This window comes from Zingiber officinale, chromosome 5B, assembly GCF_018446385.1.
Source record: "Zingiber officinale cultivar Zhangliang chromosome 5B, Zo_v1.1, whole genome shotgun sequence".
Lineage (NCBI taxonomy): Eukaryota > Viridiplantae > Streptophyta > Magnoliopsida > Zingiberales > Zingiberaceae > Zingiber > Zingiber officinale.
The window spans coordinates 138,863,819-138,990,866 of record NC_055995.1 but is presented as its reverse complement, the minus strand read 5'-3'; the positions used below and the strand labels follow the sequence as shown (position 1 = coordinate 138,990,866).

The following is a 127,048-nucleotide window of genomic DNA, read 5'->3' as shown; positions in this document are numbered from 1 at the left end:
CTAAAGACCTTTGGGATAAATTCATGGAGCTCCACGAAGGCACCTCAGAAGCGAAGTTGGCAAGGCGGGACATCCTCCGAACTCAGCTGACGAATCTTCAGATGAACACTGATGAGAAGGTAGTCCAACTCCAAGCAAGAATCAAGGAGCTGATAACGCAAATGACAAATCTCGACGAATCGGTAACGAACCGAGACTCTATTCGGTATGTGCTCAACGTCTTCCCTATAACTCTAGAGTGGGCATCCTTAGTAGATGCTTACTACATCTCTAAAGACTTTGAGGTAAGTAGTTTAGAAAGTTTATTTTCTACTTTCGAATTTCACGAGTCTTGACTTGTAGAGCCTAAACAAGTAGAGAAGTCGAACCTCAACATTGCCCTACAAGCCGAAAAGGGCGATCCCGACTCCGAAGCATCGATTGACGAAACCGAAGCAGCGCTACTGGTAAGACGTTTCAAGAAATTTTTTAAAACCACTACTAGAAAACTAGGCTTTTGAGACACAACAAAATGTGTCTTAAATTAAAAATTTAGTGTCTCAAAATGTTTTTGAGACGGTGATGAGACAGCAATATAGTCGTCCCTAATACAGGCGTCTCAAAAAAATATTGAGACAGTTGTACTGTCTCAAATGCTATTTAAGACGGTGATGAGACAGTTATTCAATTGTCTCAAAAGTATTTAAGACAGTTATTGTTTTGTCTCAAATGTTATGTCTTATTCTGTGAAAAAGTTAAAGACACTAAATCGATATGGTAATGTGCTGTCTCAAATAGAAGTGAAGACAGTAAATTACTGTCCCTGATATTTTAACTTGTTAGATGCAACAATTATGACAAAAATTAATAATCTTTAAAGAACATTTATTATACAAATTAATCTAGATTAAATCTATTAAATTGTCATTTCAAAACAAAAGAAAAAACTCTTTTTTTATAAATTAAAAATGATATCACAATATAAAATTCTATAATCATTAATATAAGTGCATCCAACATTCATCCAATAAAAAAATAACTATTCCCATCAAAGTTACACAAAAGAAAGTCTAAAGATAACTCCTCGTGATCTAGAGATAACTTCTATAATCCTTTTTCACCAGAATCCTGAACATAAAAAAAAACTCTTATTAGAGGTAAAGATGATTTATAATATATAATGTTCAAAAAAATCAATAAATAGAATATTTCAATAAGAAATCTTATTATCTAACACATAATCCTCTTTCTTGCAACTATATATATATACAACATAAACAACCCCAAGTTAAACAAACATCTTCATCTTGTAATAAGAAATGATGGTTTATGTGTTTGTCAATATCTTTATGCCTTTCAAGTTGTTGCACCTGTAAAATAAATTTATTTACAGCTTAAAAATATGTACACTACTACATCACCAAAATTGTTAATAAAACTAAAAAAAATCTTATGAAAACAACTACCAATGTACCTGTTGGTTATCCAATCCTTGTTCATGTGAAATAATATTATCTGCAACCTAAATAAAAAATAATGTACATATCACAAAACTATCAAAACTCATTATAAAAGTTAGTTATTTAAAATAAAGTAAAGATACCTTTTGATTTCTAAATTCACTGGATTCCATACCAAGATGAGTCAATGGGGATTCATGATTCTCTAACTTTGATTGAAGTGCATCTATTTGAGATTTCATTTGATTTAGAATAGGAGTCACTACTTTCATACACTCTGCTACAGCTTTCTCCGTAGCTATTTTTATTAACTCATTTGAATGTTCATTGGATAACAAAGGGTGAGTACGCATATCAGAAGGACTATGACCTAAACTCATAGTGCGAACATAACCATGACTTTGATTTCCCATGAAACTATTGAAAATCTTCTATCTCAACTCAGGTGTTTGATCCTCAATAGGTACCGCTGATAAAAATTCTTGCATTTGACCCTAGATGTTTATTAACATCAATAATATAGATCCTTCACAAGTAAACAAAATGATGTCTTAACAATATAAAAATTGTAAATGAATGTGTTTACTATTAAATTTGCAGCCTCGACATCAGCTGGAACTCCATTTTTACAACGAGCCTCAATGTATGTTGTTAGGGGATCAGTTGACTTTCCATCAACTGCCAGTTATATAAAAATGACAAATCTTTATAAATTTGTTACCAGAAAAATATAGTATATTATAATTATACATACTTTTATTTTGAAGTTAGGCATCGAAGTCCTTCCGGTCCTATGTATTGGCCCCGCAAGTTCTCTATTGAGTGCATTTTTCTTTGAAATTTCCGTAAAAACAAAAAAAGATAGAGATTTTTTGAACATGTTATAATGACAATAATAAAAAAAAACATAAACAATGTTATTTGAGAATAGTACCTTTTCTAGAAGTTCTCTCCAATGTGATAAAGCTCTAACTTCAGAACTGTCAGTATTCAATTCCTACAAATGAAATTGTAAAAAATTAGAAGTGCATCCTAACATCAAAGGATTGACCACTCATCTTCAATTGCAATGCAAAAAAACATCACTAGATCTATTTCTTTTCCAACTTCTTGTGTCTGTGAAGTTTTTTCTAAAGTAAAACAACACAAGCTTTCCATTCCTAAGAAAAATACTAAAACTACTATTTACTTTCAACTATTGCATGCTAACATTTGCGGTCCATATCAAGTAGATTCACTTAATGGTTCTCATTATCTCTTAAAAGTATGCTTGCTTTGTTTGGTATATAGTTAGTAGTAATCTTAAAATTGTTGAGTTCTCAAAATTAATCGTATTGACCTTTTATCGAACATCTTAATTGTAATAGGATGGGGAACTAAATTTCTTTTCTCTCCCTCACATCCAGTCAAACTACTAAAATCAAATCAAAAGCAATAAGAGATATACTATGTAAATTGATTTACTCAAGGATAGATCCAGGAATCAGATAGATCCAGGAATCAGAGTTAGGAGAGGCTTGACTTGTGTTCACAATTTTAAATCTAGAGTGCAAGAGACAAAAATGAGTGCAACAAACAAAAAATTCAAGTGGATAATAAGACATAATAATAATTTCAATTTATCTTTTATTTTTCTTTCGGTAGCATGTCCATTTTTCGTCGAGTACAATTAAAAAATTAATAACATCTGGTAACAAATTTGAAGGGTCATCAGTTCATTTGAAGAACAGTTGAAGATGAATATACTTCTTGTAAATTCTAGAAATCATGAGAAGTATGTTAAAAAAAATGCACATTGTAGTTCTTCTTGTCGACGACTTGAAAACATGAGGTATAGCTAATAGCTTCATAGTATTTCTTCTAATCAACACTTCATGATATTAACTCTTATAAATTGTGCCAACTTTATTTTTATGATACAACTAATATAAAAACTAAACAGATACAATTGTAAAATAGTTACAAGTAGAAAAGAGAATAGAAACAGATTAAAAAAACGCACACACGAAAACATCCGATGTTATTACTTATTACCAAACCAGTTAACTAAATTGACATCAAACAATCTATCTAGAATTAGCAACAATTTGAAAAAAAATAAAATTGTAAGTTGTATTGAAATAATTTGAATGATTTGATTAAATAAAAATAATAGCAATTGGCAAAAGAAAGTTATTGCAAAGATTTTTTATTTCAAAGCTTGTCTTCATCATAAAAACAATAGCTAGCAAAATAATACAACCGCAAGATCAGTCTCTAACTCATTCTTCGATTCCATATCTCCTATTCTATGTGGGATGCACTGTTAATAAAGATGAGTATCTTGCTAGGCTATTATTTTTTATGGGACCAGTGTGGGCAGCTGCCAACACTGGGCTTGGGTAAGTTATGCCCATGTCTACTGCCAACTCCTTTCGTGTGATTCCATATCTCCTTTCATGCTATATTCCGGTTGGCCGCAATCACCCAATCAATCGGAGCTTCGGAAGATGAAAATGAGCCAAAAGGAGCTGAAGAAGCTAGCTGGAGGCGCCTTCAACGAAGAGCTGAAGGCACTTGTGTTGCCTGCAGGCTTGGACGCGCCTCCATTCCCTTTAAGGCGTCTCAAACAGTCCAAGGCGTCCTCAAGGGCAATGGAGGCGCCTCAAACACAGTCAAGATGAACGATTGCAATCGGATAAAGCTTTATCCGATCAAACTCCTTGGAGGCACCCTCAACCCTCTTGGAGGCGCCTTCAACACTCGAGATAGACTTTTCAGGAGCTATAAAAAAGCCCCTGGAGCTAGGAATCAGATATTCAACTCTGTATTCATTTCTAACAATAGTTCTGAGCTTCTAGTGTGTAAAAGACTTCCCGTCTTCAGAGAAGGAGATCTTTCAGAGTTTTTTCTACTGCCTCGGATTAACAACCTTCTTGATTGTAACCAAGTAAATTGTTGAGCCTTTTTTCTTTTAGTTTACTTTATTACTGTTGCATTTTTTCGTTTGAGTTGAAAGTCTTGAAGAGGATATACTTTTTTATTTTTTTAGACAATTCATCCCCCTCTTACCGGCCCCACTGCACCAACAAGTACTAATGGTCAGTATTACCACTGAGATAACTTGGCATAAAATTTGATTTCTTCCACAAGTACAACTGATTGTCATACAAAGATCTAGCAAAAAAAATATACAGTCGAATTTGAAATCATAAATACTCACAAAGCCTTATCAGTTGTACGAGTAGGTATACCGATATAGTTCCTTGGATGAATATAATTTAAACCAGAAGAGCTACCAGCATACATAAAGCAATAAACAAGCTACAATGAATGGAATTAAGATGTACATTGTGGTTAACTTGTCCTCTCCACTACAGTTCATGTTATTACTTCTACACGGAACAAGAACCACCAAAAGTTAATAGACCTAGAGTCTTTTCAAGCTCTTCTTCCTTGCATCGATCTTTTTTTTATCGACCTGAGCTGCTTTGGCTGCATGTACTCCTTCCTGCTTTGGGATTGCTGGTGGTCCAACGATTGGCTCGGTTATGGAGATGGCACTTGCATTCTGGTCCTGTGACAGAAGTTTGGAAGATGTAACTAGTTGTGTGGGTGGCTGGGGCTCTTTAACAGTAGATTTGTTGCTTCTATGGTCCACATTTAAGGCCGTTGTAGACTCACAGATCGCCCCAGTTTTAACTCTTGGCTTAGGTTTAAGAGCATGTATTCCAGTATATAACCTGCATAGGGGCATTGTGAAACAGACAGATTCAATTCGTGTAATGTTTTGGCATGTGTCAAAAGGAATAGCAACATAGCATGCTCGGTATGATGGAAATAGAGGAAACAAAACACCATTCCATGTTGGGTTCCAATCCTGTGTTTGAAAGCCTAATCGAGGTGAAATGGAATTGGCCAGTAAGAGGATAAAATCAGCTACCATTCTAGGTTCATAATGTGTGGCCCTAGTCATGTGTTGATAGGATACTTTGATCCTGATCTCCCAACACAAGGATTGATTTGCATAAATTAATTACTCTCTCTCTCTCTCTCTCTCTCTCTCTCTCTCTCGCGACAAAGTAGACCTGAGATTACTGCTCCTTTGTCGGATCCCTATTCTTGCCTAGGCTCCTAGCAGTCGTGTGGATCTTAGAAAAATGCTCAAAGTGCAGATATCAGTCATGACCGAAGCCCAAAATTGAAGAAAAAATGAGTGCACAGGATCAATTGTTGAGTGGTGTACCCTACACCCCCCACATGGAAGTGGTATGCTAACAACAAATATATATAAATTGATCTTTTCCCTAACAACACAAGGTTTTCAGAGAAATATAATAAAATATGACAAAAGGAACTACGAGCCGAAGCCCAAAATTGAAGAAAAAATGAGTGCAATGGATCAACTGTTGAGTGGTGTACCCAACCCTACACCCCCCACATGGAAGTGGTATGCTAACAACAAATATATAAAAATTGATCTTTTTCCTAACAACACAAGGTTTTCAGAGAAATATAATAAAACAGGACAAAAGGAACTAAGATTCTTTAGAAGTTTGAGCTTCTTTTAAAATAAAACCATATTTCCTCTTTTAATTTTGTTTGATTTGACATAACACTATTCTCTATTAATTAATTGTATATCTCTGACAGAAATGTCCAGGTAATCAACTCTTAACAGTATTATATACTATAGCAGGATAAAAAAGGAACTTAAATTGTTTGGAAGTTTGAGCTTCTTTTTAAATAAACCATATCTAACTTCTCTTAATTTGGTTTGATTTCACATAATAGTATTCTCTATTAATTAATTGTTAAAATTTGAGGATAACTGATTATCCCTCACACCAAGACATTAATATACTTAAATCCTTTCACCATGTGTTAGATGGTAATTTTGGAACTTGAAAAGACTTTGATCCTTAAAACTAATGGTATGCTTATTCTACTAATGAAACTAAACATAAGGACGGAATTGATCATTTTTCTTGCCATGTCTATTTGTCATCCTCATTCTATCGCACAGCATTCTAAGTTCATTCTCACATCATACTGGATATAATCTCATACTCTCATAATCCTGTGTTTGATTCACTCACAAGTAAAATGCTAATGGGGATAGGTAGAACGAAGAAGCTGACCTGGCATGCCTAGCATACTCATCATAGTTTTCCAGCAGCATTTTACCGGCCTGTTCATTTAGTGCAGATTCTGGGAATGGCTCTATGAGCAGACATCTGACAACCTATTGATCGCAGCAATGGTCCACATTAGGAGCATGAAAAAACAAATGACTTGTAGCATCTTCTAATTCTAGCAAGAGAAAAAATAATCAAGTAATAGAAGCAATTTGCAGAACAAGGAGGTGGATCAGCAACATTAGAACTTACGATCAATACGTGTCTTAATCCGAGGCTCGGATTCCAGTCCTTTTTGAGTGTGTTGACACATATTTCACCGTTTGCCGAAATATTTGGGTGAAATATTTTGGTCAGAAAGTAGCCTGCAAATAAGGGACGAATTGTATGAAAAATTATACCTAATCATTGTAATAACATTTTCACGAGTTATCTATAACGGCAGGGGCATTCTTTAACACATACTAAAATTACTTTACAGTAAAGGGCACCTTTAGGAGGAGATTGCGGGAAGTCATGAGACAATAGAAGCTTCATGCGGAATACACCATTTTCATATGGAGTTCCAGCTGCAGGATTCACACATACAGAGTTGTCAACTGGTAGTTTCCAGATTAAAAGTAAAACTATGCTTTTTTTTAACGTCACACACCAGGACCCTCGATATCAGCATATATAGTAGAAAAGTCATCATCATTAACAACCACTTTAATCCCTTCAGGAGGTGTTTCATCCAAATTCTTCAATTCCTTGGCTAACTGCCTAATAACATTTGGAGGGAGATTCTCGTTGGTTGCCTGTAACAACTATCAGAGAGATGAGCACCAGAGTTAAAGTTAATTGATGGTTATTTGAAACTCAAAACTTCTAATTCATGCTTGCCATTGCGAGGCCACAAACAAATCGCCTTGTGATTGTGAAAACAATCTATCAATCAGGCTGCTGTATGCACTTAGTGCTCAGGAATCGTTCAGGCTTCAAAGACCAAAGTGAGTATCAGTAACAGCTGTTACATTTGGAAGAGTTTGCAAGAGTTAACAAGATATCAAATGTGGAATAATTAATTCCAAAGTATAACAGTAACATACAGCAAAGTCAGTGCATTAGCTAACTGAAGAAAATTAATAATCAGTTTGAGAGTACAATATATCCAAGTACACAAAAAGGAGTTCACTTTAATGATAAGATAAATTTATGAGAAGTAAAATTGAAGTTCCATCACTGAATCCCATTATAAAAATTCCTTTTGGTAGCATTTTAGAGGCCGTCAAACAAGCTATTAAGGTTTGTAATTCTAAATATTGCCAAGCTGCAATGGTTCAATCAAATTATCTTCGAAAGACAGATTAAAACTTGAACAAAATACAAGTATAGCATAATATGATGTGCGGTATGCCCAACATCAGAATAGAATGAACCAAAGAAGTAAAACATGTATGCTTTTCAATGCAATTGAATGTGAGGTGTTACTCATCGAAATCACAACATTTATCTTTTTCTCACATATAAGTTACTCATCTAAATCACAGCATTTAAAATAATTTGCTTCACTTCTTTTCTGATGTCCATTTTAGCAAACTTCTTAAACTCACCACTATTTTATCTCAGGCAGAAGGAAGAGTGTCATGAAAATGCTTATGTGGTTCTTGTTCCATCAACCTATACATAAAACTCTAATGAATTAACTAAATCTAATGTTCATCAAACGAAGTGGGTAAAACACTGGAAGATGGCAACTAAGGCCTTCCCCTAACTACAGGAGTAACTTCCCCTCAACTTTCTAATGCTTGTTTCTTGTGAAATGCCATTCCTCGCTTCTATGTGAATTACTCTTGAGTTAGGTACCAATGAGATCACCACCTTGGACACCACTCTTAGCTTACTGATTTAATCGCACAAGGGAGATTCTAGTAGAGCTGAAAAAGATAGCGACTGAGAATCACTTCCTACGCTAGTTTATGCCTATTAATTCAAACATAGGCCATAGTAAACCTGTGGATAAATCACTTACTGAATCAGCGTGGTCATCCACCAATCCTAGGTTGAATATTAATTCCAACACTTGTAGGTACCACCTAAAATTCAAACACCCAGAGTCCTAGACCAAGCCAATCAGCGTAGTCCATAACTTAATCCATAAAACTCCCAAATCAGTCTATTTATATTTCCTCATAACGAAATCCATTTAAACACCCTACCGATCCAATAGTCAACAAAGAACACCATTTCACAAGCCAACCCATCATTCTATACGCGATCTAGATTTCCCCAAATATTAGGAAAGCACAAATCCCAAGAAGCCCAAAACATAGAAGCACGGAAGACGAAACAAACAAGCAAACAAAAGCCTTTCCTACGACGAAACCCAAACTTGATACAGAGATTGAGATCGTTAATTACAGGATACCCAAAGAAAAAAAATCTAATTTTGGACAGAACATCGCAAATGTTAACAAAATCAGAAATCACCCAAATTTGCCAATGAGACGAAGGACCAAGAAATCCCTAACAAGACGGATGGATCATCCGCCACGTCAACGCAGCGCGAATAAGATCGGGAGAAGGAGAAAGGGGCGCCTACCTCGAGACGATCGATACGAAGGCGGCTTGAGATCTCGCCAATGGATAGGAGACCGAGGTCAAATCCAGACGGTGGCTTAAGATCTGCAAGGGAGAGGCGCATTTATAATGACTATTTTACCCTTTATATATAAGTGTTCAAATACGGAAGTAGCATAGCCTAAGTAGGGCCTTTTGACATCGTTGCCCTTCCTCTTTGCCCGTGAACTACTCACAGCAGGAAGGTTGCGGTCGTAATTTAGAATAAATCTAAGGGTGATTCCTGACTCATGGACCGCTGTCGTGTTCTGTCTTCGAACCCGAAACCGGTCCACCCAAGTAAACCGGCTCGCTGCCTTGGTGTCGGACCGAATCTAGCCGTTGTTGTCGCCCGTTGAACGCCAGTTTGATTTATAGCTGTAAGTAATTTATTTTATTCAAGCAAATAAAAGGGAATACTATTTATAAATACATAATTAAAAAATAATAATTTTGTATATATTACAGTTTAAAAATTAAATTGTATATTATTTTGTGTAATGTTTTTCCATACAAATAAAAAAATTACTGGATAAATTGTGTAAATAAAAGATTAAGTATTTTTTTTTCTAAATTCATCATCATTTAACTAAAATCAAATATATTTTTTATCTCATTAAGTCATGTTTAATTGAATAAAAAATATACTCAATTTTAATTAAATAATATTGAATTTAAGATAAATTATACTTCATTTTAAATTTTTTATACCTTCGGTTCCCTCGTGATAAATCGATCGATACCTAATCGATAAAATATATTTAATTTGAGTTAAATAGGACTGAATTTAGAATTAATTATACCTCATTTTAAATTTTTTATACTTTCTAATTCACTCATGACAAAATGATATACTAGATTCTAGTTAAATGAGGATGAACCTAGAAAGAATTATATTTTATTTTAGAATTTTTATATTTAAAAAAATTAATTAGGTCAGTGGCGGATCTAGGGATTCAAGTAAGAAGGGGCGATCACAATGAACAAAAGACAGTATCTTCCATCTCCACCGGTGAAATCTCATAATACTAGGTGTTCCACTATCGACAAGAACACCTATCGACAAGAGGAGCGACCGCTGATGTCACCCACTGCTGAATCCACCCCTGAATTAGGTAAATCTATTAGAGTGGGAAAGCAAAGAAATGTTTAGGGACAAAGAATGGAAACAAATATTTTCTGCCACATTGACGGATGAGGAACAAAAATTTACATCCAGGGTGTTTGGATAATTTTCCCAATAATGATAGCTCAAATTATCCCAAATAAATTTAATTATCTCAATAAAAAATATAATTGATTTTCTTTTTAAAGACTTTTACTAAACCCAAATAGTAATCAAAGAGTGTTTTCATATATTTAAATTGATTTACAAATTACTTTATATAAATAATCTAAAAAAATAGAGTTGATTTATAAATTAGTTTAAAGTTAAGTAATTGATAAGGATATTAATTCATGGGGACAAGATTTTAGATTCTTTCAAAATTGACATGTGAGGATTTTAGACATCTTAATAACTAAATTCAATAAAAATAATTGAAATATCTATTTTTTATTAAAAAGATCATCTAGTTGACTTGGAAATTGACTTGCATTTGAAATTTTGAAAGAATTGCAAAAATTAGGGTAATTAGGAAAATATTTATAGAAAGTAAACATAAGGATGAAAATTTAAAAGTCATGAAAATATTTTTTAAAAAAAATATCAAACGCTAAATATTCTTTAAAAAGTTATCAAAAATACTTTCTCATAAAAAAATACTATTATTTTATAATAGTTGCCATAAGTACAAATAATTGTTATAATTGTTGTCTGATAGTATAGTTTACACACCTATTTAAAACTTAAGTTGGGATCAACAACAATAACTAAGTCTTTTCCCAATATGTGAGGTCGGTTGTATAATCATTTTACGTCATTGAGTACTATCTCCTATTATATCATCATCTATATTTAAATAAATTTTATCTTATTTTATTGTTGCTAACCAAGTATATTTTAGTTAACCTCTTCCTCGTTTGATATGCATGTTTATCATAGTTCTTAAGTTGGGATCGAGATAGGATATTATCTTATTAAAAATAATTAAAATTTTACATTACATAATTAATAATTTAAAAATCTAAAAATCATTTACATATAAATAAATTAATAATTTTATATATACATGAAATCATATGATATTATTATATATAAAAATTTAAATTAATTAATAATTTAATCAGCATTTTAATATAATAACATTCAATAATATTTATATTTTCATATTACATAAAATAAAGAGTCTACTAATATAATAACAATAATCACATTCCGCTTCAAGAATGCTCGCTTGGATTTAAAGTTCTACCAAGCAATTGACATAAAGAAAGCTATCGTGCCCTAATTGTTAAACATTTTTTTTTTGTTTATTTTGTTTAGCTCAGGATTAAGCTAATAAAATTTTGTTGCTTTTAGGGATTAAGATTTACTTTAGCCTTCAAGCTAAAAAAAAATTAAAATAAAAAAAATAGGTGCTCATAGAAGTACAATATTCGGGGTATAATATTTAGGATTTAGGATTTAATAATTTTTTATTAAAAAAAATGATGTATCTAAATATTGAACCTACTAGATTACTTGTAGACAGAAATGAGTCGTGCAACTTGTGTGTATATATTTTTCATCTTGAATAAAAATATTTAGATATAAAAATTATATTGGCTGCCTTTTATTATTATTATTATTATTTAAAAAAAAAAAGTATTTTTAACGATTCTAAAAATTTGGGGCGTTGTTTTGATTTTTAAAAAAATGCAAATAAGGAATTGGGTAAATCAGTAAATTAAAAAGAAAAAATGTCCTTTTTTCTGCGACCGCATAATTTCATCCATGTGAACAGTCGCACGTTAAATTTATCGCCTTACCCTTACTGTCTCCTCTCCTTCTAGGGTTTCCTCGTTCGCGGATTTGATCCATTGGTGGCGATTTGCCTTCGGATCGATCGCAAGCGTTCCGAGAGCTCGTATTTTCCCTTTTGTTTTTTTTTTCGTTTTTGAATTTTGTTTCTTGTTCGACTTGAGTTGTTTTCGTTCTCTACCTGATTTTTTGTCTGATTAATTTATGAAGCTTGGAGAATTCGAGCGCTCTCGCGAGATCTTGGCTTCTAGGGATGAGTGGAAACCCCATCCCACTCGATGGTGTAAACCCGGCGGGCGTCGAGAGCTTTCCGGGCCACCACTTCCACAACATGTCGGCCGGCCACCAGGTGCTAACCGGCGTGTCGCTCCCGTCCCACGTTGATGAGTCTAACGCAGTAGGCGGGACTGGGGAGTTGATTGCCGCCGCGGATGCGCTAGCATTGCAGCAGTACGAAGAGGCGGACTGCAGCAGCGGTAGCCACGGGATGGAGGAGGAAGGCGTAGGAGCAGTGGAGAACGGGGAGATGGAGACAGAAGGACCATCTGGTCCGAGTCATCTGGGTGATACTCAGGCTCTAGGACCCGTACAGGCAGGCGGGAATCAGCTCACTCTCTCATTCCAGGGCGAAGTATACGTTTTTGATTCTGTTTCTCCCGAAAAGGTTGGTTTTTGTTCACCAGCTAGTACTCGATTTAGTAGCTGCAATCCTAAAAATTAAATTTTGCTGCATTGTAGGTTCAGGCTGTGCTCTTGTTACTGGGAGGTCGTGAGATGCAGACTGGATCAAATCCTTTCCCACCATCCACTATCCCAACCAAGGTATTATTAAACATAACCACTTGCCAATTTTCTTTTGACTCACTAATGACTTCAGGGGCTTTTGATATGTGGCAGCGTGGAGATATACCTCATAGACTTGCGTCCTTAATGCGGTTCCGAGAAAAGAGAAAAGAGCGGAACTTTGAGAAGAAAATACGTTATACTGTCCGCAAAGAAGTAGCATCAAGGTAGGAGAGTGCATCATCTAAAAGCATTCCTCTAGTGATTATGTATTTTGCACATTACCATTTCAATATTACTTTTAACATGTTTGTAGTCATCTTGCCATTTTAATAATCAGTTTGATGGGAACACCAATCAATATGGCATCGCATTCCTATTTCTGATTTTGTAATCCATTTTTCTGCATGCTAGTAGATGTTATTGATATCAGCGTAATTATTTTCTCATAATTAGTTTTGATGGTTGTGCAATTAAGTGAAAGCTTAAAGGCACTTGTAAAAGAGTAAAAGACATGTTTGCCAAGCTCAGTTTCTTTTCAGTTCTTATTAATTAGTTGGAAAGTTGCAAAACGTGAGCAGTGAAACATTTCTGCTTTCTCAAAAGGTTTGAGAAGGAAACAATGAATTAAGTTGTTATATCAAACCTCCTTGATCGGGCAGGAAATTCTTGTATAAAGGGAAAGATGGAGAGGTCAATCCAAGTCCAATTATCCCTACGGCTGTACATTATGAAAAGGCAGAGGATGAGATTAAGATGCCCCAGTCAATTTGGACCTTGGAAATTTAACACCTTATATTGCTCTTGTAGGCTTACACTACTAGGCTTGAAATTTTCACTAGTCCAATTATCCCTGCGGTTGTACATTATGAAAAGGCTTACACTACTAGGCATGAAATTTTCACTAGTGCTTTTGACTTTGGATGTGCCTAATTGTTTCTTCAAGGTTCAATTTTTTGTAAGAAACTATCTTAATTTGTTCATAATGGTTAGTCTTTTTTTTTTGACAAGTATTACCATGGGAAAAATTCACTGTTGAGAGCCAAGGAATCATATTGTCACAGGTGATAATGAACAATGTGAGATGTTGAGAAGCTAAAAGAAATATGGTTTGAGATTCTATTTTGATTTCTAACTGTTGAAAGTGGAATATTGTTATCTGTTGGTGGGTCTGCATGAATTCTTCACATATCCTGATTCATTCAATCTTTCAATATCTCATACTAAGCACCTGCTATATTGAGCTCTTTTTGCAGTATCATGTGTCAGTGACAATTGTTGCTTCTCCATTGACAATGATCAGGCAGACTAAGATGCTATGGGCTACCTTAGTTTTTTTCATGCGGACCAATCTTTTGGAAACCATAACCAACCTGTATGCAATTTCCACCTTCAACCAAAGAATTGTGCAAAATATTATTTATTGTTAGAGGTCTAGAAATTTCAGTTTAGGAATGTAAAGATTATTGTTCATTTTCTTGCTTTTTGTTACAACTCATTCCATGTGTCACTTTTCGGTACCTCTTCGTATCCTCTTGCAAATTAATCATGGATTTCAAAGTTCTTTGTAGGATTAGTTGAGGTGATGTGGGCACATTCTGATCAATAGTTTGACAAGTATTCATGTTCACTTGGAAAACAGCAATTCTACGAACATGGCATGTTAATACAAGCTTAACTACTTGTGACTATTATCTGATTTTTCCATGTCAGAGCCCATCGTGTCTTCATGCAATTCTTTGTTGGATGATGTATTTTTTATTATGTGGATATATAAGAGCCATCGTGTCTTCATGCAATTCTTTGTTGGATGCTGTATTTTTTATCATCTGGATATATAACAGGTGCATCAATAGATTGATGATGTGAGACCTCTCACCTACTTGTATATGCACAACACATGTTAAAATTAAAATATTATTACTTACAATTATTTTTTTAAAAAAAAATTAAAGACATTTCTTTCTGTCTATTTTGCTTACCTATCCCTTTCCATTCCAAATTTAATTCTTTTTGTATTTGATACAGGATGCAGCGAAATAAGGGTCAATTTACATCATCAAAATCTAAAACTGACTGTTCCATGGGTGATGCTACTGGTGCAAACCAAGAATCTGGTTCACCAGAGAATAAGATTCCAGGGGCATCTGCGTAAGCTTTGGAAATAATTTATGAATTTATTTTTTTGGCAAAAACTTGACATTTTTAGGATTCAAGTTACTTTAGAAGGTAGTTGTAGTGGTTGCAAGATGTTTTTTGGGTGATGAGCATGTAAAGAAACGAGATTGGAAGGTAACTGAATATTTGTTCAGTTTACTGAAAAAATCAAGTATCAAACATCTTAATTAAAATTCTACGTCTCCAGGATAATGAACATCCAAATAAAATTTTCTTATATGTTGTACCGATGAATTGTTTTGAATTTCAAGATCTGATATTGGCTATTATTGGCTATCCATTTGCACAGATGTCATCACTGTGGTATCAGCGCACATTCTACTCCGATGATGCGCCGTGGACCTGATGGACCACGGACCTTGTGCAATGCATGTGGACTTGTTTGGGCAAACAAGGTAGGAAACATTTGGAAAATGCTAATCCTCTTAAATTCTGAACTCACATTTACTTTGTTTGATGAATTACTTTTGCGTTCACTTCGGAGTAAGTAATGCTGATGAATATATGTAGTCCATGTAATCAAGTACTCTTCTTTAATCTCAACTAATTGTCGATAGCCCTGATACAAGTAGTGAGTGTATCCTCCTTCTGTATATATAGGGTTAACAGGTATTGTGAAATCATTTAGAACTAGTCTAAAAGCAGATGTCATAGCTTAGGAAAACAAAGTCTCATTCTGCAGAACGAACAATTACCTTGTAGCTCTAGTAATCATTGCTATTTGGTAGTTTGATACTTTGATCACTGGAACTCAAGTTTTATTTTGAAGAATTAGTCTGGTTTTTATATGAAATGAACATGACTCGAAACATGATTGATGCTAAATCATGTTACTGTCTTCAGGGCATGATGAGGGATCTTTCCAAAAACCCATCTCCCGCAATTCCCAATGCTTTGCCTGAACCCACAGAAGGGGCAACTTTCGACATCACCGTATGAAGTGCGGAACTATTTACGTGAGCTAAATCATTATCTACAATCCAGCTAGATCAATGCTTATTTGTGTGGTAGAATCAGCACTATTTCATCAGAATCTCTTCAACTTTGCTACCCATTTACAACCAATGCTCATGGAGCCAGTGACAGCACAAGAACGAAGAGACGAGAGGAGGCTAATGCTTTTCGATGTGTATGTACTACTTTGAGGTAATTTTATGGTATTCTAGCTTGCAAACGAGATCATTAGCTGCAGTTTTATTTGTTGTAAATGTTTATTTTCCAAGGACATGAAGGAGATTATTGTTGCATGATTAAGAGATTGGTTCCTTTTCTGTGTGTTGATAACTATGGAATCAGTTGTGAGCGATGTCTCTCTCTCGTGTGCTTCTATAAATTGTAGTCTGCGTGCGAAGTATTCCTTCCCTTGTAACTCGCAGTAAACAATGGAAAAGGAAATTTTCTACTTTGTCAGCATTGAATTCGTGTGGAATTGTCCCAAATTATTAGGGGTGCACCAGTTTAGTATTGAAGTTAAGTTTGACTAAATGCATCCGGTTTGTTAATTTTTATAAATAATTTTTCTTAATAATATTCATCAATAAAGTTTTTATTAACATATTAAATAATTAAAGAAATTTCTAAAATAATAAATAAATTTGTATTATTAAATTAAAATGATGCTCGCATGGACTTTTCTCAGCGAATTTGCTTCACGTCTAAGGTGACATCGTTCGTGGTCAAGTCCACATAGGATAAAAAATTGGAGACGAGGTCTTTTGTAATCTTTTTCATTCGCGACCCATGCCCTAATTCTCCTCCTCCCTCTCCATTTTTTTCGCGACCCCTCCTCCTGTGCTCTGACTCTCCTCCTCCTTCGTGCTCTTCATCCTTCTCTCGAAACATACTCCCGTTAGTTAGCTAACACAGCGAAGGCCTTAGTCTTCTTCCCTGCCCTTACTCTTTTCTCCTTCCCTCGCGCTAACTCAGTTGTGCCTCCTTCTTCTTCTTCCCTCTCCCTCCCAAGGAATCGAATCCTTCTATTTAAAGTGCAACCGTTTGAAATAATAAATTTAAATTGAGAGCTGGTAATATAATAATGTAAACTTGACACTATTAATTTAATTAAGTTGTTCCACTTTATGTATTAGCATCATCTCCAAGATGTCTCCTCGGATGGCTCTAGTGGCTAGCGCATGAGATGTTGCCACCATGAGATTTGGGATTCAAATCTCGGTAAAACCGAGGTAAATGTCTCCCTTATGTGTTAGTCACTATTTCAAAGGCTAGTAGTCGCATCCTCCGTGTTGACCCTGGGGCGGATTGGTGGGGGCGAGCATATTCGTCTTTTGCCACCATCATCTCCAAGATAAAATAATAATTTATTATATTTTTATATTTAAAATATTTTTATTTTATTATTGTTATAGCAGTTGTATAAGTTCATAGCTGTGTAATGTGTTAAAATAAATTATGAGCGCATATCAGGCCCAACGTGAGCCTGATATGAGCGCATATCAGGCCCAACGTGGGTCTGGTATGATATCGTTTTTTAAAACTTGATTCTATCTCCCCCTTCTATAAACTCAAAACGTGCTACCATGCTCCCTATCAAAAAAATAAAATAAAATAAAATAGAATGTGCTACCATAGGGTTTAAGTCTACAGCATGGGAAGTGAGATACGACCAATAGTATCGTAACATACCTTCATTCTCTACCACATATTTGACTTAAAAATAAAATGATAGTTGTTGGTTCTCCAAACTTAAAATGCATTGTTTTAAATTTATAACTCCTCCCCTCTCAAACCTTCTTATTGAACGAGAATTTGAGAAAATAAAAAATCAGATAGAAATTATAATTTTTTAGTAACTAGAATACATTCAGATAGTATAAGAGTACTATATATATATATATATATAAAGAAAAGAGGTGCACTCTTCCGTACCAACTGACACGGAGCCATAACTTCTAATCCAGGGTGTATAAATTTGTTTTGACACTATATATACCATCTCGCCACCCAGACCTTCACACGGAACTTGATTTCAGGTAAATCTAAGTAGGGGAGGGTCATCAGTGGGTTTTGGTCAAAACCCACTGATGGACCTAGACATATTTGATTGGACACATTTTAGTTCGAGTGAGATTCTGAAATTGCAAGGACTCCAACGGTGCTAGCAAATCATGATTTAAAGCTCTATAGGTGTGGTAGCAAGTGTTGAAAAAAAATCAGCCACCGTTGGCCCTGATATGAGTGCATATCAGGCCTAACGAGGGTCTGGTATGGTATCGTTTCTTAAAACTTGATTCTATCTCCCCCTTCTATAAAATCAAAACGTGCTACCATGGTCCTTATAAAAAAATTAAATTAAATTAAATTAAAAGGTGCTATCATAGGGTTTAAGTCTATAGCATGGTCATCAGTGGGTTCTGTGGCAAATGGCACGGAGCCATAACTTCTAATCCAGGGGGTATAAATTCGTTTTGACACCATATATATCATCTCCCCACTCAGACCATCATAGGGAACGTGATTTCAGGTAAATCCAAGTAGGGGAGAGCCATCAGTGGGTTTTGGTCAAAACCCACTGATGGACCTAGACACCTCTGATTGATTCATTTCAGTTCGAGTGGGATTATGGAATTGCAAGGTCTCCAACGGTGCTAGCAAATCATGATTTAAAGCTATATATGTGATGTAGCAAGTGCTGAAAAAAAAATCAGCCACCGTTAGACCTGATATGAGAGTATATCAAGCCCAACGTGGACCAGATATGAGCGCATATCAGGCCCAAAGTGGGCTTGGTATGGTATCATTTCTTAAAACTTGATTCTATCTCCCCTTTCTATAAACTCAACACATGCTACCATGGTCCTTATAAAAAAAATAAAATACAATAAAATTAGAAGGTTCTACCATAGGGTTTAAGTCTACAACATGACCATCAGTGGGTTCTGTGTCAATTGGCACGGAGTCATAACTTAGTTTCCAGGGTGTATAAATTCGTTTTGACACCATATATACCATCTCCCCACCCAGACCTTCACAGGAAACTTGATTTCAGATAAATCTAAGTAGGGAAAGGCCATCAGTGGGTTTTGGTCAAAACTCATTGATGGACCTAGACACCTCTGATTGGGCGTTGCATCAGCAACCTGTGATTTTGGTCTTAATGTAAGCTCCAAGCCAATGGAGTATAATTGAGGAGCCATGAAACTGTATACTGCATTGCACCAGTTAAGCCTAGGTAAGTTGTCAAAATCATCTACATAGTCAATTAGGGAGAGGACAGGTATTCTGAGAACACTGCTACTACCACAAAACAGAACAGTTGCAAAAAAATACAGGATATAAGCTGACAGTACAGCTTGTCATTTGATCTCGACTTCCTAATCAATTTCTCAAATGTTTGGTAGAACAATCCGAATCTTGGAAATACTCCATGTACAGTGCACTGTAAGCCTCATTTAAATTGAGACGAACTATCTCTCCATTGTCGAGTAGGCCGAGAATCAGTCCCACGTCTACCTTTATAAATTTGAGTTTCTTCCCATGGAAGATAAACTTTTTTTCCTCCTAATCCCAATTATCAAATATATTTTGGACCTGAGCTCTTACAAAATAACTATTAGGGAGGTCGAGAATCCACGAAAAAGGTGTGCCTCGAATCTTCTGTTCTTGTTCTACAGTCGGTTGAACAGAAGAAATAAATTTTCTGAAGTGACAAATGGTACTTTTCTAGTTCATTCTTTTAGTTCTTCCTCTGTTGACATAACTTGGATAACTTGGTCAATTAGCACTCACACTTGTCAATGCCTCTTTTGTAGCCATTGCGAACCTAGCTACCGTATAACCACACCCAGAAAAATAACTCTTAGATTTCGTAATAATGACTATGCTCTTATTCTAACATGCCCATAACAGTAACATAAACCCTAGGTTAAACCGATATAGAAAGAACCACTAAATGAGCAATGGAGCTACGCACGAAACTGATTCTAGAACGCCGGTGATGGTAGAGTCACGCCTCAAATGGAGCTACGTAGAATGCCTTCGAGAAGAAGATGACGACCGAAGCAGGAGAGTGTACGCTTTTGCAGATTGAAACTTGGGTCTGATATCCCATAATTTTATTTTAAATTTAATCGACTCGATTTATTTGTATGATTAATTATTATTATTTTGTAATAATACTCTTTAATATCAGGCCCTACGTTGGGCCTGATATGCGCTCATATCAGGCCCACGTTGGGCTTGATACGCTCTCATATCAGGCCCAACAGCGGCTGATTTGATTTTTTTTTTCAACACTTTCTACCACTCTTATGGAGCTTTAAACCATGATTTGCTAGCACCGTTGGAGTCCTTGAAATTCCAGAATCACAGTCGAACTAAAATGGGTCCAATCAGAGGTGTCTAAATCCATCAATGGGTTTTGACCAAAATCCACTGATGATCCTCCCCTACTTGGATTTACCTGAAATCAAGTTCCCTGTGAAGGTCTAGGTGGGGAGATGGTATATATGGTGTCAAAACGAATTTATACACCCTGGAAACTAAGTTATGGCTTCGTGCCAGTTGGCACAGAATCCACTGATGACCATGCTATAGACTTAAACCCTATGGTAGCACCTTCTAATTTTATTTTATTTTATTTTTTTGACAAGGACCATGGTAGCACGTGTTGAGTTTATAGAAGGGGGAGATAGAATCAAGTTTTAAGAAACGATACCATACCAAGCCCACGTTGGGCCTGATATGCACTCATATCAGGTCCACGTTGGGCCTGATATACTCTCATATCAGGCCCACGCTGGGCCTGATATGCTCTCATATCAAGTCTAATGGTGGCTGATTTTTTTTCAACAGTTGCTACCACACATATATAACTTTAAATTATGATTTGCTAGCACCGTTGGAGTCCTTGTAATTCCATAATCTCACTCGAACTGAAATGAGTCCAATCAGAGATGTCTAGGTCCATTAGTGGGTTTTGACCAAAACCCACCGATGGCTCTCCCCTACTTGGATTTACCTGAAATCACGTTCCCTGTGATGGTCTGAGTGGGGAGATGGTATATATGGTGTCAAAACGAATTTACACCCTCTGGATTAGAAGTTATGGCTCCGTGCCATTTGCCACAGAACCCACTGATGGTCATGCTATAGACTTAAACCCTATGGTAGCACCTTTTAATTTAATTTAATTTAATTTTTTTATAAGGACCATGATAGCACGTTTTGATTTTATAGAAGGGGGAGATAGAATCAAGTTTTAAGAAACGATACCATACCAGACCCTCGTTGGGCCTGATATGCACTCATATCAGGCCCACGTTGGGCCTAATATGCTCTCATATCAGGCCCAACGGTGGCTGTTTTTTTTTCAACACTTGGTACCACACATATATAGCTTTAAATTATGATTTGCTAGCACCGTTGCAGTCCTTGCAATTCCATAAACCCACACGAACTGAAATGAGTCAAATCAGAGGTGTTTAGGTCCATCAGTGGATTTTGACCAAAACCCACTGATGACCCTTCTCTTCTTGGATTTACCTGAAATCAAGTTCCCTGTGAAGGTCTGGGTGGGGAGATGGTATATATAGTGTCAAAATGAATGTATACACCCTGGATTAGAAGTTATGGCTCTGTGCTAGTTAGCACGGAATAGTGCACCTCTTTCCTTTTCAATAATATATATATATATATATATATATATATATATATATATATATATATATTCAATAAGAAGGTTTGAGAGAGGAGGAGTTATAAATTTAAAACAACGCCTTTTAAGTTTGGAGAACCAACAACCATCATTTTATTTTTAAGTCAAATATGTGGTAGAGAGTAAAGGTATGTTACGATACTATTAGCCGTATCTCACTCCCCATGCTGTAGACTTAAACCCTATGGTAGCACATTCTAATTTTATTTTATTTTATTTTTTTGATAAGGAGCATGGTAGCACGTTTTGAGTTTATAAAAGGGGGAGATATAATAAGGTTTTAAGAAACGATACCATATTAGGCTCAACGATGGCTGATTTTTTTTTCCAACACTTGCTACCACACATATATAGCTTTAAATCATGATTTGCTAGCACTGTTTGAGTCATTGCAATTTTATAATCCCACTCGAACTGAAATTGGTCAAATCAGAGATGTCTAGGTCCATCAATGGGTTTTGACCAAAATCCACTGATGACCTTCCCCTACTTGGATTTACCTGAAATCACGTTCCCTGTGATGGTCTAAGTGGGGAGATGGTATAAATGGTGTCAAAACTTATTTATACCCCCTAGATTAGAAGTTATTGCTCTGTGCCAGTTGCCACAAAACATGTGAAGCTTGGAGTTACCAGGATAACAAACAATTTTTTTTTACACAACCCATATTTACTTTGAAGTTTCAGATTTCCATGCCTAATGTAAAGTTCAATGCAACTAATGTACACTTGAAAACTAGTGTTGTACCTATCCTATTGGGATTTCTGAAAAATCATAACTGTTACAACAAACAATCCTTTTGACTATGTTTTAGGTTATTTATAGTTAGAAAAAAATTAGCAGACTTTGCAATCCACGACAAAAGATAGATGTTCAATTGAAATGCAAAGTTACCCACGTTGGGCCTGAAATTATACCATATCAGGTCCAAAGGGAGGCTGGATTTTTTCTCCACGTGTTATCACCCATAGAGAGCTTTGAACTTGTATTGGATAACACCATTGGAGTCCTTGCAATACACTAATCACATGATACTTGAAATAGGTCGAATCAGAGGTGTCTAGGTCCATCAATGGATTTTGGCCAAAACCCACTGATGACCCTATCCTACTTGGATTTACTTAATCTCACGCTCCCAATGAAGGTTTGAGAGGGGGGAAGGTATATATGGTCTCAAAACTTAGTTATAAACCCTAGGTAAGAAGTTCTTGGCCTGTGTCATTTGGCACACAATATCAAGTGCTTATTTTTTTATATTTAATAAACACATTAGTTTTTTTTTGGCAAGCATTACAACAAACAATCTTTTTGACTATGTTTTAGGTTATTTATGTTAGAGTGTATACTAAAAGCCTAGCTTTTGGTATAAATATTTATTATGAATAAAGAATCACATTTGGTCAAATTGTCTACATTTGTTTGTAGTTGTTCATTTAATTTATATTGTAGATAACATAGTATGTGGTGTCACATGCAGAAGATGATGTTATCAGTACCTTATAAATTATAAACAGTAGCTCACGACCAAAATGGAAAGGAACAAACCATTAGAAGGTCGTAGTGTAATTAGGTATTAGCTTATCTTGACTATATAATTACACTAGTACACTCAGAGTGTATTGAGTAGGACCATTTGAGGCCGTTTCTTTTATACTGACTTTATAAAGGAACAAAGACCTCGGTTATTATGGAAGTGTGTGCTCTTAATCCTAATATAATAACAAGCACATATATTTGATATTTATTTCTTTAATTTATCAATGGGTGAGATTTAGTTCGATGAATCAATAAGCCCGATAAGTTGGGAAATGGTATCACTTATAGTGTGTGTTGTTGATTATAGAAGGAAACTGTGTCCTAGAGATACTAGGTTGATAATGTCCTCAAGAGGAGCTCATAAGGATTGTCATGTTAAACCCTGCAGGTGGACTTAGTCCGACATGATAATAAGGTTGAGTGGTACTACTCTTGGATTTAGATATTAATTAAATGAGTTGTCAGTAACTCACTTAATTAGTGGACATTCGATATCTTAAACACAGGGAGACTAACACACTCATAATAAGAAGGAGCCCAAAAATGTAATTTGGGATTGGTGCGGTAGTTCAATAATAATTCTCTAGTGGAATGAATTATTATTGATAAAATTAAGTTGTGTGTTCGGGGCGAACACGGGATGCTTAATTTTATCGGGAGACCAAAATCAATTCCTCCTCTCGGTCCCTATCGTAGCCTCTTAATTATAGAGTACTATACCCACCTATACCCACCTTCTTACCCATCCTATAGGGGTCGGCCAAGCTAGCTTGGAGACCAAGCTAGGGCCGGCCATGGGTATGTTCATGGGTGAATTCATGTGGTCGTCCCTATTAAAATAAAAAGAAATTTTAATTTTAAAATTTTTCTTATGTGGATAATATAATTTAAAAGAGAGTTTAAAAATTTAAATCCTTCCTTTTATAAGATTCTACAAAAGATTAAGAGAAGAGTTAAAATCTCTTTCCTTATTTGTAGATTAAAAGGTTGATTTTAATTTTGGTAAAAACTTTCCTTTTAATTATATTCATGATTTAAAAGAAAGTTTAAAAATTAAAAATTCTCTTTTATTAATTTCTACAAAAGATTAAGAAAAGAATTAATATCTTTCCTTATTTGTAGATTGAAAGGAGATTTTAATTTTTAGAGATAACTTTCCTTTTTGGAAATTATCCACATGTTTAAAAGAAAGATTTTAATTTATAAAATTTCTTTTTATTAACCAATCATGAAGGGATTAAAATTATTGGAGAAATTTTTATAAATTTCTAGAAACAAATTAGGAAGTTTTAATTTTTGTTTTAATTAAAACTCTCCTTGTTTTGGGGAGAAGAGTGACCGGCCATTATAATTTGAAAAGAGAAAATTATTTTAATTAAATAAATTTTCCTTTTCAATGGCAAAAGAATTAAGGAAGTTTTTATTAAATTTTCCTTATTTGCCAAGACCAAGGATTATAAAAGAGGAGGTAGAGGAGGCTTCAAGGCTAACGACTCTATTCTATTTTTCCTCTCTTTTCTCCTTGGGTGTGGCCGGCCCTTTCTTTCCTCTCCTCTCCTTTGTGTGGCCGAAACCTTCTCATGGTGGAGATAGCTTTGGTGGCCGGATCTAAGAAGGAGAAGAAGGAGAGAAAAGAAGCCTCTTTTCTAGCATCCCTTGGAGCATGGTGGTGGTGGCCGAACCTCTTCATCCTAGGAGAAGTTTTGATGACCGAAACTTTTAAGGAAGAAGAAGGTGCTTGGTGGTTCTCATCTCGGAAGATTGTTGCCCACACAACGTCCGAGGTTAGAAGAGGAATACGGTAGAAGATCAAGAGGTCTTTCTAAAAAGTATAACTAGTAATTTTTGTTTCCGCATCATACTAGTTATTTTTGGAAATAATACTAAATACAAGAGGCATACGATTCTAGAGTTTCGAATTTGTTTTCGATATAGTGTTCTTTTGTTTTTCTTTCCCTTGTGATTTGATTGTTCTTTTCGGTTAACCTAAAGTTATTTTAGGAAATTAAATATTAGCTTTCCATAAAAAGTTTTGTCTAGTCGGTGGTGGTTGCTCCCATATCCAAGAAGGTCATATGCCTCGCCACGTCAGTACTGGGAACCAATTATGGAAATTAATATTTAATGGAATTAATAACTTAAGGTGATTTGGGTCGAACGTGTTAAGTTCCGCAGGAGACCCAAGTCAAAACCTAAAAGAACGAATAGATTAAGTTTTGGATCAAACGTGTTAAGTTCATGGCGATCCAAAATTTAATTTAAAAGAACACATGGTAGCTAGGAAAAGGTTCAGACCTTTGTACAAAATTTTTGTACAGTGGAACCTCTAGGTTTTCCGAGTAGCAACCAACAATTGGTATCAGAGCTAGGGTTTTGCCTCTGTGTATTTGGTATTAGGATAATTATGCACATGTCATACATAATTTAGGCAGGTTAATAGTAGGATGTGCTAACTTTGTCGATGCAGGATCCAACTATTATGGCTTTTAATTATTATGTGTGTGATTGGACCCTTGGACATGTCAAGGGCATTTATATGTGTGTGCATGATTGTATTAAAATACAGCAGGAGCTGTATTTAATTTTATTAGGATTTTATTTTTGATCTAGATATATGTACATTCCTTTTATGGAATATAGGATCAAAATGTAAAATTCTATTTATGTCGCGGATCGAATCTTGCAAAGCGTGGAACTTTCTAAGGACCAGAGGCGCAGCGGAACTAGGAGCAAGATGGAGGCGACAGCTAGACCCGGTGGCGGTGGCCAAATATGGCAACATCTTGGGATGACAACACACGGAGGACAACTAGAGATAAAAGCCATAATAGTTGAAAAATTAGATTTTTTATTTATTGCTTTTATATTGTGTTGTGTGTGCATGTTAGTTTACAAGTTTAGTAGGCTAGCATAGTTTAAAATTCCTCATTTATAAATAACTAAGTGGGAGAGGGATTTTTAAGTAAATCCCATGGTCTCCATTACTGGTTTGTAAGTGATGCAAACAAGCTTGCGCGTTGGCTCTGAGTGCCTTCCTCCATAACGGATGAGCTTGTTTGCAGATCACTAGAACAGACTTCCATTTTTGGATGACTATAGGAAGTTAATTAAGAGCGTGTGATCTTCCCCAACGGAAGGGGCATAATTTTATTAATGGACTTAGTGTCAAGTAATGGTATACAATTAGACATATCTAATAGTATCCTCCCCATCGGAGTCACTGCTATTATTTGTGTGACCAAATGAAACCAACTATTAATTTGTCATAAAACTAGGTTGACAAGATAATAAAATTAAAGGGTTAAAACCCCTCTTACAAATGATTGTTTTTGTATACGTCCACACTAACGTGGCATACAAAATTAACGGTGTTTGAGATAATTTTATTTGTCATAAAGTTACGTTGACAAGATAGTTAATGGGTAAAACCCTCCTCTTACAAATGTTGATTTTGTATACGCCCACACTAACGTGGCATGCAAAATTCACGGTGTTTTGAGGTGTTGGTAAATTTAAATAGTATTGTTAGAGGAATCAATATTATTTTAAATTTAGAGTCTTGACCAAATATTTGATTAAAGATAAACCAACTATTAATTTTATTCGTCATAAAGTAATGTTGACGAGATAATAAAATTAAATGATAAAATTTCCTCTTTGAATTTGTATACGTCCACACTAACTTGGCATACAAAATTCATGGGGATTTTTAAGGAGTTGGTCTTAACCAAATATTTTTGTGATTCTTAGGATGATGGTCAATCCCTAGCTGATATACTTTAGGATAGACTTAGTGGTCCCAATAATAATTGATTGGAAATAGGATTTGGACATTGAGGTAGACTGTCCTCTTAGAACTAAGAACAATTTAGGTGTATTTAATTCATTAGTTGAAACATGTCTAGTGGTGTTATCTACCAGAACCTGGAGTGTAGATACAGATGCCATTAATCATGTCTGCAATTCATTGCAGGGTTCCAGGAAACCCGACAACTAAATGAAAATAAAAACACCGTCCACATGGGCATTACTGCAAAAATAGCAGCTGTTGCAGTGGGAGAGGTTTATTCTCTAATAGGAATAAAATATGGATTATTAGAAATTGTCTTTACATACTAAGTTTAGAAAGAACCTGATTTCAGTTTCTAAACTATTATAGAATAGATATTGTGTCTATTTTGATAACAAAGTTGTTATCAAGAAAAATAGGGAAGTTATCTATTCTGGTATGTTGGTTGAAAATTTATAATCCAATAACTCCCACGATGCAACAAATAGAAATTAGTAACACATCTTCTAACTTTAAGAGAAAGCAACCTTCGGAAATGAACCAATTATATCTTTGGCATCTAAAACTAGGTTATATTAACTTAAGTAGGATTCATTGGTAGCTGATGAACTTTTGGGTTCATTAGCAGTGGAAATCTTTCCAACCTACGAGTCTTACTTGGAAAGAAAAATAACCAAGAAGCTTTTAAGTCTAAGGGGTATGGAGTCAAAGATATATTGGAATTGGTTCATTCTGATTTGTGTGATCCTATGAGCATCCAGGCAAGAGGTTGTTTCAAATATTTCATCTATTTTATAGACAACTATTTGAGTTACGGATATATTTACTTGATGTGCCGCAAGTCTAAGTGCTTTGATTAGTTCAAAGAGTACGAGGCTGATGTGGAGAAACGACAAAGTAAAAGTATCAAGACACTACGGTAAGATCGTAGTGGCAAGTACCTCTTGGGAGAATTTAGGAGTCATTTATCAGTAATAGGGATTCAATCCAAACTAACTGCACCTGGTACACCCAACATAATGGTGTAGGAAAAGGAAGGTATAGGACTCTTATGGAAATAAGTAGATTGATGAGTTATTAAGAATATTATCAAAATCATTTTAAGGATATACTCTGGAAACAGGAGTGAATATAGTACCTTCTAAAGTCAGAACTCTCTACTCATATAGAATTGCTGAATAGGTGTAAGCCTATTTCGAAGCATATTCGGATTCGAGAAGTCCAACACATATGCAGAAGAGAGACAATGATAAGTTGAATAGGAATTCACTTGTTTGTGGGTTATCCTAGTAAAATGAAAGTAGGTTTATAGTCTTAAAAATCAGAAGATCATTATTAGTATCAATGACCGATTTTTAGAAAAGGACTATGTAATAAACCATGTGCCCATAAGAAAATGTGTTCTTAAGGAAATAATAAAAGGCATGTCTAATCTAGTACCAACTGTACAAGATGAGATACCACAAGGAAACTGTAACACGTATCACAAATGATACACAATTGCAGAAAGTGTCTTGTCGTAGTGGGAGGGTTGTTAGGCAACCTAAAAAGATTCATGTTTTGGGAGAGTTTTTGGACTCGATCCCTGGAAGACATGAACCTGATCTCCGGACATATGACGAAACACTCCAAGATAAAGATGCAACATCTTGGCAAAGAGTAATGAATATCAGAATTAGAATATATGTATTCTAATAAAATCTGGAAACTTGTAAAACCACCAAATGGTGTAAAAGCCTTTGGGTGTAAAAAGGTCTATAATAGGAAAAGAGGGATAGAAAGGAAGGTAGTAACTTTCAAAGCAAGGCTTGATGAAAAAGGAAACTTTTTCACTGGTAGCCATGCTTAAGTCTATCCGGATTCTTTTATCTATTTGGCAAGTGGATGTCAAGACAGTATTCCTTAATGGAAGTCTTGATGAAAGCATCCATATAAAGCAACCAGAAGGGTTCATTGCAAAGGGCTAAGAGCATCTTGTGTGCAAGCTCAATCAGTCTATGGACTGAGGCAAAGCTTCAAGGTCTTGGAACATCCGGTTTATCAAAGTAATCCAGACCTATGGATTTATTGAGTAAACGGATAAGTCTTGTGTATACAAAAGGTGTGATGGAAACGTGGTGGTATTTCTTGTACTATACGTAGATAACATTTTTGGTAGTTGGAAACAATATCAAAATGTTGTCAGAAGTAAGGGTATGGTTGTCCAAATAATTCGATATAAAGGACTTGGGAGAATGTATATATTTTTGAGATCAAAGTAATAAGGGATCGAAAGAAAAAATATATTTTACTTATCCCAAGCTTGATACATCGGAAAATCCTTGCTCGTTTTAAGCATGAAAAACTCCTCAAAAGGTTTCTTACCTTTTAAGCATGGAGTGTCTTTATCTAAAGAGATGTCTCCGATGACATCAAAGGAGATTGAGGACATGTAGGCAGTTCTTTATGCTTCGGCAGTTAGACAACCTAATGTATGCTATGCACAAGATCAGAAATCTGTTTTGCCAAGGGCATAGTTAGCAGATATCAAAGTAACCCTAGACAAGGACATTGGACTGCAGTAAAGCATATATTAAAGTACCTTAGAGGCGCTAGAGACTATATGCTAGCTTACAAGGCAGTTAATTTGGTCCATGTGGGTTACACGGATTTTGACTTCCAATCGGATAGGGACAATAATAAGTCGACCTCGGGGTTTTGTGTTTACTTTAGGAGGAAAAGTCATAACTATGGAAGAGTGATAAGCATAGGTGTTTTTCTGGACTCCACCATAGAAGCTGAGTATATGGCAAGCCTCTGAAGTAGCCATAAAAGCTGAATGACTTAATTATCTCAAGATAGACTTAGATATGATTTCTAGTTTGTCCAAAGATTATTACAAATTATTGTAATAATAATGGTGCAGTAACAAACTCGAAGAAACCATGAGTCTATAAGGCAAGTAAACACAATAGAGCGCAAGTACTACCCAATACGAGAAATTGTATAACAAGGAGAAGTTGTTGCCGCCTAGATTTCATCAGATGATAACCTAAGGTCCTTAAGGCGAGAGCTTTTTGAAAGGCATGGGAATCAGATGTATGGCAGCATAGTCTTTTAGTATAAGTGGGAGATTGTTAGAGTGTATACTAAAAGCCTAGCTTTTGGTATAAATATTTATTATGAATAAAGAATCACATTTGGTCAAATTGTCTACATTTGTTTATAGTTGTTCATTTAATTTATATTGTAGATAACATAGTATGTGGTGTCACATGCAGAAGATGATGTTATCAGTACCTTATAAATTATAAACAGTAGCTCACGACCAAAATGGAAAGGAACAAACCATTAGAAGGTCGTAGTGTAATTAGGTATTAGTTTATCTTGACTATATAATTACACTAGTACACTCAGAGTGTATTGAGTAGGACCATTTGAGGCCGTTTCTTTTATACTAACTTTATAAAGGAACAAAGACCTCGGTTATTATGGAAGTGTGTGCTCTTAATCCTAATATAATAACAAGCACATATATTTGATATTTATTTCTTTAATTTATCAATGGGTGAGATTTAGTTCGATGAATCAATAAGCCCGATAAGTTGGGAAATGGTATCACTTATAGTGTGTGTTGTTGATTATAGAAGGAAACTGTGTCCTAGAGATACTAGGTTGATAATGTCCTCAAGAGGAGCTCATAAGGATTGTCATGTTAAACCCCGCAGTGGACTTAGTCCGACATGATAATAAGGTTGAGTGGTACTACTCTTGGATTTAGATATTAATTAAATGAGTTGTCAGTAACTCACTTAATTAGTGGACATTCGATATCTTAAACACAGGGAGACTAACACACTCATAATAAGAAGGAGCCCAAAAATGTAATTTGGGATTGGTGCGGTAGTTCAATAATAATTCTCTAGTGGAATGAATTATTATTGATAAAATTAAGTTGTGTGTTCGGGGCGAACACGGGATGCTTAATTTTATCGGGAGACCAAAATCAATTCCTCCTCTCGGTCCCTATCGTAGCCTCTTAATTATAGAGTACTATACCCACCTATACCCACCTTCTTACCCATCCTATAGGGGTCGGCCAAGCTAGCTTGGAGACCAAGCTAGGGCCGGCCATGGGTATGTTCATGGGTGAATTCATGTGGTCGTCCCTATTAAAATAAAAAGAAATTTTAATTTTAAAATTTTTCTTATGTGGATAATATAATTTAAAAGAGAGTTTAAAAATTTAAATCCTTCCTTTTATAAGATTCTACAAAAGATTAAGAGAAGAGTTAAAATCTCTTTCCTTATTTGTAGATTAAAAGGTTGATTTTAATTTTGGTAAAAACTTTCCTTTTAATTATATTCATGATTTAAAAGAAAGTTTAAAAATTAAAAATTCTCTTTTATTAATTTCTACAAAAGATTAAGAAAAGAATTAATATCTTTCCTTATTTGTAGATTGAAAGGAGATTTTAATTTTTAGAGATAACTTTCCTTTTTGGAAATTATCCACATGTTTAAAAGAAAGATTTTAATTTATAAAATTTCTTTTTATTAACCAATCATGAAGGGATTAAAATTATTGGAGAAATTTTTATAAATTTCTAGAAACAAATTAGGAAGTTTTAATTTTTGTTTTAATTAAAACTCTCCTTGTTTTGGGGAGAAGAGTAGCCGGCCATTATAATTTGAAAAGAGAAAATTATTTTAATTAAATAAATTTTCCTTTTCAATGGCAAAAGAATTAAGGAAGTTTTTATTAAATTTTCCTTATTTGCCAAGACCAAGGATTATAAAAGAGGAGGTAGAGGAGGCTTCAAGGCTAACGACTCTATTCTATTTTTCCTCTCTTTTCTCCTTGGGTGTGGCCGGCCCTTTCTTTCCTCTCCTCTCCTTTGTGTGGCCGAAACCTTCTCATGGTGGAGATAGCTTTGGTGGCCGGATCTAAGAAGGAGAAGAAGGAGAAGCCTCTTTCTAGCATCCCTTGGAGCATGGTGGTGGTGGCCGAACCTCTTCATCCTAGGAGAAGTTTTGATGACCGAAACTTGTAAGGAAGAAGAAGGTGCTTGGTGGTTCTCATCTCGGAAGATCGTTGCCCACACAACGTCCGAGGTTAGAAGAGGAATACGGTAGAAGATCAAGAGGTCTTTCTAAAAGGTATAACTAGTAATTTTTGTTTCCGCATCATACTAGTTATTTTTGGAAATAATACTAAATACAAGAGGCATACGATTCTAGAGTTTTGAATTTGTTTTCGATATAGTGTTCTTTTGTTTTTCTTTCCCTTGTGATTTGATTGTTCTTTTCGGTTAACCTAAAGTTATTTTAGGAAATTAAATATTAGCTTTCCATAAAAGGTTTTGTCTAGTCGGTGGTGGTTGCTCCCATATCCAAGAAGGTCATGTGCCTCGCCACGTCAGTACTGGGAACCAATTATGGAAATTAATATTTAATGGAATTAATAACTTAAGGTGATTTGGGTCGAACGTGTTAAGTTCCGCAGGAGACCCAAGTCAAAACCTAAAAGAACGAATAGATTAAGTTTTGGATCAAACGTGTTAAGTTCCGCAGGCGATCCAAAATTTAATTTAAAAGAACACATGGTAGCTAGGAAAAGGTTCAGACCTTTGTACAAAATTTTTGTACAGTGGAACCTCTAGGTTTTCCGAGTAGCAACCAACAATTTATAGTTTGAAAAAAAAATAGCACACTTTGAAATCCATGACAAAAGAGAGATGTTCAATTGAAATGCAAAGTTACACACGTTGGGCCTGATATTGTACCATATCAGGCCCACGTTGGCCCTGATATGGTATCATATCAGGCCCAAAGGGAGGCTGGATTTTTTCTCCACGTGTTATCATCGATAGAGAGCTTTGAACTTGTATTGGATAGCACCGTTGGAATCCTTGCAATACCCTAATCACACGAGACTTGAAATGGGTCGAATCAGAGGTGTCTAGGTCCATCAGTGGATTTTAGCCAAAACTCACTGATGGACCTACCCTACTTGGATTTACTTGATCTCACCCTCTCTATGAATGTTTGAGAGGGGGAAGGTATATATGGTCTCAAAACATAGTTACAAACCCTAGGTAAGAAGTTCTTTATCTGTGCCATTTGGAACACAACATGTGTTTCTTGCAATTTCAAGAATAAGAACCAATTTTTTTTTCTCGTAACTTAGTTACTTTGGTGTTCCATAATTACATGCCTAATTCAAATTTCAAAACCTACCTTGTGCTCTTGAAATCGAGTGTTAGTCCGAGCCTATTTTATTTTCTAAACAATCCCAACTGTTACCATGTGTTTTAGTTTTGAGAAGATAGAAATGATGTGTAGTATAACTTATATACATTATCTCTCTTTTCACTGATAAGCACCAACATCACAATTTGGATTTCACTGATAAGCACCAGCATATCAATTTGGATATTGTGACTAATCACTATGCAATATTATTAATATTTCAGTGAAAGTTTATACTCTTCTCATATAATACATACCACTGTATTAAACAATAATGACTACATACAAAGATATAAAACTACCTACACTACGTAAGTTCATTTACATTCTCTACAAGTTTTTGCCTTACAAGACTATGGATATTTAATCCAATGTTTTAAAAAACTTATCCCTCAAAATTGATACCATTACATCAATTCTAATCTTTTTCATGTCTCCTTGTTTGAAGTTCATCTTCATATCGTATAGGAGACATCGAATGTATTGCATCACAAAGAAGCCACAGTCAATGCCGTAAATAACAACATCATTTTAATGGTTAATATTTTTTTATCAATATGTTCTATTCACACTCTGTGCTTGACTTACTTGGCTTGTTGTTGTAGGCATTCTATTGTGCGAGAGACTCATTTATCGAACGGATAATGCCTTTCAAATTTTGGATCAATAGCAGCAACGTGCTCACGACTATAAAGTTTAAAATCTAATACCTGTAAGATTGAAGAGGAAATTTGCATTTTCCATCAACTAGCATTTATATTAGAATATAAACATACACATGAATATTGGATGCTCACCGCTGCTTCAAATTCATATTTGTATTTACTTCCACTTGCTAGAGAATTGTACTGATTGAACGCCATTGATTTGGTGTCCACCATCAGCAAGCGAAAGTGTGCATTATCATTGCACAAAAATATAAAAATATACCTAACCTCTTCATCTCCTCTATCTGTCTTTATCAGGTGTTGGAAGACAAACTTACTTGACGATTTTATTAATGACTACAAATATACAAAGTCACACATACATAACCAAATAATAAAATGAATTCTAATTTTTACTATTCTCAAATAAATTCCTTACTGTGAATAATGTTGAACAATATATAGACTTGTTGAATGTCCTTCCAGACGAGAATGCCCCCCTAAATAGAGTTTCACAATACGCATTGATTGCATCCCCTCTTGTTAACATCTCTCCATTCACACCAGATAACAGAGAATACACATCTAAACAAAAGGATGATTCCTCCCAAACTAAATCATTTATAAACCTACAAAGTAAACAAATCAATGATTAGGTTTACAAATTTAATTTTGAGAACCATAGATCAACTATGTAATTAGAGAAGCATATAATTGTCTTGACTGATCAACTATGTATTTCACATACTTTAGTTTCTCTAACGCTTTTAACAAGTACGCCACCTCTTCGTCTTGTTCTTTTTCTTGGAAGTCTTAAATTGCTTCTTCACATACTATGCGCATAAACATAAAAGACATTTAGATAATCTATTAAATCTAACAAATTACAATGAAATTTGTAGATATCATCTTACAACAATGGCTTGTTTCCTCATTTTATCATATTTGCCAAACATATCTGCATCCTTCTCTGCCTCTTCATCAGATTTGTCTTCCATCAATTGTACAATATCTCTTTCTTCTTCCATTTCATCCACATCAATTTTTCCTTTCCTCTTTCCTACAACATTAGGTTCTTTCACAACTTTTTTTCCATCTCTTGGACTTGAAACTTTCTCCGCAGGCTCACTAATATGTATATTTCTACACTGCCTCTTAAGTAAAGTTTTGACCCACAATAGACTATCAATTGGAGTATCCCTATAATCATAGCAACTTCTGTCACGTCCTCTCCTACTTTTTGTTATAACACCTACAGGTTCAAATTGAGGATTGTCTACATGCTCGCTATATTGAGATTCCATGCCTTTATTTTCAACCATTTTAAGTAATTTTTTCACCCTCTCATTCAATTGCATATTCTCTATTGTTAGCTCTTTAATTCTGTTGCTTGAATAATGCAATTACAACACTCATTAATTTGGCTTTCTCCTTTAGTGACTTCAATTTATGATGTCTCCATTGCATGTGGACTGTTATCAAAGCCAACAAGGTTCTCAACCAATGAATTTTTCATATTGGGTAGGGATTAGGTCAATCAAAACCTGTAACAATATTGAAACACATGTTAAAATAAGAAATTTTAACCAAATTATAGTCAAAGTATTCAAAATTTATCTCTTCAGATGAGACTTGATCAAATAATTCCCTCACTTTACTAATATGTATAGGAATATTCCTCCACTTATTTATTCTTGCTCCTTTTATTTTGTATGTTTTTGGATTGGAACATGCTCCAAAAACCATGCCTGATTCACCATCACAAGGGTTTACTATTCATAAATGTCCGCAAAATATTAATAAATTTCACATAAATTATAAATTTACTGCCAAAAGACTAGCAAATCTCTTTAGGTAAGGGAGGTTGGTGTTAGATTGTTTTGTCCCAGTTGATGAAAATATGTCCCTAATCTTAAGTAATTGTGGAGCCATAAATTCATGGATGGCTTCAACCCAGTTGAATCTAGCAAGATTCTCAAAATCATCTACTATATTTATAAGACATAAAGGAACCTTATATGTAATAGAAGAAAATAAGACACAAATAAATATATACAAAATCTAGAATTTGTAAAATAATAAAACATCATCTTCTCCTTCAACACGATTGTCATAAAATTTAAGCAACTGCTCAATTCTTGATCTATTTGAGAAGTATGTTAGAAAGAGGTCACTAGATGCTTTAGTTGAATTCATCGGAATTGAAGCTCCTCGGTCTGCAATACCAAGCAGCAATGAAACATCTCTTATTGTGAAGTCAACTGAAACACCTGACCAAGTTAAATGATTATTAGACTTCTACCAACAAATACAAAAATATCAGGCCCAACATGAGCCTGATACGATGCCATATGAAGCACACGTTAGGCCTGCTATTGTATCGTATCAGGCTCACGTTAGGCTTGATATGACATCGTATCAGGCCCACGATGACCCTGATGTGATATCGTATCAGACCCACGTTTAGCCAAAGATTTAATTTTACCATACAACTACTTTGTGATTAAAATACGAAATTATATATTGTACCTGAGAATCTAAAGGTTTGACTACTTGAATCCCAATTTTGAAATATATTGGCCAAAATCCCACGGATGTGCTGCATATCTTGTATGTCCAAAAAAATACTAAAGGGTGACTGTTTGATCAGTGTTATGTGTCGGTCATGTAAAATAACAGACCCTTGATGCGTTCCTTTCTTCGTGGATGTTTGAAATTTTTTTTTTAAAGTGACCTAGGACACTGTTCCAATGCAGTTTCTATCCAACAACAACTGAACCCTACACTTTATAAAAATTAAAACATTTTAATCATACTAGTTGAGCTTCTCAAAATCATAGAGTTTGTAAAATGATACATTTACAGCTAATTGATGTGGAGAGGATGATGATACACCCGATCGATTTCTTTGGGCCATTATGAGACAAGATGATTGACGTAAACCCTAGAACCCTTCACTGGCGCCTCGCGAACAGTTCTGGTTTTTGGCACCGAAATGCTTGATGCCGCTTGAGAAACACTCGAGGTCACTAAACTAGGGTTTCACAAGAGGGAAGATTTCTCCACAAAATTGGATATGCACTCGCATGTTACGAAGGAGGGAGGTAGACAAATGATCAAAGTTATTTTTTTTTAAATCAAAGTTATTCAAAAAGTGGTTCGAATGCCTGGGAACTTGACTACTGAACATAAGAGATTGGCGGGAGGGTTATATTGGGTATTACATATCATTTACCTGTGCCTTTTGGTATATACAAAACGGTGATGCGTTTTTTGATAAATACATTATACCATGTATGCCTTTTGGTAAATTACCAAAAATTTAATTATCTCAATAAAAAATTTAATTGATTTTCTTTTTAAAAACTTTTACTAGACCCAAATAGTAATCAAAGAGTGTTTATTATATTTAAATTGATTTACAAATTACTTTATATAAAAAATCTAAAAAAATAAAGTTGATTTATAAATTAGTTTAAAGTTAAGTAATTGATAAGGATCTTTGTATCACAAAATGGATATTAATTCATGGGGATAAGATTTTAGATTCCTTCAAAATTGACATGGGATGATTTTAGACATATAACTAAATTCAATAAAAATAATTTAAATATTTATTTTTTATTAAAAAGATCATCTACTTGACTTGGAAATTGACTTGCATTTTAAATTTTGAAGGAATTGCAAAAATTAGAGTAATTAGGAAAATATTTATGAAAGTAAACATAAGGGTGAAAATTTAAAAGTCATGAAAATATTTTTTAAAAAAATATCAAACGCTACATACTCTTTAAAAAGTTATCAAAAATACTTTCTCATAAAAAAAAATACTATTATTCCAGCACGGTTATAATTGTTATAATTATTGTCCGATAGTATAGTTTACACACCTACTTAAAATTTAAGTTGGGATCGAGATAGGATATTATCCTATTACAAATATTTTAAATTTTATATTACATAATTAATAATTAAAAAATCTAAAATCATTTATATATAAATAAATTAATAATTTTATATATAGATACAACAATATGATATTATTATATGTATAAATTTAAATTAATTAATAATTTCATCATCATTCTAATATAATAACATTAAATAATATTTATATTTTCATATTACACAAAGTAAAGAGTACTAATACAATAACAATAATCACATTCAACTTCAAGAATATTCGTTTGGATTTAAAGACCTACCAAATAATTGACATAAAGAAAGTTATCGTGCCCCAACTATTAAATTTTTTTTTCTTTATTTGATTTAGCTCAGAGTTAAGCCAATAAAATTGTGTTACTTTTAAGATTTAGGGATTAATTTTAGTGTTCAAGTTAAAAAAATTAAAATAAAAAAATAAGTGCTCATAGAAGTACAATATTCGGGGTATAATATTTATGATTTAGGATTAAATAAATTTTTTATTAAAAAAAATGATGTATCTAAATATTGAACCTCGTAGATTTCTTTTAGACAGAAATGAGTCGTGCAACTCGTGTGTATATATTTTTCATCTTGAATAAAAATATTTTAGATATAAAAATTCTATTGGCTGCCTTTCATTATTATTATTATTATTATTTAAAAAACAAATATTTTTAACGATTCTAAAAATTTGGGGCGTTGTTTTGATTTTCAAAAATGCAAATAAGGAGTTGGGTAAATCAGTAAATTAAAAAGAAAAAAATGTCCTTTTTTCTGCGACCGCATAATTTCATCCATGTCAACAGTCCCACGTTAAATTTATCGCCTTACCCTTACTGACTCCTCTCCTTCTAGGGTTTCCTCGTTCGCGGATTTGATCCATTGGTGGCGATTTGCCTTCGGATCGATCGCAAGCGTTCCGAGAGCTCGTATTTTCCCTTTTGTTTTTTTTTTCGTTTTTGAATTTTGTTTCTTGTTCGACTTGAGTTGTTTTCGTTCTCTACCTGATTTTTTGTCTGATTAATTTATGAAGCTTGGAGAATTCGAGCGCTCTCGCGAGATCTTGGCTTCCAGGGATGAGTGGAAACCCCATCCCACTCGATGGCGTAAACCCGGCGGGCGTCGAGAGCTTTCCGGGCCACCACATCCACAACATGTCGGCCGGCCACCAGGTGCTGCCCGGCGTGTCGCTCCCGTCCCACGTTGATGAGTCTAACGCAGTAGGCGGGACCGGGGAGTTGATTGCCGCCGCGGATGCGCTAGCATTGCAGCAGTACGAAGAGGCGGACTGCAGCAGCGGTAGCCACGGGATGGAGGAGGAAGGCGTAGGAGCAGTGGAGAACGGGGAGATGGAGACAGAAGGACCATCTGGTCCGAGTCATCTGGGTGATACTCAGGCTCTAGGACCCGTACAGGCAGGCGGGAATCAGCTCACTCTCTCATTCCAGGGTGAAGTTTACGTTTTTGATTCTGTTTCTCCCGAAAAGGTTGGTTTTTGTTCACCAGCTAGTACTCGATTTAGTAGCTGCAATCCAAAAAATTAAATTTTGCTGCATTGTAGGTTCAGGCTGTGCTCTTGTTACTGGGAGGTCGTGAGATGCAGACTGGATCAAATCCTTTCCCACCATCCACTATCCCAACCAAGGTATTATTAAACATAGCCACTTGCCAATTTGCTTTGGACGCATTAATGACTTCAGGGGCTTTTGATATGTGGCAGCGTGGAGATATACCTCATAGACTTGCGTCCTTAATGCGGTTCCGAGAAAAGAGAAAAGAGCGGAACTTTGAGAAGAAAATACGTTATACTGTCCGCAAAGAAGTAGCATCAAGGTAGGAGAGTGCATCATCTAAAAGCATTCCTCTAGTGATTATGTATTTTGCACATTACCATTTCAATATTGCTTTTAACATGCTTGTAGTCATCTTGCCATTTTAATAATCAGTTTGATGGGAACACCAATCAATATGGCATTGCATTCCTATTTCTGATTTTGTAATCCATTTTTCTGCATGCTAGTGGATGTTATTGATATCAGCGTAATTATTTTCTCATAATTAGTTTTGATGGTTGTGCAATTAAGTGAAAGCTTAAAGGCACTTGTAAAAGAGTAAAAGACATGTTTGCCAAGCTCAGTTTCTTTACAGTTCTTATTAATTAGTTGGAAAGTTGCAAAACGTGAGCAGTGAAACATTTCTGCTTTCTCAAAAGGTTTGAGAAAGAAAAAATGAATTAAGTTGTTATATCAAACCTCCTTGATCGGGCAGGAAATTCTTGTATAAAGGGAAAGATGGAGAGCTCAATCCAAGTCCAATTATCCCTGCGACTGTACCTTATGAAAAGACAGAGGATGAGATTAAGATGCCCCAGTCAATTTGGACCTTGGAAATTGAACACCTTATATTGTTCTTGTAGGCTTACACTACTAGGCTTGAAATTTTCACTAGTCCAATTATCCCTGCGGTTGTACATTATGAAAAGGCTTACACTACTAGGCTTGAAATTTTCACTAGTGCTTTTGACTTTGGATGCGCCTAATTGTTTCGTCTAGGTTCAAATTTTTGTAAGAAACTATCTTAATTTGTTCATAATGGTTAGTCTTTTTTTTTGACAAGTATTACCATGGGAAAAATTCACTGTTGAGAGCCAAGGAATCATATTGTCACAGGTGATAATGAACAATGTGAGATGTTGAGAAGCTAAAAGAAATATGGTTGGAGATTCTATTTTGATTTCTAACTGTTGAAAGTGGAATATTGTTATCTGTTGGTGGGTCTGCATGAATTCTTCACATATCCTGATTCATTCAATCTTTCAATATCTCATACTAAGCACCTGCTATATTGAGCTCTTTTTGCAGTATCATGTGTCAGTGACAATTGTTGCTTCTCCATTGACAATGATCAGGCAGACTAAGATGCTATGGGCTACCTTAGTTTTTTTCATGCGGACCAATCTTTTGGAAACCAAAACCAACCTGTATACAATTTCAAAGAATTGTGCAAAATATTATTTATTGTTAGAGGTCTAGAAATTTCAGTTTAGGAATGTAAAGATTATTGATTTTCTTGCTTTTTGTTACAACCCATTCCATGTGTCACTTTTCGGTACCTCTTCGTATCCTCTTGCAAATCGATCATGGATTTCAAAGTTCTTTGTAGGATTAGTTGAGGTGATGTGGGCACATTCTGATCAATAGTTTGACAAGTATTCATGTTCACATGGAAGCAATTCTACGAACATGGCATGTTAATACAAGCTTAACTACTTGTGACTATTATCTGATTTTTCCATGTCAGAGCCCATCGTGTCTTCATGCAATTCTTTGTTGGATGATGTATTTTTTATTATGTGGATATGTAAGAGCCATCGTGTCTTCATGCAATTCTTTGTTGGATGATGTATTTTTTATTATCTGGATATATAACAGGTGCATCAATAGATTGATGATGTGAGACTTCTCACCTACTTGTATATGGACAACACATGTTAAAATTAAAATATTATTACTTACAATTATTTTTAAAATTTTTTTTAAGGACATTTCTTTCTGTCTATTTTGCTTACCTATCCCTTTCCATTCCAAATTTAATTCTTTTTGTATTTGATACAGGATGCAGCGAAATAAGGGTCAATTTACATCATCAAAATCTAAAACTGACTGTTCCATGGGTGATGCTACTGGTGCAAACCAAGAATCTGGTTCACCAGAGAATAAGATTCCAGGGGCATCTGCGTAAGCTTTGGAAATAATTTATGAATTTATTTTTTGGGCATAAACTTGACATTTTTAGGATTCAAGTTACTTTAGAAGGTAGTTGTAGTGGTTGCAAGATGTTTTTTGGGTGATGAGAATGTAAAGAAACGAGATTGGAAGGTAACTGAATATTTGTTCAGTTTGCTGAAAAAATCAAGTATCAAATATCTTAATTAAAATTCTACGTCTCCAGGATAATGAACATCCAAATAAAATTTTCTTATATGTTGTACCGACGAATTGTTTTGAATTTCAAGATCTGATATTGGCTATGCATTTGCACAGATGTCATCACTGTGGTATCAGCGCACATTCTACTCCGATGATGCGCCGTGGACCTGATGGACCACGGACCTTGTGCAATGCATGTGGACTTGTTTGGGCAAACAAGGTAGGAAACATTTGGAAAATTCTAATCCTCTTGAATTCTGAACTCACATTTACTTTGTTTGATGAATTACTTTTGCGTTCACTTCGGAGTAAGTAATGCTGATGAATATATGTAGTCCATGTAATCAAGTACTCTTCTTTAATCTTAACTAATTGTCGATAGCCTGATACAAGTAGTGAGTGTATCTTCCTTCTGTATATATAGGGTTAACAGGTATTGTTAAATCATTTAGAACTAGTCTAAAAGCAGATGTCATAGCTTAGGAAAACAGTCTCATTCTGCAGAATGAACAATTACCTTGTAGCTCTAGTAATCATTGCTATTTGGTAGTTTGATACTTTGATCACTGGAACTCAAGTTTTATTTTGAAGCATTAGTCTGGTATTTATTTGAAATGAACATGACTCGAAGCATGATTGATGCTAAATCATGTTGCTGTCTTCAGGGCATGATGAGGGATCTTTCCAAAAACCCATCTCCAGCAATTCCAAATGCTTTGCCTGAACCCACAGAAGGGGCAACTTTCGACATCACCGTATGAAGTGTGGAACTATTTACGTGAACTAAATCATTATCTACAATCCAGCTAGATCAATGCTTATTTGTGTGGTAGAATCAGCACTATTTCATCAGAATCTCTTCGACTTTGCTACCCATTTACAACCAATGCTCATGGAGCCAGTGACAGCACAAGAACGAAGAGACGAGAGGAGGCTAATGCTTTTCGATGTGTATGTACTACTTTGAGGTAATTTTATGGTATTATAGCTTGCAGGCGAGATCATTAGCTGTAGTTTTATTTGTTGTAAATGCTTATTTTCCAAGTACATGAAGGAGATTATTGTTGCATGATTAAGAGATTGGTTCCTTTTCTGTGTGTTGATGACTATGGAATCAGTTGTGAGTGATGTCTGTCTCTCGCGTGCTTCTATAAATGGTAGTCTGCGTGAGAACCGTTCCTTCCCTTGTAACTCGCAGTAAACAATGGAAAAGGAAATTTTCTACTTTGTCAGCATTTAATTCGTGGGGAATTGTCCCAAATTATTAGGGTGGTACCAGTTTAGTATTGAAGTAAGTTTGACTAAATGCATCCGGTTTGTTAATTTTTATAAATAAATTTTCTGAATAATATTCATCAATATAGTTTTTATTAACATATTTAATAAATAAAGAAAATTTTAAAATAATAAATAAATTTGTATTATTAAATTGAAATGATGCTCGCAGCGAATTTCCCTCCGTGACTGAGGTGGCATCATTCGTGGCCAAGTTCATGTAGGACAAAGAAATCACAGACGAAGCCTTTTGTATTCTTTTTCATTCGCGACCCGTGCCCTAATTCTCCTCCTCTCCCTCCGTTTTTTCGCAACCCCTCCTCCCGTGCCCTATCTCTCCTCCTCCTCCTTCGCGTTCTTCATCCTTCTCCCGAAATCTGCTCCCGTCAGTCAGCTAACACAGTGAAAGTCACAGTCCCCTTCCCTACCCTAACTCTCTTCTCCTTCCCTCACGCTAACTCTGTTGCGCCTTCTTCTTCTTTCCTCTCCCTTGTAAGGAATCGAACCCCTCAATTTAAAGTGTTTAACAGTTTTAAATAATAAATTTAAATTGGGAGCTGGTAATATAATAATGTAAACTTGACACTATTAATTTAATTAAGTTGTTCCACTTTATGTATTAGCATCATCTCCAAGATAAACGACCCCGTGGATCATCCGAATTGGTATGTGACTGATGTTGTCATAATGAGATCGTAGGGTCGATCCTCGGGAGCAGCTGGGAAATAAATCTCCTATCCCCGTATTATACCCTGTCTGTCATATGCTCGCTCGGATGTTACGATTTACCTCTCTCATGATGACCTTGGGTCGGATAAGACGAGAACGTAGGGGGCGAGGATTTTACCTTTTTTGCCACGATCATCTCCAAGATAAAATAATATTTTATTATATTTTTATATTAATAATAGTTTTATTTTATTATTGTTATAGGAGCTGTATAAGTTCATAGCTGTGTAATGTGTTAAAATAAATTATATTTTTTTAATTTAATTTGGCTATTTAAATTTGATTGATATCATTTAAAAAAATTAAATCATCATCAAATTATAATAATAATAATAATAATTTAATAGTTGTTAGGACAATTAAGCGAAGAATTTTTTTAATATAAAAATGCTTTATATATAATATTTTTAATTAAATTGATACAGTAGGATTGAAATAAAATTATTTTATGATAAAAAAATATATTAGAATGTTATTTTATTTTTTTAAAAGCAAGTGGTGTTCTTTTGATAATTTTAATAATCAGGAGAGTTTTTTTTACCTAACATTTTATATATACCTGAATTTATATTCAATAAAATATTATAGATGCTGCCATTATTCCTAGCAACAGAAACAACAAAACGATAAAGTGCCGACTCCATTAATTTATTGATCGCCAGGTGATTCATGAGGCTTTGCGGATACTTTTCACTTAGCCCCTGCATTTTACTAGTTTTGCAAAAATAAATTCAAATAATTTGAAAATGTTTCAAAAAATATTATGAACAGTGGCGTGATTGAAATATTCATAACTTGAATTAATCTTGCAAAATTTGACTTTGTGCTGAAAAATAGTAGAAGAAATCATAAATTCAGCTCACTAACAAAAATATTTAGAGTCAACAATTTATTATTTTAGGCATTCAAAATATTCAACTTGAGATGATAATTGTTTATAAATACTTAAACGTTTTATGTTCTGAGGCCGACATTAGGACATTAAGATAACAGATTTATTTTTTAAAAATATTTTATGTTATTTGCACATATTTATTTTCTGATGCATCAGGATGCATCCTCGCTGAGCCATTCCTTTCGATTTCAACCCTTGACAACTCCGAACAATCACAACAACCATACTTTGGTCTATAACCATCCTAAATTTACCCGATAAAACACATAAAAGGGGTTAATCCTTTTCTGTCAATTCAACCGGCTCTCAACTCCTATGGCAGCCCACATGGACCTTCTTCCTCTCTTGGTGGCGGTGAGGTTTTTTTTTCTCCCTACTGTTTTAATGCTCTTATCTTTTCCTTGTGCATTTGTGAGCTCCTTTTTAATTTATTAAAAATATTAAATAAAATAGAATAGGTATATATTTAAATAATTAATAAATATTTTAATCATGCAATATAAAATTATAATAAATATGTAAATTAAATTAGAAAGAAGAAGATTAAAAAAAAGTTAATACTACTACTATAACAACAACCCATCCTTATTCCACTAGGTAGGGTTGACTATATGAATATTTTTACGCTATTGAGCTCCATCTCTAATTATATCATCATTTATATTTAAATAAATTTTATCTTATTTTATAGTTGCTAATTAATTTTTTTATCTTCTTTTTCCTCGTTTGATATGCATGTTTGTTATAATTTCATATCGCCTAACTGGAGTATTTATTGTTCATCTAAGTACATGTCCGTACCATCTTAAACGTGTCTCTCAGAGTTTTTTTTCAATAGATGCAACTCTGACTTTCTTGTTATGCTCTCATTTCTTATTCTGTTCATTTTTGTATGTCTACACATACATTTTAATACTCTTATCTTCTACTCATGCACTCGAACTATAACCTAACATTTAGTTCTATATAATATAGTAGGTCTAATTACGATTTTATAGAATTTTTCTTTAAATTTTAGAGGTATTTTACTGTTATATAAAATATTGGAGAATTTCCTCCGTTTCAACCATCCTATTTATATTCTGTGTAAGACATCTCTCTTAATCTCTTCATAAGTTTATAAAAATAATCCTAAATATCTAAAGCTCTCGGTTTCGAACATCTCGTCATTTTCTATCTTAACAATTATCATATTATATCTAATATTACTAAACTTAAATTTCATATATTCTGTCTTTATTTTACTGAACTTAAAACTTTTATCTTCTAGTGTTTCTTGTTAAGATCCTAATTTAGCATTTACTTATTAACGTTTTTTCATCTATCAAAATAATATTATCTACAAACAACATGTACTATGATACTGTCTTGAATATGTGTAGTGAATTCGTTCATAATTAAGGTAAAGAGATAAGGATTTAGAACTGATCCTTGAATATATAATTCTTTTTTTATTAAAAATATATCCATTTAAATCTTTATTCTAATCATTATATCATCATATATATTTTTAATTATCTCAAAATGTGTTATATTAATACCTATTTTTTTTAAAAAAATTCTACTTATACGTTTTATTAGGGCTCTATCATAATATTTTCTATGCCAATAAAAAAGTAATTAAGGATTGAGAGTTGTTACCGTTGTCATTTTTAAAATTTTACTAGTTTGTGCCCTTTAAGTTATCAAAATTAAGACTCGCTTTTTCTCATTTTACTCATAGAATTTAAGCTAGCGTTGTAAATTAACTGGCACAGTCAAAATAAATGATACACGAGGTACCATCCGGTAAATTGCGCTTATTTGTGAATTGGCTTGTACGAAACTGCGTTTAAAGGGCCTACATGCAAGTTTCCACTTTAGTTTCTTAATTATAAGTGTAGTTGCGAAATTACCTGGAAACTTCCTTTACTCAGTTGAAGTTATACGGACTATCCCACCATGAAAAGCAGGAGGTATAAATAAAAACCCTTTCCAGTCAAGCTAAGGAGGAAGCAACGAGGAAGCCTCCTTCGTCCTTCCTCCACTGTCTCTTCTCTCTCTCTGTCTCGCTCTCGGAGTTTATTCCGCTCTCAGCGCCTCACGCTCCCTTCGATCTACAGCTTCAAGGTAAGCGATCTCGCTTTGCTTGTCCATGGAGGAAGGAGGGCATCGATGCCGCTGCCTTTTCTCGCCTTTCCCCCTTCTTTTCTTCCCCGATCGACTCGCGACTGATGCTCATTGGATCTCCCAGGTCCGGACGCGCCGGGTGTCATCTCTCCTGCGACAGCATGGACGACGCCTCGCCCAAGTCCAGCTCGCCCCGCCGATCGACGCATCGGCCGCGCGACGAGGAGAGTGGAGCCGCTGCTGGCGAGGAGATCGACTGCGACGACACCTTCGTCATCCCGCCGAAGAATGCGCCGGTGGAACGCCTCAGGCGATGGAGGGTCTGTTTCCTCAACCACTCTTGCAGCTCGTTTAGATCGATTGGAGGTTATCTATGACTGAGACTCACTCCTTGATCTTGCTTATTATCGTTCCTTGTTCGGTCGTTGGAAGGTTCGACGGGAGAATTGATGCCAGAAAAGCTTTGAGTTCAGTGTTTTTCCGAAGCTCCGGGCTTAGTTTTGGAGTGAGAAGTGGAGTAATGGAATTCCAGATGCCAAATGGTTGTGGTGAAAGTAGTAGAAGTCGGAGTCTAGATAAATATCCTAAAAATTTGTAAGGTTATTGCCGATTCATGACATGCTGGACAACTATTGATGCGAAACCACGAATAGGACTAAATGTAGGAAATTACTAGTGTGCATTTGGTCAGAAAACTGGAATTCCATTACACCAACACACCATGCCACTATGCAGTCTTAGCAACCAAGGTATGAGTTGTTCTTTGCTGGTAGAAGGTTTGGGATACCATGGACATTGGATTCGTTATTTGTGGAATGAATTGTTAAAAAAAGAAAAATAACAAAAGTTGCAAAACGAGTACTGCATCAGTGCGTCTCAATGAATTCATACTAACATGGTTATTGGCAAAAATGTTGCTTATGATGACAATCACCAAATCTATATTTAGTTGTGTTGTGTCTAAAGGTTGTTCACATATCTCTACAATGATATGATATTGTCCACTTCGGGTTTAAGTCCTCATGACTTTGCTCCTGAGGTCTACCCAAAAGACCTCATTCCAATAGAGATCTCTTACATCCTTTTAAATCCATGATTTTTTCTAAATGTTTTCAACGTGAGAATTTTATTGAATCCTTAGCAATCCTCCCCTCAAACGAAGGACCATAATTACTCTCATGGTATGAGCTTTTCCGCGAGCATCGGGTCATTCTTGACTTGCTTCGGACCTCCCCGCGAGCATCCGGTCATTCCGGGAGCATCTAGTCATCTTGACTTGCTCCAGGCCACCCACAAGCACCCGGTCACTCTGACTTGCTTCGGCTCGGGCCTTCTTCACAAGCATCTGGTTACCCTGACCTGCTCCGGACCTTCCCCATGAGCATTTGGTCACCTTGACCTGCCCTGGGCCTTCCCTGTGAGCATCTAGTCATCCTATCTTGCTTCAGGCCTCTCCGCGAGCATCCGGTCATCCTGACCTGCTCCGGGCCTCCCGTCAGCTTGACATGCTCCAGGCCTTCCCCACAAGCATCTGGTCATCTTGATATGCTTCAGGCCTCCCCGCGAGCATCCAATCACCCTAACCTGCTCTGGGTTTTCCCCACAAGCATCCAGCTTTCCCCGCGAGCATTCGGTCACCCTGACTTGCCTCCGTATCTGGTCACCTTGACTTGCTCTGGGCCACCTCGCGAGCATCCGGTCACCCTGATCTGCTTCGGGTCTTCCCCGCATGTATCCTGTCACCTTAATCTGCTCCGGATCTCCCCGCGAACATTTGGTCATCCTGACCTGCTTCGGGTCTCCCAGGAATATCTGGTCACCTTGACCTGCTTCGGGCCTCTCCGCAAGCATCTGACCACTCTTAATGCTCCGGGCCATCCTATGACTTCGTTCAAGGCCACCCTACATGACATCTAGTATGGACTATGACTCTGATACTATTTGATACTATTTGTTTGGACTGAAGGATGTCACATATTTCCACAATGGTATGATATTACCCCCTTTTGGCCTAAACTCTCATGTCTTTACTATTGAGCTCTACCCAAAAGATCTCATTCCAATGGAGATATCTTATATCTTTTAACCCATGATTTTTTTCAAATCTTTTCGTGAGACTTTGATTGAATCCCCAATAAGTTGTAACTTGCAAAACACAAATTACCACCCCTAACTGTTGCAACTTGCAACATGGGGAGGAACTACAGCTGGTTAAGGAACTAGATGCGCTAAACACGCAAACGCGCAGCAGAAAAACACTAGTTTCTTCAGAAAATCCATGCGCAGGGAAATAAAAATTACTTCATATACTAAGTTTTCTAACATGATAGTATACCTTTGGTGCGTGCACACGATCTCCCGACAGCTCGAATCTCAGCACGATCAAGCGTCCGTGCCTCTTTCGGTATCCACACGAACAAGTGTTCGTTTGTCTCACAAAGTGGAGATGAAACCACCTAAGGTTGTGCTAGCAACCTAGAGAAGGTTTCAGCCAAGAGGAGAGGAGAGGAAGGAGACAATGAAGAACTACTAAAAAGGAGAGAAAAAATAGCTTAAGTATTTTCATCCAATGAAAACACTTAATGTGCATTAATTCCATTAATGAGCCTTAATGATCATTCACTCTCCATTAAGGACCACATTTGAAAACCTCTAATTTTAAATTAAATTTCGAAAATTATAAATGATTTATTGAATTCGAAATTCAATGAATTTCTCCATTAAGCCTCACTTGAGTCTAACTCAAGTCTCCCCACTTGAGTCTAACTCAAGTCTAATTTACTTGATTCTAATTCAAGTCTAATTCAATTGAGTCTTACTCAATTAATCTCATGCAATTTCAAATTCAATGAATCACATTTCATTAATTTGAATTGATTCCTTGAGTCTAGTTTAAATTGGACTTAAGCCAACAATTAGATCCAATTGAGTCTAACTCAATAAGTCCAATTCGGATAAGACTTAATCCAATGATTCATCATATGAACTCATCTCCAAATTTACTTGTTCTTTGTGTGTGACCCAATAGGTTTTCGTAACGTTGGCAATGTACCCAAATCAACATTTAGAAATATAAGAGTGACATCTAGCAAGGCATCATTGCTACCCAAGTGACGAGAAAGTCGAGATCCGACCTAACCTGTCCGTGGCTATCATCTTGTATGACTTTGTCCCTCTATCCTTGATATCTAGATTGATCAATGAGGCATAGACCGTGTCATCCTCTTTTCAACCTTTGTGATTCTTGATCTCTAAGTAGACACACTTAATCAAATAAGCTCAATATCTCATATTGACTCATTTGCGCATGACCATGCTTTCTTGTGTCCTACTAATCAAGGGGCCCGCAGATATCGCTTCCGTCATATGGAATGGATAGATACCATCTACATCAGTCACATCCTTCCACATAATTCATTGCATACCCAGTGATCGACTTTATTGTCCACCTTGTTACAGGTGACGTTTGTCGATATCAAAGTATACAACTCCTTATGTAGGGAACCATAGCGACTTCAGGTCTAAGGACTATTCATATCAATAGTCACATGAGAATATTTATGACACTCATATAACGATCCATGCAACATTCTCATGGCGGGTCATTCAGTATATATTCTCTAATATATACTCATGTGTCAACCTGATACCTCATATCCATGACTTGTGAGATTAAGTCATCCGTTGACCTACATGCTAGTCTCAATGCATTAATATTGTCCTTGTATATTAATGCTCGACTAGGACTAGTTAAGAGTAGTGTTCTATGTATATCTACAATATCTCACTATCAATTCAACCAATTGATATGCTGTAGATAAGAACCTACTACCCAAGGACATTATTATACTTATTCAATTGACACTGAATTGAAATAAATATAATAACCAACTTTGCCTTTTATTAATAATGATATATGATACAAAATGAGCCCTTTAGAATCATCTCATCATTGGTACTAGGACTAATACTAACAATGCTGGAACAAACGGCTGATTTGACAAAGTTGCATTTGCAGAAGCAAATCCAGCTGAGGTGCCAGTGGAGGATGCTGCTGACCCTGTCCTTTGTTTCTGAATTTCTTGATTTGTAGCTTCTGGAGCATTATAGAGGTGCAACTTCTGGTTCTTTGCAAAGGCAGCCATATCCTACACGACATTGTGATGCCAAGGAGGAAGGCTGTGTGTCTCCAATTGTGTGTGGATGTTAGAAGGCTTCAATCTTATAGGTGAGTTTGCAAGGCCCGCACGCCAGCGATTTGTGTGAGAACTAAGTGTTCACTAGACACATGTATGAGAAATCTCTATGTGAGTTCATGGAAGAACTCCGTGTCCACTGGATATGAGTGAGAAATCACTATATGGGATTAATTCTACGTGCCTTGAACGCCAAGCGAAGTTGAAAAGGTAGGAATGAGAGGGAATCACACCTCTATTAAGATGGAATCATAAAAAGGGGATTTTGAGGGGAGGCCAATGGGAGGTGGTGGTAGACCTGATCAGAAGTGTCGGTTCGTCGGTTTGGAATCGTCGGTTCGACGGGTCAAAAAATCTTGATCCTTAACCTTCAAAGGAGGTTATGGTTCATGCTTCAGAACTGTCGGTTATGGTTTGATTCAATGGTTCATGATGGTTCAAAATTATTATTTACATTGTTTTTTAAAGTTAAAAAATTTATAAATATGAAAAAAAATTAAAAAAAAAAGGTGTGAACTCAAACAAACTTACCTGTGTGGGATTGGATCAGGATTAGTCAACTGAAGTCCTTTCTTTCCAGGCATTCCTTCAGTAAAGGTTAAGTGCTGTAAGATCTGACAGTATTCAGATTCCACATTTTTTTTACATTTATTATCTTCATCTATTTTAAATGGGTGTTAATTTGGGCATTTAACCATTTAGTTGTGCTATCTGTTCCAAAAGCATTGTTCTAGAAGCAAGTGTATTACGTGGATTAGATCCAACAACAATAAATAATGCTAGATAAAATTTTATTCACCAATCAGAGAATAACAAGCATAATTTTCTTTGATTATGGCTGTTTCAAATTCTCTCTATGTGGTTCTCTTAACATAATCAACCACAATATTTATGTTTCTTTTAACAATAAAATAATGAAAATTTTTAAATTTGTTATGTTGACGATGTACAGCAAGCAGCACTTGTGCTAAATGCGTCCAGGCGGTTCAGATATACTTTGGATTTGAAGAAGGAGGAAGAAAAGGAGGAAGTAAGGAGGAAAATCAGAGCACATGCTCAAGTGATAAGGGTATGGTTTTTGCTACACAGTGATCGTACTTTAGATACCTCCGAATTATTATTTTCTGATAATTTTAACTTTTCAGGCAGCACTTCTTTTTAAAGAAGCAGGGGAGAGAGAGAAACCAGGTGCTTAACTTTCCCTATTTTTGAAAATTATGGGTAATAAATTGCCTAGATGCCATTAGAAAGGTGTAAGTGGTAGTATCCTTATCATTGCGCCTTGTTACCTTGGAACAAGACATGACTTGCACTCCTCGCCCCCCATGTTGTATATGAAATTTGATTACCACTTAGATAGTGGTTTGAATTCTCATATCATATGAGGCTGCACGGTTGATAAATTACCAAAACTTGATTACTAAGACATCGTGTTATGCCAACACTCGGCACCCCTTGGCATGTTACAACACATGGTAATATAAATTGAGATAATGTTATTTATTTATTTATTTTTACTTACGCTCATAAAAGATAATGTCAAATTTGTACCATTCTGAATTAAACTCCTATTTCCTTCCTCCTTCCACATCCAATTTTCCATAGTCACCACATCCAATTCCCCTAAAACTATGGCAAAAAAACTCATCACTCAAGATTTTGATTTTTGATTTAGATAAGCTTTTTAACTTAAGATATTTATAATATCCTCTTTTAGCATAATATTTTATTATCTTTAAGATAGATCTTATTATAAAAAATTGGTTGATTATGTAGAGGCTTGCCCCATTGTTAATAGAAGTGATGATAGTGGATTAACGAGGGGTGATGCATGGGAAGCGTCATAGTTCATGTAGTAGGTGCAGGTCTCTGATTCACGTTGCATAAACATGTTAGCATTATATTGTGTATATTTTCTTTATTTCCTCTTTGATATACTTGACACGACTAAAACCACACTAGCATGTACATCACTAATCTTTGTTGTGTTTGCTGTGCCCAAGATATTCACCCCTTTTCCTTTAGTTGGAGCGAACTATCTAGTAGGTCCTCACAGTTCAAACATTTCTTTGTATCATGCTGACTCTAATATATCATAAATATATTATAAAATAATAAAATACAACAAATATTGAAAATATATTAATGAAAAATAAACAAAAGTGTTATCAAAGGGTTGTCGGTAGGAATTTAAATTTACTAACTAAATTAACAAAAGTGACGTTCAAAAGGAGGAAATGCATTTATACTGGGATCAATGCGAACCTTTTTCAATATCAAAGTGGTTACCAAATTCAAATCTTGACAAGCTAACGAGAGGAGATTTTTCTTAGGAATCTAGTAAATTTTTATGGAATTGCCCTTGCAAGATCAACTGTGTCGTACCTTTGATCGGATCACTAGGTAGTAGATGACCTTTTTTCAATAAAAACCCTAGATTAATCAAGTTAGGATTTGATTTAGGATTAGTTTTTCCATCTCCTTTGTCATGGAAGTCATGAACCCCTCCACTGGGTTGTAGAGTGCAGTAGACTATAAGTGGACGACAAAAGTGTAAGGAACTATAGCGCTAAACACGCAGAAAGCGCAGCGGAAAAACAAGTTCCTTTCAGAAGATCCATGCGAAGGAAAACCACATACTAAGTTTAATGAAGGGAGTTTATACCTTTGGTACGTGCCCTTCGCAATCCCGGCAGCAACGTTTCTTTAGGATGCAGATCTCAGCGCAATCAGCACATCCGCACCTCTACGGTATCCACATGAACACGTTCTCCGTTCGTCTTACGAACTCATGACTTGGAGAAGAAACAACCCTTGTTGTGCTAGCAACTGCACAAGGTTGTTTTTGGCCAAGAGAAGAAGAGGAAGAAGAGCAAAAATCAAGAAGATCACTATTACCCAAAAGGTCACTTCATCTATATAAGGTGACTTCACAAAAGAGTTACTTTACCAAATAAGTTACTTCACCAAAAGGTTACTTTACTAAAAAGGTTACTTCACCTAAAGGTTACTTTTACAAATGACTTTTGTACTCATCTAATGAATACAAAAATGTTTTTGTCTCTTGATATTCCTTTTGATTAATGATGTATTAATCTCTATTAATATTCATAAATCGTAATGGGTTAGATTTAGTATAGTGGATTAACCATTAATCCAATAAGCCATTAACCCAATAAACCAAAGAGTCTAACCCATTACTCAATGAGTATAATCTGAATTCATTCGAGTCTAACTCAATTTGGATTAGACTTAACCATATAATTGATCTCCAAATCAACGTGTTCTTTGTGTGTGACCCAATAGGTTCTCGTAACGTTGGCAATGCATCTAAAACTATTTTAGATACATAAGCAATGCACCATTGCTACCCAAGTGATGAGAATGTCGAGATCCGACCTAACTTTTCCGTGTCTATTATATTGTATGACTCAATCCTTTTATCCTTGATATCTAGATTGATCAATGAGGCATAGACCGTGTCATCCTCTTATCAATCTTTGTATTTCTTGATTTCTAAGTAGACACACTCAATCAAATAAGCTCAATATCGTATATTGACTCATTTAAGCATAACTATGCATTCTTGTGTCCTACTAATCAAGGGGCCACAGATATCACTTGCATCATATAGAAGGGATAGATCCCATCTACATCACTCACATCCCTCCGCATAACTTATTGTATACCCAGGGATCGACTTTATGATCCACCCTGTTACAGGTAACGTTTGTCGATGCCAAAGTATACAACTCCTTATGTAGGGAACCGTAGTAACTTCAAGTCTAAGGATTATTCATACCAATAGTCACATGAGAATGTTTATGACACTCATATAACGATCCATGAAACATTCTTATAGCGGGCCATTCAGTATATATTCTCTAATATATACCCATGTGTCAACCTGATATCTCATATCCATGACTTGTAAGATTAAGTCATCCGTTGACTTACATGTTAGTCTCAATGCATTAATATTATCCTTGCATATTAATGCTCGACTAGGAATAGTTAAGAGCAGTGTTCTATATATCCACAACATCCCATTATCAATTCAACCAATTGATACATTGTAGATTGTAACCTACTACCCTAGAACATTATTATACTTATTCATTCGACACTGAACTGAAGTAAATATAAGAACTAACTTTGCCTTTTATTAATAAGTGAAATATGATACAAAAGGAGCCCCTTACAATCATCTCATAATTAGTATTAGGGCTAATACTAACAAGAAGGTAGAGTGTCGTGTGAAGCCGTGGTACATGTTGCATGTAGGGGACTAAGGGAAAGCAACATATCGAAAAAGGGGCCATCATGATCACGGGGGTCAGAGACAAGAGGCGTCAATGCAGATCTTAGAAGTGAGTTCACCTTGATTCATCATTGTTGGGTGAGGTGCATTGGTTGAAATGCCATATGTCACTGATCAACCATTGGGCATTGACATAGATGTGCGTTGGATAATGAATGTGTGTTGTGGGCTATCATGTGAAAATGCAACACAACTAAGAGTGGTTAGGGCTTGGTGGTAGAGTAGATGCTGTGTACTATTTGGTTGAAGATGTGAGGCTATAGATGATGGGACATAGTAGGTCATCCTCTAGTGGTTAGAAACTTGACGAAGGGAATATATTTTCTGAAGGAGGTTGTGGTTGTTGGATTATTATAGGATAGTGGATTTTTGAGGAAAATTTAGGGGTTGTAGATGGTGAAGTATTAAAAACTGAAATTGTAATTTGATTCTCGTGCCATTTGGTGCAACATCAAAATTGAATCCTTGAATTACATAGAAATTTGAGACAAAATTACTGAACCAAAGAGTGATGACAATCTCTCACAGAAATTGAAAAATTACCCAAATTAAAAACTATTACTACCAAATTAAAAGTTACCAAACCTTGACACGTAAAATGAGCCAACTGCAAATTCAAATTCAAAAAGAAATTAATTCTTTGTTTACATCAAGGGCTCATCAATGATGCAAACATAAGATGGGTGTGGCCGATTAGGAGGATGCAATCAATCCGGAAAATTATTAAGGTATTGGTGGCTTCCCTAAGATGTTTTAGGGGTAATTATTCCAGCACAATCATAGGTAGCCTCCTCTACCTATATATATGTAGATATTATTACGAATATCCAATACTACAAATAAACTCTTATATTTTTCATAGTTTCATATGAGCTCATAACTAATTTCATGTGGGTTAACATGTAGAATTGTAGACTAATTAGCTTCATGTTGGATGAATTGTATGATGTAGTTATTTATTGATGTTAGAATTCTTACACATTTAGGATGACTATTAACTAGACTACTGATTGTAGATTAGGACATGGTGGTCATACGATAATCAAATACGATGATGAATGATCTATTTGTGGATGAGGCTTTAATGGCTGATGACCGATAACAATATAAAATATAAATTGTTCCCTTCTTTAAGAATTCAAGTTCTTGGGATAATTACTTAGCTAATCAACTTTAACATTGTGGCAAAAGGTAATAACTCTCACCCTGGGACCCCTCCAAGACCTCCCCAAGCACATTGGAAGGGAGTAAATCAAGGGGGCCATTCGGCCAGCTGAGCGGCCTCCTAGGTGAGGGGGCCTAGCATGGGGTAAACCCCGTGATTCGAACCCTATTGTGGCAACTCCTCACCTGAGTACTAACTCGGCTACGCCTGTGGGGCCTAGATATGGAGGTCGGCATTCATATCCCACTTGTATTTAAAACATATCTAATCAATTCATGTGTTGGGAGTTTGGGGCTAATCAAGTCAAGCACTTCATCCACACATGGAGGGGATGTTAACAATATACATATAAATTGATTGCTTTTCTAACGGCTTAAGCTTTGGGGATAAGTGGTTTGCAAATGGAACTTTAACAATGACTATCGTGGATAAGGCCTATACCGAATATTGTTTTATTATGAGTGGTCTCTGGCACATTAGTATGATTTCTAATCATTTGCAATTATGCATGTATTTTCACTTTGACCATGCATTGGCTTGCCGTTGAGTGTAATGTGCCCGACACAACACGCTTCGGCTGCCTTTTGTAGTTGTGCATGTGTTGGAGTGAACATAGACATCACTTTCTATTGCAGAATGTGGGAGTGTACAGTCTCATGCCTTAGTCCAAACACACTAATTGATTAGTGTTTAGCAGGTAGTGGATTTTATGTTTATAGTGGTATAAATTTGCTTTTCTGGATGTCTAGTTCTCAGAGTGACATTCTATTGTTTGTTTTTGTGCAACCTATTTTTTATAGCAGATTATGTGGTAGTGACATATGGTATTTTTTAAGTTAATCTTGGCACTGTTATCTAATTTATTCCATCACTTATATTGATGTTTATGATGCACTATTGTTGAACCCTGGCTGTTGTTCAATTTCTTTTATATTGACATTCATGTTAGTTTTGCTTTCAAATTGTACTATCCATAGCAAAATGTGCTTCCTTTCTTTAGATCTTGGATATTCTTTGTTTTCATTCTTATTGTTTGAGTATATATATTTGAGTCAATTTGTTGCTGTTTCTTATGAAAGTTGGAGTTCTACCAATTTACTTTTCTGTTTTATTGGGATTGTACCGATGGCTCCTTGAGTGGGTCTTGCCCTCTACTTTTTCCATAGGAATTCCTGGAGTACTAGAACATGAAGAGCTTACTAAAATGACCAGGGACCGTGACTTCTTTGCTCTACAAAGACATGGAGGGGTATTTAAAAAGTTCTATTTCTGTTCTATATCTTCTTTGTCCACTATTTTAATATAATCTGCTGTTCATTTAGGTTAATGGAATTGCTAGTCTATTGAAGACTGATTTGGACAAAGGAATCAGTGGAGATGAAGCTGAGATAGTGCATAGGAGGAACTCATTTGGATCCAACACTTACCCCGAAAAGAAAGGAAGAAGTTTTTTGGTACGTTGGTCTCTTTACTGACTTTCAATTATTGAAGTCTATTTAGTTCTAACATTACCTTGTGTGACACCTTTTAGGTTTTCCTATGGGAAGCTTGGCAAGACCTAACCCTTATCATCCTTATGATTGCTGCAGCAGTGTCGTTGGCCTTAGGCATAAAGACGGAGGTGAGGTTAGCCTTGTAATTTCTGTAACTCATGAATTTTAGGCTTTTTTTTTTTTTTTCAAAATTTTCAAATATTTGTACCTTGAGGCACAATTATTTTCCCATATCATTATCCCTGGTCTGGGTTCTTTAGACTATTAAGTTTATATGTTCCTGGTTTATGTAGAATCATTCTCATTCTTCTCTGTATTTTCTTATTTGTTATTTGAAGAGATTCTCTTTTCTGTTTATATATGATTTCCTTATCTTTGGATATATCCACTTGTATACATATGCTCCAATGTTTATTAAACTATAATGAGTATTAAATTCTTTCACCTTTCTCATCTGTAGCATCTCTTACACCCCATAAAAAGTAGGGATGTAAACGAGCCAAACCGAGCCGAACAGTATTAGGCTTGAGCTCGGTCGTTTAAGTTATATTCGGGCTCGAGCTTGAATCCAACTTTTATTACAAGGCTCGAGCTCGGCTCGTTTTGAAATTATCAAGCTCGCGAACAGTTCGAGCTCGGCTCGTTATTAGCTCGATTATCATAGTTAACTAGCCTAATTCGTTAAACGAGCTCGGGCTTGTTTTCGGGCTCATTTTAGAGCTCGTTTTTTGGCTCGTTTTAAATCTCGTTTTAAGGTTTGTTTTAGAACTCGTTTTTTTTTGGCTCGTTTTGGAGCTCTATTTAAGGCTCGTTTTTTGGCTCATGAGCTTACAAACGAACATGTTCGCGAGCTCACAAGCCGAATATCCTTAAGCTTGAGCTCGGCTCGATAAAACTGTCGAGCTCGAAATCGAGCTCGAGCTCGGCTCGATAAGATAAATGAATAAACTCGAACGAGCTTTTTATCGAACCGAGCTCCGAATAACTCGCGGGCATATTCATATCTGATCTCTAATTTAGCATTTGCTTGGCCCTATGATTTGTCAAGTTGATTTACAATGTTTATTAGTTATTCCATTGGAAAAAATGGATAATATTTTCTTCTTCAGGGAATTGATCAAGGATGGTACGATGGAGGGAGCATTTTCTTTGCTGTTTTTATTGTCATAGTTGTAACAGGTCTGTGATCTTTCATCTTTTCTTACTAGCTCATCATAGTTTCCTGTGACCTTACCCATTTTTCTCCAATTGTCCCAAGTTCTTTTTTCCCCTCTTTTCCCTCTCTTATGGGGTAATGAGGAAAATGTCGCAGTTTCTCATTGTTTTTCCATGTTTAGATCCTACCATTTGGCCTCCATGTGATATTGATCTGATATTATCTCCTAAAGGATGTTGGCAATCTGAGACAGCCTATAAGTACTAAGCAAACAAGCTGACTCCAATTGACGAACTACTGTTTTGTTTCTTTGGAGCTGATTTCCTTTTGAAGAAAAATTTGCCATTTTACATCATAAGTTGCGCAGGCACATTGATTCTTGTCTTTTGAAACTAAAGATTGCTTCTGATTTGTTAATTCACACATTGATTCTTTTCCATGATCAACGTGATTTGTTTCCGAGTAAATTTGTAATGGTTTCTGCATTTTATGCTAGCTTTCAGTGATTATAGACAATCTCTACAATTCCAAAATTTGAATGAGGAGAAGCGGAACATACATTTGGAGGTGGGTTCATAGCATTTTAATGTACTTTTATTTTTCAACTTTATTTATTTTCTTTTCATCTACTTTGTGCTGCCCAGGTAATTAGAGGCGGCAGGAGAATTAAAGTCTCAATTTTTGATCTTGTAGTCGGTGATGTTGTTCCCCTCAAGATCGGTGATCTGGTAGGCATTTCACATTTTATCATTGCTGCCAAAATGTTCCTGTAAATTCCTTTGAAATTGTTATGTTGAACTAATTCTAGGTTCCTGCTGATGGGATTGTTATCACTGCCCATTCTCTTGCGATGGATGAGTCTAGCATGACCGGGGAGAGCAAAGTTGTAGGTTCTTTTTGCTTTTCCATTTTTTTTCTTTCCTTTTTTGCATCCGTTCTCATGTTTATGTAAGTTGCTGCTAGTTCATCCAACTGAAGATTTTGTAAGTCGGAGATTTTCTTGTACAAGAGAATGTAACTTATCATAAATGGGTTTTTTTAGTTAAGAAACTCATTTGAAATAACAGCTGATGCTGGCATCTGGTGGGCCATAAACTGAATGCTCTATCACACTATTTATCTTTATCTGGTTCAAGCAAATCTAACTGTGAAAATAAAAAAAAAAAACTCATACAAGGTATATAATTACACTTTAGGTTCTGCCTAAGCTAGTTGAAATTTTTGTGGGTTCACAATCTTTTGTTTATTTTATAGAATGCTTTGTTGCAGGTTCATAAAGATCAAAAGGCACCATTTTTGATGGCTGGATGCAAGGTTGCTGATGGATATGGCAATATGCTGGTTAGCACTTAATCTCTCCCGCATCCTCATTTTCCACTAAACTTCCATGTGCTTGCAGTATCCTGAAACCTACTTCTGTGGGTTCCAATTTTGGTTTTACATTTTACTAATCACCCATTTAAACTAAGTTGAAAGAACTTGTTATGCAGTCGATAGTAGCATATGTACTAGATAAGTAGATAGACTATAGACAAGTAACAAAAGAAGGGTTGAGTTGACAAACAATGATGTACAAGAAAAGCTGAGCTTTTATTAAATAATGTGTTTTTTTTTTTTCATGATGATAAGTTTCAAGTTTTTGTGTATGTGTTGGTACCCATCCTGGACCCTGTTTGTCTTGGTATAACATCATACTCTACCAAAACACAACATTAGCAGTATGGATCTTCATATGGTTCAGACTTGACTAGTATTAACTGGTTTGGTATTTGGGCAACCCATGATTATTGTATAAAAATAATTGACATGCAAAAATAATGAATGGAAGTATGGATGAAATTGAACCATGCTTAATGAAATGACCTAAGTATTTCTTTCTACTAGTAGTTCTTGACCACTATTATTGTTTTGCTTTCTTGCTCCATCAGTTGATTACTTGATTGCCATTGGTAATTTTGAATTGATATTTTTTTTCTTCTTGCCACGTTCCTCAATCAACTTCTCGAATTTACCTTGTTTTTTTCTTATTTCCTAATTCAATGAAGGCTAAGATTTCTGAGAAAGACATCTTTTAAAACTTGTTGAAATTGTCACTTTCCATTGCAATGTAACAATTTCATTAAAAAATTTTTTGAACTAGTTGTACCTGATAATTTTAAATTGAATTATTCATTGAAAGCAATCAATCATTAAGCTAATGTTTCTAGTAAGAACCTTATTAGTCGCTACTAACAACACTGTAATTGTTGCCCCTGCGATTACCAAAATGAATGAAGCTCATTGTTACTTTGAGTTGCAGGGTTGTGATGCCAATAGCTAAGATTGATTTCAACTCGACAATGTTGATGACTGATACTCATCCAAGGCTTGTGAAATTGTATCTTATTTCCAGATATCGAAACAATCATTAAGGTCAACCTCAATTGCTTTGACGTGCATAGGGATATAGTGGCAGCAGTATCCCTAGTTCTGCAGTACGAATAAGTATTAGGAGAATCGAGTGAATGGGAATTAGAGAACTGGATGAGGGCCTTACTCTTCTTAGTCCAAACCATACACAGAATCATCATAAAGCTAAGCTATTATTCTTTTGGCTATGAGTCCAATTGCATCTTGCATCTTATACTAGCTTGGACCACCTTGTAAGATAAGTTTGTGCTTATATTACACTATGCTTTTGATCTCAGAGGGATCAATGAAATTGTATGATTCACTTGTTGGTTTGGGCTAATACTTATTTTATGGCAGGTGTTGGCATTCTGAATCATGCATGAGGGTACTTTTAAAACTTCTTTAGTTGAGAGACATGGAAAGCCAGCCAAACCTATTTTTTTCCTTCGATAATTTTTCTGCATCCACATAATTAAGTGTCTACCACCCTTCTTATTTGCTCGACCTTCCAACGTTGGTCATTGGACACATTACATTAGTCACAGTTACTACCTTCCTGATTTCCACTAATTTTTGTTGAGTTATGAGGATTTAGTTATGTAATGAGGAATTGGACATGGGAATGTCTGGAAGTATAACTGTTGTACTTATTTTTAATGTGTAGGATGCCATACTTTTTTCAACAATATTTTAGTTTAGTGTTTACTACCTTCATCTGTCTCAAGCTTGCACTAATAAAAACTCCAACGATGATAAATTTTTTGAAGTGGTTGGTGCAGTTTTGATGGGTTTGTATTGTAAGCATGTAGTTTTACCATACTACTTATTTATATACCATTCAGGTTACTGCAGTTGGCATGAATACTGAGTGGGGCATATTGATGGCGAGCATATCAGAGGATAATGGGGAAGAGACTCCTCTGCAGGTCCTTATTACTTGTGTGCATGTTATGTGGTTCAATGCCAAAGATAATTACACCAGAATCAGATTCAATGACTCACGCTCAGCTTCTCTCAATAGGTGCGATTGAATGGACTTGCTACTTTCATCGGTATAGTGGGACTGACTGTTGCTGGAATTGTCCTGGTAGTGCTTTTTGTCAGGCAAGTATAAACTCTGTTTGTCTTGTTGATCTACATTAGGTCTATCATTATAGAGATATAACAACTATTTCAGATATTTCACTGGAAATACCAAGGATCCTGATGGAACTGTGCAATTTGTCAAGGGACAGACTAGTACAAAAGCAGCAGTAAATGGAGCCATCAAGTTATTCACAGTTGCTGTATGTATAGTATTTTTTTGCATGCATGCAAACATCTCTTAACTCTTTTTCCATAACTTGTGCTTCTGTGCATGTGAATATGGCATACCCTATTTGAATTAAGTTATTGACGACTATGAACTTGAATAGGTAACTATTGTTGTTGTAGCTGTACCTGAAGGTCTTCCATTGGCTGTTACTCTGACGTGAGTGCTTAGTTTTGTACCAAGTTACAAGTCAGCTTCCCTTTGTTATAATGTTAGCAAAATTGTTTGTTTTCTTAATCAGCTTGGCATATTCAATGCGAAAAATGATGACAGACAAGGCTCTCGTAAGCAATGTTTTTATACTCAAGTAACAAGGCTGTAACTTAATGCACAAGACAATAATTTAATGGTGATTATTTTGCAGGTGAGGAGGCTTTCTGCATGTGAAACTATGGGGTCAGCTACGACTATTTGCAGTGACAAGACTGGAACTTTGACCCTGAATGAGGTTGTTGTTTCCTTGTTGCTTGATTGGCGCAACCAACTTTACAGTAGTTTGCATAACTTGGACAAATCCTGAAAAAGTTAATTATCTAGGCTGCAAGTGTCAGATATGATTATTTAATTAAGATGTGTATTTTACAAAATTTCTCATGGTTCCTAAAAGTAACTTTTCACAGATGACGATTGTGGAGGCATACATTGGCAAAAAAAAGATAGATCCTCCTGATAACGCTGAGTTGGTCTCTGCTTCTGTACTGTCTCGCTTAATTGATGGAATTTCTCAGAATACAAGAGGCAGTGTGTTTCATCCAAAGGCAAGCTCTTCTCTTTCACATTCAGTGTTTTTCTTATCAAGATTGCATGCTGATGGCATGCTATCTATCTGGATAGGTATTGGATTTGTAATTGATGCAAGAATATGGATGTTCATAGAAAATAGCATCAGTTGGATTCGTGCATATGGCATTCTTTTGATACGAATAGTTTGCCTATTTGGAATATTTTGCATTCCTCTATTAGTCATTTCCTTCTAATCTTATAGAAATTCCTAAATATGAACAAAAAGAACTATTCTTCACTTTCCTGCTCAATTATGTATCTCAATCATGCAGCAACAGATGATCAGAATGCAAGTTGAAGTTAAAATGTCTACTGTGCAAAAATTCTAAGGAGCTACACCATAAGCAGGAAGGAAGCATTTTTAAGCAAGAAGATAACTAGTCACACTGCCAAAAAAGTCATTATTTCATCTAAAGTACTTGTACCTTAGTCATGACCATTATGGCTCATTGGAAAACAGAAACAAGAAATTCCATTTGTGCAATTCTAATAGAAAGTAAAAAATCAATAATTCTCTTAATTGTGAGGTAATTCTGTATTATCTGCAATAGCTATGAGAAATAGGAGCTAGATTATAGGTAGGGGTGAGAAATTTTTGAGAAAAAAGATAATTAATGTTACACTTTAAGCTAATCAAACACTATTATTTCATCAAAAATACTTCATCCCTTGTGAAAATTTTGGCTCATTGAAATTCATAAAAAAATATTCCATTTGTGCAAGTCTAACAGAAAAAATGGAAAATGAAGAAACTTCCTTCATTGGAGGTTTGTAGGACTGATAGTGTTTCCAATAGTTATTAGGTTGAGGTTTATTTTTAAAAGGACCTTAATAAATAATAGGATAGAGGAACTAATCCTGTTCATCATGTTAGCCTTTTTTCAGTTTACAACTGGGCTACTGCTACTTTATGATTTCAAAACAGTGAGACATTTTCCTGACAGGGCCATAAAAAGTCAAGGAAAACCTGATATCTATTTTTCTACTCGGAATACATTCTAAAACAGTCAAATTGAATGGGAAAATAAAAATTCAAATGAGAATCCTCCTCGAGTGTGAAAAAGCTACACTTCTAATTTTTTTTAACTTGTTTCACTAGGAGATAAGTTTTAGCATATAATTTTTTTCAAAAAAGTATAATGGAGATGGCTGGATTCTTTTAGGTAAGATTATATTTGTCTTTGGAATTGTGTAGTTATTGTCCAGCCATTAGGAGTTGAAGGATAGTATGAAGCAAGGAATGAAATGTCGTTTTTACCGTTCCGCCGAGCGGTCGAAATCGGCATAGGAGGCATCCCTGTCTCGGTGGCGCCGGAGGAGACGCCGGACGCCTTCGGCATTGAAGGCGTCACGTGATGCCTTCTGGCGTCGAAGGCATTGGCGACGCTTTTGGTGCCGAAGGCGTCGCGCGATGCCTTCTAGCGTCGAAGGCGTCGACGACGCTTTTGGCGCCGAAGGCTTTGTTGGAAGCGTTTGGCAACCCTGGAGGCGTCGCCGGATGCTTCCGGCGACCCTTTCAACTCTGCCGGATGCGTCCGCTGGACGCCCTCCCGGTGATCACGGGCGATCGATCGCGGACGGACGCCATTTCTTTTCCTTTTTAATTATTTTATTTACTTAATTTAATCAATTCCTACATATGTGTGATATTTCAAATCGACTTTTATAAACCCTAATTAAAAATATTCTAATAAAATATATAAAAAATATATTTAAAATTAAAATAAATTTAATAAATTTTATTAATTAATATTCTGAATTTTTTAATGTTTAAATTTCATTTAAAATTTTAAAAAATATAATAATTCTTATTTATATTCTAATATATTTTGTATTATTTTAAATTTTATTTAATTTTTTTAAAAAAATTCCTTAAACATTCTAAAAAATTCTAATTTTTTTTAAATTCTAATAAATCATATTTATATTCTGATATTTTTTTTTATTATTTTGTATTTGTTTACTTGATAATTTTTACTATTTTAAATATATATTATTTAATTAATAATTAATTAAATGAATAAATAGTTAATTTATATAATTATTATTATATATAAAGTAATATCTTGTATTAATTTATATACTTATTATTATAGATAAATCTATTTTAATTGATATATCAATTTTATTTAAATAAAACTATTTTTAATTATTTTTTCTAACACTATTAAATTGTTCAATAATTGAGAACTTATACAGAATTAATATACAACTTATTTTTATATACACCATAAACATATTTATCTTATAATTACTATATATAAATAAAAAAATACTGAAACTGTATCGGCATGGCACGATATGATACCGAAACCGTATCATTCCGGTCTGAGATCGAAACCTCGGTACAGGTCAAAATTTTAAACCTTGGTATGAAGTCACTTTTTGACCAGGTTGTATTGATCAACATAGTAACTGAAAGACACCTAGTAACAGGGTGGTATATCTGTGTCTGAAACCAATAAACCAAACTAACGCAAAATGAAAAATTCAGCTTATTAGTTTATTAAAGTGTTGATAAAAGTGTTCTCAATTACACCGGCATACACCCCTGTTTGGAGGATTGGTACAATAGTTGATTATGATTGATGCTGCAAAGAGACGTAGAAGGGGATCTGAGAAGATGTACATGGAGTGATAACTCGACATATGACTGCTCTTAATTTAATTAGGGATATTCCTTAGAGTTGTTCATAAAATTTGACAAAGCTTTATCATTCTAGCTGTCAGCGGTTTAATGTGCAACTGCAAACTTCTCAACTGTGTTTTGGGGTCAGATTGATAATATATGGAGGAGATGGTGGGGACGATGTGAAAATGTGTTACATGGAATGATTGTTGATAACAAAAGATTTGACAGCGCTTATTTACCTATCAATATACCTTAGAGCTGTTGGTGAAATTCGACAAACCTTTTTTCCTTCTTGCTGTCAGTTGCCTAATACAACTTGCAAACTTTTCCACAAAGTTTGGGATTAGCACTGATAGCAATTTGCCTCATCAACAGTTTCAAACATTTGCAATAATCTTCCAAATCTTATAGAAAGATCTTTGGCCACCTAAATACTTGGGAAATAATTTATTTCTATTACCCAGTCTCCATTGATTTAAAACATTCACTTAACTAATGACATATCTCACATTTACGGAACCAACCTTTTCCACTTGGACATTATCCATGTTGATTTTTTTCTTGTCTAGACGACAATGCTCCATCCATTGCCCAATGATGATGATTGTGTTATGGTGACTCTTTATCCATGTTTTAGGATTTATGAAAATATTATGAGGTGGCTCAGCTTTTCATACATTTGAACAGGATGGTGTTATCGAGCTTAGTGGATCACCTACTGAAAAGGCAATTCTTTCTTGGGGGGTTAAGGTATTGTTTGATATTGGGTGTTTATTTTCACCAATTGTTTAATCAAACTTGCTGATGCATGCATTGGGTGTTTCTTTTTGCCAGTTGTTTAAGGTATTGTTTGCTAATGCATGCTTATGGTTTTTCTACAGCTTGGGATGAACTTTGATGATGCAAGATCAAAATCATCAATTATACATGTTTTCCCTTTTAATTCAGAGAAAAAACGTGCAGGTGTTGCCATACAATTGGTAATGGTGTTTTTTATTTTTTAACAAAAAAAACAGACAATTAGAATTAGTAATAGTGTTCCATGATCAATTTTAAAAAGATGATTTGCTGATTCTATTTTTTGTTTTGTTTCAAAACTCTTAACTAAGATTTTTAAATTCAGCATTTTATGTCTGGTTTAACTTTTAAGAGCAATTTACCTATTTTTCTGGATATTTGTAAGATTTATCAGATGGTTTATTTTATCCATTTTCTCTAACTCTAATCGTGCACTTGAAGACATTGAAATAGCAAGAATCTTTTATGAACTTTTGTGTAAATATGTGGTAAGAGAGCTATTTGTAATATTCCATACTCATCATAATACATATGTAAAAGTAGAGGGGGCTACTTAGGGTCATTGAGGAAGAATTCCTCCCTTATCTTGACATGGTACTAGAGCCATCCCTACCTTCCTTTGCTTTCGTCGTTGATTGTTGCTCATCCCATCTTCACGTACTCCTTTGTGTGTGTGTGTCCTTCCACTCATTATCATACAGTCAAACTGTTTCTCTTGGGTCAGACCTTGATAGTAAACCTGCTTGCATGCTTCCTAGATACCCTGATGACCCTCTTTTGCTATGTTTCATCTTCTCTCCATGGTCGCTATCTACTAGAATTGTCTCCATGCAAGCTGTGATTTCTTGCATCCCGTTTGGTTGATTCTCTTCCTTCTGTGACTAAATTTCTAGCTTTGGTCATCCCTTTATATTCAACATTTGACCCCTGTAGACATGCCTGTATCATTCCTTTTGCATTGTCCTTATGTTGCTCCGTTCTTGCACGTGCTTTCCTCTGTACAGGTGGGACGGTTGATGTGCCCTTCCTATCATGGTCTCAGAAGTCTCCAACAATGGTACCCTTTGGCGAGCTGTTGGGTCTCCTTCAATCGAGTGGTGTTTAGGGGTGTAATGAAGCCAAGCTTTATAAAAAATCTTGAGCTTGAACTTTTTATCGAGCTCAACTAAAGATACCATTGAATTATCATTTAATTAAAATATTAATTTAATAAATCAAATGTATATTAATTTCTTAATTTTAACATATTTTAAAAAATTATAAATCAATATTTCTTTTATCTATTGAACGAATATAAATAAACTCTTATTGAGCTCAACACCTAATTTAATCATGAACAACTTGTTCATTTTCGTTTTAGTGTCATCCCCCATTCTTTGACCAATTGAGCAAGGGTTATATCCCTTCACTCTTCCGTGATCATTCTCATTTGGGCATAAGCTTATATTCAAGTCCAAATACCGAAATCCCTCTCATGCTCGACCTTCTCTTCATTGCTTGCACCAAGATTTATCTCTAGCCTAGACTCAGATTTCTTGATACCTATGCGGTTTTAGTCAATTTGGCCTCTTTATCAAGTACTAGGTATACTAGTATCACTCACTCACATTCATTTCTATTCAACAATGATATTCTTCATCAATCTTCATGAACATTAGCACCCTAGAAAAATTGTGTCGCAGAACAAAATAACTGACATTGCTCATTAGACTTTACTCATACACATACTCATTTCTTTCTAGTGTGATTACATGTTACCTCATCAACCTAAACCCCCACGAGTTGGCGCAATTGGTACCTAAGTGTTTGCTCCAATAGGTCTTGAGGTTAATTCCTAGCGAGTGCAAAATACCTCGTTGGGACCTCCACCATGCAAAGGACAACTGTGCTAGGGAATGTTCTCTGTGATTTACTTGTCTGAATCTTGCCGTGGGGCCGGCGATACTGGGCTGCTTGGGGTGAACGATATCACCTTTTGCTCCAATGATTAAATTTCCTTCAGTATTCTCTTTCTTCTAGATATTATATATTCTCTTCTACTTGGGTCTTTGATTTTACTTGTTTAATACACCTAGTGTCACTCCACCATGATAAGTTATCTCCATGGTCCATCAAGTGCATTTTTCATTCTTATGGTCATCTATAGGAAAGTTACTATTAGTCGCACTTTTTCATGTGAACGAAAGAAGTATTTGCATATACTGAGGCAATCTCCAAGAGATGATTTGAAAATTTAGCTTTGCAAGTGTTATAGATCACTCGGGGTTCTTCCTCATTTTAGAGTCTAGAAGATGATTTTTTTTCTTATTGTCTATGTGAATGATATTATCATCACACAAGTGATGAATTCACCAGGATTGCAAAATTTAAAAAATTTGAAGATTATCACTATCAACACTTCCAGGCTAGAGACTTGGGTAACCTTGAGTATTTACTTGGTAGAGTGGTGTGGGGGTTGTTTGCTTAGAAGAAGGTATCTATATCTTGAAACTATGTATTAGATATGTTTGAGGTGGCCATCTTGCTATAAACTAAACCTATAGATATTCGTATGAATCCTAGTGTCAGATTAGCATCAGGGCAGGCAAAGCTACTGACCTACCCTAGAAAACATAAGGAATTGGTAGGAAAATTGAATTATCCCATTGCCATCAGATATGTCATCAGACTTGACTTTTTAGTGTCACGAGTTATTTCCTAGAGAATTCATGTTATGCCCACTAGGTAGTAGGTATGAGGATTCTACACTACTTGAAAAAGCTGTAAAGATTCTAGCTACTTGAAAAGTTCTCTAGGAAAAAATGTTTTTTTTTTCGTGATCAAGGTCATTTTTAGATTGTGGGATTCTTTGATGTAGATTGGATAGGCTCTCCTACATATTGATGATCTACATTTATATGTAGGAACTAGCATCTGACTGTCAGATTAGCATCGGGGCAGGCAAAGCTACTGACTGACCCTAGAAAACATAAGGAGTTGGCATGAAAATTGAATTATCTCATTGTCATCAAACCTAACTTGTTGGTGTCATGAGTTAGTTGCTAGAGAATTCATGTTATAACCACTGGATAGTAATTATGAGCATTCTACGCTACTTGAAAATGCTACAAGGATTCTAGCTACTTGAAAAGTTCTCTAAGAAAAAGTATTTTATTTCGTGATTGACGTCATTTTCAGATTGTGGGATTCTCTGATGTAGATGGGGTAGCTTCTCCTACATATTGATGACCTACACCTATTATTGTGTTCTTGTAGCAAGCAACTTTATTTCCTAGAAGTAAAAGAAGCAAATTGTTAGCAAGGATAAGTGCAGAGGCAAAATATTAAGATACAATCATAGTAACATGCATGCTTATTTGGGTTAAGCATCCGAGGTCTGAGTTAAAATATACCTTTGCAAAGCCAATGAAGCTTTATTGAAAGAATCAAGTTCTGATGTATATAGCTTCGAATCTCATATTTCATGAGAGGTTTTTAAAAATTTATTGTAGAGAACTGCATCAAACAGGGTGATCTAATGACATCATCACACCTATTGTTAATTCTAAGGATCAGTTGGCAGGCTTGTTGACCAAATTATTAACAAGAGCTAGAATTGCATATATTTGTAAGTTTTTATGATATATTTAAACCAACTTGAGGTGGAGTGTTATGAAGTTTGTAAATATGTAATATGTAAGGGGCTATTCTTCACTGTTCTTCTATTCATTTTTCACTGTATAACTGCATCGATTGGGATGTGATATTAAGTTGCAAGAAGTTATCCTGTCCTTGGAAATGTATTATATTTATTATGTTCCCTTTTATAGGTAAATTTTCTTTATTTTCAAATTTGAATTCTTGTCATTATAAACTTATTTTATTTCAGTCAGATTCTGAAGTTCATGTTCACTGGAAAGGTGCTGCTGAGGTTATGGTTGCCTCATGTATAAGTTGGCTTGATACAGATGGTAAACAGCAGCCAATGGCTCCAGATAAGGCAAGCTCTACAAATTTCTCTTGTCACTTAACTTACCGTTTCTGATCCACCTTTGCTTTGGCAGATAAATGAATTCTATAAGTGCATTGAAGATATGGCAGCAGTTAGCCTCCGCTGTATGGCTTTTGCCTATAGACCTTTAGATTTGAAAGAGATACCGAATGAAGAGCATAGGGGTGATTGGTCATTGCCTGAAGACCATTTGATTCTTCTTGCTATTGTGGGAATGAAAGTATGGGCCTCAAGAATGTGCTTCATTATTGGATTATCAATTACATTTTTATGAGTTGATAAGATGACCTAAATTGGATTTTCTATAGTTGGCAGTGACTCAAGTACATTATGACTATATGCACTAATCGTTTTCCAATTTATTTTTATTTCATCACATGAGGCATGAAGTATAACACACCTTCCTTATTGTTGATCTTTTATTTTTCTTAGTTTTTTAAATTTTTCAACATGATAAACGTGACTTGTAGCTATATCTCTACAAACATTACAGTATGAGTTCCTCAATATAATGTCTTGCATTTTAGCAATGCTATGCATGATCTGGTACTCAATGGTACTGCAATGATATTTGTGAATAAAGAACAAAGGAACTTTGTCTTTATTTACCATCACATGATTTCTGATGAATGCCAAGCCACAATTTGCCTTGGAAGTCATACTAACATTATTGCATTTTTTTATTTCAAATTTAATTAACTTATTTTTAGAATTTTTCATCAGGATCCTTGTCGTTCTGGAGTGAGAGAAGCTGTGGCTTTGTGCACTCGTGCAGGTGTAAAGGTATTTTTAAAATTTCACGCCTAAAGTGAATTCTTTTCCTATGTATTTATATTGACAGTGCCTGCTAGACTTTCCAATGATTGCCATATGAAGGTATTCAGGAAACTAATGTACAGGATTGACACTTGACTAATGCCCTTAAAATTATTTAAGATTGTAAATTCATACATGTCAAGCTATATTTGGCTAACATCTAGACTTTTGCTCTCATATATTATGACGCTGAATTGGGCAGTTTTCATACTGAACCTTGTCAGCTAAGATTTTTTTCTTCTTTGACCAATCTGGAAATGTAATTCCAATTGTTTTGTGCAATGTTCTTAGCTTCATTATTCTTGATCAAGTAGGTTCGGATGGTCACTGGTGACAATCTTCGAACAGCTAAGGCTATAGCATTAGAATGCGGAATACTTAAGGATGTTGATGCTCCTGAGCCGATTTTAATCGAGGGGAAAACATTCCGTACCAAGAGCAACGCAGAACAAGATGAAATTTCTGAGAAAATAACAGTAAGTTGACTCTTATCCTCTCATTTGGAGCTGCATATATATATATATATATATTTATGTATATATATTTGATACTGACTTGATCTTTTCTAAGGAATGCAAGTATGACATTATCTAAAATCCTTTAATAGATAGCATAGTTATTTAAGGCGTGAGGTGCCTAAAGGAGCATAGGTGATATGACCAGGGATGACAATGTGTCGAGTTCGGATCGGATTTATATCCTCTGTCTCCATACCCATTGGGGATCAAATATCCATCCACATAACCATACCCATTAAAGGTTTGGATATCTTCTATACTAATAGTTTTTATTCTTTCCATCCAACTATTATCATTCAACAAAAGCATATTGGATATTAAAAAAATAGATTAAACATTTATATAACCTACTCCTAACATTAACAATATATATATATACCCTCCTCCATTCGGGTCAGATATCGGATCCTCAATCGAGTTTGGAGGAAATTGTCATCCCTAGATATGGGACCTGAGGCGCTAGGTGCAAGGTAAGGCGCACGCCTTACCGAAATAAGGCGCTTTTGGTATAAATTTATACAATTCAAACATATATGGAAAATTTGTGCTAACATATTTCACTAACAAAATTATAATCCATAAACTATTAAACAATAATGTAAATATAAAATTCACTAACATTTGAAATAGTTTAACTTCATAATCAAAATCAAACTTCAAATTAAAGAAAAAACAAACTTCAAATATTGAAGAGCCATGCAGAGAGAAATAAGTTTGCAAGGGAGGTTGATGTTTATTTTCTAAGGGAGAGGAAGAGTCGTGCAAGAAAAATGTGTTGCATTCATGCAACCTAATTAATTTATAGAGTAATTCAAGGTATGGGTTTGGCTTTTAAAAAAAATTTGCTTCAATGAGACAAGGGAAATCATGCCTTAAGTGCGCCTTAACCTCTCAAAAGGCATGCGCTTAAGCGCGGTTCTTTCCGGTATTGTGCCTGCGTCACTACCTAGGCGCAGATAGCGCTCCTGGCTACACCTTGTGCCTAGGCGCACACTTTTCACAACTATGATAAATAATAAGTCTTTATGATTTCTAACACATAAACTACATAGACAAACGTGTATCCTTTGATGCTTTACGTTTTTTTCCCCTTCTATTCAGAATCAATATCCTTGTTTTTGCATGTTTCTTTCTTTCTTTGCACTTTTTTTTGTCATTTGATTTTAGGTTGTTATAAGCATTTTGGGGTAGGAAGCGGAATTTCCATCTAAAATTCTATTTTTTAAACTAACCTCATGCAACCTCTGGAAATCATATTTAATGTGTGTGTTTGCTGTTCCCCCTAGTGCTTACAAAACTCTAGTTGGTTTCTTGGATAACAATGGGAGCGTTCTTTGGTCCCTTGGTGGCAAAAGGTCATACGCTGACCCGGGTGCCCCACACGACCGGTACCACATTGCGAATGGTTCTTCCTGCTTTATGATTTTGATTTCTGTTTTCAGCTCAATGATTCTTGAAACATCTGTGGTGGTTCTCATAATTATGCATGATTGAGGTAGCAGAGCATACTGTTACAGGGACCTAGTTAACTTGCGTCAAGTGTCAACAACACAAAATTTGATAGTTCAGTTTGTAAAATTTTGTTGGAACTTTTAAGTAATGCAAAATGTTCTAGGTTTTTTTATTTTTTAGTACACCTCTGTAATTCTTATATTGAGCTTATGATTAATCAAAGTCTTGAGCCATCTCCAGGTGATGGGAAGGTCATCCCCTAATGACAAGCTTCTTCTTGTGCAAGCACTAAGGAGAAGAGGTCATGTGGTTGCTGTAACAGGTGACGGCACTAATGATGCTCCTGCATTGCATGAGGTTTTACACTTTCTTTTTTCTCTGATTTTTCTTTTTGTCTCATTTTAAAAGAATCACTAACTCTACTCACCTTTACATTTGTTTTCAGGCAGATATTGGGCTTGCAATGGGTATACAGGGAACAGAAGTAGCAAAAGAAAGCTCTGACATCATTATATTAGATGATGATTTTGCATCAGTTGTAAAGGTACATGTCCTTTACAATAACTTTTGTGATAGAATTGCCAAAACTATGAGAAGACATTCTTTTCGGGTTTTAGGTCGTCCGTTGGGGTCGTTCTGTGTATGCAAATATTCAGAAATTTATACAATTCCAGCTCACTGTCAATGTTGCTGCACTTGTGATAAATGTTGTTGCTGCATTTTCATCAGGCGAAGTTCCTTTGAATACTGTTCAGGTTGGTTATCCACGTGACTTAGAGTATTTCCAGTAATGACTTCCCTTACGGCGAGAATAACAAACAACTTCCGGTAATGACTTCCCTTCCTGGGAGAATGACAAACAACTCTCAAATGTAATTTTATTTTTAATACTGCAAGAAGAAAATTAGGCTATCAATTTGCCAGTTTATCTTTAACACTATAAGATGACAATTAAATTGTACCAGCAATTGTAACTGTTGCTGTGATACTCCAAATAGATTGTCTTCGATGTGTACATTATTTTCAACGGAACTTTGAGTGAACTACTTTGTTCACTCTTTTGCTTTTCCAAAACCTTTTACTTCGTTATTTGCTGAGTCACTATTCCTATCTTGTTTAACACCGAATTATTTAATTCCTTTTGACAGCTTCTGTGGGTCAATCTTATCATGGACACACTTGGGGCACTTGCTTTGGCAACTGAACCACCTACTGACCACCTTATGGACAGGACTCCTGTTGGGCGGAGGTGACAAATGCTTCAAATGTCTAGTAATTTGTTTTTAGCTGAATAATTTTGACTCGTGCCACTTTATCTTCTTGTTGCCTTTCAACTGTTTGCCCTGAATGTCGCGTTATGCATGAAATTTTTGTGCTTTTTTTTAAAACCAAAATCGTGTGCTTCTTTATAAGAACAATATAACAATTTAATAATTCAGTAGTTAATATGCTTTTATGTATAGTAAATATAAGTAACAACAAATTCTTTGCTAGTGCAAAATGGAGCAACTAAGCCCATGTTTATGGATAAATATAAACTAAGTGGCGAAGTTTAACTTACACTAAAGCAAGAATGAAGCCTTATTTAATTTATAAACAAAATACATAGTAGTATTTTTATTCATGAAAAAATGAATGAAATGAATAGTCATCAAATAAAGAGGAAAGTCATGAAGTCTACCTAAATGTTTGTGTTTCCTGAATTTTCACAATTCTTGCATTTTATCCGTAACTGGGTTCCCTGGCATACAATTATTGTTGCCCAGAGCGTTAGTGCTAGTTAGCTTTTGCACTCGAACTATGTTGACCAAGTATGTTAGATGACTGATAAGCATGAATTTCAATTATATGCAACATATCTTGTATCTCTTCAAGCCATTTTCTGCAAGTATTCTCTCCTCGATGAATCATCATCTGAAATATCTCATGAAATGTTGTTTGTTTTCTTATTACTATTTATGTCAAATCCAAGGCTTCAATATGCTTGCGCTGTGTTTAAGCTTAAGAAAATTTCAGCAGTTATATGCAATGATTGACAATTGATGTGTCTCCTCTGTTGTACGTTAGGGAACCTCTTATCACCAATATCATGTGGAGGAATCTTATGGTTCAGGTACACTGTTTTATTTCTCCTGTATCAAAATGCATCATGCAGCATGAATAATTTAACTGCGCAGCTTAAGCTTATGTATCTGCATTGAAATTCTCATGGAACACATCGTCCATCTTGTTTTCTGTTACCAGTTGTTTTTTCTGTTACAGCAAATATTGAGTTGACTGAATAAGCATAAAAGGGATCTTATATTAACTTCAACTAGAAGTTTATTTTTGTAAGAATCTTCACTTGTAAGAAAGGAAAAACATCTTGCAGAAACAGTTGCATTATGAGAAAGAATGCCTTCCATCATGTAGAGGTACTGGATGTTGTGCTCAAGTGCAGTTGAAGTTGTTTGATACAAGAACTAAGAACAAGCTTAGTGAAAGAGGAAAATATTACAAAGATGACTAGGAGTTTTTTAATTCTGAACCAATAAATGGCAAGTAATGGGGTATTCTAGGAATAAACCTTAAGCTTTGGTTATTCTCAGGGGCGTAGCTACATAGGACCAAGGGGTGCGGGCGCCCCCCCTGAAATTTAGGGAAAAAATAATACAGTGAAATTATTTAAAAATAATTTAATTATAAATTCTAAAAATATCAAGATTTTTTTTACAAATTGTACAATTAAAATAAATAAGAGAATCCAAACCTTTTTTTTCTTCTCTCAGCCAACTTTTTTCTTTGTCTCAATATTTTTTTCTCTCCCATTGCCTGTACTTTTTCCCCTCTCCCTTCCTGTATTTTCTTCTTCCTTCTAATCCCCTTTCCTTTTTTTACTCCCGTGGTCGTCTTCCTCTTATAATCCTCTTATTATTCTTTCCCTTTCCCTAATCCTAATTTTACCCTCAAAATCCTCCGCCGCACATTGATGTCGTTGTCGTCCATGTTGTTATCGCCAAACGCCGCTATCACTAGCACTGATATCGTTTGCTGCCAGCGTTGTCATTGTCGCTTCGTTGATACTCCACAGCAAACGCTTTTTGATTAAGGTAAAGTTTTCTTACTTTATTTCTTTCGATTACGAATTTAAGTGTTGGAAGCGGCGTCACAGGAAGAGATCTCGCTTTGGCCGCGACCTCGCTGTGAGGTTTTGCCTGGGCTACGACCTTGCAGCGAGGTGGCGAGATCAGGCATGACCTCAACAGTGTGCCATGGTTAGCTTGAATTCGCCCCCCTTGATTGTAAATTCTGGCTACGCCGCTGGTTATCCTCAAGGACAGAAAGCGCTACTATGGAAGGACGAGAGTTTTGAGGCGAAAAATACTCCATTCCTCCATTTACCCGTGCAGGGAGTCAAGAATTTGATTGATTTCCAAAATCAAAATTTTTCCCCAAAATCGGTCAAGCCCACATCGTGGTGGAAGATGATAATTTCCACGGATTTTGTGAAGGCAATTGATTCATATAGTTGTTGTAACAGGGTCGTCGTTACGAGCTCAAGGATTCACTGTCAACATTTGACGGCCTTGCCTAACAGTGGTGATGGTAGTGGCTAATGCAAGCAGCTGACTGGGATGCACACAAAATTGAGAAGGAGAAGATCACCTCCTGAAGGGACTAAGCCGGATGTGGAGGTGTACTAGGACAAAGTTGGAGTTGACAGTGCAACTGGAGGTGGGATGGAGGAGGGAACTTGAAGTCACTGTCAGCATTTGGCAGCTTCATTCGCACTAGTGATGGAATTGGTTGGTGCAAGCAGCTACCAGGATGTGCGAGGAGAAGAAAATTGTGGTAGTGTAATTTGTGGACAGCACCTCTCCCTCTTTTAGCTAGGATAAATGGGCTTCGAACTTCTACACATCACCTGCCATCCCTTTCATGCTTGCCATGCATTCTCTTCCACCTTTATTTCATCCTTGAGGGTAAATGAATCATTAATGATGTATCGAAGTTGATGACAATGTACAGAGTTTAATTTTGATGAATAAGGCACGGAACAGGACTGTAGTCTTCAACTAGAAGAGTATTTAATATAATTATTCCTTAATAGGATGTTGAAGGGGAGCCGGGGCACAACGGTAAAGTTGCTGTCATCAAGATAAGGCTGCGTACAATAGAATGCGGTCTGACCCATCCCCGACATTGGCGGAAGCTTCGTCCACCGGGCTTGTCTCTTTTTATTCCTAAATAGGATGTCAAATGGAGCTTTTCTTTTGTTTTCGAAAATTTTAATTTTGTATTTTATGGAGTTAATATTCATGTTTTACTAAATTGCAGGCTTTCTACCAAATCACAGTCCTCCTGGTCCTAAATTTTGCTGGTAAAAGTATTTTGCATCTAAAGCATGAAACTCGAGAACATGCAGACAAAGCCAAAAATACTTTCATATTTAATACCTTCGTTTTATGTCAGGTAAGTTTGTTTGTTTTTATCCCACGTCCGTAATGTTGGAAAAAAGTTAATTTTTGTTTTCAATTTCACTTCGTTATATTTTCCACCCATCAATTAGATTCTCACACCTACATATCATTTTGCAGATTTTTAATGAGTTTAACGCACGAAAAGTAGATGAACTGAATGTCTTCAGTGGTGTCCTCAAAAATCACCTATTTATTGGAATAGTTGGCCTTACCACTATCCTCCAGGTGAGTGAATGGTATCCCTGTCGTTATTTTGAATTACCGAAGGGCATAGGGTTAAGAATACAGTACTGCCAATCCCTGTCATTAAGCTGAACTGAACCCGAAAAAAAATCAGTTCCATTGCTAGTTGGTTTCCACATCATTTTGGTTCCATAAATGAGCATTTTTTTCAAATCATGCCCCTTGGTATTAATCTTTGACCAAATCACACCACACTTTATTTTTCACCAAGTTCTCAGCTTTTGTTATTTTAGATTACGTTTCCAAGTTCCCTCCATATTTCAAATGCTGATGGTGATGGATGGGGGTCCTTTACACCTTAATTATGCATAAATTTGAAGTTTTGACTTGAAAGCAAGCAGATTTGAAAATTAACTTGCATTTAATGTAATCTTCTAGAGTAAATATCTCTTTTTTTTAAAAAAAAAATTTAAGGTGGAGATACTCCAAAATAATCATCATTGGTTAGTGTGTAAGACATCTTATTGGGGCATGTTAGACACCATCTTAGGTTAACAAAAATGGCACATTGAAAAATGTGGCAAGCTGATTTTTTTTCAAATCGTCCATTTGGATTTTGGTGGAACTTGGAAAGTGAGGTTAATATTGGGAGCCTGATTTAATAAAAACTGAACAGATAAGCGCGATAGTCTGAAGTGAAATACAAGGGTATGAGTTTGATAAAATGCGCAAAAGAAATATTTCCGTAGGTCCTATGTAGCAAAGTTCTGACCAACTTCAGTTGGGTCATTCGTCTGCTCATGTTATGTTTACAATTTTTCTTTGTTTTTCTAGGTTATGATTGTTGAGTTTCTCGGACAGTTCACTAAAACTGTAAGGCTCAATTGGAAGCTCTGGTTAGTTTCAATTGCAATTGCTATAATAAGGTGAGTGGTATAGCAATTGCTAAACTGATTTTGATTTATCAACCCTCAAACTCAGTACTCATTGTACCACTAGTCTATTCATTTTTTCCATTTCTTAGCTTTTGTTTTCGTCCATTTAGTTGGCCCCTGGCAGTTCTTGGAAAACTTATCCCAGTACCGAGTACTCCCTTCGCCGAATATTTTAGCAGATGCTCTTTCTGGAGGAAGAAACAAGGTACAAGTTCTATACCCAACCAAATGCAATCTTCTACCCAATTTGATCGAAGTGTGCCATCTCGGAAAATCTTGTTACCTTTATGCATATGGTTCTTTGCAGATGATGGGGCAGCGCAGGAAAGTTCCAATGCTCCTTCATAAACGAGAACCGTCATTTGATATTTTTTGATACACATGCAAATACAAAGTATTGTTCCATAAAGATATTAACCCTACTGACATAGCTAATGAATGAATTGTGCAGCCGCTTCATTTCCATGTAATTTTTGTCGTCTTCTAATTGATTTCAACTGTGTATGAAGGTATTTTTCATGTTCCAGCTTTATTTGCAGTTATTATAAGCACCCCTTAAAGAGTGGACTGTAGTTAGAAACCTTGTTTCTGTTAGTCTAATAGTTTCCACTCCGACCAGTCACCTCGTCGATGAATTGGACGGAGGCGTGGGTCACAGTTTGATAGTTGAGATACCTTTTATAAATAATAATAATTTATAAATTATTAGTTAGTTAAGAGAGTTTTATTAGTTAATTTATAAATTTTTAATTTTAAAAATATAATAATAATTTTGAATGGTGGTGAATCGTGGGGAATTGTGCGGTAGGGAATTGTGAAGTGTTATTAAATAGTAAAATTGTCAGTTTTGAATCATGGTCAGATTTACATGTAGTACATTCTTCGCAAGCAATAACAAACCAAGCTTGAAGAATATAAAGTTCGTTTAAATTTGTTTAATAAGTTTTTAAGATAAATAAATCAAGCTCAAGTTTTACAATATTAGGCTCGTTAATTTGTGAATATATTCGTTAAACACATAAATAAAGTTAAATAAAAAATATAATAATTTTGATGTTAATAAATATATTAAATTTATTTATTAGAATAAAATTATAAATTTTAAAAAGAATATTATACTTTTCTTAAATATATAATTTAATTTTTAATGAATATTTAAATTTATAATATATATTTATTAAGTTCGTTTAGGCTCGATAAAAATTCGAATAAACTCGTAAGTTATAAATATATTCGTTAAATAAATCTCGAGCTCAGTTCAATTATAAACGAGCCAAACTCAAACATTCAAGAGTTCGGCTCGGCTCGATTACACCCCTACTAGCGTATGAGGTGCTGTCATCATGAGGTTTGTGGTTTAAATCTCGGCATAGTCGAGATAACTGTCTCCCTCATACGCCAATCATTATTTTAAAGGTTAGTAGCCACTCGTGATTTATCTCCTCCATGTTGGCCCTACGACAGATTGACGGGAGCGTTGGGAACGAGCATAGTTGCCTTTTGCCACCATGCTCTCTCCCATTATACTCTTTTTTCTCATTTTCTCTCATCACACTTTCTCTCTCTTTATTCTTTTCATCGTATTTTCTCTCTCATATCACTTTTTTTTTCCATCATTCTCTTTCATTATATTTTTCTCTCATATTTAACTTTCTCCCACATCTAATTTTTTCTATTATTTTTCTCTAAGGGTAAACCATAAAATTTACATTTATTCTAATAAAAAATATTTAACTAACCAAATATTATTTTTAAGAATGATACTCATATTTATATCCATTTTTATTCTATAATATCATAATTCTTATTCCATTCCAATTCGCAGGAAAAAAACAAATGTTACCTAAATTTCTAAAGATTATGAATAGCTATTCCCAATAAAGTTAATTATGTTTCATTTTTTCCTTCTGTATAATTCTCGATTATAGTCCATTGGATCATCTGTATAGGATTAAAGAAACTCTAGATATTTACTATTTCTATTTCATTTGACAGATATCTTACACTAATTATAATCCGTTTCACTAATTAAAATAATATAAATTCAAAGTGCCATTTCACATGCCACTTATGAGTCGTGGATAAAGGTGCAAATAAATAAATAAACTCACTAACCCTAGTGACTAGTGCCCTATGAAAAGAGTGCCAGACTGTCTATATCACATTATCACTCACTCTTGTCCCTTCTCTTTGTCATTTGTATGGCCCCCCACATAGAGCATTGGATGCCTCAATTCATTGTCCCCTAAATAAATAAAAACAAATAATAATGAAACATTTTCTATTCCATGGATTGCAGGGCAGGGCAGCTACCTCTGACACCATTATTGAAGGGTTACCCTAATTTAGGGTAACATTTTTTCCCACCTTTCTTCCTTTTCTTTTCTTTATGTCATCTATAAATAACACCAAGAAACTAAGTAAGACACTACATCAACTACTAGCTCAAGAGCTACATAGGCATGCATCCTAAGGATGTTAGAATTCCGTCTTCGATCTTCTTCATCTTCGCACTCTTCCTTCTACTTTCGTGTTGCATGGCTCGGTCGGTAAACTTCTCACATGACTTCCACGTGACGTGGGCTGACTCCCATGTCACCACGGTCGACGGAGGCTCCACCGTCGAACTCTCCCTCGATCAATCCTCGGGTAGCCCATTTTATATCTAGTCTTAGTCTTAGTCTAACCTAACATTTTTATAAATCTCATTTTAATATATACATATTTTTCACTAATGACCTAACTGAAAATGCAATTAGCCTTTAATCCCATCTACTAATCATCATATGGTTAATTGTTTCGAATATGAAGGATGTGGATTTGCCTCGAGGAACAAGTTCATGTTTGGCCACGTCAGCATGAAGATCAAGCTCATCTCAGGCGACTCTGCCGGCACCGTCACAGCATTTTATGTGAGTGAGCTCAATTAATAACAATTTAATTACAATTTAGATTTATTTATTAATTTATTTTATTTTGCAGTTGAGTTCAGAGACAGGGGGAGTTAGGGATGAGGTTGACTTTGAGTTCTTAGGGAACAGGTCGGGTCAACCCTACACAGTGCAGACCAATGTTTATGCTCATGGCAAAGGAGACAGAGAGCAAAGAGTCAACCTTTGGTTTGACCCTTCAAAAGATTTCCACACTTATTCCATTCTATGGAATCATCACCACATTGTGTGAGTAGTGCTACTACTTCCTTTCATAAATTTATTTATCTATTTATTTATTTTAAAATTATCGAGTTCATGAGTCGTAGGGTTTTACTAAAGACTGGAGATAGTTTACGGTCCTTTAATTTTTATCATATTTTTTTATTTCACATTTTGTTAAGTATACTTTAATATCGAGATCAATAAGTAAGTTATCTATCATAGTAGGTTGGATTCTAGTTCGATCGAGGTTCGATGATATTTTGAGCGAATTAATTGATTTTTTTAAATTTATTTTCAGCCATATTATAGTTGCCAAAGTAAAAGCTCATTAGCTTTAACAAATCTTATCCACAACTTGAGTTTTGCATTATTAAATAATATATATAAAAATTAAATAAGAAAAATAATAATAAAATATATCAATAATTTAATCTCTTTTTTGCTTAACTTTACAAAGGCAGAATAATAAATTAAAGAAAATCCAAAAAATTAAAAATTTAAAAAATAATTGATGGAATGGAATCTTTGAAATGTAATTATTTAAATATATAATTATTCTCTGACAAACTTATGATTATTTTATTTGAAATGCAGTAATTATTCTCTGATATATTTTTGATTATTTAATAATTATTTTAGGTTTTTTGTCGATGCAATTCCCATAAGAGTCTACAAGAACAACGAAGCTAGAGGGGTTCCTTACCCCAACTCGCAACCCATGGGCGTCTATTCCACTCTTTGGAATGCTGATGATTGGGCGACGCGCGGCGGCCTTGAAAAGACGAATTGGGCTGCAGGCCCATTTAAGGCCTACTACAAAGACTTTGACATCGAGGCTTGCACCACCGACCCCGTGCTTGGTACGTGCACTAGTTCTCGCACCGTCATCACTAGTTGGTGGGAGGCACCTTCATACCGGCAATTGAGTGGGGTCCAAGCTCGAGCCTATCGTTGGGTGCGGTTGAACCACATGGTTTATGACTATTGTAAGGATCGGGCTCGATTCCCGGCCATTCCAAAAGAGTGTATCGTCGGTTATTGAACAACTATTTGATTTATGATTTTCTCGATAAAGGGATATGAGTACTTTGTAACAATCTCGAACATGCACATATCGTTTGAAGAACAACAAGAACAATCCAAAATCTTCTTATCAAATAAATCTTCTTTCGAAGATAACCTAAAGCCCATTCCCGATTATCGGAAGTCAACTACCACAAGTTCTCCAACCCTAAACGCAAAAGGGAAGATTGGATAACCCTAAAAGCTTCATCTCAATCCCCTTTCCTACACTCAAAGACCTAAAAGCCAATGCCTAATGTCACATTATCTAAAAACCATCATCCCGATCGAGCCTCTTTCCTACTCTCGAAGAGCCAAAAGCAAACATTCAATAGCTCCGAAAACATAACAAGCTCGTCTCACAAGTCCACGCTCTTGCAATGCAAGAACCAAATGCAAAATGTCAACAACTGGTCAACTATATAAAAAAAGTCAAAAACAAACACTTACTAACTTTTAAAGAAATTGAACACTGATAAGCAAGGGTTACTTCATTTGCTCCACCAAGATCAATTGCAAGCATCCCATCGCTACTAAGTCCAATACAAGTAGGTTGAACATGAGGGCGATAACGACACCGTCCACACGCATGATGATACATGAAGAAAAGAAAGAATTAGATGATAAAAGAGGGTAAAGTAATGGAAGAGAGAATGAAGTTTGAGTAGATCAACAAGGGAGCATAGATGAATGGGGAGCGAAGATGCTTGAAATAGCATAGTGGATGTCATAATCATGACCATTTGATATTTGAGAAGACGACGAGTAAGTTAATTTCAACCGAACAAACTAAGGTGATGGCCTCGAATTGTTTTGTAGAACAATAGAAAATGAAGTTGACTCATGAAAAGTCACAAAAGTAATGGATATATAAGAGGCCAAGATGTTTTCAATTTGAAATATGAGAGTTCAACTAAAAGATTAGGGTTAATAACTTTAAGCCCCCTTTATTTTATAGCAAGTTGCATTTTGCCCCTCTCTATTTAAAAAACTACACTAACCCCCCTTTGACATGAAGTAAAAAAAGGGAAAAAGTAAATGACCAAAATAACCCTAATCTAAATCAGACTTCTAAAAGAAAAAGAAAAATAAAAAAAAAATCCCACAACATCGTTGAAAGCTTAACCTTAACCAAATTTGATTTATATATAGGCCTAAAATTTTACTTGTTCCTAGAAAAAATATCCTCACAAAATTCATACATGCACCAGTATAAACAATAGAAAAATAACAACTCTGAAAAAGATAATCAGTCAAAAACTCATTTTACCAAATAAAAAAGAGTCAAAATTCTAAATTAATGAATCAAAATTAAATGAAGATGTAATAAAATTTATCATTAAACATTAAAATGAAGACCCTTTGACGATTTAGAAAAAAAAACACCCTTTTAATTTTTGTCAAAAAGTAAATTTTCATTTCAAAGCAGCTAAAAATATTTTTCGTTTAAAAAGGATGATTTTTTTCGTTGAAATGAAAATTTACTTTTGGGTAAAAATTAAAAGGGTGATTTTTTTTTCTAAATCATAAATGGTCTTCATTTTGATTTTTAATGATAAACTTTATTCTATCTTCATTTAATTTTGATTCATTAATTTAGATTCAGAGTTACTATTTTTCTATTGTTTATGCTAGTGCATATATGATAGTGCATATATGAATTTTATGAGGATATTTTTTCTAGGAACAAGTAAGATTTTGGACTTATATATAAATCAGATTAGATTAAGGTTAAACTTTCAATGATTTTGTAGTATTTTTTTATTTTTATTTTTTCTTTTAGAAGTCTTATTTAGGTTAGGGTTATTTTGATCATTTATAATTTTTTTCCCCTTTTTACTTCATGTCAAAGGGGGGTTGAGTGTAATTTTTTAAATAGAGAGGGCAAAATGTAATTTATTATAAAATTCAGAGGGGTTTAAAGTTATTAACCCAAAAGATTATAAAGAGGAATGAATTTAAGAGCAAGAAGATAAAATTAAATAAACAAAAGCGAAAGAGCGACATTAAACACAAATTGTAACCACGAATTAAATTAATCAAAGAATTTTATTTTATTTTTTTCTTAATAAATAAAAACAATAATTTCTACCACGTGCAAAACACCAAGCAATGACGTTCCGATACGTAGTATGTTTCAAACGTGTCGGCAGTCTATTGGTCCACGCTTATTAAAAAAGTTTTAAATTTCAATTTGGGCGGCGAAGGCGTTTCGTTGGTCCCCCCCCCCCCCCCCCCTTCTCCGAGCCAACGTACACGGAGATGATTCATGCCATTGGGTGAGAATGTGGGCCCTGTGGTAGTGAAAGGATCCAAGAGATGGACGGTGTTGGGGAAGGAAGAGGCGATGCAGTGACACGAAATGGACTTCCGCGTGGCAGTTGCCCGGAAGAGGAAGGAAACGTCTGGGGAAACGGTTTCTCTGTTATTTTTACGCCTCGGAATCGAAGCTGCTGTTTAAAAGCAGTAGAGTGGGAGAGAGGGAGGGACAGGGAGAGGGAGCGTAGATCGGAAGAGGCGGACGACGGAGCGGAGTAGGGAGGCGCGCCGGCTGCAGCTAGTAGGCGACGCGATCATGTCTTGGTGGCAGAGGAAGGTAGTGATCCCCGTCAAGCGAGCGTGGCTCGCCGTCTCCGCTCGCGTCATCAAGTCGCGCAAGCACGGTAATCATCGCCTCTCTCTCTCTCTCTCTCTCTCTCCAAACTCTTTCCGTTTCCGTAGCGAGAAGAAGATTAGTGAGGTTAGGAGAGGAAAAGCGATCGATTCCTTATAGCGTTCGTTTCGATCATTGAATCGAACGCGAACAAGAAAACAAAATCTTAAAATTATGAGTTGTGGGAGGTATCAGGGTTCTACCTGGTTTTCCTTACTCCGCCTTTTTGTGTTGTTATTTCGGATTTGATTCCGGTTTTCAAGTTGAATATGTTTTTTCTTCTCGATCTATCTTGTTTACTCACATGGAGGAGAGGTGATCGTAGAATCCAATCCACTCTTCCCTCAGTGGATGCCAATCGAGATTCCGCCTACACGATTTGGCTCGATCATCCTCCATTTATCCAGAAAAAGAAAAAGAAAAACTCGATACTAGAGTTTATCTCGAGGGAGAGAAGTTCATGTCATTCGATGCTCTCTCCCCACCATTTACATCACCATAAATTCATTTGGATATCAACTTCGAATTCACAGAGCAAACACAAAAACTCCATATGCAGAATGGAAGCAAATCTCTCTTTCGCCCTCCTTCGCAGATGGCAGTTGAGGTCGATGAGGGAAGGTCAAAGGGGGCAAGGCTCCAATGGCAAGTAGTGTTGCTCAGACAGTGATCGGAATTTAGGATGAGGGTAAGGATGGAAATCCAATCAATTCCCTTCCATCTATCTCTTCTCCTTTCTCTGTTCCCCTCTCCTCTATGTGGGGTAACTTTGGGATGCACATGAGCCATCGCTCGCAAACCGGTTCAAATAAATTGAACCGAACTCCAATTTAAATCATTTTGATCTATAATCTAATTCTGCTTAAAAAAAACCCCATCTTTTGTGCCTTCAGCAGTGAAGGGCATCACGAGAAACCACTGGATGCAAAAAAGAGCACTTGCTATTCCTTCTGTGCGGACAGCTATGGGTTCATGGTACCTCACCCCTCTTCTGAGTTTATCCATTTCCTATAGGACCACCACCTGATCCATGACAAAGTAAGCTTTTCATAAAGCTAACTTTCATAGCTAGATATTAAAAGGATGATGGTTGTTCTTGGCCGTCTCTTTTACTTAAATTCCATTATGATAATGCTTAGTATTATGATATTGAGAGGACTAGAGGGTGCCAGGTAGCTCTCTCAGTTGGTAAGACTTCAGAAATTGTTTCAAGTCTTCAATCCATCTTTTATCTCTAAACGTGAGTATTTGAGAGCTCTCTCACGCCTTTTCTAAAAAAAACAAAAGACATCTATTCGGATTCAGAAGACAACTAAACTAGGTTAGTGATACTCAACCAATAAGAATTATCCAATTTTGTTACCTATATTCTTATCCAAGTACACTCCATCAATGGGATTTATCTTAATGTGGTTGGATTGGAAAAGAACAAGAATATGTATGACTTAGCACATGCCTTTACAGTTGTGATGCTCATGGTGGAATCTGAAATGATCTCAACTTCTATTGCACTTCCTTTCAATATCAGGCCTCATTAATTATCTCTATTTTTTATTCCAGACCAAAACAAACTGAACAAAAGCAAATCACAGTAAGTTTTGTTTGATTTGAATAGCAATGAAGTTAGTTTAGCATGAAATTAGCTCTACTCATCCATTCATTCGTTTTCTATTTTTAACTTTGTGCAGGTGGGGGAATACTTAAACTCAACGACGATGTGCAAATGTGTGGATACCGGGATGTGCAAGTTATGTGGGAAATCTTAACTAAATCTGATGTGGAAACATCAACCGTGTCAAAGCCGCGCAAGAGATCATTTTGGAGGCTCTCATCTTGGTATAGTAGAGCGACATCAACCTAGTTTCTTGAAGCCTTTCGGTGAAAGATCCAAGCATATATAGAGCGTGAGCTCTTCTATACTTGCTAGTATAAAGATCATAAGAGCGCCATACATGCATGCTTATGTACATAAGGAGGATATACCAAACTGATGTATAAATACATTATTATAATCAGAAACCTCTCCCCTTGATTGAGGTGGTAGAAGGGTTTTATGGCTGCATTAAAAGGCATCCTGGCCAGACTATTCAATCCTGTAGGATCTACTGACTTAATCAACTCCACCAGTTCGCCAAATTGGTCCACCCAGCTAGCTCAGCCAGAAGGACACCGACCAGATCTAACAACCTTGCCCGACTCGTCTGGACAATCTAGCCTACTCGACCTGCCCAACCCCATTAACGCATCCATCCCTCCAACTCACTGGGTCTTTGATGACGAGATGTATTAACATGGTATAACTAAAATGCAATCGATATTTTTCATGTAGCGCATGTAGAATCATAGATAAAAGTATTACCACATCATTTTCTTTTGACACTGAGATTTTTAGAGTCACATAATTATACCATGTTGAAGTTGTCCCAGAAAGTGACTAAAAGCTTGCATCCTCGGTCGTTGGCCTCCTCAAGGAATAGCTCAAGCTATTAGAAAGAACCTAGGTCACACACACATGCCTTTTTAAAATTCATCTAAAAGAGATGACAGATCGAGAAATCAAACCCCAAGTTTTCGAGGAATTAGAATTCTTGTTTGTTACTTCAAACAAGTTGTAGCAATGGGAAATACCTGTTGCAAAGAATTAATGATGGCTCTGTTCCTATAGCTGACATGAAACTTTGCTTTAGCCAGCAATCCCTGTGAGGAGATAGGGTAACCTAATTTGAATAATGGATACATGTTAAGAACTTGATAGGATCGTATTGACTTATTTTACCTCCGTGCCGAACTCTCCTGACTGGACTGTGATATTTATGTCATTGATGCTCTGGACAAGATCAACCAGCAAGCCAGGACGATCCGCTGTCTCCACCACAAGTAAGCTGAAGAGAAGTTAATGAACATGGATAAGTGGTATGTTCGCGACATTTACTTCCACTACAGATTTTTTTTTGTTTCTTTCTTTCATGAATTTCCTTTCTTGTATGGGAGGAAAAGACTTGCTCTCATCGAACTACAATTAGATAAGAAAATTCTTAGAGATGAAAGTATATATGCCGAAAGAGGTGTACATTTATGAAAAAAAATGATAGTGATAAATTAAGAAGTTAGATCTACCAGTTTAACATTATTTATGTATACCTTACCTTCTGTCAGGTCCATCGTCATAAATATCTATATGGGTTGCAACGTCGACGTCAATCTGAAAAACAAATGAAGATGAGAACCTGAAATTCATTAGATAGTTGAATATCTTGTTTGAACAAATGGAATGATGATATTTAGGGTACATAATAGGAAACAAGAATGAGGCAGAAGGGTGAAACATTTCCTGAAAATAAAGGCCTGGTTAACCCAAGGTGTGCTATATTAGTAAACTTGTTTCTTTGTTCGCTAAACAAAGACAAATTTAATGGGGTGTTTTTTTAATTCACTCCTTACATACAAAAGTTCAGAAACATAGACTATTCCTGCAGAAGAATAAAAGAGGCATCCTAATATCCAAAGATTCAAGCAATCGTTCGCAGTTATGAAACAAGAGCTAAGTACCTGCTGCTCAGGTGCCTCCACTCCAAAGGTTGCTCCCATGGCCAGTTTACTGCTAGACTCCTGCAGGGAATTAATAAACTCCATCAGACTAATTCAGGGGATGAAAATAACCAAAAATTATCAGAATTACTGGGTGATATTGAAGCATATTGGCGATAATTGTCAGACGAATTGTTTCTAACAACTCTGGGTCATCAATCTTTCGGCCGGTAGACCTATGAAAAAGTCCATTAACTACAGTATAGCATGATTTGATACACAAAGGTCAGATATGAAAAATATTGTCGACAAAGTGACAAACAATAGTAGAGAGCTTTATCCATGAAGATGCAGCGACAACCAAAATTGTGGTGATTAGAGAATAGCTGAGAGCTCACCTGTTAGTTACCATGAATCTATGATGCTTCCCAGTAGACTCCAAGTATTCATCAGCCTTCACAACATGAAGTCCTAGGTTTCTCAGTGAGTTCATCTACAAAGTATTTATAAACAAAAAATCAAAGCTAAAAAAATGTTTGCTACTCTAGAAACAAAAAAGAAACAGTGTAAGAAAAACATGAAGGGAGACAGAGATTTCGAGTATACAGTGTCAAGTAGTGCTCCAAGGCGATCGCCAAAGGCTACCTCGACGATGGTTGCATCTGGGTTTGAGTCTTGATCAATTATCACTTTAGGTGTTGGAATTCTGTCAGTCTCTTTGGAACTGTCATCCTGTCACAATGGAATTCAGGGAAAATCAGAATGGATTTCCAGATAAATGCATCAAGCAGGTGCTTGAATACCTCAACAGCAGTTGGGTATGTAGCTCTAGGAGTGCGTTGGGATGGACATCTGACAATATCCCATAATACGACATCAGCAGAAAATAAGACACGCAAAGAACAAGCATATGCTCCAATCCAACAATCGAGGGTTAAGAACAAACACGACATGGTATATAGAACGATCATACATCAGTAACATCTTGATGTGCCTACAAGTTCTCGATTCATCCGTAAGAAAATCCTAGATTGACAAGAAGTCGAGATCTGCATTTTTTTGATCTATTTAATTGGGGATAAAAAGCCACGATTTCGCATCCATGGAACATTTTTACACATGAATCTGTAAGGGAAAAAAAATCAAGCTTGCAACTGGAAACGAACATGCAAGAGAGATATTTAAAGTACAACACGATTGCAACTTCTGATGAACATTTTTGCATCAGAAAGCACAGAATAAATCTCACACCAAAGAAACATTTTTAGCCTAAATCTACAATCACGGAGGTAAAATCATTACTTTAACGAGAAAATCACCATAACAAGTAGGGGGAATGAGAATAAGAACAAAACCTGATCTTTGATGGGGTCGAGATCGCAGATCGGGAGCGACGAAGCGAGTGGCTCAAAAGGGTGGGCCACAAGCCAGCACCTCCCGGTTCCAGATTCAGTCCAAGGCTCGGCCGGAGGACCCCGGAAGCCATCGCAAACACCGCCATTCTTCTGCGTTAGTCTGAGAGGAGAAGCTCGAGCGCCCTAGATTTGACGCGTAGATCCGCTTTCCCTGTGGTCAATTAATGCAGCGGAGGAGGGCGACAGCGGCATCTGTAGAGGCCAGGAAGCGTGAGTCACCTTGCGATCCATACAAATGGCATGGTGTAGGTCTACTTCGCTCTCATGGTCGATTTCGTAAGAGAGAAGGAAGACATGCACGAGATGCAGGGACGAGCGGAAGATATATCGAAGTTCAGTGACCTAAAAATGGGCCTATTGGGCCCTGGCCCAAATAGTGCGAGAATATTCGAATCATGGCGCTACATTGATATTTAATATACATTTAATTACTAATAAATTACCCAATATTAAATCTTCCTTTCATTTGGGTAATTAATTACTTATTAAAAATAACAAATTATGTTAGTTCATTTATTTTAAAACTATATATTTGTCAAAGAGTATACTTATTTATAGCCATGTGCATTTGCTTAGGTGTTATTTTTCTTAAGTTGAATAAATGATATTAGAAATTGCCCTATATTTTAGAATTATATTTGATGTAAACTAAACTTTTAAAATGTAGATAAATAATAAAGACATTTTGAATATTAAATTTTAATTAAAATATTTTCAACTAAGTATAGCTTTAGGTTTATATGTTTAAAGCAAGATATATGGAATATTAATCTTTATAATATACATTTAAAAGATAAATATCTACTTTTAATTTATGTCTTCACTTAGAATCTTTATTTTTGTACATAATCATATTAAATATATTCTTTGCCACATAAGATTATGTATATAATGAAAATATCAAAAAGAATTTTTATATCCAAAAATATTTTTATTATAGAAATTTTTACTAAGATTAGTCTTGTAAATTTAAAAATATAAAATAATTAAAATTACTAATTTAATTAAAATTGATTTAATATTATTCAATTTTAATAAAAATGCTATAAAATAAGAGAATTCTTTTTTATTTTTACCCATTTTCACACTCCAAATTCATCTAAAATATTTGATTAAATATTTTTAATTTAATAATAATAATAATAATAATAATAATAATAATTTCCAGCCCTTTCACTCATACCTGCAGTTGCTCCCGAAGCCTTCTTGCTCCCGAAGGCGACGCCGAGTGAAGAACCCCAAATCCACCGCCTTCAGATTCCGGCGGCCCTCTTCGGATCGATCTGATTCCGCAAACAACGAGGCGAGTCGAGGTTTCCACCGGCGGGATTGGGCGCAATTGGAGCAGAGCGGCGACCGGCAGGAAGTTATTGATCAGGTGGAGGCGGGGAAAACCCTAGGGCGCAAGTAGATGCTCCCCGCGTTGGATCTCTCGTCGGTGCTGCAACTCGCGATCGCGCTGCTGCTGACGCTCTCCGGGGGCCTCCTCCTCGTCAAGCGGACCGCGTCCAGGTTCTTCGTCGTCGACGCTAGCTTCGAGGCCGGATCTTCGCCCTCCGGCTACGAGCCTAAGGTCGGGATGTCGAGGGGCGGACGAGGAGAAGGAGGAGGCAGTGGCGATTGCAGTTGCTGTGGGAAGCAGGGGACCAAGAAATGCTCCAGGTGCAAGAGGGTGCAATATTGGTAGGTAGCTTGCTGTTTTTTTTCCGTGTTCGTTTGGACGTTAGTTTGGTTCTTTCCTCCCAGAAACGTCTTTTTGGTCTGGCTAACTGTAGCCGGCGTCTGTTTTACTTTTTTTTTTTTTAATAATAAAAATTTGATCTCGAATCGTAGAACTTACCCAGGTTATTTGTCTTTTATGAATCTTGAGAAATGTTCAGCTAGTTGGACAATTCAATCCATTCTAAATCGTGTAATACTACTATAGGATGGCAGCCCTCGTCTTGATGCCCTTTACTTTTAAATCCCTTTTTCAGGATTTCTGATTAATCTATATGACGATTGTTGCTTTAAATTAAACTGGAACTTGCATAGGTTATTCAAGAAAATGAAGCAAAGTCGTAAAACTTGGTTCTTGCATAAATCTTAGTTGTACCTTCTGAGTTTATGTTTGGTGCATTTCAAGATTGTCAAAGTTGTCATGGTCCAATTTTGTCTCAAGTGCAAATTTCATGTTCAACCGACAAGCACTGAATACAGATTCATTTCTTTCAACGAGTAGGTTTTTTTCGTTCAAATTTATGAGAAACTAGTGCCATGTGCATGTAACCAAGTAAGTTGCTGCTTTCTAGTAAATCTGAGTCATTTTGTTTGAGCCTAACTGCATGCTAGATTCTGTTTTCAATAACGTATCTAAACTATTAGCATGCTTATTATCTCATAGATCCTATTTCTCTTCTAAATTGATTGGCGCATCTAACTGGATGAAAGCTTGTTCTATAATTGGATGCACCAACTATAGGTTTTAACATGAGTTAGTTGTAACTGTAGGTTTCCATTTGATGAATAGGTTTTGAGATGAGTTGGTGGTAAGTAGAGGTTTCCATTTCATTAATTATTTCATTCATCTAGCTGTGCTGATATTAGTCACTTGATTCACTGAAGCTTAATTTCTCTGCTGCGCCATCTTTCAGCACAGAACCACTGTCCTCTAGTCATGAAATATCTGGTCGCAGTTCTTCCATGTCAAGTCACAGAAAAGCAGAGGTTTTATTTAAGTTTAGAGGCTGGTTAACTTTCATGCTTGTTTCTTGAGAGGGTTCTGATAGAGGGAATGGCATTTGGAGTGCTTGTCTATTGCACATTACAGCAATCTAGCCTTTTATTAACTAGTGGTTAGTTAGGAGAACGATAATTGACTGACTAAATATTTCTTTGGGGTTGGTGTCACGGTTATTTAGTTTATCTTAGGTATATTGGCTTCCTGCTGATCTGCACTAACTCTGTGGGTTTTCTAGATAGTGCAATTTATACTAAAATGATGTAAAAGAATTATCTCGTGATGTTAGTCTTCAATTGACATGTACATTTTGATAATTAACTACGGTAGTACGGTCTCACCTAGAAGACTGTTACTTTAAGAGAAAGATCTATCGCCCTGGCATAACATGCATTGACGTGTTACTTTAGGCATTGATTGATTATTGATAACACTATGGAAATATTTTGTCAGAATGCAGCTTAGAATGCTACTTTCATGGGGCTTTCATTCACCTCATGTTTTTTAAAGGTCTGACAGGACTCCAGTTTGCTTTCATCCCTATTCCTTGTATGCTTGTCCTGTGCTATATTGCAATATCCCTTCATTAGTTTATCTTCCTTAAATATTTTTTTTATTTACAAAAACAATGTCAGCTTTTCTTTTGTTTGATTTTCCTGTTTATTCCTTTAATAAATCAACCATAATGTGTATCTTCCTTTTCTTGTTGATCTTTTTTTTTTTAAAATTGTACTTTACCTGTCTTGCTAGCTATGCATCCTTGCATAGGGTTAGATGGTAGATAAGACAAGTAGCTGACTTTGAATATCAGAAATACACACAGATTGTTGTTATTGTTAGTTTAATTGACTCTCAAGGAAATCACATTTGTTTGATTTCAGTTCGATAGCATGCCAGACAAAGCATTGGAAAACTCTTCACATGTTTGAATGCAAAAAATTGAAGTTGTCAGAGTCGGAAGATAAGGCTGACATTGTTTTATCAGGCAATGGTTCTTGCAGAAGAAGGAAATCATCTGGGTTGAGTTCTATATCATTAGTCCCTGCTCGTGGGACCTACAATATCCTACAAAAACCAAAAAAAGTATTAATTATTTCCTTTTTATTTTCTTCTTTTCTTTTAATTTTTCTTCGTCATCAAGGTTATTCGTTTTGTATTAACAATGATCTTCTTCCTTCTTTATCTTCAGATTCTTTTCCCCTATGATGAATTTGTGAGGCTTTTTAACTGGGAGAACCCTGGATTTCCACCTTGTGGGCTCTTGAATTGTGGGAACAGGTCATTAATATCTCATGTTCTTCTTCAGTGTCTCTGTTCCTACTTTTTGTTGAGGCAATTAGGGGCATTTAGTAACCATGGTTTGTTTGGTTTCTCGGCAGTTGCTTTGCTAATGTGGTTCTACAGTGTTTGGCATGCACTCGTCCACTTATTGCCTATTTAATAGAGAGAGATCACATTAGAGAATGTAAGTGGAAGACTCCCAGCAGCCTTTTTAACTGCCTTCATTCATACCCAAACTAAAGCATTCACCTTGATTTATTTTAGGTGTTAGAAAACATAATGATTGGTGCTTTCTATGTGAGCTTCAAGTACACATCAAAAGAGCTAGTGAAAGTTCAAACCCCTTTTCACCATTAAATATTCTTTCTCGTTTGCCAAATATTGGTGGCAACCTTGGTTATGGGAGACAGGAGGATGCTCATGAATTTATGAGGTCTTACCTTGGTTCATTCTTTAAAGATAAATCCATGATTTTCATATCATTTCTATATGCATTATTGTAAGTCATCTTTAGTTTATCATTCTACTTATAGGTTTGCAATTGACACAATGCAATCTGTATGCCTTGATGAATTTGGAGGTGAAAAGATGCTTGATCCCAGCACCCAAGAGACCACCCTTATTCATTATATCTTTGGTGGCTATCTTCAATCACAGGTTGCATTCCATTTACATTACCAGATTATCCATTGCATGAACCATAGTTTTGGAGACTGAAGTCTTGTGGTGTTTGGTGATCTTAAATTTAGTGACATGGTCCGTTTTATGGTTATCCTCAATCTCATGAGTCTTGTTTTTATGTTGAAACATTTCAAAGATAATCCGTCTAAAAAGAAAGGGCAACATAAGCTGACTAAAGTAGTACAGATTGTAATTTCTCTTAGATGGTTCATCTCTGAATATTTGTGCATTGTAGTTCTCTTGAGTGAGCATGTGTGTATTTCTACTGGCAGGAGGTTCCATACATCTTGAGTTGCTTCTTAGTATCTAAAGAAATGTAAAGATTGCTATGTTGCCCACCTGATGCTTGTTTGTTGCAATATTTTTCGTGTTTGACATCAGGCAATATATACATAGAGCAAGATATTTTATATAACTGCCACATGATCTATGTGCAGATAGTTCATGCATTTTGCTTTATGCATGGGCTGATGCAGATTTTTCTGACATATTACCAGTTTCCAATTTGCTATCCTAGAAAATGTCTTATATTCTTGTTTGAATGCCATTAATACACTGAGTATAACTTAATCTAGGTAACGTGTACAAAATGTAATACCATTTCCAATCGGTATGAGAATATGATGGATTTGACTGTTGAAATCCATGGGGATGCTGAATCTTTGGAGGAGTGTTTGGATCAATTCACTATGAAGGAGTGGCTTGATGGGGATAACAAGTATAAGTGCGATGGGTAAGCACGTATGACTTTGTTATCTTTATTACTGCTATCTGTTAGTTTCTTGATATCAAAGTACATGTACGATTTATGGTTTAATAAGGCACTGATATTGCATTTTGTAGCTATGTCGTCTTGGATGAAGTTGGGTTTATACATAGTGTTCCTTCTCTAATGTTTAGATTTTAATTATTGACTATTTGACATGAATTTATTATTTACTGATACTGATTTGAACTTATTTGCAATGACAATAGATTGCATTTAAGTGCCTTCTCTGTCAAACCTATCAAAAGCACTAGATTTCTGATTGCAGGATATATTCAACAATAGAAAAATAATCATTCAGACAATCTAAGGACCACGATAACATATAGGAAAAGTTGGTATGTTGTTTTCTAATAATTTATTGGGACACATTCTTCTTTCTTTTCCCATTTGATTAGACAATTCATTCCAGATTTGGTGTCCCAGCCTGCTAACTGTTGATTTTTTCAAGAGTTCAAAACTCCTTGAGATAAGACAATGCAAACAGGAGAATGTTGGATAAATTAGTGGAACATATTCTATTTGGAGCATTGGAAACATGTTCTATTGAGAGCATTCTTTTTTCCTTACCTGAAAATCGGAAAGGAATGTTAGTAAACATTGTTGTGTTCAATGTAGTCATCAAGCTGACTAAATTCATAAACTATATCTACCCATGACATTAAAGCACTATAAGGGTCTTCTTTCTTGGGTCTTTTAAAAAGCCTCTTAAGTTGCTGGATAAGTATAAAGTGAGGGACTGAATTCCCAATTCCATATGCAATTTGACATATTAGTTTGTCAAAATACACTGAAACAAGGCTGGTTGCTTCTTACGAGGGCCACATAACAATTTTGTGGATTAAACCAACCTAATTAGATAACAAAGTCTTATCTAAATTACTACTGATTTGATAAAAACCTGTTTCAATTAAATAAGCACACAACTAATTTAATAAATGAGTCATAGTTTGTTAGTGGAATAATCTTTTATATGGATTATATGTCTCTATGCACCAAAAAAAAAGGATTGGTTGGGATCATCAATTTGATAAGTTTGATAAGTGATATTTTTTTATTTTTAAAATTGATGGATAGTTTAATAAATTTGAAATATTTTCCTTACATATAAACCTCTAAACTTTGGTAATACATAATACAACATATTTTATGTATGGCTTATGGCCCTCCACATATCACATTTGCATTATGTGACATCTTGATATTGTTTTCATATGACATTTAAAACCTTGTCTTTCTTGTAAACAATTAAATGATTGTTATTTGTGTGTGTATACAGATGCAATGATTATGTTAAGGCATGGAAACGTCTTACAGTTCATCAACCCCCAAATATCCTTACTATTACTCTGAAGAGATTCCAGGTAAGATTTCTTTGGCATTATTAACATGTAAAGCAGTGTTTCTTGGAGTTACTGTTGCTGACACCTATGCTCATAAACTGTGAAGCAATTTTCAAGCGTCTTAAATCCCAAAAAAATGGCTATGCCTAGGCACACGCCTTAGCATTGCCTATTACATTTGTTTAGGCGATTACCTTTTGAATAAAAGCTTAGATACGATCTTTAATTGATTATCAAGGTTTGCAGCAAAGTGACTGGTTTTTTCCCTGCATTTTTTGGACAAGATTTGGAAACAGTCTCTTGCAAAAGTAGAGGGTAAGGCTGCGTACAATAGACCCTTCCCCGGGACCCTCCTTGGTGGGAGCTTCATGCATCGGGCTGTCCTTTTTTATTTTTTGGACAAGATATGTATTTTAATGCAAAAATTATCTTCTTGAACTGTAAAATTGTGTTGCCTTAACGCAAAATATTGCGGAGCTTATCTAGGGAATAAGGGTTATCTAGAGAGTCTAAATAAGAATCTAAGCACAAGAATTCAGCAAGAGTTATGCTTTCTATGATGAGCCTTATCTAAGGGCAGCAACATCTTATGATGGTGGTTGGGCAGCAGAATGGCCATTTTTCTCCCCTTTTGTATACCTATACTTTCTTATCTTCCTATCAACTATTCTTACTCGTATATCATCTTTGGTTGCTCGCCTTCTCCCTTATATGCTACTCTCTGCCTCTCTTTATCTTTTTTATTACAGATCTCTCATGCTTCCTCTCCTCCTTTGTTACTTTTTTCTGGCCTATCTTTCCTTGACAGAACGCTGTGTTTCCAGTCAAACTACAATCTCTCTGGTTCTTTATTTTCTCCAATGCTCTTTTCATAGTTTTACAGTCAAAATTAATTATTTTGAACCCTGACTTCATTAAATAAAATTTTGATTATTCACTATGGATGGTTGATTTAGTATTTCAAAAAAAAAAAAATATCTCTCCATAACGTAATTAGGATTTTTATTAGTCGTTATAGTTTCTTTTGGGTTATATAATTTTCAATAGAGTTATTTATATTTGTTAGGGTATGGGATAACCCAATAGTGTTTTTAGAAAGACCTAATCATAATTCTGATCTATGAAAGGGAACTAGGATCCATTTTCTTAATTTATATTTCACTTTAATAAAAATTTCCTTTTCGTTCCCTTGTAGTTTGTGTTTTGGCAACACAATTGGCTTGTGCTGCATCACTTCTTTAACAATTAATCATGGTAATTTAAAATGCATAGCTGAAGTTGAACCTTTGTAAGTATACTATATCTAATAGAACAAACGTACTGAAAAGAGCCAGTGTGGATCTAGTAATTGATATACCATGTATCTGTATTTTCACCTTCTTTTTACACTAAGAACTTTACTATTATGATAAATGTTATAAACTGAATGTATTTTGTAGTTGTGTCAAATACAAGTATCTTGCTTGGAGTCTTGAAGTTGTCAAGTGACTACGGCTTACATGAACTTGACACCTTACAGCACCTAGAACTCTTAGAACCACTGCTTCAAAATTGTTCCATCTTTGGACCTTGTGCTTCTCATTGTTATCTTCTGAGGGCTTAACTTTATTTTTACAGAGTGGTCGGTTTGGTAAACTCAACAAGAGGGTCACATTTCCTGAGAATTTAAATCTCACTCCCTATATGAGTGGCAGTAGTGATGGAACTGATCTGTATGTACTATATGCTGTTGTTGTTCACGTGGACATGCTCAATGCTTCATTTTTTGGCCATTATATTTGCTATACCAAAGATTACCAAGGAAAATGGTACAGAATTGATGACAGCAAGGTAATTGACATATATTATATATTCTTTTTTAATAGTAGGCAACATGAATTCTGGCCCAATTAATATTTTATTGCAGGTCACAGAAGTTGAAGTGGAAGATGCACTTGCTGAAGGTGCTTATATGCTCTTATACAGAAGGTAAAAGGTTTATTCAATTCACTCGATTAATATTTAGGAAAATTATGATATTTTTAATAGGTGATGTATAAATCCTTTTGTTGATTTGCATAGCTTGTGACGCTAATGCATATTTGCAAGAATGAGCTTCCAGTTAGTGTGTATATCATGCATGTAACTGATCCCAGTTCACCTACTGTGGGGATTAATGGCTGCAAGACATTAGTGACCATGAAATATGAAATATATATGAGATTAGGGAGTGCTTGTTTAGGAATGGAATTCTTTTTTTTTTAATCTTCTTTATCTTGGCTTTGGCTGGTCTCCATCTGTCTAGTAGCCTCACTTTTATGATCCTTTTAAGCTCATAAAATTGGAGTAATTCTTCTCATGTGAATATTAATCTCCAGAACCACTGTTCGGAAGGAGCCATTTGTTAAGCATGCAGAACCTCAGAAAACAAAGCAGTTAATTGAGACACATCCTAAGGTGGTTGACCACAGCTATGCTTTTTGCAATGGATCTGACAAAGACTCCCAACCAAATTCCTCGTCTGTTGTACCTACCGAGGCAAATGAAGTGGAAGTCATGGTCTTGGATTCAAGAGCAAATGGACTTGAAGGTTGCAGCCCTGATCTGTTCCCTTCAACGCCTGATAGATCAAGCATGGAGGCCATGCAATTGGATCATCATCCTGCTACATCTTCCACTGAAGCTGATGCTGATACATGTGAAATTCCAGATGCCAGAAATGATGCAGGATGTCATGTTGTAGAAGACAGTGAATCTACTGGTGAATCATCTATTTCTCCAGACAACGATGCTATGATCATTGAGCCATCTTCAAATATTCCCATAACTGCTGAAATTGTAGTTTCTAGACCTTCATGCGATTCATTTGCTGAATCAGATCATCCTTTGCAAACTTACAATTCCTTGGATTCATCTATTGAAGTTGATAATGTGGATGCAACTTCTGTTGATAATGAAGGGAATAAGGCTATGCCATTAATCTGGGAAAACAATTCCAGTGGGAAAATCAATACAGTATATTTAGGAGAGCAGTCTTTGGCCAGTGAAGGAGACAAGCCGAAGCATATACATTCAGTTGCTAATGTCTGCGAGGAAAATAAGGAAAATGGACACCCAAATGGATTTCCTAAGACTGAATTTTTGGATCAAGATTCGGTGGAGAAAAACAAAAATGTCACCTGCAATATGTCATTGGTTTCTGGTGGTTTCCTGGAAAAGTCCAATTCAAAATCTTCAGAGATGAATACTGCCAGTGAAGCAGGCGAACAGAATCCTGGGTATCACTTAGCAGTGATTGGTAGCAAGGGAAATGGGCACTCTAATGGGTATCATAGAACTGTAGTATTGGAGCAAGGTTCCATGGACAAAAGAAAAATTGCTTCTAACGATATATCATTCATGCCCCGAGGCTTCCTGCAGAAATCTTATACAAAAAATTCAGGGAAGAACAGGTTAAGAGGATCCAAGAAATTTGCCCACCCACAGGAAGCCGAGTGCAATGGTTCCAATGGGCATGTTTGTGGTTCAACTATTGCGGAAACGGAATTCAGACCTGAGGCTCCCTGCTCCAATGGATCTAGCTTGACTCATACCAATGGCTCCATCTCTCCCAGTTCCACATTCGGCGAAAATGGGAATGGCAAATGCAAGGATGGACCACTTATTTCAATGACCTCGAGGAACAATGAGAAGCTATCGGCATCTGTAAGTGAGCACAAGAAGCTAAATAAGTTGGCCATCTGTGATGCTAACATAAGCGCCGATGAATTTAGTAATAACATCCAGTGATTTAATTCCCAAAGCATTTGGCAAGCACGTCCCCTTCGTCAATAACTTGATTTGAGTTCTAACCAAAGTAGACACTACTGGATTCCCCTAACCAAGACAGAATCAGATTCATCCCTCCTTACTAGATTTGCATGGTACTTCAATTCCACCACTGGAGGTGGGTCTCTCTGGGTTTCCATACAACTCCATGGAGGCTCAGAAGCTCCACCCGTGTCGCCATGGTATTTCTTGTCATATTTTCAGTTCGTCATCATTTGTTCTTCTATTGTTGAAGAGGAATAAGATTACATCAGAAGTCTTGTTCAGTGAGTGGATGTGTGGACAATTAGAGACTTATTTTGGTTCGAATTTTGATTTATGATAGAAGTATAGTATTTATTATGCCAATGTGTATCTCTTTTGTAATCAAGTGTTTGATTTTTTCCTGATTAATTCTGGAGATGGACACAAATTCTGGAGATAGACCATCTTTTCTTCTAATTCGCTTCCGAATCTTGACTGCACTCGAGTTTGTGATCCTTGGATACTGGCAGTTTTTTATTTTATTTTATAGTATTTTTCTGTTTTTCAGGCCTTTTCTGATTTAAAATTCACTCTGGTTAATGAATGTGAAGTGAACATTTATGAATAAGTTAATGAATGTGAAGTGAACATTTATGAAAAAGTTTGATATTCAACTTGAGAAAAATTTATTTATATATTTTTAATATTAATTAAATTAATAAATTTGAACAATTCGTACAAGCTAGGTTTATTAATAAAATTTTTATTAGCATGTTGAATAAAAAAAATTAAAAAAACAAGTAAATAAATTTATATTCTCAAGTGCAATAATTAATCTATAAAAATTTTAAATAATCAAATAAATCTTAATTTAGAATTGGATAATATTTAAAGGAATAGTTAAAAACTTAAACTCATTAAAAAAAAAGCCTAGCGGGATTACTTTATCAAAGGAAAAAAAAAATACCAGTATTTTCTATCAAATAGTATTTTATCTCTTATATTGAAAAAAATAACATTTAATCCTCTTATCAAAGTCAAATGTGATAAAAGATCATTATATCTTTATCTTTTTGATAACCTTAACAAGGAAAAAAAAATAATTTATTAATAAATTACATCTCTAACCATATATAAAAATTAATATTTAATTATATAAATAAAATATAATTAAGTAATTTAAAATGTATATTTTCGTTGTCTTGACTACTCACTCTTTGAATATAATATATAATAATTATTTTCTTCAGTTCTCTTTAAATTTAAAATTTTAAATTCGCCCCTATTCATGATTATATAAGATCCTACGAAAATAGATGAAGGTATAATTTTCTTTTCGTAGGTGAAGATAAATTTTCTTTGTCTTCTTAAAGTTTTTTTTGCTTTTTGACCGTTAAAAAAGATAACACTGAAAATGTCAACCTTCAGCTGACAAATTTTATTTTGCAAGATATGGAGAGTGGATGCACCGATAAACTGACATCAACTATAAATACAAGTCAGTGACGAAGGGTATCATAACTAAATGCCTCTATATTTTTTTTATCCTTCTATATATATATTTTTCTTTATGTACATCATTGATTGAACTAATTAATAATTAAAAAATCGATTTGAACACATATGTAATTATTTTCTACATCAATTTAATATATTTTTTTCTCTTAATATTATAAAAAATATATATATTAAAAAAAAGGATAAGATTATAATTATCTTTTGTAATTTTTTTTCACATTTGACATGAGTTAAAAGATGATAATAATAATTAACTAATATAAGGGGGTAAAATTCTACTCATCACGCCTTCGTCAGGGCAACAATCACAAATCTTTATCAAACGTATATAGATGATAATAATAATTAACTAATTATTAAATATTACAGTCAAGCAAAATAAAAACTCGCGCATTTATTCCTAAAATGCGACTACAAAAGAAACCGGAGGCCGCGACGATTGCCGGCTAAACGCAATTCACATCGCATTCGAAGGGAAAAACTACGTCCTTCCCCGGCAAAAGATCGCCGATCTGGAAGAATCAGGGTTCGGATTTGCATTCGCATCATGAATACGTCGTTAGGGAAGCAGGTAAGAAGCTCGCTTCGGCCCCAGATCTCTCTTTGGCAGTGTTTATCTTGTGGTAGGATCGTCATCGGTTTCTAGGGTTTGGGCGCTTGCAGATCCTCGAGCAGCAGTTGCTGACGGTGGCCAAGGCCGTCGAGGACAAGATCGATGAGGAGATCACAGCGCTCGACCACCTCGACCTCGACGACCTGGAGGCGCTGCGGGAGCGCAGGATGCAGCAGATGAAGAAGATGGCCGAGAAACGCAACTGCTGGATCTCCCTCGGCCACGGCGAGTACTCTGAGATCTCCGAGAAGGACTTCTTCGCTGCCGTCAAGGCTAGTGACCGCGTCGTCTGCCATTTCTACCGCGAGAATTGGCCTTGCAAGGTATTCTCCTTCTCTTCCATCTCAAAATTGCAATTTGGAGAGCTACAGCTGGAAACGGCTGGCTGCATAACATAAAAAACTAAAGAAAATTAAACTGAAATAAGCATAATCTTGCTTTTGCTGGTCAAAAGGATTCATTTGTGGATCTCCAAATCTGTGTTTTTGTTCTAGATTGAATGATATCAATCTTGCTTGCAATACTTTACTCTGAAGCAGAACATGAGTTCTGCTTAGCCTAATGGAATAATGAACAAGTATAAATGTTATCTGTATTACCCAAGAGCTGTAAATCTTAGTTTTTTTTTTTTTTTTTTGCTGGGGTTGGTTAAACTAGATCACCATTGAATATATCCTGATTTCATATTTAGTAATATTAATATGATGATAAAGTAAGTGTTTTCGAGTTCTTGCTAGTTTCATGACAAGCAGATGGTGTACCCTTGTTAAATGTGTGAATATGTTTTTTCTATCATATAAACTAGAGAGTTATCCTATTTTTAAAATGAACAATTGACCATCTATCCCAATTGCTTAAGTTGATAGGAAAAAGGTCAATCGATACATTTATGCTCTTAACACATTCACTGAATGTGCAAACTAACACGACCGGCTTTTATCGACTCAAATCTAACACATGAACTAACTAAGCTTAGTTAAGGTATGCATTATAGATAGGCAGAATTGTAAAATAGAAACTCTTGCTTTAGAACTATGTCAAAAAAATGGGAAGAGCAAACTCCATGCCAAAAAAACATTGAAAAAAAAAAAGAAAACCTGCTTGGAAAATGGGTTGTGCCTTAAGTAAGCACACTCATGGTACCTCTAATGATCAACGAAAGTAGGGATGAAAAATTGTGTGGTGTGGTGTTAATTGTGTCATAAGTTGATTGTCTCATTTGTGTCAATTTAAAAATATATAAAATAATATGAAACTAACTGACTAGTTTAAAAATAATTATATGGTCTACTGATTAAACTCTCTAAGCTATCAAGTTATATGACTTGAAAAGCATGTCATTGTTTTATATTTTTGGATCATGTCGTGAAAATTTTGGGTTGGCTCTATTAATTGTGTTTCAACTTGAGTGAGGTTCTGTTAAGTTATTGAACCGAGTTTAATATTGCTAGCCCTAAGTATGAGATAGTGGAACACCATCTACCCTGATCTACTTGGAGCACCCTCAACATTCTCCTCCCTTCATATCCCATCAGACTTGCTTGAAAATTTCACAGAAATCCTGTACCTGAGTTCCTTCATGGAACTACTTTATGCGTTACTGACTGCTCCTAAGACATCTAAACATCTCACCACACTCATTCATGAATTCATTGACTTGTTCTGTTACAAGACTTGAATTACTTCTGTCTACAAATTTTGACTTGATAAGTGTTGCAGCTACTTGTGCATTTTTTCGACTTCTGGAGTATCTTCTTGTGGATCTATCCCCATCTGCTTCTTTTCTCCAATATAGCAATTTACCTTCATAATTTACTCATTCACTTGATGTTGGTTTTTGAAGAAACAGTTTACCAAAAACAGGAAATTTTCTGATTTTACACAATTAATTGTTTTTGTAGTTCTTTTGCAGAATTCTTGATCTTTCCCTCTAAAGTGATATGTAGGGATATTGCAAATTATATCACTATTTAATTCTATTTAACGAAATATTTGATTGGTTTGTCGCGACCAATTTATGCAAGGTTCCTATCTTCGTCATCTTCTCAATTCAATCTTGAAAGACTCCATAAGAAGGAATTTTAGGTTTAAACTAGTGTTCCTTTAGATTTTTGAAATTGCTAACTCTAGCATCATGCTTGCAGGTGCTGGATAAACACCTGAGTATTCTTGCAAAGCAACACATAGAGACGCGCTTTATTAAAGTTCATGCCGAGAAAAGCCCTTTCTTAACTGAGAAGCTTAGGATTATCTTGTTACCAACCCTCGCTCTTGTAAAGAATGCCAAAGTCGAGGACTATGTGGTTAGTGGTTCAATTTTGTCGAATGACCAGATCATTACTCTACGAGTTCTTACATGTTCATTCGTGCATTGCAGGTTGGTTTTGATGAGCTTGGAGGCACTGATGACTTCAGTACAGAAGTTTTGGAAGAGAGATTAGCCAAGTCTCGAGTTATTGTCTTTGATGGCGAGGCGCCTTCTTACCCGGCGAAGTCCAGCAAAACTAAGAGAAATGTTCGCCAATCGGAAACTGCTGATTCGTCCGACTCCGAGTAGGATTATGCTCAAGGGTTTCACTACAACTTAAACGGGGGTGATATTTTACCAGTTCGTTTGCAATATATCTGTATCTACATCCAGATTGTTATCTAGCTGGTTTTTTAAACTCTTGTAATTTCCAAATCCGATATTGATTTCATGAATGAATGTGACTGATTTGAATTACTATTCTCCTAAGAAAAACAAAGTTTGGGCTATGTATGCCTATTCAAAGATATAAATTTTGGATCCTACAGTGTGTAATTTAATATAGTTGATTTCAGCAAGTGGTTAAACCTTGTTCCAGTGTATTCAAGACACTTATGATCCTTCTGGTGAACCAGACACCATCAAACTTGAGACGACAGATCCTATAAAAGTTTACCACCCGCTAGGGTACTCAAATACACTGTAGCTGAGGATTGAATCCTGCTTCTACAGATGTAATGCAATAATAAATAAAAGATCAAAATTCATGAATATTTTAGAGGTCCGTTACATAAATTGTGTTTTGGATTTGGAATTTACACCCGGTAGGTAAATCAAGGGATTAGCATCTGGATTATTTAAAAAAAGAAAAAGAAAAAAGACGCTTATGATCCTAACAAATCAATCTATATAGACACATCTGTTTTGTAGTAACAATGTGGCATCAAATGCACAACAAAGGTTCAATTTCTCGAAGCTCTGGTTTCTCCAAAAGGCTCTCTTGTTAGTCATTTACACAAGCAACAAGCGAAGACCCGAATGAAGTATGTAATCCGTAGGAAGATGAAAAACGCTGCAATGAAACAAAAACAAAGGTTGTTCTAGTGCAAATAACAATTAAATAGACAGATTGATCATCATTCAAGTCCTATGAGAGCTAAGACAAGGATCTTACAAGAAATAATAACACTGACTATATATCGATCATATTCATGATCAAGTCACGTTTACAACTATTCCTCCATTGCTTTATGCAAGAGTATATCAATAGCAATGTTAAAAAAACTGTAAATGAATAAAGGTGAGATGTAAAACTAAAGCCCCCAACAATCAATTCAAATGGCAACTTCCATATCGGAGTATCATCTGAATATCTCGGTAGAATCAAGCTCCAGTTTAAAATACTGCTATTGCAGAAAAAATGCAATAGAAATTTAAAATAGTTTCTTTGATCCTCTGCAAGACAATATCAGTAGAAAACAAGTTGGAAAAGAAAAATAGTACCTCTTGTCTATGTATCTAAATCCATGTATATAAATAAAAGATAATGAGTAATACTGAACTTCCTAACCACAAGATCAGAAAAATTTATGACAACTCCAATATCAGACTATCTTTAAGGATATCTTGGTTGAATCAAGCTCTAACATACAGGTATACCACTCATAAAAGAATTTAAGAGAAATTTAAACAGTTTCGTATGGTTAATTCATCAATCCACATCCCATTTCATTGTTCTACAGCATCTGAGGGAATACAGATGAAACTAACTCAATTAACTACATCAATATCTAGAAACTCTCTAAGTTAACTATCTTCAAAATTTTCAAGATAAAAATCAATTTATGTTATGAGATGACAAATTTATCAGTGCTATACTTCCATGCATATTTAGTTTAACTCCATTCCACGGTCATAATCTTCTAATCTTGTTTTTCAAAAAAGAAAAGAAGGTCAAGATCAAATTTTACAAGTTTGCAACATCTTATAGGAGATAAAAGATAATGAAGCAAATTCCTTTCTTTGTTAAAGCCTGTTTTTGGGGATGAATGATGTTTGCAAGAACATAACGAATAATTTAGATTTTGTCATAGTAAATGTGTTTGAATCAACCGTATGCATTGAAGATTGAGCCTAAAATTCATGCAGAGAATTGAATTGCAAGAGAAAAAATGTTAAGAAAAGACTAGAATGAGCAAACGGAGTAGTTTTTTTGTACAGGGAAGAGGAAACCCTATTGTCAGGAGTTGAATCAACCTCTAGAAATCCGCCGGCTCCGGCCCCATCTCGCTGACGATGGAGCGGCAGATCGGACACCCCGGAGACCTAACCAACCACTGATCGACGCAGCCTGCGTGGAAGACGTGCCCGCAGGAGGGAAGCGATCGGCACCTCTCCCCTCTCTTGAACTTCACCAGACACACGGAGCAATCGGGCGTCGTCCAGAGCCGGGACGAGGCAACGCCGGGAAACTCGAACCATGGAAGCCCCCTCAACTGGGCGGGCGAGAGGCCTCGAAGCGCTCCCCCGCCGCCGTCGTCGCTTGCGACCGATCGGCGCTCGCGGCCGCGAACGGCTCCCACCGCGACTAACAGCAAGACGACGGCGGCGAATCCGGCGAAGACGAAGAAGATCGCTAGGGCGGCCGCCATGAAGACGGCCCGGAAGAAGAAGAAGAGAAACCGGACGCCGCACTTGGGCTTCGCTACCACCGATGCGTCCGAGGATGAAGAATGCCTCATTGTCGATGGGGAATCGGCGGAGGCCAGAGAGGGCGGACGGCGATCAATTCCGGCCATCGGAGTCTTCGCGTGCGTCGACGACCGCGGAGAAGAGGCCCGTGTGGAGAATAAGATGGTCCGCGGGGAATTATACCGTAAAGAGAAGCCCGATCAAGTAATCTTGGCCGTCAGCTTTGTTCGTGATCGACGATGATTGAACGGTCATGATCTGATTCAGACCGACTTATTTTTTTATGTAAATAAAAAAAAAGGAAAAATGATGTAATTAATTTAGTTTGGAATGATAATTTTGATAAAGTCGCTCAATTTAGCTTTTTCTCATAGTTAACTTTCCTTTTTAAAAAATACCTTTTTAAATTTAAAATTATTAAAATATCTCCTAAAGCTTTTTAATTTTAACTTTCATCGTATATCAAAATCTTAATTTACCAATTGTGGTTCCTACACCAATATATACGTCTAAGTCTAAATCCATGTATATAAATAAAAGATACGGAGTAATATAAAATTCCTAATCATTAGGTTATGATCTGATTCAGACCGACTTATTATTTTATGTAGATTAAAAAAAAGGAAAAAATATGTAATTGATTTAGTTTGAAATAATAAGAATATGATAAAATTTAATTAGAGCTACAATGAGTAGAAATATTTCTCCCAAATACTTGTGAGTAGATTAAAAAAAGGAAAAAAATATGTAATTGATTTAGTTTGAAATAATAAGAATATGATAAAATTTAATTAGAGCGTACAATGAGTAGAAATATTTCTCCTAAATATTTGTGACACCTATTTTCATATCATTTTTTAAATACCCTATTATTAAAATATCTCAACTTTCATAATGAAATATACCCTATTTTCACAGATGAAAAGTCCTCAAAACAAGTCCTCAAAATCAAGTGACAACTACTAAATCTGTCCGACAACTACAACAGATGAAAAGTCCAAGAACATCATAGAATCTAGCATATCCTAACCATTTAAGTCTTAAATTCTAAAGCAATTTGAAAAGCGTAGGAACAACACCAGTAATTGATTCAAACCTTTCCCAAATCGGTACCAAGAAATCGAGATCCCGTATGGAGCAACAAAACATCACCGAAGCATATCCAATCGAAAAAAACAGAACCATCAGAAATCAGCTCCAAAAGCTCAATCCTTCGAACGAGACCCAAACTAAACCCGATTCAATGAAGTGCCCTAGTTCTGTGGCGAAACCAATCGAGTCCGAGTCTTCCCATGAGGAACTAGGACATTCAAATCCGACAAATCCATCAAGAACATGAAACCAAGACTCGATTCCTCTAGAACTCGAACAAAAAATAAAATCATTCACCATCACGCGGAAAATCGAAAGGAAATTGTTGGAATGTATACTAAAAGCCTAACTTTTTGTATAAACATTTATTTAGAAATAAAAAATCACATTGGTCAAATGTCTACATGCTAAGTATAGTTGTTCAATTAATTTATATTGTAGATAACATGGTGTGTGGTGTCACACATAGAAGATCATGTTATCAGTTCCTTATAAATTATAAATAGTAGCTCACGACCGAGATGGAAAGGAACAAACCATCAAAACAGTCGTAGTGTAATTAGCTATTAATTTATCTTAACTATATAATTACACTAGTACACTTAGAGTGTATTGAGTAGGACCATTGAGGCAGTTTCTTTTTATACTGACTAAATAAAAGAGCAAGACCTCGGTTATTATGGAAGTGTGTGCTCTTAATCCTAATATAATGACAAACACATATATTTAATATTTATTTCTTTAATTTATCAATGGGTGAGATTTAGTTCGATAAATTAATAGGCCCGATAAGTTGGGAAATGATATTACTTATAGTGTGTATTGTTGATTATAGAAAGAAACTGTGTCCTAGTAATCTAGGTTGATAATGTCCCCAAGAGGAGCTCATAAGGATTGTCATGTTAAACCCTGCAGGTGGACTTAGTCCGACATGATGATAAGGTTGAGTGGTACTACTCTTGGACTAAGACATTAATTAAAATGAGTTGTCAGTAACTCAATTAGTTAGTGGACATCCGACATCTTAAACACAGGGAGACTAACACACTTATAATAAGGAGTCCAAAATGTAATTTGGGATTGGTGCGGTAGTTCAATAATAATTCTTTAGTGGAATGAATTATTATTGATGAAATTAAGTTGGGTGTTCGGGGCGAACACGGGAAGCTTAATTTCATCGGGAGACCAAAACCAATTCCTCCTCTCGGTCTCTATCGTAGCCTCTTGTGTATAGAGAATTATACCCACCACATACCCACTTCTTACCCACCTTATACCCATCCTAATGGGGCCGGCCAAGCAAGCTTGGAATCCAAGCTTGGGCCGGCCAAAGCAATTAGGATGAGTAAGATAGTGTTGCCGACCTTAGCTTAAACCCAAGCTTGGTGTGGCCGGCCACATCATATTAAAAGGATTTTATTTTTAAAAGTTTTCTCATGTGGATTCCATGATTTTAAAAGAGAGTTTAAAATTTAAATCTTTCCTTTTTACAAAAGATTAAAAAAAAATATGATATCTTTCCTTATTTGTAGATTGAAAGGAAGATTTTAATTTTGAGAAAACTTTCCTTTTTGTAACTATATTCATGATTTAAAAGAGAGTTTTAAAATTATAAAATTTTCTTTTTATAAGTTTCTACAAAGGATTAAGAAAAGATTTGATATCTTTCCTTATTTGTAGATTGAAAGGAGATTTTGATTTTAAAGATAACTTTCTTTTTTGGAAATCATCCACATGTTTAAAAGAAAGATTTTAATTTATAAAATTTCCTTTTTATAACCAACCATGAAGGGAAAAATTATTAGAGAAATTTTTATTAAAATTTCCGGAAACAAATTAGGAAGTTTTAATTCTTGTGATTAAAATTTTCCTTGTTTGGAGTTTTAGAGTGGTCGGCCATATAGTTTAAGAAAAGGAATTTGATTTTAAATCAAATTAAATTTTCCTTTTCATGACAAAGTAATAAGGAAATTTTTATTTAAATTTTCCTTATTTGCCAAGACCAAGGATTATAAAAAAGGGGGTAGGGGTGCCTTCATGGCTAAGAGCTCTATTCTATTCTTCTCTTCTCCTCTCTTCCTTGGTGTGGCCGGATTTCTTTTCTCCTCTTCCCCTATTCTTCCTCTCAAGTGGCCGGTGGCATCATCCTCTTGAAGAAAGCTTGGTGGCCGGATTTTGCTTGGTGAAGAATGAGAGATAGGAGACTTTGTTTCTATAATCCCTTGGAGCTTGGTGGTGGTGGCCGAACCTCACATCTCTTGGAGTTTTTGTGGTGGCCGAAACTAGCTTGGAGAAGAAGGAGCTTGGGTGGTTCTCGTCTCGGTAGATCGTCGCCCACACGACGCCCGAGATAAGAAGAGGAATACGGTAGAAGATCAAGAGGTCGTTGCATACAAAGAAAGGTATAACTAGTAATTATTTTCCGCATCATGCTAGTTTTTCTTTGTATGAATTCCAAACACAAGAGACATATGATTCTAGAGTTTCATATTTGTTTCGAAGTTGTATTTCTTTTGTTTTATTTTTTGGATTTGTGATTCGATTGTTCTTTTCGGTTAAACCTAATGTTATTTTGGGAAATTAAATATTGAATTTCTATTAAAGGCTTTGTCGAGGCAGTGGTAGATGATCCCATACCTGAGAAGGCCTAGTGCCTCACCATGTTTAACCTGAGAGCCGATTTTAGAAATAAATATTTAATCAACTTTATAACATAGGTGGATTTGGATCAATAGTGTTAAGTTCCGCTTGCGATCTAAATCTAAACCATTAAGAACAGATAAGTTAAATTTGAAATGAATAATGTTAAGTTCCATTTGTGATTCCTAATTTAATTTCTAAAGAACACAATAGGTTGTTTAGGAAAGGTTCGACACTTGTACAAAATTTTTGTACAGTGGAACCGGTACGATCTTCCTAGGACCAACCAACAGAAACGTCACAACCTGGAGTCAGAACCTTGCGGAGAACCTCACAGAAACCCTAATCGGACAAGAACATCATGAAATAAAACCATCGGGGCTCATCAAAAGACATTCCAGCATCTTATAGGTTCCAATCCCATACCTCAGAGATCTCACAGCTGCTTAAGGAAAAGTACTTGCCTTCCTCTTCTTTGTGCCTCTGTCGAATGCCCTCGCCCAACGCTTCGTGCCGCCGGATATCTACGCTCGGTCGGTTGTGTCCTCCGCTATTCTGCTGCGTGATGCAGTGCTTGGCCGAGCTCAAGATGCGGGGAGGAAGATCCATCGAAATCGCAGAGCAGAGGGGAAGAAGCAACAATTTCGAGTACAGTGGAGAGGAAAGAATTGGGCAAGCTAGGTATAGCTTTTATACCTAGGTTAATTAAATCCTAACTTAATATAATTAAATCAATCAACTCCCAACTAAATTGGGTGTTATAATATGCTTCCATCAGCTTAATAGTTCTATCCCCTTGAAACGTATCGTACAAGTTCATCAAAATTTCCAAAATATTCCTAAAATTCGTAGATGAATTTTTTTAAATAAATCCCTTAAGTAGCGCTCGTGTGACCTCAAATATTTCATAAATAAATTTCTTAATTATTCTTGTGAGTCCTTACAATTCTCCCCCCTTATAAAAATTTCGTCCTCGAAATTTGACTTACCAATTAATCCAAGATAGCGGTTGCGCATACCCAGTTCAGTCTCCTACGTAGCTTCCTCCATCAGCTGATTTCCCATAGGACTTTTACCATTTTGATCTCCTTATGTCTCAGCTTTCGAACTTGGCGATCAACTATTTGTTTCGACGTCTCCTTATAAGATAGATTCGGCGTCCACTGCACCGACTCATGTCCAATCACATGAGTTAGGTTAGGAATATATTTCCTGAGTATGGATATGTGAAACACATTATAAACTCCTACTAAGTTTGGTGGTAAGGCAACTTGATATGCTTGCGTGTCAACTCGTTCCAAAATATTAAAAGGTCCAATATACCTTGGTCCAAGTAACACCTTAGTCCAAACCTCTAGCACTCGAGTCCACCAAGCTCTATATCAAGCCCTAGTGAGGTAACTCAATACAAGTCAAACTCTGGAGTCCAGGATTCCATGACTAAGTTCAACACTCAATCTAAGCCTCCAACTATCAAGTCCATCAAGCTCATCTCAAACTCCAATGTAGCAACCTAATCCAAGCCAAGCTCTTGAGCACATATTCTCCATAATCGTCAAATCCACATCTCAATCCCGTTGAATTTATCAACTATTTGCTATAAGAAATCTAGGCCTCCAGTATCTAAGCACGCAATCTTCATTATTCCCAAGTCAATAACTAATCTCATTGAGTCCAAAAACACCATGAGCTCCAGTTGAATCGTCATGACTATCCACTTACTATATAAGCAATATAAATCTCTAAAAAAAAACACCCAACTTAAATCAAAACAGTGTGGTTAAGCTCAACCAAAAGGATTGTTTCCCCAACAATCACTTTTTTTTTGTTTAGAAATCAATTTAAGTTAAAGATACAATAATCATGAATGAAAATTAACAAGGACAACAAAAACTGAAAACTCCCCCTCAACGTAAGCTCCTCTCAATCCATTCTAACCACTCTTGAATTAAACTACATTTAACCTTTCAAATAAGCATAATTTATAGAAGTTTATTATTTGTCACACATCAAAACATATTAAACCAGCGATAAATAAGGATATACAAGCATGATCACAATAATTAACAATCAAACATGGTGATCAATACATGTAAGCAGTAAAGCAATTTATACATATGCATATCTTTTATATCAAATTTATATTTCGCATTTGAAGAAATATTATAATGATAAGCATATTAATGATTGATCAGAAAATGAGAAAACTTATCTATGAGAATGATTAAAATCCTAAGATCAATTTTTTTTTTCCATATTGTGGTCATATGATTAAAATGTAATACATACTGATCAGCACTTAAGTGTTAAGACACATATCTAGGGTTCATCTATGTGTCATATATCATATTTTACATGCTACCAATGGTCAAATAGGTCTAATCATGGTACCATAAGATTATATAAAACATATAATAGTCAAAAGTATGAAATAAGGCATAATTAAGTATGAAACATTCAATCTGGTACTAGCATGGCAATTCCAATTGATCTGAATAAGAGCATTCAATTGACTATTATAAGTTTAGTCTAGTGGTAAGTCAAATAGTCAACTGCTAAGTTGATTGGATACCCATAAGTGGTAGGTTCTTAATTTTAAAAATGCTTAATTGATACTAAAAAAAACTAAAAATTATCACATGCAAGTATACTATAGTGCTTTATGCATATGAAAAATATGTCCTTGTGCAAATTCATTATATTCTAATGTATTTAGAACAAAATTAGAGTGCTTCAAAAATGTTAATTATGTGTCATTCTACATGTCATATGACAAATTTATAATGAATTACTAATTCTTGAACATTTGATAACATGTAAATGACTAAATTATGTGCATCTAACTTATGAATGGCCAATTATGATACATCTAAAATGATACTAAGTGACAAACCTAGTGATATATATATCAATTGTGTGCCAATAAAACAAGTTAGCATTTATGTTTATACCTGGGCACTCAAACCAATCAATCATGCAAATATTACACATCAAACATAATTAAGGCATATAAATACAAGGCATGTAAATATGACTACAACGTGAATCAACCAATATAATATGAATATCAAACAAATGTCCTAATTATCCTTCTCAAGCAATTACAAATAAATCTTCAAGAACAAACTCACGAGGTAGAATCTAACCATTCTTCTCCTATTCTTTAATGTACTCTAACCCAATCTAGAATAATAAAACAATTGTTTTGAAATCCAAAATGGACTGGGCCCAATTTGGTTAGCTAATTTTTTTTTTTTTGGAATCCATTTTCTGGCCACCACTTTACTTTCTTAATGGCATTCCTAGAAATGTACATTTGATTTGTTGTTTGGTTGACTTCTAACAATTAATGATGCATTAGTCTTTTCCTTATTTATATTCTAAACCAGCTTTGTTACAATTTATCCTTTAGCTTCCTATGATCATGTCAAGGTATTTGAAGCCATTTATTTACTTATTCCTTAAGGTCATTGTTGTTAATCTTAGATTTATTTAATGAATTAGTTAGAGCCTTAGAGTAGCAATAGAATGAAAAAGTTCTTCTACAAAGGAATAATCGACTTTACATTGTTTTTGAGTGATGCTCCCCTTTAACTAATGTTTATCTCCTCATCGCTAGAGCTTACTGCCAAATTGTCCTTTACCATAAGAGCTAGACATTTCCTCCCCATTGCCTTTCTTCTTCTTAAAAGAATGATGTGTTGTTTCAAGTAGCTCCCATTGCCCCCTTCTTTCTATCTCAATTTGAGACAACTGATCTTGAAGTGAGCTACTACATAGCAATTAAAGCTTGTAATTACTTTCTTCTTTTGCTAAATTATTCTTCTATCCTTGAGTTTTTTTTTTATTTCGCTTGTGCTCCATTTTTTTATCTTTCTTCATTTCCTACCTCATATGCATGCAATTTGAGTTTCTTCATCACTTTCCAACAATGAAGAGGTTGATGATAATGATGGTGATGTAAAATTATACCCTTTACTTTGTTGTTTTGCCACGAATGTAATTCCCTTTGCTTGTGCTCCATAGACATCGTAGGGTAGCAAAACAAGTCCTCAAAATCGAACGACGACTACCAAATTTGTCCGACAACTACAACAGATGAAAAGTCCAAGAACATCATAGAATCTAGCAAGAATTAGGCATGAGCGATGCAGCATATGAAACACATTTTCGATAGTTATTGTTCACTTCATTGCTATTAACAAACTGCATGGATTCATCTTTATTCTAGTAATCAGTTTCGTGTTTGGCACTGATGATGGAGCCTCTCTTTTTAGGGAATTGGAGTTGACCTCATGAGGGCATATATAAGTAATGTATGCGTCGCTGAGGAGCTGCAAAGAAATGGTTTGTGCTATGCATTAATTTCCAAATCTACGCCGTTATTTATAGATAGAATTTCAAACTAACCGTTTAAAAAAAATAGTAGTTAAAAAATTAGCCCTATTATTCATTATTAATTTTTAATTTTTTTAATAAATAAAATTTAAAAATAAAAAATAAAACACACACGGACCAGCCCATTGCTTAAACATGTTCAATTAAGTGGAGGGGTGTTATACATGGATGTTAACACCCCTATTAGCATTGCAGCTGCTTATAAATAGCTCTCCTCTCAAACCTACGCCACACCAAAAACCTAGCCACCACTACACGATGGACCCTCAAGAGCCGCTCAACCCGGAGGCTTCGATCCAAGAGTTGTCTACCCCGGAGGCTTCAATCCAAGAGCCGCCTTCCCTGCACGACTCGAAGATCATCATCTCTGATTTGTCTGAAGCTTTTTATGATTATTCAATTCAAAAGCATGAAATGAGCTGGAAGATTCGGAAGGTTGTAGACACAGACGAATAAAACAAATCGTCCTATCAAAGACTCAATGCAAATTAGGCGCGAGTTAATGAGTTAATGAATAATTCATTACTCGAGAATCAAAAGTTCACCGATTTAAAAGTTGAAAATCTTCGGATGGCAGAAAGGCTTAAAAAATTTGAAGAAACTGAAGTTATGGTTGTCCACTTGAAAGCAGAGAATAAGTCTCTACAGGCGACTATCAGGAAACTTGAAAGCAAAGAATGAGTCTTTGCAGGAGACTATCAGAGAGCTTGAGTTTGAATCATGTCCGCGTCTATTTTTCTTACTGTTTTGATTGAATGATCTTCTGGTCAATTGGTCTTTGGTCTATTTTACTTAACTTAGGGTTTGAATGATATGTTCTTGGCAATCTGTTGGTATGCTTTTGTAAATAATTTTGCTATCAATGGTCTGTTTGGTTTTTTGTTGGACTCAATTAAGAAATTGAAGCTATGGTTGTCCACTTGAAAGCAAAGAATGAGTCTCTGCAGGCGACTATCAGGAAACTTGAAAGCAGAGAATGAGTCTCTGGAGGAGGCTATCAGAGAGCCTGAGTTTGAATCATGCCCGCGCCTATTTTACTTACTATTTTGTTTGAATGATCTTCTGGTCAATTGATCTGTGATCTGTTTTACTTAGCTTAGGGTTTGAATGATATGTTCTTGGCAATCTGTTGGTCTGCTTTCGTAAATAATTTTGCTGTCAATGGTCTGTTTAGTTTTTTGTTGGACTCAATTAAGAAACTGAAGTTATGGTTGTCCACTTGAAAGTAGAGAATGAGTCTCTGCAGGAGACTATCAGGAAATTTGAAAGCAGAGAATGAGTCTCTGTAGAAGACTATCAGAGAGCTTGAGATTGAATCATGTCCACGTCTATTTTATTTACTGTTTTGTTTGACTGATCTTCTGGTCAATTGGTCTATTTTACTTAGCTTAGGGTTTGAATGATGTGTTCTTCGCAATTAGTTGGTCTGCTTATGTAAATAATTTTGTTGTCAATGGTCTGTTTGGTTTTTTGTTGGACTCAATTAAGAAAGTAAAGCTATGGTAGAATGAGTATCTGCAGCAGACTATCAGAGAGCTTGAGTTTGAATCATGTTCGCGTCTATTTTACTTACTGTTTTGTTTGAATGATCTTCGGGTCAATTGGTCTTTGGTTTGTTTTACTTAGCTTAGGGTTTGAATGATTTATTCTTGGCAATCTGTTGGTCTGCTTTCATAAATAATTTTGTTGTCAATGGTTTGTTTGATTTTTTGTTGGAAACAATTTAAAAACTGAAGCTATGGTTGTCCACTTGAAAGCATAGAGTAAGTCTCTATAGGAGACTATCAGGAAACTTGAAAGTAGAGAATGAGTCTCTACAGGAGACTATCAGAGAGCTTGAGTTTGAATCAAGTCTGCGTCTATTTTACTTACTATTTTGTTTGAATGATCTTCTCGTCAATTTGTCTATGGTCTGTTTTGCTTTGCTTATGGTTTCAATGATGTGTTCTTTGCAATCTGTTAGTCTGCTTTCGTAAATAATTTTGTCGTCAACGGTCTGTTTGGTTTTTTGTTAGACTCAATTAAGAAACTGAAGCTATGGTTGTCCACTTGAAAGCAGCGATTGAGTCTCTGCAAGAGACTATCAAGAAACTTGAAAGCAGAGAATGAGTCTCTGCAAGAAACTATCAAAGAGCTTGAGTTTGAATCATGTCCGCATCTATTTTACTTATAGTTTTGTTTGAATGATCTTCTGGTCAATTGGTCTTTGGTCTGTTTTACTTAGCTTAGGGTTTGAATGATGTGTTCTTGGCAATCTGTTGGTCTTCTTTCGTAAATAATTTTGCTGTCGATGGTCTTTTTGGTTTTTTGTTAGACTCAATTAACTGAAGCTATGGTTGTCCACTTGAAAGTAGAGAATGAGTCTCTACAGGAGACTATCAAGAAACTTGAAAGCAGAGAATGAGTCTCTGCAAGAGACTATCAGAGAGCTTTAGTTTGAATCATGTCCGCATCTATTTTACTTACTGTTTGTTTGAATGATCTGATAGGACCTTTGCGTTTGGCTAGAGGGGGATGAATAGCCTTTCTTCGAATTTTCACCTACAACTTGTTAGCGAAAGCAAATAGAGAGAATTAAAAGACAAGAACAATGCTAACTCCTTGGTTTACTTGGTCTCCACCTCCTTGAGGTGACTAATCCAAGGCACACACCCACACGATCAAGCTCCAATATGAACTTCTCCTTCTCGTTATCACAAACGAAGGTGGAGAAACCTTTACAAGATTGCCTCTTCCTCTTACAAGATGAGATCTAGGCTTAGGAGGAAGAGACTCAAAATCTTTTGCTTTGAAGTCACTTAGAGAGCTCTCTTTTTGCTTAGCACAATAAGTATTCAAGTGTTGTATTTGCTACAGTGTATCTCCCCTTTTTATTTATCTTCAAAAGTAGTCCTGCCAAGACTCTGGTACTCGACCTTCTTAGACTTCTTCCTGCAAAACTTGCAACACACGTTAGATATAAACGTATTAACCTAAACTTAAATAGTTGTCAATACATTGAAAACATCAAGGACCTGATTGCACCAACAATCTCCTCTTTTTTTGATGTTTGACAATCTATTTGAGTTTAGGCTAATTTCCAACACACCATAATAATAAGATGACAAGCAATAAATAGCAATAGGCATGAGCTAACAGTAAATGACAATATTATTATTAACTATGCATAAAATTCATCTTACCTAATCATAAGCAATAATAGCAAATTCATATATGACTAAGCATGAATCTCCTTCCTAATTAAGCATAAACTTCAACTTACTTCTCCCCCTTTATCAAATATCAAAACAAAAACTCCCCCTTAATTGGTGCACTAAACAAACATGATAAACCCGAGGGGTACTCCCCCTAAATCACACAAATATCAACATAAGATAACAATTTGGAATCGAAAAATGAAAGATAATAGAGAGAAGCAGTATATCATACATCCAAAATAAAGTGAAGTTTACAAGACGACTTCACAATAAACATCCATATAACGTACAAGATCTCATGTCATAGAGATACAAAGAACTCAAAAGTATCATCTCCCGGAGGAGTAGGAACAGGGTTAGAAACGTCGATAGGATCAGAAGGAGGGGCAGATGTAGTAGCAGGAGCAGGAGCATCAGTAGACGCAACAACATCCTCAGGAACAGCCGCAGCAGGAGGAACAGACGGACACGGGTGACTCGTCACCCAAGATCTCACCAAATCCACCAGAGTATTTAGAGTTGCTTGCATCGTGTCAACCTTGGTGGTCAGGGCAACCATCTCTATATGCAGTTCCTCAAGACGGGTATCCACAGACTCCTCGAATGTCGGAGAATCAGGCTCCGCAATATCCTCCTCAGCATCAGCCGCCGCAAGAACTAGTGCCTGTGCAGCTCCCCTTTGGCGAGCCTTGGGACCCTCATCAAGAGCACGCCCATCACGCCATCGAACTCCCGTTTGACCAACCGCTAATCCCGTCTTCGTGAAAGAGCGTGAAGAAATCCGAGAGTAGGCAACGGTCATGGGCTCTAGCCGCCCCCGAGAGACATCTATCTCCATGAACTCTAGCCAGTCAGTGATGAGATGACCGAAAGGGATGTGAATCGTCTGCTGCACTGATTGAGTAAAATGAATGATGCAATGAAATATGTTCAGAGCAATGTTGATGTCAAGGAAATGTCGTATGACATATAATGCAAACATATGAGAGAGTCGAAGAGCGGCTAAGGCACGTGAGACAATGGGAAATAGACAGTTAATGACCACTTTAAATAGGGCGGCGTTCTTAGCCGATAACTCAAGAGAAGAGAAAGAAGTGATCTGTGCATTTAGCCCGTCCGGACGAGGACGACCAAAAAAGGTCTGATGCATAGATGCAATGCTGATATGCTCAAAGGGTGGAGGTAACTCATCAGGAAGTGTGAGATAGAAAACAAAATCATTTTCGAATGGTAGACACCCTAGAAAGGACTGAAGGATCGCATAGGAAAAGTCCAAACTTCGCTTCGCAACGCGAGTGCGATAGTGGACACCATTAGAAGTGTACAAGTTGTTATAGAATTCAGATACAAGGCTTACATTTATACTCCTCTCACAAGAGAAAATTGACTCAAGTTTATAGTGCTTGAAGAGGGAATAGATATCAAAGCAAGAGTCCTTGTAGAATTGAAGATCAACAGACCTAGGGGTTATAAGTTTGAAGGTATGTTTGTTAAACGCTTGCTGCATAGCAGCATTAGGAAATCGCTGATCAGTGGGAGGGAGAGGACGAGGTGGTGGCCGAGAGGAACCCTCACCCGACTCGCGGACCTTCTGTTTCTTCCTAAGGGTAACCAATGAAAAAGGAATAAGCAATGGCACGAGAATTTGCATTGCAACAGAAAATGCAAGGAAGAAAATGCAGGGACAAGGCATAAAATGCAGACAATGCAATGCACGAGTGAAATGTAATGCAACACACAAAAACACACAAGACACATGTAGATTAGCAATCCAAGTATAGGAGCAGAGTCAAAGAAAAAATGAGAAAAAAGGGAAGAAATTACTTAGGGTTCGGAGTCCTCATCGTGTGTATGACACAGAGATGAGGAAGAAGGAGCTGCCCCGGTCGTCGAGAGAGGAGGAGCGGAAGTGGGAGAGAGATGGAAGAACGACCTTCGTTGGAGAGGACCGTTGGAGAGGACGGTCGACGCAGGTGGGAGATTTGCCAGGAGAATCGCCCAGGCTAGGGCACGGATCGAGTCAAAAGGAAAAAGAGAGAAAGTGAGGGTGGACTTAGGTCAACAGTGATTTAAGTTGGCTTTTAAATACCCAATCGATCGACCGATTGATTGGGAGCAAGTGAATCGATCGGTCGATCGATTCACGAAGCCTCTGTGCAAAATCGGAAACGTATCTTAATCGATCCATCGATCGATTCAAACACGCTGAATCGATCCATTGATCGATTCAGATGACCTCTGTGAAAATCGAAAATGTATTTCAATCGATCCATCGATCGATTGAAATGCGCTGAATCGATTCATTGATCGATTCAACTGCCCTCTATGGTGAAAATGCGAGCTTCCCAATCGACTGACCGATCGATTGGGAATGCTGATATTACTGCATTTCTGAACACTTTCATATCCAAGTTTTGGAAATGCATAAATAATTGTACACTACTCTAAAAATCATGAAATCTTGTGTAGACACTATATATGTCTCATATTATCAAGGAAAAATAAAATTTGACAAAAAGGGACTCTTATTAGCGAAGATTTACACAAAATTGAAAGTTGTCGAAAACTTCAATATTTTGGTGAGTTTCGCATCTAATTATTTAATGATAACTCTCATCTAAAGACAAACTTCAACAAGAGTTGCAAAAGTAAGGTTTATATGTATTTTAAATTAAAATTTCCAATCATAATCGTAGGGCTAAGTGCACATGATGTGTATACTTGCTTTTCCTATAATTGACCCAAAGTAATGTAGGATTAATGTTACTAGATTTCATATTGGCTCAAAGTAATGTGTCATGGCTAACATGTTGAACCAAAAGCATTATCCTAATCATCTCACATAATGTCTAATTGAAGAAATACACAAGCAAGGCTTCTTAGGTCTAATGTGAGATGTAATGAGATACATTCTTAATGTGATATGGGATCATCTAATGTTATACTCACTATTCTACAAAACACATACCAAGTCTCTCCTAAATGAGGTAAATTCTGCCTCGGGTAGTGGTTTGGTAAATATGTCGGCAAGATTTGATTTAGAATCAACATAATTTAGTATAATGTCTCCTCTTGCCACATGATCCCTAATGAAGTGATGTTTTACTTCAATGTACTTTGTCCTAGAGTGATGCACCGGATTTTTGGTTAAGTTAATGGTGCTAACATTATCACACAATCCCTTAACTTTGGAATAGTGAAGCTCATAATCTTCTAAAGTATGCATCATCCAAAGTAATTGAGCTACACAACTACCCAGAGCTACATATTTGGCCTCGGTGGTAGACAAGGCGACACAAGGTTGTTTTCGACTACTCCAACTTACTAGGGAGGATCCAAGAAATTGACATCCACCACTAGTACTTTTCCTATCTAATTTGCAACCCGCATAATCGGAATCGGTGTATCCAATCAAATCAAAATTTCGAGTCCTAGGGTACCAAAGACCTACATGAAGGGTACTCTTGATGTATCTCAAAAGTCTCTTTACCGTCACTAAATGAGATTCCTTGGCACATGATTGGTATCTTGCACACATACCTACCGCAAAGAGTATATCCGGTCTACTAGTGGTTAGGTACAACAAACTACCAATCATACTTCTATATTGCTTTGGGTCTACTAATTTTCTTTCTTGATCACTATCTATTTTAGTATTAGTTCCCATAGGAGTAGATACTACCTTAGCATTTTCCAAACCAAATTTCTTGATAAGTTCCTTAACAAATTTTGTTTGATAGACATAAGTTCCTTCATTGGTTTGTTTGACTTGCAATCCTAAGAAGAAACTTAGCTTTCCAACTAGACTCATCTCAAACTCACTTTCCATATGTTTAATGAAGTCTTGAAGAAGTTCATTATTTATTGAACTAAAAATGATGTCATCAACATAAACTTGTGCAACAAAAATGTCTCCATCCTTAGACTTTAAACATAGGGTTGGGTCAATTGTTCCTCTTCTAAAATCTTTGGAGATTAAGAAGGATGAGAGTCTTTCATACCATGCACGGGGAGCTTGTTTTAACCCATACAACGCTTTCTTAAGTTTATAAACATGATTTGGGTAATTTATGTCTTCAAATTCGGGTGGTTGTTCCACATACACTTCCTCCTTAATGAACTCATTTAGGAATGCCGATTTTACATTCATTTGATAAAGTTTAAAACTCATATAAGCGGCATATCCTAATACTATCCGAATGGACTCTAATCGAGCAACCGGGGCATAAGTTTCATCATAGTCAAGTCCTTCAACTTGATTGAAGCCCCTAGCTACTAACCTAGTCTTATTTCTAGTGACTTTTCTTTGATCATCTAGTTTATTTCTAAACACCCATTTTGTTGTAACAATTGTACTATCATTTGGTCTTGGAACCAATTCCCATACATCACTTCTTTCAAATTGATTCAACTCTTCTTACATTGCTAGAATCCAATTCGTATCAATTAAGGCTTCATCAATTGATTTTGGCTCAAATTGTGATATTAGAGCAATTTGACTAGTATGATCTCTAAAGTATGATCTAATTCTTACTCCTTGAGCCACATCTCCAACTATTTGATCAATAGGATGATCTTGATGATGCCTTACAGTCCTCAAAGTTATGGAATCATCATCTTTGGGAGAATCATTGTTTACATTGTTTCTTTCATCATCCGAACCATCTCTTCCTCCCCCTTGATCAATACCCCCTAAATGTAGATTTTGTATTTCTTGAGTAATGGCTTGATTTTGTTCAATTATACCCTTATCAATTAATGATTTCCTAGGGTAAGTACTAGTGGACTCATCAAACTCAGCATTGGATGATTCCTCAACCGTTTGAGTCCTTTTGTTGTATACTCTATATCCTCTACTAGTAGATGAGTATCCAACTAGAATTCCCTCGTTGGACTTGACCTCAAATTTACCTAAGTCATCTTTAGTATTAAGAATATGGACCTTACAACCAAAGACTTTAAAATAGTGAATTGTAGGAGTTGTGTCATTCCATAGTTCAAAAGGTGTTTTCCCTAAAAACTTATGAATCAAGACACGATTTTGAATGTAGCAAGCAGTATTAACCACTTCGGCCCACAAATAGCTCGATAAGGAATATGCATTGAGCATGGTTCTAGCCGCCTCTTGTAAAGCTCGATTCTTCCTCTCCACTATGCCATTTTATTGAGGTGTTCTTGGATAAGAGAATTCATGCTAATAGTCATTTTCTAGACAAAACTTAGAAAAGTTCAAATTCTCGAACTCTCCACCATGATCACTCCTAATTCTATCAATTTTGAGGTTCTTTTCATTTTCTACCCTCTTGGTAAACCCTATAATTGTTTCTAAAGTTTCCCCCTTATGTTTCAAGAAATAAACCCAAGTATATCTAGAGTAATCATCTACTATCACCAAACAATATTTGTTACCTACCAAGGAAGGTGTTCTATGACAATCAAAAAGATCCAAATGCAAAAATTCTAACGGTAATGAAGTGCTAGTTAAGGTTTTACCTTTATGTGATGACCTTGATTGCTTACTCTCTTGGCATGCATCGCACAATTTGTTCTTGATGTACTTGATCTTTGGTAGTCCCTTTACTAGTTCCATCTTGGCTAGCTTGGCTATGTTCCTCATATTGATATGTCCAAGTCTTCTATGTCATAGTCATCCTTCCTCTTCTTTTGATATCAAACACTTAATAGAGGGGTTAGAAGCATATGAAAGATCAACATAATAAAGATTTGCCTTTCTAAATCCTTTTAACACAACATTTTCAAGATTTTTGTGCTTAACTAAACACTTATCGGGGTAAAACTCTACATTGTATCCGGTATCACATAATTGGCTAACACTAAGCAAATTAAACCTCATATTTTTAACCAATAAGACTTTATGAATGATAATTGTGGGTGATACCTCAATTGTATCTTTATCTATAATCTTGAGCTTCTCACTATTCCCAAATGATACTGTTTCTTTTTTTATATAATTTATTGTGGAGAACTTGCTCACATCACTGGTCATATGTCTTGAGCAACCGCTATCCACAATCCACATACTCGCATCCTTCTTCTCTTCTACCTAAACAACATAAAATACACAACTCTTTGGTACCCATGCACTTGATTCGGAAATATCATTCAAATATTTCTTAGGCACACAAGCTTGTCTTACCTTTCCTTTAGGATCCTTCTTAACATTGTTTCTAAGTGCATCATTTTTAGTACCATTGATCAGATATATGTATGCAACTTCCTTTTCCTTAGGTCTATATCCTATTCCGGCTTTGTTGTAAACGGCTCTTTGGTCTCTAATGATCATATCTAAATATTTGGATCCATTTGTGAACTTCTCTAGACATGCTCTTAACTCAATCACGTCATTCTTCAATTTTTCATTTTCTTCCTTGAGCATGCTTGACTCACTAGATGAACATGTATCATTTTTAATGGACTTAAGCTTTCCCTTCAAGGTCTTCACCTTAGATTGTGATTTAATAAAATCATTTTTGAGATGAGCAATAGTTTTATAAAGAAATTCTATTTTAGGAGATTCTTTTACCTCATCATCACTTGACTCCTCTTCATTTGATGAATCCTCTTCACTTGCCCCTTCCTCTTTACTTGACTCTTCTTTGTTATCTTCAAATGCCATAAATGTCATATGTCGGGTCACATGACATAATTCATCCTCATCCGATGAGTTAACGTTTGGTGTATCCCAAGTAGCTTGAGCTACCATGACTTCATTCTTCTTTTTCTCCTTCTTCTTCTCCTTTTCCTCTTTCTTCCTCAATTCCGGACAATTTGGCTTGATGTGTTCTTTCTTGTTACATCCATAACAAATGACATTAGTGTTAAAGCTTGAACTTTGACTACTTTTACCTTTTGAAGGTTGAAACATTTTCTTCACATCCTTTCTTGTGAATTTCCTT

The 127,048-nt window shown here is 35.6% G+C and overlaps 10 protein-coding genes and 1 long non-coding RNA gene across 25 annotated transcripts; 7 read left to right on the top strand and 4 right to left on the bottom strand.

The window, feature by feature from the left end:
- Positions 1-967: 967 nt before the first annotated feature.
- On the bottom strand, positions 968-2,434 carry LOC121987934. Its single transcript, XR_006113766.1, has 3 exons — positions 2,374-2,434; positions 1,454-1,501; positions 968-1,107 (listed from the first exon to the last, which is right to left on the bottom strand). It is a non-coding gene; the product is annotated as an uncharacterized LOC121987934 (long non-coding RNA).
- A 2,261-nt stretch (positions 2,435-4,695) lies between these two features.
- Positions 4,696-9,244, bottom strand: LOC121986368 (ubiquitin-conjugating enzyme E2 22-like). 3 transcript variants are annotated; one of them, XM_042540275.1, is made up of 7 exons: positions 9,138-9,244; positions 7,439-7,562; positions 7,209-7,353; positions 7,048-7,125; positions 6,809-6,921; positions 6,560-6,663; positions 4,696-5,161 (listed from the first exon to the last, which is right to left on the bottom strand). In XM_042540275.1, the coding sequence occupies exons 2-7, from the start codon at positions 7,439-7,441 to the stop codon at positions 4,849-4,851; spliced, it is 756 nt and encodes a 251-aa protein (XP_042396209.1). In that variant the 5' UTR covers positions 7,442-7,562; positions 9,138-9,244; the 3' UTR covers positions 4,696-4,848. The 3 variants fall into 3 exon arrangements, with proteins under 3 accessions (XP_042396209.1, XP_042396211.1, XP_042396210.1); XM_042540277.1 differs by having other exon boundaries at positions 7,439-7,531; positions 9,138-9,235; XM_042540276.1 differs by lacking the exon at positions 9,138-9,244 and adding an exon at positions 8,957-9,011.
- Positions 9,245-12,028: 2,784 nt separating this feature from the next.
- LOC121986367 (GATA transcription factor 20-like) lies at positions 12,029-16,301 on the top strand. 2 transcript variants are annotated; one of them, XM_042540274.1, is made up of 7 exons: positions 12,029-12,162; positions 12,267-12,720; positions 12,795-12,878; positions 12,954-13,066; positions 14,868-14,990; positions 15,307-15,412; positions 15,861-16,301. In XM_042540274.1, the coding sequence occupies exons 2-7, from the start codon at positions 12,310-12,312 to the stop codon at positions 15,954-15,956; spliced, it is 933 nt and encodes a 310-aa protein (XP_042396208.1). In that variant the 5' UTR covers positions 12,029-12,162; positions 12,267-12,309; the 3' UTR covers positions 15,957-16,301. The 2 variants fall into 2 exon arrangements, with proteins under 2 accessions (XP_042396208.1, XP_042396206.1); XM_042540272.1 differs by having other exon boundaries at positions 12,795-13,066.
- A 22,307-nt stretch (positions 16,302-38,608) lies between these two features.
- Positions 38,609-42,853, top strand: LOC121986366 (GATA transcription factor 20-like). Of its 2 annotated transcripts, XM_042540271.1 has the most exons (7): positions 38,678-38,750; positions 38,855-39,308; positions 39,383-39,466; positions 39,542-39,654; positions 41,436-41,558; positions 41,865-41,970; positions 42,416-42,853. In XM_042540271.1, the coding sequence occupies exons 2-7, from the start codon at positions 38,898-38,900 to the stop codon at positions 42,509-42,511; spliced, it is 933 nt and encodes a 310-aa protein (XP_042396205.1). In that variant the 5' UTR covers positions 38,678-38,750; positions 38,855-38,897; the 3' UTR covers positions 42,512-42,853. The 2 variants fall into 2 exon arrangements, with proteins under 2 accessions (XP_042396204.1, XP_042396205.1); XM_042540270.1 differs by having other exon boundaries at positions 38,609-38,750; positions 39,383-39,654.
- Positions 42,854-46,599: 3,746 nt separating this feature from the next.
- Positions 46,600-79,922, top strand: LOC121986363 (calcium-transporting ATPase 5, plasma membrane-type-like). Of its 7 annotated transcripts, none has more exons than XR_006113392.1 (35): positions 46,600-46,758; positions 46,883-47,078; positions 51,907-52,023; positions 52,100-52,142; positions 57,607-57,689; positions 57,763-57,894; positions 57,972-58,061; positions 59,043-59,112; positions 59,586-59,656; positions 59,734-59,817; positions 59,898-59,975; positions 60,359-60,430; positions 62,323-62,406; positions 62,502-62,584; positions 62,658-62,766; positions 62,896-62,951; positions 63,034-63,076; positions 63,157-63,240; positions 63,413-63,550; positions 66,895-66,957; positions 67,089-67,187; positions 70,874-70,984; positions 71,049-71,216; positions 71,720-71,779; positions 72,127-72,288; positions 74,023-74,139; positions 74,228-74,326; positions 74,400-74,537; positions 74,931-75,031; positions 75,850-75,895; positions 77,873-78,234; positions 78,360-78,467; positions 79,260-79,351; positions 79,471-79,565; positions 79,668-79,922. XR_006113392.1 is itself a non-coding variant. In XM_042540265.1 (35 exons), exons 2-35 carry the CDS (start codon positions 46,920-46,922, stop codon positions 79,706-79,708), a joined length of 3,231 nt encoding a protein of 1,076 aa, XP_042396199.1. In that variant the 5' UTR covers positions 46,600-46,758; positions 46,883-46,919; the 3' UTR covers positions 79,709-79,922. The 7 variants fall into 7 exon arrangements, 5 of the variants coding, with proteins under 5 accessions (XP_042396199.1, XP_042396200.1, XP_042396201.1 ...); XM_042540265.1 differs by having other exon boundaries at positions 78,100-78,234; XM_042540266.1 differs by lacking the exon at positions 46,600-46,758 and having other exon boundaries at positions 46,897-47,124; positions 78,100-78,234.
- A 1,862-nt stretch (positions 79,923-81,784) lies between these two features.
- On the top strand, positions 81,785-83,589 carry LOC121986362 (probable xyloglucan endotransglucosylase/hydrolase protein 7). The gene is made up of 4 exons (XM_042540264.1): positions 81,785-82,009; positions 82,172-82,272; positions 82,343-82,539; positions 83,155-83,589. Exons 1-4 carry the CDS (start codon positions 81,823-81,825, stop codon positions 83,555-83,557), a joined length of 888 nt encoding a protein of 295 aa, XP_042396198.1. The 5' UTR covers positions 81,785-81,822; the 3' UTR covers positions 83,558-83,589.
- A 2,447-nt stretch (positions 83,590-86,036) lies between these two features.
- On the top strand, positions 86,037-88,154 carry LOC121986361. The gene is made up of 2 exons (XM_042540263.1): positions 86,037-86,240; positions 87,919-88,154. Exons 1-2 carry the CDS (start codon positions 86,153-86,155, stop codon positions 88,089-88,091), a joined length of 261 nt encoding a protein of 86 aa, XP_042396197.1. The 5' UTR covers positions 86,037-86,152; the 3' UTR covers positions 88,092-88,154.
- A 373-nt stretch (positions 88,155-88,527) lies between these two features.
- LOC121986360 (ACT domain-containing protein DS12, chloroplastic-like) lies at positions 88,528-92,495 on the bottom strand. 3 transcript variants are annotated; one of them, XM_042540261.1, is made up of 11 exons: positions 92,357-92,495; positions 91,114-91,365; positions 90,562-90,610; positions 90,365-90,490; positions 90,157-90,251; positions 89,910-89,994; positions 89,780-89,839; positions 89,377-89,432; positions 89,007-89,112; positions 88,859-88,927; positions 88,528-88,727 (listed from the first exon to the last, which is right to left on the bottom strand). In XM_042540261.1, the coding sequence occupies exons 2-11, from the start codon at positions 91,257-91,259 to the stop codon at positions 88,665-88,667; spliced, it is 855 nt and encodes a 284-aa protein (XP_042396195.1). In that variant the 5' UTR covers positions 91,260-91,365; positions 92,357-92,495; the 3' UTR covers positions 88,528-88,664. The 3 variants fall into 3 exon arrangements, with proteins under 3 accessions (XP_042396195.1, XP_042396194.1, XP_042396196.1); XM_042540260.1 differs by lacking the exon at positions 92,357-92,495 and having other exon boundaries at positions 91,114-91,494; XM_042540262.1 differs by lacking the exons at positions 90,562-90,610; positions 92,357-92,495 and having other exon boundaries at positions 91,114-91,295.
- Positions 92,496-92,584: 89 nt separating this feature from the next.
- On the top strand, positions 92,585-102,193 carry LOC121986359 (ubiquitin carboxyl-terminal hydrolase 18-like). The gene is made up of 11 exons (XM_042540259.1): positions 92,585-92,856; positions 94,774-94,975; positions 95,082-95,170; positions 95,272-95,357; positions 95,438-95,606; positions 95,707-95,830; positions 96,430-96,587; positions 97,900-97,984; positions 99,581-99,793; positions 99,870-99,931; positions 100,321-102,193. Exons 1-11 carry the CDS (start codon positions 92,585-92,587, stop codon positions 101,729-101,731), a joined length of 2,871 nt encoding a protein of 956 aa, XP_042396193.1. The 3' UTR covers positions 101,732-102,193.
- Positions 102,194-103,634: 1,441 nt separating this feature from the next.
- On the top strand, positions 103,635-106,590 carry LOC121986357 (thioredoxin domain-containing protein 9 homolog). Its single transcript, XM_042540255.1, has 4 exons — positions 103,635-103,823; positions 103,916-104,188; positions 106,010-106,168; positions 106,243-106,590. Exons 1-4 carry the CDS (start codon positions 103,800-103,802, stop codon positions 106,420-106,422), a joined length of 636 nt encoding a protein of 211 aa, XP_042396189.1. The 5' UTR covers positions 103,635-103,799; the 3' UTR covers positions 106,423-106,590.
- A 258-nt stretch (positions 106,591-106,848) lies between these two features.
- On the bottom strand, positions 106,849-108,949 carry LOC121986358 (RING-H2 finger protein ATL56-like). 3 transcript variants are annotated; one of them, XM_042540256.1, is made up of 2 exons: positions 108,370-108,949; positions 106,849-107,185 (listed from the first exon to the last, which is right to left on the bottom strand). In XM_042540256.1, the coding sequence occupies exon 1, from the start codon at positions 108,909-108,911 to the stop codon at positions 108,372-108,374; it is 540 nt and encodes a 179-aa protein (XP_042396190.1). In that variant the 5' UTR covers positions 108,912-108,949; the 3' UTR covers positions 106,849-107,185; positions 108,370-108,371. The 3 variants fall into 3 exon arrangements, with proteins under 3 accessions (XP_042396190.1, XP_042396192.1, XP_042396191.1); XM_042540258.1 differs by lacking the exon at positions 106,849-107,185 and adding an exon at positions 107,235-107,568; XM_042540257.1 differs by lacking the exon at positions 106,849-107,185 and adding an exon at positions 107,235-107,516.
- Positions 108,950-127,048: the final 18,099 nt, after the last annotated feature.

What these genes read in the sequence shown, in the direction of transcription:
- LOC121986367 (XM_042540272.1), top strand. Translation starts at nt 12,310, where the DNA reads ATGAGTGGAAACCCCATCCCACTCGATGGTGTAAACCCGGCGGGCGTC. An exon ending in ATTCTGTTTCTCCCGAAAAG is followed by an intron (nt 12,721 to 12,794) that starts GTTGGTTTTTGT and finishes GCTGCATTGTAG; the next exon opens with GTTCAGGCTGTGCTCTTGTT. An exon ending in AAGATTCCAGGGGCATCTGC is followed by an intron (nt 14,991 to 15,306) that starts GTAAGCTTTGGA and finishes CCATTTGCACAG; the next exon opens with ATGTCATCACTGTGGTATCA.
- LOC121986361 (XM_042540263.1), top strand. Translation starts at nt 86,153, where the DNA reads ATGTCTTGGTGGCAGAGGAAGGTAGTGATCCCCGTCAAGCGAGCGTGG. An exon ending in CATCAAGTCGCGCAAGCACG is followed by an intron (nt 86,241 to 87,918) that starts GTAATCATCGCC and finishes AACTTTGTGCAG; the next exon opens with GTGGGGGAATACTTAAACTC.
- LOC121986363 (XM_042540265.1), top strand. Translation starts at nt 46,920, where the DNA reads ATGGACGACGCCTCGCCCAAGTCCAGCTCGCCCCGCCGATCGACGCAT. An exon ending in TTCTTTCTTGGGGGGTTAAG is followed by an intron (nt 66,958 to 67,088) that starts GTATTGTTTGAT and finishes GTTTTTCTACAG; the next exon opens with CTTGGGATGAACTTTGATGA. An exon ending in ATTGCAATTGCTATAATAAG is followed by an intron (nt 79,352 to 79,470) that starts GTGAGTGGTATA and finishes TCGTCCATTTAG; the next exon opens with TTGGCCCCTGGCAGTTCTTG.
- LOC121986368 (XM_042540275.1), bottom strand. An exon ending in GATTAAGACACGTATTGATC is followed by an intron (nt 6,664 to 6,808) that starts GTAAGTTCTAAT and finishes TGCGATCAATAG; the next exon opens with GTTGTCAGATGTCTGCTCAT. An exon ending in GAGTATGCTAGGCATGCCAG is followed by an intron (nt 5,162 to 6,559) that starts GTCAGCTTCTTC and finishes GCCCCTATGCAG; the next exon opens with GTTATATACTGGAATACATG.
- LOC121986359 (XM_042540259.1), top strand. Translation starts at nt 92,585, where the DNA reads ATGCTCCCCGCGTTGGATCTCTCGTCGGTGCTGCAACTCGCGATCGCG. An exon ending in CTCTTGAATTGTGGGAACAG is followed by an intron (nt 95,171 to 95,271) that starts GTCATTAATATC and finishes GTTTCTCGGCAG; the next exon opens with TTGCTTTGCTAATGTGGTTC. An exon ending in AACAAGTATAAGTGCGATGG is followed by an intron (nt 96,588 to 97,899) that starts GTAAGCACGTAT and finishes GTGTGTATACAG; the next exon opens with ATGCAATGATTATGTTAAGG.
- LOC121986362 (XM_042540264.1), top strand. Translation starts at nt 81,823, where the DNA reads ATGCATCCTAAGGATGTTAGAATTCCGTCTTCGATCTTCTTCATCTTC. An exon ending in CTCCCTCGATCAATCCTCGG is followed by an intron (nt 82,010 to 82,171) that starts GTAGCCCATTTT and finishes TCGAATATGAAG; the next exon opens with GATGTGGATTTGCCTCGAGG. An exon ending in GCACCGTCACAGCATTTTAT is followed by an intron (nt 82,273 to 82,342) that starts GTGAGTGAGCTC and finishes TTTATTTTGCAG; the next exon opens with TTGAGTTCAGAGACAGGGGG.
- LOC121986360 (XM_042540261.1), bottom strand. Translation starts at nt 91,259, where the DNA reads ATGGCGGTGTTTGCGATGGCTTCCGGGGTCCTCCGGCCGAGCCTTGGA. An exon ending in AGATTCATGGTAACTAACAG is followed by an intron (nt 89,995 to 90,156) that starts GTGAGCTCTCAG and finishes ACTTTTTCATAG; the next exon opens with GTCTACCGGCCGAAAGATTG. An exon ending in TGGAGGCACCTGAGCAGCAG is followed by an intron (nt 89,433 to 89,779) that starts GTACTTAGCTCT and finishes TTTGTTTTTCAG; the next exon opens with ATTGACGTCGACGTTGCAAC.
- LOC121986358 (XM_042540256.1), bottom strand. Translation starts at nt 108,911, where the DNA reads ATGGCCGGAATTGATCGCCGTCCGCCCTCTCTGGCCTCCGCCGATTCC.
- LOC121986366 (XM_042540270.1), top strand. Translation starts at nt 38,898, where the DNA reads ATGAGTGGAAACCCCATCCCACTCGATGGCGTAAACCCGGCGGGCGTC. An exon ending in ATTCTGTTTCTCCCGAAAAG is followed by an intron (nt 39,309 to 39,382) that starts GTTGGTTTTTGT and finishes GCTGCATTGTAG; the next exon opens with GTTCAGGCTGTGCTCTTGTT. An exon ending in GACTTGTTTGGGCAAACAAG is followed by an intron (nt 41,971 to 42,415) that starts GTAGGAAACATT and finishes TGCTGTCTTCAG; the next exon opens with GGCATGATGAGGGATCTTTC.
- LOC121986357 (XM_042540255.1), top strand. Translation starts at nt 103,800, where the DNA reads ATGAATACGTCGTTAGGGAAGCAG. An exon ending in ATACGTCGTTAGGGAAGCAG is followed by an intron (nt 103,824 to 103,915) that starts GTAAGAAGCTCG and finishes GGGCGCTTGCAG; the next exon opens with ATCCTCGAGCAGCAGTTGCT. An exon ending in CCAAAGTCGAGGACTATGTG is followed by an intron (nt 106,169 to 106,242) that starts GTTAGTGGTTCA and finishes CGTGCATTGCAG; the next exon opens with GTTGGTTTTGATGAGCTTGG.